Source organism: Oncorhynchus mykiss, chromosome 19, assembly GCF_013265735.2.
Source record: "Oncorhynchus mykiss isolate Arlee chromosome 19, USDA_OmykA_1.1, whole genome shotgun sequence".
NCBI classification, from domain to species: Eukaryota; Metazoa; Chordata; class Actinopteri; order Salmoniformes; family Salmonidae; genus Oncorhynchus; species Oncorhynchus mykiss.
The window spans coordinates 34,851,811-34,995,989 of NC_048583.1; the positions used below are offsets into that span (position 1 = coordinate 34,851,811).

General features: G+C 41.0%; 1 protein-coding gene across 1 annotated transcript; it reads right to left on the reverse strand.

Annotated features, from left to right (window-relative positions):
• Positions 1 to 13,035: 13,035 nt before the first annotated feature.
• LOC110497721 (leucine-rich repeat and fibronectin type-III domain-containing protein 5) lies at positions 13,036 to 67,594 on the reverse strand. Its single transcript, XM_021574034.2, has 3 exons — positions 66,622 to 67,594; positions 18,804 to 20,211; positions 13,036 to 14,289 (listed from the first exon to the last, which is right to left on the reverse strand). Exons 2-3 carry the CDS (start codon positions 20,189 to 20,191, stop codon positions 13,290 to 13,292), a joined length of 2,388 nt encoding a protein of 795 aa, XP_021429709.1. The 5' UTR covers positions 20,192 to 20,211; positions 66,622 to 67,594; the 3' UTR covers positions 13,036 to 13,289.
• Positions 67,595 to 144,179: the final 76,585 nt, after the last annotated feature.

Here is a 144,179-nt window from a genome sequence, read left to right on the forward strand (position 1 = left end):
CCTGAGCCGTCAGTCAGCCAGGAGCTGCCAGAGCCGTCATTCAGCCAGGAGCTGCCAGAGCCGTCAGTCAGCCAGGAGCTGCCAGAGCCGTCAGTCAGCCAGGACCTGCCAGAGCTGTCAGTCAGCCAGGAGCTGCCAGAGCTGTCAGCCATCCAGGAGCTACCATAGCCGTCAGCCAACCAGGAGCTGTCAGAGCCGTCAGCCAGCCAGGAGCTACCAGAGCCGTCAGCCAGCCAGGAGCTGCCGGAGTCTCCCGTCCATTTGGGACCCGTGGCGTGGGTTCCCAGTCCAAGGTCGGCGGCGAGGGTCGTCGCTCTAACGAGGCCACGGATGCGCACTAGAACTATGGTGAAGTGGAGTCCACGTCCCGCGCCAGAGCTGCCACCGCGGACAGACACCCACCCAGGCCCTCCCCTATAGGTTCAGGTTTTGCGGCCGGAGTCCGCACCTTTGGGGGGGGGGGGGGTACTGTCACGTTCTGACCTTTATTTTCTTTGTTTTGTCTTTATTTAGTATGGTCAGGGCGTGAGTTGGGTGGGCAGTCCATGTTGGTTTTTGTGTTCAGCCTAGTATGGTTCTCAATCAGAGGCAGGAGTCGTTAGTTGTCTCTGATTGAGAATCATACTTAGGTAGCCTAGGTTTCACTGTCGGTTTGTGGGTGTTTGTTTCCGTGTGAGTGTTTGTCGCCACACAGTACTGTTTCGGTTTATGTTCTCATCACATCGTTTATTGTTTTGTATTTCAGTGTTCAGTTCGTTTTTAATAAATCGTCATGAACACTTACCACGCTGCATCTTGGTCCGATCCTTACTCCTCTTCAGACGAAGAGGAAATCTGCCGTTACAGTATAAGGCCATAAGCAAACAAGAAATTGCTCATCCAGAGGCGACCCGTCTAGTGGCCGGGGACTTTAATGCAGGTAAAGTTAAATCCGTTTTACTTAATTTCTTAATTTCCCTGTATATTGCCTCGCTACTGTTATTTTATTGTTGCTTTTTAATTATTTGTTATTTTTCAATTTTATTATTTTTTTACTTCAGTTTAGTAAATACTTTCTTAACACTTATTTTTCTTAAAACTGCATTGTTGGTTCAGGGCTTGTAAGTAGTTATTTCACTGTTGTATTCGGAGCTAATTTGATTTGATTTGATTTACATTTTTTATTTGCGCCAACAAAGAAAAAGCTAAATAATATTGTAAAAGTAACAACTTGCTTATTTGAAAAGTAACTAAGTAACTAAGTAACTAACTAATGATTACTTAAATTGAAAAACGAATGAAGTTACTCGTTACCACAAAAAAAGTAATCTAAGTACTCTAATGTGCTACTTTGTAACGTGTTACCCCCAACATTGCTAGTAAGATATACATTTTTGCAAAGGCAATTAGCTAGTAAAGTAGATTATTCTAGAGATTGTTAAATTGAGTTGTGACATTTACACAAATGTAACACTTTTGCATTCTGACACACAGATTTAACTCCCAGCACAATGTGTCTGTTCTATGTCAAAGTGCACAAACGTCACCGGATGTTAATGTTGTACTACATTTTCTCTGCTCATTCAAAAACTGAAAAAGAATGATACTCTCAAAGGTATGTAAATGCTCTTTTTTACATGCGATAGCAAGGCTCTGCACCTTCGGCCTGGCCACCAAAACAATGTAAAATTAACCTTCCATTGCAGATTCTTGTGCCACCTATTACGAGACGTATATATCTCTTAGGTTTACCTGAGAACATAGGGGACACAATCTTGAAGAACCATGCAAAGAAGGGTCGCCAGAGGAGAAAGCCTTTTTGTAAAAGTAGTTTCTGTGTAACATTAGGTTTATTACTCCTGTATTACTCCTGTTCCTTGGAATACAAAATGCATACATGGGGCGGCAGGGTAGCCTAGTGGTTAGAGTGTTGGACTAGTAACCGGAAGGTTGCAAGTTCAAACCCCCGAGCTGACAAATCTGTCGTTCTGCCCCTGAACAGGCAGTTCCTAGGCCATTGAAAATAAGAATTTGTTCTTAACTAACTTTCCTAGTTAAATAAAGATAAAATACATAACCCTATTAAATGTTTCAAGTTATATACCGTGGCGTTTATTCATGGATGCCAAGGGGAGCCAGGCTTCCCCAAATATTTGACCAATAAAACATTTAAAATTCTAAAATCATTTGTGTTTCATCTCTGTGTTTTCATAATTGTCAGTTAATTCGCAATTGGCTGAATCTCACCGAACAAACAATCTGAACGAGCGAAACAGCCCCACTCTGTCTCAGTATGTGGAGCCCATGTATCTGTTGTGGTCTGGACCAAAAGAGTATGACATGTTGCTGCCATAGCATTTGATTGATTGATGCCAGAACGAATTTGGCCTCCCTTAATAAAAAAATATACAATAATTAGCCAATCAACTGTGGGTTGCCCTGGTGCAGCAAACCTTGTTTCTAGTATGCTTGTGTTGATGTCCTGCATTAGCTAGCTTGCTAAATCGGCCCTTTCCTAAGCCATGGATGGAGAAGAAGATTTGGACTTCATTCTCTGTACAGGCCAATGATTATGACTGCGATTCTGATCTAACCATGAATTCATATACTGTGCCACTGGTCTGAGATGAAGTTCAATATGTAGCCTAGATGTATCCTAGTAGACACATTAACTAGCCTGCTAACTTAGCTGGTTCATTGTTGCCTATGCGAGGAAGTTAAGCAAGCGAGGTGTTTAGCTGAGTAGCCTATGTCAACAAAACTAAAAGCGTACAGTATGATAGAGCCATAGACCATTTTGCCTACATGAAAGAGAGGAGCGTGGCGTTCAACTAGTCTACAAGTAGGGGGATTCAACATATTTTGTTTTACCTGCACACACATGCAGACAGACAGAAATCAGTCCCTTGGACAGCCACATGATATTTAGCAACATTGATTGGACTAAGTTTTTTCTGGTATCTTTAAGTTTTTTTTCAATGTATTAAACTAAGCATATAGCCTTGTTGATTAGATGATATTTAAATGTTTAAGTTGAAATGGTGCTGGAACAGCGGAGGCAGTAATCTTGTTTTCTTTGTGCAGACTTGGGCAAACTCAGTGGTTCTAAATCAGTTTAGCAAACTGTTGAAAACATTAACTTACTTGACCATGCTGCAGGTCATGTAACTGTTTGTTACATGCAATATTTGCTTTGTAGACTTCACCGGAAAGATGTTGCTTTCCGGTTTTGTGACGAAACAAACATATGTGTTGTTGAATTTATTCTACCACTGTGGGACTGTTGTCTTTTTGTTGTCTCTGCCTTATTGTATATCACTGTGGCGTGTGAACGAATGTGTTATAGAACAAACAATGCAATTATCACAAGATACAGTGCATTCGGAAAGTACTCAGACCCCTTCTATTTTCCACATTTTGATACGTTACAGCCTGATTATCAAATTGATTAAATACATGTTTTCCCTAATCAATCTACACAATACCCCATAATGACAAAGCAAAAATGGGTTTTTAAACACTTATTTACATTACAATTCAGACCCTTTGCTATGTGACTCAAAATTGAGCTCAGTGCATCCTGTATCCATTGATCATTCTTGAGATGATTCTATAACTTAATTCGAGTCCATCTGTGGTAAATTACATTTATTGGACATTATTTGGCAAGGCACACACAGTTGACAGTGCACTTCAGAGCAAAAACCAAGCCATGACGCCAAAGGAATTTAATAATCGGGGGAGAAGGGCCTTGGTCAGGGAGGTGAACAAGAACCTGATGGTCACTCTGAAAGAGCTCCAGAGTTCCTCTGTGGAGATGGGAGAACCTTCCAAAAGGACAAACCATCTCTGCAGCACTCCACCAATCAGGCCTTTATAGTAGAGTGGTCAAATGGAAACCACTCCTCAGTAAAAGGCACATGACAGGCCACTTGGAGTTTACCAAAAGGCACCTAAAGGACTCTCAGACCATGAGAAACAAAATTCTCCGGTGTAATGAAACCAAGATTGAACTCTTTGGCCAGAATGTCAAACGTCACGTCTGGAGGAAACCTGGCACCATCCCTAAAGGGAAGCATGGTGGTAACATCATGCTTTGGGGATGTTTTTCAGCGGCAGGGACTGGGAGACTAGTCAGGATCGAGGGAAAGATGAATGGAGCAAAGTACAGCAAGATCCTTGATGAAAACCTGCTCCAGAGCATGCAGTACCTCAGACTGGGGCGAAGGTTTACCTTCCAACAGGACACAGACCCTAAGCAGACAGCCAAGACAAACCAGGAGTGGCTTTGGGAAAAGTCTCTGAATGTCCTTGACTGGCCTAGCCAGAGCCCGGACTTGAACCTGATAGAATATCTCTGGAGAGACCTGAAAATAGAGCTTGAGAGGATCTGCAGAGATGAATGGGGGAAACTCCCCAAATACAGGTGTGCCAAGCTTGAGCTTCATACCCAAGACGACTGTAGGCTGTAATCGCTGCCAAAGGTGTTTCAACAAAGTACTTAAAGGGTCTGAATACTTTAGTAAATGTAATATATTATTTTTTTATTTGTAATTCATTTATTTTAAATTTTAACAACCTGGTTTTGCTTTGTCATTATGGGGTATTGTGTGTAGATTGGGTGGAAAACAACTATTGAATCAATTTTATAATAATGCTGCAATGTAACAAAATGTGGAATGAGTCAAGGGGTCTGAATACTTTCCTGATGCACTGTAAGTTGTAATATGGCTTTTTTACTGGCTTGGCTTTCCCACTGATTTTCCCCACATACTGCTACTGGTTCTGTATTGGTCTAGGAGAGTAGAATGAAAACGGACTTTGAATTCCACACCCCTGGTCTAGAGGGGTTGCTATAGCCCCGGTAGTTCCATTATTCAACAATTGCTGTACTTTGTTGGAACACTAATTGCCTATGTATCAGAACTGCATTGACTGTTTTACTCAAAATAACAGTTATCATGAATTTGCTACACATTTGGCAGAAATTATGTTTCCTATTCTAGTCCATATGCCTGTAGCTTTACCATGGCAGTATCACATGCAAAACTTGTAGCATATATTTTTTGATTATATACTGAATAAAAATATAAACGCAACATGTAAAGTGTTGGTTCCATGTTTCATGAGCTGATAATAAAGTTCACAGAAATATAAAAAAAAAACATTTTCCAAAAAAGCGTATTTCTCTCAAATTGTGTAAAGAAATGTGTTTATGTAACAGATTTGAAATGGCTAGCTAGTTAGCGGTGGGGCGCACTAGTGGCGTTTCAATCGGTGACGTCACTTGCTCTGAGACCTTGAAGTAGTGGTTCCCCTTGCTCTGCAAAAGCCGCGGCCCGTGTAGAGCAAGGGGAACCACTACTTCAAGGTCTCAGAGCAAGTGACGTCACCGATTGAAACGCCACTAGCGTGCCCCACCGCTAACTATCTAGCCATTTCACATCCGTTACACTCACCCCCCTTTTGACCTCCTCCTTTTCCGCAGCAACCAGTGATCCGGGTCAACAGCATCGATGTAACAGTATAGACTTTTTAGTCCGTCCCCTCGCCCCAACCTGGGCGCGAACCAGGGATACTCTGCACACGTCAACAGTCAACCTCGAAGCATCGTTACCCTTCGCTCCACAAAAGCTGCGGTCCTTGTAAAGCAAGGGGAACCACTACTTCAAGGTCTCAGAGCAAGTGACGTCACCGATTGAAACGCCACTAGTGCGCACCACCGCTAACTAGCTAGCCATTTCACATCGGCTACATTTACATCCCTATTAGTCAGCATTTCTCCTTTGCAAAGATAGTCCATCCACCTGACAGGTGTGGCAAATCAAGAAGCTGATTAAACAGCATAATCATTACAGGGGTGCACCTTGTACTCAGGACAATAAAAGGCCTCCCTAAAATGCTCAGTTTTATCACACAACACATTGCCACAGATGTCTCAAGTTTTGAGGGAGTGTGCAATTGGCATGCTGACTGCAGGAATGTCCACAGAGCTGTTGCCAGAGAATTACATGTTCATTTCTCTACCATAAGCCGCCTCCAATGTCATTTTAGAGATGTTGGCAGTGCGTCTGAGACCAGCCACCTTGACAGCTGATGAAACTGAGGGGTATTTGTGTCTGTAATAAACCCCTTTTGTGGGGAAAAACGAATTCGGATGGTCTTGACCTGGCTCACTAGTGGGTAGGCCAAGCTAGATGACTGCTGTCAGTACTGTGCTTGATTCTTTTAACAGATTTGTTTATCTTAGAATTTTGAATAGACTCGTATATATTCGTCAATATGCGATATGCACCCCCATCCCCCTTTAACACTAGAACCACTAAAGCAGTCATTTTGACTGCTTATTAGTTATTTATTTATATTACTCCTTGTTCATCCTTCACTTTTCCGAAATAAGTCTATATATCACGCTGTCAATGTTAGAATCTTAATATCACACACAGAACTAGAGAGAAAAAATTGATAGAAAGAAATTCCCTGGCCCTGATGATCTGGACCCCATCCTACACCTAGCTGCATACATCATTGCTCCCCCTTAACATATATGTTTAACCTCACGCTTGATGTTAATTTAAAACTTCTTAGGACTAGGCGTCCCGTCAGCGGGACAACTGTCAACAATTTCCGGGTGAAATTGGAGGGCGCGCAATTCAAATAAATAATGGTAAAAATGGATATTAAACATCGAGGTACATAAAAGTGTCTTATATCGGTTAAAAGCTTCAATTCTCGTTAATCGAACTGCATTGTCCTATTTACAATAGGCTTTACAGCGAAAGCATGCCATGTGATTGTTTGAGGACGGCACCCCACATCAACATATTTTTCAACCAGCACAGGCTTCATAAAATCACAAATAGCGATTAAATAATCACTTACTTTTTGAAAATCTCCCTCAGATTTGCAATCCAAAGGGTCCCAGCTACAACATGCATGGTCGTTTTGATAGATAAATCCTTTTTTATATCCCAAAAGGTCAGTTTAGTTGGCACCATCGATTTGAGTTCAACATGCAGACAAAGGAATCCAAAAAGCTACCGCTAAACTTTGTTAAAACAAGTCAAACTACGTTGCTATTTAATCCTCGGGTACCCTAAAATGTAATTAAACTATGATATTTCATACGGAAAGAAGTATGTTCAATAGAAAAGTGAAATGAGCAAGTGCTAATCGCGCGCCCACAGACTGATTTCCAACTGTGACTCCCAGGACCAAAACTCTAATTTCTTCCTTGCGTTGGAGGAAACAAGCCTGAAACCTTGAACAAAGACTGTTGACATCTAGTGGAAGCCATAGGAATTGCAATCTGGGAGCTGGAATTGCATAGGACCTATAGCTTTCCATTGAAAGAGCATAGGGTCTCAAAAAAACAATTCTGGTTGCTTTTTCTTTGGATTATCTCCTACCATATCAATTGTGTTAGTCTCATACATTATTTTAACATTTCTACAAACTTCAAAGTGTTTTCTATCCAATGGCACCAATTATATGCAAATCCTGGGTACCAATTATATGTATATCCTGGCTTCTGGTCCTGAGTAACAGGAAGTTTACTTTGGGCACGTCTGTCAGGCGGAAATTCTGAAAAAAAGTACCCTAGCCATAAGAAGTTTTAAAAATCTGCTTTTGTACTGCCTCTCTTGAAAGGTTGAGATCCTTCACTACTTGACAACTATCGACCCATATCAAAATGGTCTATACTGTCCAAGGTACTGGAGTCCTTAGTTAGTAGGCAGTTGATGGCTTACCTCAAAGAAAACAATATCTTAAATGGAACGCAATCAGGTTTTAGGTCTAGCCACAGCACTGTTTCAGCAACATTTAATTTTTTAAATGACATCCACTGTGCTCTTGACAAGAAGTTACATTGCGTGTCTGTCTTAATTGATTTGTCGAAGGTATTTGACACCGTGGACCATGCTGTGTTGGTGCAAAGGTTAAAATGTTGTGGAATTACTAGTCATGCTCTAGGTTGGTTTATAAATTACCTATCAAATCGTACTCAATGTGTAATGGCGGATAGTTGTAAATGTCCATAGAGTTGTGCTCAGGTGTTCCACAATGTTCTATTTTGGACCCACTGTTGTTCATTTTGTGTATCAACAACATTGGGGATCATATTGAAACAGCAGATGTTCATTTTTTTCAGATGATACTGTTCTTTATTCAAGTGCTTGTAGTTTATCTTTAGCTTTTGAAAATGCCCAAAGATCATTTAACACCATACAACAGAATCTGTATGATTGGTTCTGAATTCGGGTTAAACAAAATGAATGGTATTTTCAAATGCCAGGCATGTAACTAATCATGTCATTGCTACATTGGATGGACATACTATAGAGCAAGACAAAGTGTACAAATATTTGGGTGGATGACAAGCAGAGGTTCACTGTTCATGTGGAGAACTTGATAAGGAAGCTCAAGCTAAAAATAGTTTTTCATTACCGGCATAAGGCTTGTTTTTCTCTGGAGGCCAGGAAGATGCTGGTACGATGTACATTACTGGCGGCTTTAGACTTTAGTGATGTTATATATATGCAGGTCTAAACCACTACCCTGAGAGCAATTGATTCAGTATATCATGTGTCCCTCAGGTTCATTCCCAATCAAAAATGTAAAATACATCATTGCGATCTGTAAAGCGACATTGGCTGGTCAAATCAAATTTAATTGGTCACATACACGTGTTTAGCAGATGTTATTGGGGCTGTAGCGAAATGCTTGTGCTTCTAGCTTTGACAGTGCAGTAATATCTAACAAGTAATATCTAACAATTACACAACATATACCCAATACACACAAATCTAGTAAAGGAATGGAATTAAGAATATAAAAAGGTCATCACTGGTTGTCATTGACCTTGCGTCGGCTTAAACACAATCAGTGTATACAATCAGTATACACTGATTTATAAGATCATATTGGGTAAAATGCCACTTTATCGCTGTTCCTTCTTAATCAGGTCAGTGTAATGGTATTCGTTGTCTGAAGAAGAGGAATCATCGGACCAAAGAGCAGCGTGGTAAGTGTTCATGCTTGTTTTATTAAAACTGAACACTATAACGAAAATCAACAAGCAAATGACGAAACAGTCCTGTAAGGTGAAAACACTAAACAGAAATTAACTACCCACAAAAACCCTGTGGGAAAAAGCTACCTAAGTATGGTTCCCCATCAGAGACGACGATAGACAGCTGTCCCTGATTGAGAACCATACCCGACCAAAACAAAGAAATACAAAAACATAGAAAAGGGAACATAGAATGCCCACCCAAATCACACCCTGACCAAACCAAAAAAGAGACATAAAAAGCTCTAAGGTCAGGGCGTGACAGTCAGTAAATAAATATAAATGACGGTCCTCATTTGCTTTTAACAGTACCTAGAATTAGAACAGGTCATGGTAGAAATAGTTTTAGTTACTCAGCTCCGTGGTCCTGGAATTCTCTTCTGAACATTTTAAAATTTGATGATCTATTCACATTGGTGGAGTTTAAACACTTGGTTGATGTAAATATCATAGAAGAGTGTAATTGTCTTTAGGACAGCTGTTTTGTAGTTATGACATTTGTGTTTCTTTACAATAATATGTCATTGTTGTACTGTATGTGTGTCTATAGTTTTGTTCAATGTTGTGTTAGTGTATGTAAGTTGTTTTGTCTGAAACTTTGTTCCCCCTGCTGTCATATCAACACTTATAGTTACTATAACGCCATTATTTATTTTGAGTTTCACTATTAATCAAGGCCACTTGGCGCTTATAATGATATTTAGGCTACTGATGTTTTCATCATTTGACCGCGATTCTTGGTGGTTGTGGTATGTTTTATGTATTATGTCCTTATAATATTTAGCTGTTATTGTGTTCCAAGACATACTGTATGCTTTCTGTTTCACAGTTGTAAAAAGTCACTCCACAAATAAAATGGATTGAACACTTGAAATGTTATGTTTTTAGTTTTTTATAGTTTTTACATATAGCCTGCAGTTACAAGAACTAATGGAAATGCTATTGTTTTATTTAAAATAAAATAAAAAATAGGCCTTCATGAACACAACCAAATTATACTTTGTTCTGTATCATATATGAGATTAATTAATTAAACTTTTAGGGGGGTCTGTTGGGGGGTCTGTCGAGGCCCAGTGGTTCTAGTGATAATAGCTGTGATAGGAGAAAAGTGAGGATGGATCAACAACATTGTAGTTACTCCACATTACAAACCTCATTGACAGAGGGAAAAGAAGGAAGCCTGTACATAATAAAAAAAGATTCCAAAACATGCATCCTGTTTGCAAACAAGGCATTAAAGAAATAATGCTAAACATGTGCCAAAGCAATTATATTTTTGTTCTGGATACAAAGTATTTTTGGGGGGCAAATCCAATACAACACATTACTGAGTACCACTCTCCATATTTTCAAGCACAGTGGTGGCTGCATCATGTTATGGGTATGCATGCAATTGTGAAGGACTGGGGAGTTTAAAAAAAATATGGAATGGAGCTACGCATAGGCGAAGTCCTAGTGGAAACCTTGTTCAGTCTGCTTTCCACCAGACACTGAGAAATAAATTCACCTTTCAGCATGACAATAGCCTAAAACACAAGGCCAAATATACACTGGAGTTGCTTATCAAGAAGTCTATAAATGTTCCTGAGTAGCTGAGTTACAGATGTGACTTGAAAATCTATTTTAAAATGTGTATTTTGTATTTATCATGGATCCCCATTGGCTGCTGCAAAGGCAGCAGCTACTCTTCCTTGGGTCCAGCAAAATTAAGTCAGTTTATACCATTTTAAAAGATTGCACAACACACTGTGTGCCCTCAGGCCCCTACTCCACCACTGCCACAAAATATACAGTAATAAATCCATGTGTATGTATAGTGCGTATGTTATTGTGTGTGTGTATGCATGTGTCTGTGCCTATGTTTGTGTTGATTCACAGTCCCCGCTGTTCCATAAGGTGTTTTTTTATGTTTTTTTAAAGCCAATTTTACTGCTTGCATCAGTTACTTGATTTGGAATAGAGTTCCATGTAGTCTTGGCTCTATGTAGTACTGTGCGCATCCCATAGTCAATTCTGGTCTTGGGGACCTGAAAATTGTTGTCTAGCAATGATCAACAACCAATTTGACAGAGCTTGAAGAATTTTGAAAAGAATAATGGGCAAATGTTGCACTATTCAGGTGTGGAAAGCTCTTAGAGACTTACCCAGTAAGACTCATAGGTGTAATCGCTGCCAAAGGTGCTTCTACAAAGTATCGACTAAGGGGTGTGAATACGTACAGTATGTATAAATTAGATATTTCTGTATTTAATTTTCAATAAATTTGTCAACATTTCTAAAAACATGTTTTCACTTTGTCAATATGGAATATTGTGTGTAGATCGATGTGAAAAAAAAACCATTTAATTAATTTTGAAATCAGGCTGTAACACAACTAAATGTGGAACAAGTCAAGGGATATGAATACTTTCTGAAGGCACTTTATCTGTTGTTTTTCCCATTTATTATCACCTCACTTCTGTGTACCTGCTGACATTTATAGGCATGGTTTGCAATTGCATTATATAGCTATAGCCCAGTAGAATTAAATATTTAAAGATTTTGCAAAAAATGTACCCAGAGTTCACTCACCTTTCAAGTCTTTGAGTCAACATACACTACTGCTTTGATGTAAGAAAGAGAAGACCAATGCAGAAAACGTAGTGAATTGATACACATGGGAGCATGTAAGAAACCTGACATTACACTCATCCCAGCAGGCAAATCTGGTTGAAATGAAATAATTAAAACAAATCGATTATTATATAGTTGTAATGACTTAATTTCATCAAGTATTCATTCAACAACACCAATAAGTATGACATAGGTAACATGCAATGTATGTATAATGTTGAGTGTGTAATGTGCTGTGCTTATTTTGTATACAACAGTACTGTGTCTAAGACAATTTCCCCTCGGGATATTAAAGTGATTTATATTCATCCTATCCTATGTCACTGAGCACATTATGAGTTCAGTAGCATTGTGCACCAGGCTCAGGTATCTGGGTTTCGTGTGGAATCATTTATTAACCCCTTCCTGAATTGTACTAAAACATGTAAATCCTTTTTCTACTGGTACAGTACATGGCAGGCTTCATGTTTCTGGCATCAGATTGATTAAAATCTCCTGAGGTGGAGTCCTTAGGTACCGTGAGTGAGAAACATCAACCTGCACGTCAGTTTCCATGCTACATGAATGTAAGCGGTATCTAATAAAATGGATTGGCTACTGAAACATTGACTTGAGTCCCCATACATCAGTAGTTATTTTCTATCAGCCTTCATAAATTCTGATACTGTAGTATCATGTTGCAATAAGTGCAATTGTCTTATCTTGGTATAGATAACTCTAGGTCTTTTAGGGCTGTGGCTAAAGACTACAGATTGAGTCTTAAAAAATTTGCTTGGTTTATCTGGTAGGTCAGAGGAACATTTTGACAAGCTTTGGGAACACAAAAAAGTTTGGGGTTGGTTAGGTTACATTGAACATTATCGAATTGTGTAGGTATGGTAGGGCTTGTCTGAAAATATACCTGTCTGGGATGAAGAGATTAGAAATGTATTTACCAACACAAAACCAACAAAACATACTTGTTTCATTTTTATTTTATTTTACACAACATAACAACACAGCAGATGTTGTTTCTCTGTACAGGGCTTTTTTGTGCCTTAAAACAAAGGCAATATCAATGTCACTGAAAAGAAAGCTTGAATTGTTCTTTAAAAAATATCAATTTATTAAGAGGTCCAGTAACAAGGCTTTGATAGTTGTTTTTTGTGTTGTCTCTATATGCAGGTAATTATTTCCCTGTAATAGAAAGGCTTTTTGTGAAATCTCTCATGTTCCTCTCGATCCCAAATCCCATGTCAGGGACAACTGAAATCCTATTGGTGCTCCTTGCAAGAGGAAAACTGTAATGCAGAGGAAGGCACCAATGCTTTTCTCTTGCCACAACGACAACACTGGTTGTATGTACTGTATAACTGGGTGGGTGTGTTGGATTTATTTTTCTCAATTTTTTGTATGGGTATGAAAACACTGCATGGACTGCCGAGCACTGGGCTCCGAGCTGCTGGAGATTCTCCACATCAGAGGAGAACATTGATGAAATTCTGATTACTACAAGGCAAGCATCCGTTTTACTATTGGTTTTAGAAAAATAAAAGTAAACTGAAACGCAAAAAAAATCTAAAGAATCAAAAACAGATGTCCCCACACACACATTCAATCACACACATACATACAAACAGAAAAGTCACACAGTACTTTCTAGAATCCACTCTGAACTGGAAAAGGTGGCCTTGCCACTGTCTATATTTTCCTGTTGAAGTAGCATCCCATTCATGGACTTACTCCGCTTAGACCACATATTCCCAAGTTTTGTTACCCCAATGTAGCAGTGGTGCTTGGACGAGTCCTCGTTTAGAGAGTACCTACGTTTGGCCCTCACCCCTTCCACCGGTAAGGTCAGGTACTTGGAGGATGGTCTGGGGTGTGCGCGTCTTAATATGGGCGTGTCCTTGATGCGTGAGTAGGGTAGGGGGGAGTGGAATACCGGGGCGGGGGGATGCTGCAGAGCCGTGGAGTTGTTGCGGTTGGTGTTCTGGGTCTCAGCGTTAGGGAGTGCCTCTATCTTGGGCTCAGGGGTGACAGAAGCAGTAGCGGAGGGCTTTGGCGCAGGCTTGCGCTTTGGCTTCAGAGACCCTGAGGAGCCAGGCGTGTTCCAGCTCTGGCTCACCAGAGAAGTAGCAGTGGAGCAGTCTGGGAGAGAGGTCTCAGATGAGTCCGTCAGAGTGTCTGGCGCGTGCCCAGCGGCCTTTATAGACCCTCCTCCCCCTCCCCCTCCCTCTGACCCCGACCCTCCCATGGCCTGTTTGGACACAGAGGGATTGACGGTGCACCCTTGAGACTGTGCCCCATTGGTCTGGGAGTGGACGTTGGTGACCAATGTGCCTTTGCCCGAGTCACTGGTGTTGCAGACCTTATAGCGGATCATGAGGATGATGATGAAGACGAGGACGGAGGCCACGATGATGCCGCCGATGATGATGATCATGGTGCCTCCCAGGAACTGGGACTGCATGAAGTGACAGCGCAGGTACTCAGACTCGGTGGTGAACTGGACGCAGCCCACCACGCGGGTGGCGGTGAGGGAAGTGATACCGTCGTCGTATATGGCCAGAACACACAGGTCATACGACGTTCCAGCAGCCAGGTTATTGACTAGGAAGTTTTTGCTTGTGGGGGGAATCATTCTGAGAGGAGAGAAGGACAAAGGAAAGATATCAATGTGGATTCAAATAAAAGTTGTTATAAGGACAGCTCATGTCATTCATGCATGATATTTTTTTTACCAATTGTTCCAAATGTGCTTCTGCTGTTGAGAAGCATTTTCCTATATTCTTAAAACAATCCTAGTTGCTGTATTTAAAAAAAACATTGTTTAACATATATCATTATCCCAAAATGACAATGCTGTGCTTCATTAAATGAATCTATTTTTGGAGAGTAATAAATCCTAAAATAAACAACGTTACTTGTTATACCATGTCTGTGTGCAATATTCCTTTATAACATTAGACAGCACACATTGACTGGGTGAATGCGAATGTCATTCATACTTCTGAACATCGTTTGGCTTCTAATGTACCAACCCCATGGTACTTGCCTGTAGAGCAGCAAGAGGAACTGCCCTTCCCTACCTTCAGGCTATTTTCAAACCCTACACCCCAACCTGAATACCACTAGATATTGGAACATTGCTGCAGGGACTTGCTTCCATTCAGCCACAAGAGCATTAGTGAGGTCGGGCACTGATGTTGGGTGATTAGGCCTGGTTCGCTGTCAGCGTTCCAATTCATCCCAAAGTTGTTCGATGGAGTTGAGGTCAGGGTTCTGTGCAGGCCAGTCAAGTTCTTCCACACCGATCTCAACAAACCATTTCTATATGGACCTCGCTTTGTGCACCGGGGTGTTGTCAAACTGTTGCCACGAAGTTGGAAGCACAGAATCGTCTACAATGTCATTGTATACTGTAGTGTTAAGATTTCCCTTCACTGGAACAAAGAGGCCTAGCCCGAACCATGAAAAACAGCCCCAGACCATTATTCCTCCTCCACCAAACTTTAAAGTTGGCACTATGCATTGGAGCAGGTAGCGTTCTCCTGGCATCGGCCAAACCCAGATTCACCCGTCAGACTGCCAGATGGTGAAGCGTGATTCATCACTCCAGACAACGCATTTCCACTGCTGTTGAGTCCAATGGCAGCAAGCTTTACACCACTCCAGCCGACACTTGGCATTGCGTATGGTGATGTTAGGTTTGTGTCTGGCTGCTCGGCCACGGAAACTCATTTCATGAACTCCTGACGAACAGTTGTTGTGCTGACGTTGCTTCCAGAGGCAGTTTGGAACTCAGTAGTGAGTGCTCTAACTGATGACTTTTCCACTTCACAATAACAACACTTACAGTTGCCCAGGGCAGCTCTAGCAATTTAATGAACTGACTGGTTGGAAAGGTGGCATTCTATGACGGTGCCACGTTGAAAGTCACTGAGCTCTTCAGTAAGGCCATTCGATTTCCAATGTCTGTCTATGGAGATTGCATGGCTGTGTGCACTATGTTATACACCTGACAGCAACATGTGTGGCTGAAACAGCCAAATCCACTCATTTGAAGGGGTAACTTCTGTAACTTCTGTATCCTTTTTCTTTGTTGATTATGATTTTGCTACACTCAAACCCATATGGAACTGATTGCATTGTCAAAGCAATGAAATTAATTGAATCATATCAGCAGATACTGATTATTCAAAACTTTAAGAACACCTGCTCTTTCCATGAGATAGACTGACCAGGTGAAAGCTACGATCCCTTATTGATGTCACTTATTAAATCCACGTAGATGTATTTTCAAGCTTTGAGACATTTATTTATTTAACTAGGAAAGTCAGTTAAGAACAAATTCTTATTTTCAATGATGGCCTAGGAACAGTGGGTTAACTGCCTGTTCAGGGGCAGAATGAGAGATTTGTACCTTGTCAGCTCAGGGGTTTGAACTTGTAACCTTCTGCTTACTAGTCCAGTGCTCTAACCACTAGGCTACCCTGCCGCCCCAGGGACATGGATTGTGTATGTGTGGAGGGTGAATGGGCAAGACAAAATATTTAAGTGCCTTTGAATGGGGTATGGTAGTAGGTGCCAGGCGCACAGGTTTGTGTCAAGAACTGCAATGCTGCTGGGTTTTTCACGCTCAACAGTTTCCTGTGTGTATCAAGATTGATCCACCACCCAAAGGACATCCAGACAACTTGACAAAACTGTGGGAAGCATTGGAGTCAACTTGGGCCAACATTCCTTTTGAATGCTTTCGATACCTTGTAGAGCCCATGCCCCGACGAATTTAGTTTGTTCTGAGGTCAAAATGGGAAGGGGGAGTTTATATTAGAAATGCGTTTTTAATGTTTGGTATACTCAGTGTACATTGTCAAGAAAATGACTGCGTTAAACTCTTAAAATGTAAAAGATAAAAACAACAGCACCCAAACAGCACCCAAAAAGTAAACAACACTTCCACTGATGTATTTACCATTAACATGTACTGAGCTCAAACCAAGATAACTTCATGTAGGGTGACTTCACGTGAAGGTTGACCTCCCTGACATTTACCAACAGGCAATGGTAAAGTGCCCTACTAATAGTTTTGAAAGCCATGGCACTGTGGAAAATAGCACAGCACAGCACAGTCATCGAAAATCTATCCCGCCATGTCATCGAAAAACTAATGGAATATCTGTATTCTTTTAGTTTGAACCCATTTACAATCACGTGAGAGACAGACAACGTAAAATGTCAACAATATTGTTATGTTATCCGGAGTGTGTTTATTAGATATGCAATGGAAATTGGAACCATATCATTTGAATAAAGTGGTTTATTTTATACCTTAAGCAGATCTGAGCCAGTTATTACCTGTTCCACAGGGCCTTTTGCTGGCTAAAATTGCACGAGTTGGAGTGCTTTAAAAGAGCCTCATTCTCCTGATTTGTTTGCACATAAAACTTGTCACACAATTTCTTTGATGCCCAGATTGTTTTTATCACATCCTCTTTGAGTAATGCATAATGTTGAAAGGGAAATTAATGTGTGCAGGTGAAACAACAATGGAGAACACTACAATAAAACCGAAAAGGCCTGTGCTTGTAGGATATATTGACAGGAGATATGCTATTCAAAAGGTCAAGGTACTCCAGAGACCTATGGTGATCCTCAATATCAACACAGTGTGAAGCTTTTTAAAAACATTTATTTATTGGACACCAGCAGCATATCCACCTGCATCCCACTGCTGGCTTACCTCTGAAGCTAAGCAGGGTTGGAACTGGTTGGACCCTGGATGGGAAACCAGATTCTGCTGTAAGTTGCGTTGGAGGGCCACTTTTTCCTCTGTTCTAAAAAAATATCCCAATGCCCCAGGGCTGTGATTGGGAACATTGCTTTGTTTAGGGTGCTGTCTTTCCTGACTCTCTGTGGTCACTAAAGATACCAAGAAACGTATTGTAAGAGTAGGGGTGTTAACGCCGGTATCCTGGCTAAATTCCTCATCTGGCCCTCATACCATCATGGCCACCTAATCATTCTCAGCTTCCAATTGGCTCATTCATCCACCCTCCTCTCCAGTGAAACTATTCCCCAGGGCATTGCTGTAAATGATAGTGTTCTCAGTCAATTTACCTGTTAAAATAAGGGTAAACAATGTATTGTAATAGTGTTCAGATTAAGCAATGCACAACCTGAAGATGATGTTAGAAACTCCTTTAAAAGAAGCCTGGTGTTCACCACTCTTTACTTTCTGAGGATAGATGCTGCTCAGTGACATAGGTTGATCCTTCTCTATTAGATCAACACAAAAAAGTGACAGATGTACAGTAGTTGTTAATGAACCAAAGACCGTTTGCTCCTGCCCATTGGAGTTACAGCTAATTGTTTGTTATTGAGACCGAATCAATTTGTGTGTCCATTACAGTGCCAGTTAATTGTAGTTCAGACTGAATTAGTTTGTGTTGAACTGACTAAAATGGGCCATTTCACTGACGACCTCGTTGAAATCTAATAACCTCCTATTCACATCACAGAGAATACATGGCAGTTATGTTAATCTCTGCTGCTTCACAATGCAGAGTTCATCTCATCTTAATCAATATGAGATCATGATCCCTCTGTCACACGGCCCGCCCGAGTCCATTTGGGGGTTTTGCTTTGCGGGTGTTTTACTAATATATTTTCAAGGATTACAGATTATCTAAAAAAAACAAATGGAATACCATTGGGATTTTATAAAAATAATCTTTTTGTTTTTGTAATTCCACTCCCATTTATAAATGTATTTAGTTGTTTTTGTAAAACGCTCCACAATTAAGAATCAGCTACTAGCTAAACATCTTTTAAATCTCATATCGTGGCTACTGTAATTGCTTAGCAATTGAAACTTGTTTTGGTTGTTTAGTTTGTTGCCTTGCTTAGTTCAGGATGGTTAGGATGATTTTACAAACAAGTGGTTGAAAGCCTATAAAACATACTTTTGTGTTTGCATAGTGTGTGAACGTGATTGAGATGAATCTCCATCGAAAAAATACAAAACATCTCTGAACCTATACTATAAGTGTACTTGATGATTGAAATTAAATCCATTAGGGCCATTACGCATTTCACCACACATTTCATACACAAATCATGCACAAATAATTTGAAGGGATTGAATGGAACCTACCTGTACACAAGAGAGTCATCATAACTGCCATTGTACTGAATCTGGAACATGCGGATCCCAGGTATATTCCTCTGGAAGTTGAACTTGATGAGTGCTGTGGAGGATGTGGCCTCAGCGATGACCACTCTCTTATCCGGACTAGTTTTGGTGTCTCCAGTGTGGTTGCTGCCATTTGCCCCAGCCCTGGTGGACGTGGAGATGTCTGAAGAGCCAGGGTCAGGCTCCTGGATGTTGTTGGTGCTGTTGGAGATGTGTGGGAGTTTGATAATCAGCAGCTCAACAGTCTGATGTGCCTCACCCGCCGGGTTGGACGAGATGCAGGTGAAGGATCCTGTGTCCTTCACAGTGCTGATCAAAATGTCCAGGGTTCCATTCGTGTAGACCAACGTCCGGGAGGAGTTCGACACCAGCTTCCCCTCTGGAGAGATCCAGTGTATGGCAGGCTCAGGGTCCCCCCTGGCCTTGCACCTCAGGGCCACCCTTTGGCCCTCCAGCACCCTCATCTCATGGGAGTACCGGGTGATGAGAGGAGGTTCACACAGGAACTCCTCCTCTGGGATGGACCAGAAATAGCGTCCAGAGAGGTGCTGCGGCGATGCGCATGTTTCCAGATCATCCTCTCGACTCAGGCGCCTCAACCACAGCAGCTCACAGTTGCAGTGCAGTGGGTTCCCGCCGAAGCTCAGTGCGAACGAGGAAGGGTTCATGATCCCAGACGTGGCCAAAACCTGGGCCCGCTGGAACAGAGGATCTGGAGGAAGCTTCTGTAACTTATTTGAGGTTACGTCCAAGCGGTTGAGCTTTTGCAGAAGAGAAAAGGTCTCCTCAGGAATGTAGTCGATCATGTTGTGGTCCAGGCTGAGGGTGTGGAGGCTTGTCATCCTCTGGATAGCCTCCCAGGGGATAGACTCCAAGTTGTTGTAGGACAGGTCGAGCTCCTCCAGGGCCAGCAGATCATTGAAAGCCCCCAGGTGGATCAACATCAGCTGGTTGTTGTTGAGGATCAGGTGGTGCAGCTTGGACATGCCGCTAAAGGTGTCGTTGGATATCCGGGTCAGACGGTTGCTGTTCACGTGCAAGGCGCGGAGGTTCTCCAGGTCAGAAAACGCGTGTGGCGTGATGAAGCTAATGGTATTCCTTGACAGGGTGAGGTCCTGCAACCTGGTCATGTTGGCAAAGTCTTTCCTCTTGATGCTGGTGACGAAGTTGTCTGCCAGCCGTAGCTCCACGGTGTGCCTGTCAATGTTCGGGGGGACAAAGAGGAGACCTTTTTTGGCACAGAGGGTTGCAAGATTGGGAGATAGTATTTGACAGACACAGCGCTTCGGACAGATCTGGGCCTTCACTGCCATTCCAATAACCAACAGACAGACCAGCAGTTTTTCCATTGTAAGTCAGGTTCAAACACCTGCAACATAAGACAGAGAGGAGAGAAAAATAGATAATTAATCATTTGAACTGGATTATGACATTCACCACCAGAAACTACACCAGCAGCAACACTAATATCTTGAGTAAAGACGCTCTGAGTTAAATTCCACCCCAGTCTTGAACACTTATCAGTTCCCAGTATAATGGGGCCATTTAGTAAGAAATACCCAGGGGTCAAAACTGGTTGAAATGATGTCAGTACAACTAGAAACTGCTTACAATAAAGTCAATATGACGTAATTTCATGTCCCTCTGTGTATCCTCTGTGACTTCTAGGAAGATTTTAACCCACTTAATTCAGACATCCAAGTATCCAAGTTTTCACCATCATTGCATAGCCCTAGTTATTTTGTTGCTATGACAAAGTAATTTCAGAAGATTATTGTTTATTTCATGTTATTAGTAATTCATTTTAAGGAGAAAAAGAACTCTTCCTCATTTTTGAGGTCAACCCTTTTATGTGATCTGAACTCTCATTTTAATATGGTGGGGAATTTTTATTTTACAAAAGAAACATTGAATATCTAATAGTCAAATCATAGTGTAAAAGCAGGTGAGCTAGTTTTACTCTTTTTGGCCATGTTCTAGTGTTTTGTGGTGGAAAACTGAGTGGGTCAAGCATAACACCCAAAGAAATGTTTAAACAATCTCACATTTTTTGTGAAGCTTGCATTCAATTGCCCTTCCCTGTTGTACACAACAAGCTTCCATTCCCCCTGTCACAAGGGGATTTATGGATGATTTAAGGTGAGGTGTCAATCCTACTTCATTTGGCACTTAATAGTTCACTACTATAGACATTTTTTTATTTAACCTCTTGAAATGAGAAAACGTTTTTTTCTTAAGTTGAACATGTGTATGACAGAATGTTAAAATTAGATACAACTTTTTTTTACCGCGTTACACTACTCAAAAGGCACCTAATAGGTGGAACGACAGAGCTTTTTACTTTTAAACACATCCCTTGCTGTTCTCCTCTCCTCCATACCCAGAATGAGTCATGCCATCCCTGTGTTGGGTCACTTACTCCGCATTACAAGTGTGTGGGAGTGCAGAACAGAGGAGCTGTTTCATAATGCTTCAGCCTGAACTGCGGACTGCAGCAGACATATCTGACACGTGGGAAGATATCACCGCTGTAATTACACTGAGGAAAGTATGTAATGAGAAGATAAGTGTCTCGCTACTCACTCAGCCTGCCTGCCTGCCTGGCTTCACAGGAAGGATGATGGGCAAATTAAATAAAATCAATGTAATGAGGTTGAAAAAACCTGACAGGGAAATTTTATTTTGTGCTGTAAAGGGAATGTGATCATGTCGACATAACGGTCTATCATCATAGCCAGCCAGAGCATACATGACACGGAAACATGTTAAAACCACAGGCTTGCCTAACATATACACGTGCTATATGATTACCTCCGTTTGACGAAAAAGGCCTCATTTAGCCTATAGGATGATCTGGCATAACATGTAATTTCGATGAAGGAGAATAGGTACTCGTCACATGACAGGCTACTAATAACATGACAGGGGCCCTTGAAAGGTAGGTACAGAGTCAATATATGTTACCCAAATGGCACCCTATTCCATGTATAGTGCACTACTTTAAACCAGGGTCCATAGGGCTCTGGACAAAAGTAGTGCACTGCATAGGGAATATGGTGCCATTTGGGACACGATGAATCACATGACATGCAGCGCCAGAGAAAGTCTTGCATGGCATGGCAGCCTGTGTGATTTTCTAATCACGGGGGGTCGTGTCTCCAGAGCACATAGGAAGGTCATAGCACCACAGGGTAATGAAAGCAACACTGCTGCCCACTGACAAAGCAGACAGCAGGATCATGTTCATTACCACACTGTAATTTTTTAACATTGATTTCTCTTTCAGGCTGTACATACTGCTGTTTGTGTTTGTGTGGGGGGACCAGAAATAAAAAGGATGGAGGGAGGAACGAGGAGGAAATAAATATGATATTGTAATGGATTTATGTGCATTGGATTACAAACAAAGAATGTCACACCCATGCAAATATGCCCATGAATGTAAATTAGTAGCTATTTTTACTGAATCTAAAATCTCAGCGCAATCTCTAAGTGACAGCTACGTGTGATGGTTTATACACATAGAGACAGAGAACCTTCAAAAATCACTTTTTGATGATTCTCCAATTACCTATTGAGTGCATTGCTTTTGAACAGGACCCATTGATTTCCATATACACTACCAATCAAAGGTTTTGGGTCACTTAGAAATGTCCTTGTTTTTGAAAGAAGAGCACATTTTTTGTCCATTAAAATAACATCAAATTGATCAGATATACAGTGTAGACATTGTTAATGTTGTAAATGACTATCGTAGCTGGAAACGGCTGATTTTTTATGAAATATCCGGATAGGCATACAAAGGTCTATTATCAGCAACCATCACTCCTGTGTTCCAATGGCACGTTGTGTTAGCTAATCCAAGTTTACCATTTTAAAAGGCTTATTGATCATTAGAAAACCCTTTTGCAATTATGTTAGCACAGCCGAAAACTGTTGTACTGATTAAAGAAGTAATGAAACGGGCCTTCTTTAGACTAGTTGAGTATCTGGAGCACCAGCATTTGTGGGTTCGATTACAGGCTCAAAATGGACAGAAACAAAGCACTTTCTTCTGAAACTCGTCAGTCTATTTTTGTTCTGAGAAATTAAGGCTATTCCATGAGAGAAATTGCCAAGAAACTGAATATCTTGTACAACGCTGTGTACTACTCCCTTCACAGAACAGCGCAAACTGGCTCTAACCAGAATAAAAAGAGGAGGCAGAGGCCCCGGTGCACAAATGAGCAAGAGGACAAGTACATTAGAGTGTCTAGTTTGAGAAACAGACGCCTCACAAGTCATCAACTGGCAGCTTCATTAAATAGTACCCGCAAAACACCAGTCTCAAAATCAACAGTGGAAAGGCGACTCCAGGATGCTGGCTTTTTAGGCAGAGTTCCTCTGTCCAGTGTCTGTGATATTTTGCCCATCCTAATCTTTTCTTTTTATTGGCCAGTCTGAGGTATGGCTTTTTCTTTGCAACTCTGCCTAGAAGGCCAGTTTTATTGCTTCTTTAATCGGTACAACAGTTTTCAGCCGTGCTACCATAATTGCAAAAGGGTTTTCTAATGATCATTTAGCCTTTTAAAATTATAAACTTGGATTAGCTGACACAACGTGCCATTGGAACACAGGAGTGACGGTTGCTGATAATGGGCCTCTGTACACCTATGTAGATATTCCATTAAAAATCAACCGTTTCCTGTCATTTACAATATTAACAATGTATTCCTAATCAATTTGATGTCATTTTAATGGGGACAAAATGTGCTTTTCTTTCAAAAATAAGGACATTTCTAAGTGACCCCAGACTTTGAACGATAGTGTATGTAATATAGTTCCATACCTCTAGTATTACTTCCATTACTTGTTGTTTTTGACTTGACTCTATTATTCCTATTATTGACAATGATTACATTAATGTACTGCATTTGTGAGGGAGCTAGCACATAAGCATTTCACTGCACCTTTTATACCTGCTGTCAACTGTGTATGTGACGAATAACATTTAATTCGGTTTGATTCGATTTAGTAAACATTATTTTATCAGTGCCACAAATCTCAGGAAGTGACTACTTTTCTGAAACTATTGGATTGACTGCCTTCAACTGATGGCAGGGCTGTATCTGTAACGGCATGTTGAAGATAGAAATAGAATGAATAGAGCACAAAATCTCCAATACTATTCCAGTCTATCTGACAGTCACATTTGACCTACACATTCTCTTAAATGTCCATTGCCCCAGGTGTACATAATCAAGTCAAACCAATTGACCAATTATATTTTGTATACATACTCTAAGTATAAATAAGTTGTGACGCTCAACTACTGTATGACTCTTTCAGCATACACTGAAAATATCAAAAGCTGCAATTAATTGAATTATACCTGAAAATACTGCATCTGAGGGTAAGCGCTCTTGTTTCAAACACACACCCTGAAGAAGGCACAGTGATAACAAAATGTTGGTGATTTACCCAATAAATTACTGGGGAGATAATGTATAGAGTGTGCGACTCTATTTATTTGTATATCTTATAGTTTATTAGCCATTAGTCAGCACCTACATATAATAATTTTCTCTGGGTGTCCGCCAGCTCAAGTTTTTATTCAAACAAACGCTATACCATCTTTAAAGGGATAGTTTACTCAGAATACAAACAAACATGATTTTCCACCTACCTTGGCTTTAGTTGATTCAAGCAGGCATTTTTGGGATATTTAGTTTCCTTTCGACACATAATAGCCATGTTTTGTTACTCTTAGCATTCTCAGTAACACGTAACATTAAACTGCTATTATGCCTGTGTAATAAAACAGTAATTACATTTGGAGAGACATTTTATTAGCATGTTGTTACCATAATAATTGGTCATTTGTATAACACTGTACACAAGAGGAATTGTGACTGTTCCTTTTTCCACTTATGCAATAATTCCATTATTATGTCATTAAATAAAGCAATTTCCAAATCTAACAACAATGTTGCTATTGTAATAATCACAAAGTTACTATACATGTATAAGAACTTGATGTCAAGTGTTATTATATTATCTTATGTCTCATTATTTATGAAAATATATTTGATAGTCATTTTGAAGCTGCAAAAGTGACCTACTCTAATGTTCAGGTGATTACATGTCCTTCATGTTTTTCATTATAGGCTATATTAAGATTAATATCTAAGAGCACTCCAAACCTTCAAATACTTAAAGTAATTCAAAAGTAATTCACCTAAGTGCCAGTTATGCAGACAGGAATGATTGTTAGTAAAGCAGTGAGGTAGTTGAGGTAGTTAAGCTGTTCACACTCGATGATGCCCTGAACAACGTTGAGGTGTAGAGAAGTAAGCTAAGATCATTCTTGGACGCACAGAGACCGCATTTTCATGATATCTACTTGAAATTGATATTACAGTGAGAGTGTGACAGATATATAGGGAGAGAGAGAGAGAGAGAGAGAGAGAGAGAGAGAGAGAGAGAGAGAACGAGAGTACAAAGTAAGACGTTGTCGGTAGGATATGTCCTTGAGGCAAGTGGAGGCATGAGGTGTATGTATGTAGATGGATGTTCCTTCGCGTACTCCAAAGCAGTGCTCTGCTCATAGGATGGTTGTTGCTTGTTTACGTGTAAGCAAATTATAGGGTGCTACAGAATACAAAATGGGAAGTGCCACAGCATTGAAAACAACATTTTTGCCTTCCTTTCATGATGGAACATGATTTGTCTGTCCTGAATGTGTAATTGTCCACAAGAGTGGCAATACAACTACTGTCTTATTCCATTCAACCAAAGTTCAGGAAGTCCATGCTAATTTGAAAAGTCTGAAAGGGTCATTTATTTACCACTCAACGAGTTTGAGGCAGGATTGAAAGGCTTCTTTTACCAGACTTTTCCTCTCTTAATAAAAAAGGAAAACATCTGAACAAAAGTACTACTCATATTGGCCAAGTCTCACTTTATTACACAGCCAGAACAATAAACCTTAAAATCTCAGTAATATAAAAATGTTCTTCTGTCTCACAGCATACTTGCCTTCAGCCTTCTAACTATACTACAGTGTTCACATTGAGATAATTCTACATCGCTTGAGCTCAACAACAATGTGTTATGAAATTAACTATCACAGCACAGCGCTTGGACACATGGAACAGCGGTAAATTACTAATAATCCCACTCGTCAACACAGTCACACTCAATGTTTAGGACAAGGCAGAGTTGTGCAAGTGGTACTGTTCCGTTTCTGTATCCTGTTCATCAATAAAATATGGCTGAGTGACAGTGCAGTGGCATGCAAACAGGAGGAGTATTAGGGGAGCGATGTGCAGAAGACGCTCAAACCAATGAATAATGCACCCGGCCAAAACATGAACACTCATCTATAATTAACACTGATCACATTTTACACACAACGCACATGTGAATTTTTAAATTGATGTAAAAGGAGACGTTACCATCGCACTCAAAATATTATCTTTTTTGTTTTATATGTCAATACACACACACCCGGCCGGCGGGTGTACACAGAAGACGGGGATGAGGAGAAGGATGAAAGAGCCATGTGGCTTGGCAGCAGGCCCTGAGAACAGTGAGAGCGTTGACATGAACGTCAACTGGAGTTAGGCTGGAATTGTGTCACGGTGTCTAAAATACCCATAGTAGAATCACATCAACGTGGGGATGTGTAAACTGTAATAACCTAGTCACATTTTGTTTTCATCACATCACCACCTTAGTATTTTTCAAAGTGTTATGGTTCATATTTACTTCTAAGCCTAAGCATAACCTTAGAACCCCTTAACCCCTAAACACTACCCACTGGGTGCAGATGTCAATTCAATGTCTATTCCACATTGGATCAACGTAATTTCATTGAAATGACATGAAAACAACACTGATTCAACCAGTGTGCCCAGTGGGTAACCACTTAACTCTAATCATTATTCTTATCTAGGGAAACTGCCGGGGTGGCAGGTACCCTAGTGGTTAGAGTGTTGGACTTGTAACCAGAAGGTTGCAAGATCAAATCCCCAAGCTGACAAGGTAAAAATCTGTCATTCTTCCCCTGAACAAGGCAACCCACTGTTACTAGGTCCTCCTTGAAAATTTGTTCTTGAATTTGTTCTTAACTGACTTGCCTAGTTAAATAAAGATAAAATCCTTAACCACTTATCACTTTTGCAGTTCTACTACGTGATATCTTTCAAAAAAATCCATGTTAGAAAGGATTATATACTGACCAGCTCATGTTATAGACAGAAGCATGCTACATGGCAGACCAATCTGAACTCATGTCTCGGCATGTCCAGCCCTAATAACTAGTTTCAGGAAACTAAGGGTATGTCGCATGTCACTGCTTCACAGGAGAGGCATTTGAAAGTAAAACTTTTTTTTTTCTCGCAGAAATGCCTTCTGGAACATGTGAATGTTCATGTGCCTTAATAACAAACTTGTACGCCATTTGTAAATACAAATAATACTTTTAAATTAAGAGCCTAGTTGGTTCAGCCTGGTAAAAAGACAGGAACCTTCCAATTAGACATGATTGGTTGAGATAATGGATGGGCTGGACATGCCGAGACATGAGTTCAGATTGGTCTGCCATGTAGCATGCTTCTGTCTATAACATGAGCTGGTCAGTATATGTACTGTAGGTAATCCTTTCAAACATGGATTTTTTTAAAGATATCACGCAGTAGAACTGCAAAAGTGTTGCTCTCCACTTTCTGGTGGACAGAATTTTGAAATCAGTGGAATGTCCGGAGAAAATTCTGGCATTTGTTTGCAAATATGCAGAGGGAGTCGAAAAGAGAACACACAGAAGGCTGTTGTATAAAACACCTGTCTCCGGATTACATCTTCAAACTAGGGGAAACCATGGCATCCTCGATAGAAAGAGAGAAGCGTCCTTTCATGAATACGAGTAAGAGAGTCTAGCTAGCTATATTTTCAGATATTAGACGTTTCTAATTTTGTCAAAAGCCGTCTTAATTTCAAGATAAAGCATAGTGTTAGCTAGCTAAGTACAGTGCCTTGCGAAAGTATTCGGCCCCCTTGAACTTTGCGACCTTTTGCCACATTTCAGGCTTCAAACATAAAGATATAAAACTGTATTTTTTTGTGAAGAATCAACAACAAGTGGGACACAATCATGAAGTGGAACGACATTTATTGGATATTTCAAACTTTTTTAACAAATCAAAAACTGAAAAATTGGGCGTGCAAAATTATTCAGCCCCCTTAAGTTAATACTTTGTAGCGCCACCTTTTGCTGCGGTTACAGCTGTAAGTCGCTTGGGGTATGTCTCTATCAGTTTTGCACATCGAGAGACTGAAATTTAGCAAAACAGCTCGAGCTCAGTGAGGTTGGATGGAGAGCATTTGTGAACAGCAGTTTTCAGTTCTTTCCACAGATTCTCGATTGGATTTAGGTCTGGACTTTGACTTGACCATTCTAACACCTGGATATGTTTATTTTTGAACCATTCCATTGTAGATGTTGCTTTATGTTTTGGATCATTGTCTTGTTGGAAGACAAATCTCCGTCCCAGTCTCAGGTCTTTTGCAGACTCCATCAGGTTTTCTTCCAGAATGGTCCTGTATTTGGCTCCATCCATCTTCCCATCAATTTTAACCATCTTCCCTGTCCCTGCTGAAGAAAAGCGGGCCCAAACCATGATGCTGCCACCACCATGTTTGACAGTGGGGATGGTGTGTTCAGGGTGATGAGCTGTGTTGCTTTTACGCCAAACATAACGTTTTGCATTGTTGCCAAACAGTTCAATTTTGGTTTCATCTGACCAGAGCACCTTCTTCCACATGTTTGGTGTGTCTCCCAGGTGGCTTGTGGCAAACTTTAAACTACACTTTTTATGGATATCTTTAAGAAATGGCTTTCTTCTTGCCACTCTTCCATAAAGGCCAGATTTGTGCAATATACGACTGATTGTTGTCCTATGGACAGAGTCTCCCACCTCAGCTGTAGATCTCTGCAGTTCATCCAGAGTGATCATGGGCCTCTTGGCTGCATCTCTGATCAGTCTTCTCCTTGTATGAGCTGAAAGTTTAGAGGGACGGCCAGGTCTTGGTAGATTTGCAGTGGTCTGATACTCCTTCCATTTCAATATTATCGCTTGCACAGTGCTCCTTGGGATGTTTAAAGCTTGGGAAATATTTTTGTATCCAAATCCGTCTTTAAACTTCTTCACAACAGTATCTCGGACCTGCCTGGTGTGTTCCTTGTTCTTCATGATGCTCTCTGCGCTTTTAACGGACCTCTGAGACTATCAAAGTGCAGGTGCATTTATACGGAGACTTGATTACACACAGGTGGATTGTATTTATCATCATTAGTCATTTAGGTCAACATTGGATCATTCAGAGATCCTCACTGAACTTCTGGAGAGAGTTTGCTGCACTGAAAGTCAAGGGGCTGAATAATTTTGCATGCCCAATTTTTCAGTTTTTGATTTGTTAAAAAAGTTTGAAATATCCAATAAATGTCGTTCCACTTCATGATTGTGTCCCACTTGTTGTTGATTCTTCACAAAAAAATACAGTTTTATATCTTTATGTTTGAAGCCTGAAATGTGGCAAAAGGTCGCAAAGTTCAAGGGGGCCGAATACTTTCGCAAGGCACTGTAACGTTACCTGGCTGGCTCACTAGCTAAAGTTACCTGTATGATATGTGTAGTAATATCATTAGTATCTCAAAGCCATTTGTATTGCTAGTTATAGCCTAATGTTAGCTAGCTAGCCAACATTGAACCTGGTTGGTTAGCTAACTGCAGATTCATGCAGGGTAATGTTATGAGTTGGGATTGTCGTTAATTGTTTAGCTAGCTAGCTACATGTCTAAACAAAAAAGACTCCACTATGCAAGGTACCATTTCACTGTACTGTATCCTGTGCAACTGGCAAATAAACATTGATTTTATTTGATACCGTATGTGTTTACCAGAGACAGTAATGTTAAGACATGACGTGCACCAAAGTCAAATTAGTATATACTGTAACATTATGCCAATGAGACAGTGTCCAAGATATAAAATTCTGCGGTAGAATGGCCTGCTTTTATTTCATCACACTCACATCCATAAGCAATTTTCTGTAATTGGCTCGCCATTAACTTGTAAATAATGATCTTGTTGTGAGTTTCTTTTCCTGTAATAATGAAGACAAATGAGCTAAAGTGAAGACGTTGTCAGCTATATGATATGGTCGTTATTTGAACTGGCTAGCCAGCTAACTTAACATTAGATAGCTAGCAAACAACCTAGAAACAAACCAAAACATTGTTTCGAAATGAGCTTTTAGTTGCCTGGTTTGCTATATTGACATATACTAAATTTGTTTTTAAATAGGTGGGTTTATGGTATTAAAATACACAAGTTATACTATTTTGGACCACCAGGCTGCTGATGTCATGCAGCCTGTAGTTTGTGTTTATACTTTTTCATAACGACAACGACAAGTTTGATGTAGGACGATAATAGAATGTTCATGATGTCACTGCGACAACTGTAGACAGACGTAGTATAAACCAGCCTTCAGTCTTGAAATCTTTGGTTGTTTAGTAGATGTGAATCATTAAAGGAATGGATGGAACTAAGGCTTGAGAGGGTGTGATCGATGCTGAATGGGTGTAAACAAAGGAGAGCTCTCCAATAGGTTTACCAAAAGATTTAAGGGCCGTTTTCTCAAAAGTGAGGTTACAAGTTTACCAACTATCAAAGCATAATTACTTTCCCGTTGTTCCTCAACTGTAGTGTATGATATACAATTTTCTAGCTCTGAGTCTCTACTTTTATCCAATGTAAAAAGCATAATTTCTACATAAGACTGAATCGAGCCAGTCGATCACATACAGTGGGGCAAAAAAGTATTTAGTCAGCCACCAATTGTGCAAGTTCTCCCACTTAAAAAGATGAGAGGCCTGTAATTGTCATCATAGGTACACTTCAACTATGACAGACAAAATGAGAACAGTCACACTCCAAACTCCACTATGGCCAAGACCAAAGAGCTGTCAAAGGACACCAGAAACAAAATTGTAGACCTGCACCAGGCTGGGAAGACTGAATCTGCAATATGTAAGCAGCTTGGTTTGAAGAAATCAACTGTGGGAGCAAATATTAGGAAATGGAAGACATACAAGACCACTGATAATCTCTCTCGATCTGGGGCTCCACGCAAGATCTCACCCCAAAATGATCACAAGAACGGTGAGCAAAAATCCCAGAACCACACGGGGGGACCTAGTGAATGACCTGCAGAAAGCTGGGACCAAAGTAACAAAGCCTACCATCAGCAAGGGCATTGAAGATGAAATGTGGCTGGGTCTTTCAGCATGACAATGATCCCAAACACATCGCCCGGGCAACGAAGGAGTGGCTTCGCAAGAAGCATTTCAAGGTCCTGGAGTGGCCTAGCCAGTCTCCAGATCTCAACCCCATAGAAAATCTTTGGAGGGAGTTGAAAGTCTGTGTTGCCCAGCAACAGCCCCAAAACATCACTGCTCTAGAGGAGATCTGCATGTAGGAATGGGCCAAAATACCAGCAACATTGTGTGAAAACCTTGTGAAGACTTACAGAAAACGTTTGACCTCTGCCATTGCCAACAAAGGGTATATAACAAAGTATTGAGATAAACTTTTGTTATTGACCAAATACTTATTTTCCACCATAATTTGCAAATAAATTCATAAAAAAATCCTACAATGTGATTTTCTGGATTTTTTTTCTCATTTTGTCTGTCATAGTTGAAGTGTACCTATGATGAAAATTACAGGCCTCGCTCATCTTTTTAAATGGGAGAACTTGCACAATTGGTGGCTGACTAAATACTTATTTGCCCCACTGTATAATCCCGAGCAAAGAAATATAAAAGATTTGACAACATTGTCAATACTATATGAAATGTACTGAAATAAAGATTTGACACAATTGAAAAAAAAAGTGACCATATGTTGCTAAATATAGAACACCAGTGCAAATATAGTCACCATTCTGATTAATGTTTTTGGCAACTTTGGAGCAGCTTACATTTACAGTAGAAGGGAATCATCTGGTGAAGGAGTGCTAAAGGGTTCTTATCTCAACTTGGCAGCCTTGCTGTTTAGCCTAGAGTCTCTCTCTTTCTCGCTCTCTCTCACTCGCTCTCTTTCTCTCTCTCTCTGTGTGCAGTGCAGGGAAAATGGGTGGACAGTGTATGGATGCTTTCTTTATCGTAATAAGAGTGGTCAGCGTTAAAGCTGACCCCACACACACACACACAAACTCATGCAGATGCAGATACAGACACACACACACACTCTAAGATAGCAGCTAGTGGCCATGTCTTCAATAAGAATATTTCTGTCAAAACAATGTCTTCTAAGTTATTTGTATGCATGACCTGTGGTAGCATGTTTTTTCACTATTCCTTTTGCTTTTGTTGTAGACAAAACAAGACATAATGAAGCTGTGGATTCATTCTTTCCATGAATAAGTGACATGGTATTTCTTTCAGTTTCCTTTGGAGGAACATTTGCGATTTTCTTTTGTCTCTGCAAGGCTTTGACACCCTTTTGCATTGTAAATTAGAATAGTTTGAGTTGCTAAAAACACATTTGACTATTTTATTCCAATCTCCCCTGAGTGAACGTAACTTCAAGCTGATTCAACAGAGCTAAGGCCTTCTAAAGACCTATAGTATATGTACTTACAGTGCCTTGCGAAAGTATTCGGACCCCTTGAACTTTGCGACCTTTTGCCACATTTCAGGCTTCAAACATAAATATATAAAACTGTATTTTTTTGTGAAGAATCAACAACAAGTGGGACACAATCATGAAGTGGAACGACATTTATTGGATATTTCAAACTTTTTTAACAAATCAAACACTGAAAAATTGGGCGTGCAAAATTATTCAGCCCCTTTACTTTCAGTGCAGCAAACTCTCTCCAGAAGTTCAGTGAGGATCTCTGAATGATCCAATGTTGACCTAAATGACTAATGATGATAAATACAATCCACCTGTGTGTAATCAAGTCTCCGTATGAATGCACCTGCACTGTGATAGTCTCAGAGGTCCGTTAAAAGCGCAGAGAGCATCATGAAGAACAAGGAACACACCAGGCAGGTCCGAGATACTGTTGTGAAGAAGTTTAAAGCCGTATTTGGATACAAAAAGCTTTCCCAATCTTTAAACATCCCAAGGAGCACTGTGCAAGCGATAATATTGAAATGGAAGGAGTATCAGACCACTGCAAATCTACCAAGACCTGGCCGTCCCTCTAAACTTTCAGCTCATACAAGGAGAAGACTGATCAGAGATGCAGCCAAGAGGCCCATGATCACTCTGGATGAACTGTAGAGATCTACAGCTGAGGTGGGAGACTCTGCCCATAGGACAACAATCAGTCGTATATTGCACAAATCTGGCCTTTATGGAAGAGTGGCAAGAAGAAAGCCATTTCTTAAAGATATCCATAAAAAGTGTTGTTTAAAGTTTGCCACAAGCCACCTGGGAGACACACCAAACATGTGGAAGAAGGTGCTCTGGTCAGATGAAACCAAAATTGAACTTTTTGGCAACAATGCAAAACGTGATGTTTGGCGTAAAAGCAGCACAGCTGAACACCCTATCCCCACTGTCAAACATGGTGGTGGCAGCATCATGGTTTGGGCCTGCTTTTCTTCAGCAGGGACAGGGAAGATGGTTAAAATTGATGGGAAGATGGATGGAGCCAAATACAGGACCATTCTGGAAGAAAATCTGATGGAGTCTGCAAAAGACCTGAGACTGGGACGGAGATTTGTCTTCCAACAAGACAATGATCCAAAACATAAAGCAAAATCTACAATGGAATGGTTCACAAATAAACATATCCAGGTGTTAGAATGGCCAAGTCAAAGTCCAGACCTGAATCCAATCGAGAATCTGTGGAAAGCTGTTCACAAATGCTCTCCATCCAACCTCACTGAGCTCGAGCTGTTTTGCAAGGAGGAATGGGAAAAAATGTCAGTCTCTCGATGTGCAAGACTGATAGAGAAATACCCCAAACGACTTACAGCTGTAATCGCAGCAAAAGATGGCGCTACAAAGTATTAACTTAAGGGGGCTGAATAATTTTGCACGCCCAATTTTTCAGTTTTTGATTTGTTAAAAAAGTTCGAAATATCCAATAAATGTCGTTCCACTTCATGATTGTGTCCCACTTGTTGTTGATTCTTCACAAAAAAATACAGTTTTATATCTTTATGTTTGAAGCCTGAAATGTGGCAAAAGGTCGCAAAGTTCAAGGGGGCCGAATACTTTCGCAAGGCACTGTATCTATTTTCAAACAGCTGAAGACGTAGCTTTACAAAGGTGATGATTAACGGGATGAAAATGTCACATCTGCTCCTGCAACGCCCTTTACTGCTCCTCCTGTGTCTCCTTGACCTGCTGACACTCCCCCAGTACTCTCTCCCTCCCTCCCTCTCCTCTCTGTGTGTGTGATTGTGTGGCTGGAGTCAGAGCAGATCTCCACCAGCTGCAACCTGTTCCATAATTAAGACCTCTACAAACACTCAGCCCTGCCACTTCCACGCTGCCAGATCGTAATCTCTGTTCAGTCAGTCTACGTTTCTAGCCGTTTTTTACTATTCCGATGCTGTTATCCTGTTTTGCCTGTTTTCCTTGCCTGACACTGTTTTCCTCTCCGCTACAGTTCTGCCCGCTCTGACTCTGGTCCCTGTCTCCAGTCCCACGTCTCGTCATCGTGCTACTCTGTCCTGGATTCCCCACTCTACTACTCCCTTGGATTCCCCTCCGGACCTGCTTACCCTGTCTCAACCCCTCTCGCACCAGCCTCAGCCTCCGCACCTGGTTTCCAGCAACCCACCCGAGCTTCCCCTGACCTGCACTCCATCTCCCCCTGTGTTTCAATCAATTCTTGGTTACTTCATCCCAGTCTTCTTGTCTGAGCCTGCTCTTGGGTTCCCCTGTTCCACTCAGCATAAAATAATTCATTTTTCCTCAGCGATAAATGGTGGTGGCAGCAGTTTCTGCATAATATTTCACATAAATCAGCAACTTAGAGGAAACATGAGATTAAATCCAGAGCTGGAGGCTACAAAAGGCTGCTTCCCCCTAAGAGAGGCAGCAGCCGCCATTGTGCTGTATAAAGCAGGAAAGGCCTCTGCCTACTCTGATCACAAGGAGACAATGGAGCATTCTGGAAGGAAGGTGCTCTGAGTCACAGACTCCCTTTTCCCTCTCCTAATTTGTCTTCCTTTACCATTCTCTCCATCTCACTCTCTCTCTCTCTCTCATGCTCTCAACATCTCGCATTCCATATTTGAAAGTCGAATATGCTACGGCTGTATTGTCAGCAATTTGTGATGCTAAGTTGGGAGGCCAAAATAAATCAAACACTTTAGTGAATGAGGGATACAAAATATATTGAAAGCATGTGCTTCCACATAAGTGTGGTTCCTGAGTTAATTAAGCAATTAACATCCCATAATGCTTGGTCATGTATAAAAATGCACAGTTGCCCATTATTTTGGCTAGCAGAGCTTGAAGAAAATTTTACAATGAAAAAGGTGTCTCAAAGGAGCATAGGGATGTTAAAGGGTGTGTGCGTGTGTCTCTCTCAGTCACCAGAGCGGCGCCTGAGACAGTATTTCCCACCACCATCAACAAAACAACCATTGATGGAATTTCCTGTGGAATAATGGTGTCGCATCCCTCCAATAGTTTCAGACACTTGTAGAATCTATGCCAAAGTGTAGTGGAAAAATGAAGAGAGTGAACAAATGTGAACGATGAAGACCAGTGATAAAGATAGCAACTTGCTGGCGCCGGGGCCCAGCGTGATGACACAATCACGATGTATGGCATTGGTAGAATGACAGACCATATGTGGGCTATCATAGGGGTCAAACACCTTATCTGTTTAAATTTCAAAGAAGAGACATCCCACAGTAGTCCTAGGGTCACTGAAGCCAGGAGAGGTGTGAAGACTGATGAAACTTGAATGGACGAAATTAATGTTACTGTGTGAAATAAATTGTCATGTTTTGATTGTTTCAAGAGTTCATGATGATCTATCAATTTTGATATGTGTCAATGTAGTGTAAGTGGTATGGATTCAATGTTACATAGAAACTGTGTGATTCTGTTCGTCAGACTGCACGTAGTTCAAAGAGGAGCGACACAGGTGCGCCCGTATAATTTAGATAAGAGTTGTGATGATTAGACCAAGAATCTGTGTGTTTTCATGCCTTTGGTTTAATGTTTTCGACCATGCAAAGTGATGTTAATTAGACGATAGGAGATACTGGGAGTTATCGCTCTTGGTAGAATAAAAGCTGGGTTTAAACGTTGATCATTGAGACACTGGTAAACTGATATCCTGAAATACGCTTGTATGTCATAGTGGTGAATTTTATATGATGCTAAAAACGTATGATATTTTATATTTTTTTACTGTGAAGATTTCTGGTACGTACCATTTGTTAATTGTATTCTTATTGCGTAACTGTAATACATCTGATTAAATTGAAATGGATACGAACCGTAGTCCTCACATTTCTGAGTAATATCCTTTGAATTATTATTTGGTGAACTGTCTAATGGTAAATGTTATTCACAATATACATAGCATATATGCTCGGTCTCTAACTGTGCATCTCTGAGCTAAGGTAAACTCAATCATTAAATGCTAGGACATTGATTGCAAGATATTAGCTTTATTTTCCATAGCCATTTAATAATTGCATAACGATAAACCCAGACACTTGCATCTTATAGTATTCCGAGTGGTGAAGCGAGGCGCACAAGCTTGGCTATACCCACTGGATACAATTATGTGCCTTCCAATAATAACGGAGTCAGATAATAGACTACCAATCATGTTTTAGAACACCTACTCATTCAAGGGTTTTTCTTTATTTGGACTATTTTCTACATTGTAAAATCATAGTGAAGACATAAAAACTATAAAATAACACACGTGGAATCACATAGTAACCAAAAAAGTGTTAAACAAATCAAAATATATGTTACATTTGAGATTCTTCAAACAGCTTTGCACACTCTTGGCATTCCCCCAACCAGCTTCATGAGGTAGTAACCTGGAATGCATTTCAATTAACAGGTGTGCCTTGTTAAAAGTTCATTTGAGGAATTTATTTCCTTCTGAATGCGTTTCAGCCAATCAGTTGTGTTGTGACAGGGTAAGGGGGTATACAGAAAATAGCCTTATTTGGTAAAAGACCAAGTCCATATTATGGCAAAAACAGCTCAAATAAGCAAAGAGAAACGACAGACTATCATTACTTTAAGACATGAAAGACAGTCAATAAGGAAAAATACAAGAACTTTGAAGATTTCATAAAGTGCAGTCGGAAAAACCATCAAGCGCTATGATGAAACTGTCTCTCATGAGGATAGCCACAGGAAAGGAAGACCAAGAGTTACCTCTTCTGCAGAGGATAAGTTTATTAGAGTTATCAGCCTCAGCTCATGTAGCCCAAATAAATGCTTCACAGATTTCAAGTAACAGACATCTCAACGTCAACTGTTCAGCGGAGACTGTGTGAATCAGGCCTTCATGGTAGAATTGCTGCAAAGAAAACACCACCAAAGTACACCAATAATAAGAAGAGAATTGCTTGGGCCAAGAAACACGAGCAATGGACATTAGACCGGTGGAAATCTGCCCTTCGGTCTGGAGTCCAAATTTGAGATTTAAGGTTCCAACCGCCATGTCTTTGTGCGATGCGTGTGGGTGAACGGATGATCTTCGCATGTGTATTTCCCACCATAAAGCTTGGAGGAGGAGGTGTTATGGTGTGTGGGTGCTTTGCTGGTGACACTGTCTGTGATTTATTTAGAATTCAAGGCACACTTGACCAACATGGTACCACAGCATTCTGCAGCGATTTGCCAACCCATCTGGTTTGGGTTTAGTGGAACTATCATTTGTTTTTCAACAGGACAATGATCCAACACACCTCCAGGCTGTGTATGGGTGAATTTACCAAGAATAGTGATGGAGTGCTGCATCAGATGACCTGGCCTCCACAATTCCCCGACCTCAACCAAATTGAGATGGTTTGGGATAAGTCGAACCGCAGATTGAAGGAAAAGCAGTCAACAAGTGCTCAGCATATGTGGGAACTCCTTTAAGACTGTTGGAAAAGCATTCCAGGTGAAGCTGGTTGAGAGAAGGCCAAGAGTGTGCAAAGCTGTCATCAAAGCAAAGGGTGTCTACTTTGAAGAATCTCAAATATAAAATATATTTTGATTTGTTTAACACTTTTTTGGTTACTACATTATTTCATGGTTTTGCTGTCTTCACAATTATTCTACCATGTAGAAAAAAGTACAAATTAAGAAAAATCAAATTTACAAGTGTTCTAAAACTTTTGACCGGTAGTGTACATCATATTAGGGTCATAGACCCTCTAGACTAATTCTCTGTATTCCTCAGATAAAGTGAATTTTCACTATTCTACAAAAGCATATTGAAGCTGTTCTGGCAGCTTGTTGTGTCCCAATGCCCTATTAAGACACTATGTTGGTGTTTCCTTTATTTTGGCTACCTATAGCTACCGTTACCTATAGCTGAATGTAGACCCATATTGTATTTCATGTGCACCACTTCCCCCTGTTCTGCAGCCATACCTGGGGAAAAGTGTGGTGGGAAAAGAGTAGCAGTAACAAGAGAGGAACGACACTGAGTAACACAAGACTACACAGTTTTAGTGTGTTTGTGTTAGCATATTACGTGTGTGTGCCTGTACGACTGTGTGTGTGTCTGCGTGTGAGTGTGTTCAGGAGTGCGTACGTGCATGTTTGCCTCTCCACTCAGGCCTTTTAATTGGAGAGGAACATGAATCCATCGCTGCATATAATGAGATGCATATTAATAAACTGGGTGAAGCAGCTCATGACACTATGAAATCAATGAGCTACCAATCTGATTTCCCCTGGTTCTTTAGACATGTTGTTTACTGGTCACTGAATCGCAGGTTGTCATCCAGAACAATTGAACCTGTACCCTTCCCCCTGCCTGTGTTTCACAGAGAAGAAAATGCTCCCATCTGTTGTGCACTGTGCTACTGTAGCAGCTGCTGTAGACAGGCCACTGGCTAGACAACCTGGGTTTGCTTGTTTAATGCAGCTGAACTTTAGATAATTTCCTCTAGCAGCACTATACTGTTTATGGGCTTGCTGGGAGCTGATGAAGAGTGGTGTGATGTGTGTGTCAACTTAAATCATCAAATCATATGTTATTTTATTTGCTTCCTAAAAAACAAGATTAGACTAACAGTTGATGATTGATTTGATGATTACTTACGTCCTTTTCCAACAATACAGAGTTGTGTATAAAAATATAAATGTATTAAATATAAATAGTGACACGAGGAATAAATATACACGTGTGTGTGTGTGTGTGTGTGTGTGTGTGTGTGTGTGTGTGTGTGCGTGTGTGTGTGTGTGTGTGTGTGTGTGTGTGTGCGTGTGTGTGTGTGTGTGTGTGTGTGTGTGTGTGTGTGTGTGTGTGTGTGTGTCTCTGTGTGTGCATGCCTGTATGTGTGTGTGAGTGTGCATGGCGGCAGGTAGCCTAGTGGTTAGAGCGTTGAACTAGTAACCGAAAGGTTGCAAAATCGAATCCCCGAGCTGACAAGGTAAAAGTATGTTGTTCTGCCCCTGAACAAGACAGTTAACCCACTGTTCCTAGGCCGTCATTGAAAATAGTAATTTGTTCTTAACTGACTTGCCTAGTTAAATAAAAGTAAAAAATAAAAGTGTGTGAGTGCTTGGGTATGTTTAGCTGTTGTGTGGTCCAGGGCATCCTGCAGTAGACGAGAGTCAGTGGAGGCACAAGCAACTAGCGGGCCAACATACTAAGCAGCCGAGAGCCATGGAGAGAGCAGGTGGAGCAGGCTGCCTAGTGATCCATATATACACTGAACAAAAATATAAACACATTCAACAATTTCAAAGGTTTTAATGGCCTACAGTATTCAGAAACCTTCCCTTTTTACACATTTTGTTACGTTACAGCTTTATTCTAAAATTGATCAAATAAAAAAAATCCTCATCAATCTACACGCAATAACCCATAATGACAGAGCAAAAACAGGTTTTTAGAAATGTTTGCCAATTCATTTTGAAGTATTCAGACCCTTTGCTATGAGACTTGAAATTGAGCTCAGGTGCATCCTGTTTCCATTGATCATCCACCTGTCATAAATTAAATTAATTGGACACTATTTGGAAATGCACACAGCTATAATATTAAAAACAAAATAATAATAATTTAATTCAACTTTATTTAACCAGGCAGGCCAGTTGAGAACAAGTTCTCATTTACAACTGAGACCTGGCCAAGATAAAGCAAAGCAGAGCGACACAAACAACACAGAGTTACACATGGAATAAACAAACATACGGACAATAACACAATGAAAACCTGTATACAGTGTGTGCAAATGAGGTAAGATAAGGGAGGTAAGGCATTAAATAGGCCACAGTGGCAAAATAATTACAATTTAGCAATTAAACACTGGAGTGACAGATGTGCAGAAGATGAATGTGCAAGTAGAGATACTGGAGTGCAAAGGAGCAAAATATATATATATATATATATATATATATATATATATATATATATATATGTGTGTGTGTGTGTGTGTGTGTGTGTGTGTGTGTGTGTGTGTGTGTGTGTGTGTGTGTGTGTGTCTCTGTGTGTGCATGCCTGTATGTGTGTGTGAGTGTGCATATATATATATATGGAGCGTGAGGTAGTTGGATGGGCTATTTACAGATGCATCTGATTCTGTCTGAGAAGTAGTTGGTGAACAAGGCGAGGCAGTCATTTGAGAAACCAAGCCTGTTGAGTCTGCCGATAAGAATGTGGTGATTGACAGAGTCGAAAGCCTTGGCCAGGTCGATGAATAAAGATGCACAGTATTGTCTCTTATCGATGTTATGATATCTTTTAGGACCTTGAACATGGCAGAGGTGCACCCATGACCAGCTCGGAAACCAGATTGCATAGCGTTGAAGGTACGGTGGGATTCGAAATGATCAGTGATCTGTTTGTTAACTTGGCTTTCAAATACCTTAAAAAGGCAAGGCAGGATACATATAGGTCTGTAACAGTTTAGGAGGAGAAATGGGGGTGGGTGGCTTGTGCGAGTTGCTGTGGGGGGTGCAGGGCTGTTGACCAGGGTAGGGGTAGCCAGGTGGAAAGCATGGCCAGCCGTAGAAAAATGCTTCTTGAAATTCTCTTTATCGGTGGTGACAGTGTTTCCTAGCCTCAGTGCAGTGGGCAGCTGGGAGGAGGTGCTCTTATTCTCCATGGACTTTACAGTGTCCCAGAACTGTTTGGAGTTTGTGCTACAGGATGCAAAGATATGTTTGAAAAAGCTAGCCTTTGCTTTCCTAACTGCCTGTGTATATTGGTTCCTAACTTCCCTGAAAGGTTGCATTTTGCGGGGCTATTCGATGCTAATGCAGTATGCCACAGGATTTTTTTGTGTTGGTCAAGGGCAGTCAGGTCTGGAGTGAACAAAGGGTTATATATTTTCCTGGTTCTACATTTTTTGAATGGGGCATGCTTATTTAAGATGGTGAGGAAAGCACTTTGAAAGAATAACCAGGCATCCTCTACTGACGGAATGATGTCACTATCCTACCAGGATACCCCGGCGAGGTCGATTAGAAAGGCCTGCTCGCTGAAGTGTTTTAGGGAGCGTTTGACAGTGATGAGGGGTGGTCGTTTGACCGCAGACCCATTACGGATGCAGGCAATGAGGACGTGAATACAGTGGAGGTAAATCTAGGCATTGAGTGACAATGAGAGAGGTATTGTCTCTAGAGACACCATTTAAACCAGGTGAGGTCACCGCATGTGTGGGAGGTGGAACAAAAGCGGGCTGGAGACACAGCGATTCAGACAGCTAGCGGGCCGGGGATAGCAGGCTAGCAGAAGGGCCTTAGGGGGACGTTAAGCATTCAGGGGATGTCGCGAAGGAGAAGCCTGTTGAAAACCCCCTCGGCGGATTACGTCGGTAGACCAGTCATGAAGGATCGGCGATGCTTCGTATCAGCAGTAAAAGGGGTCCAGGACAATTTGCAAAATAGGTATTGTAGCCCAAGGAGTGGCTGATGGACCTCTTCAGCTAGCCACGAGATGGGCCTAGCATAGGCTAACTCCAGGCTAATTGGTGCTTGCTTTGGGACAGAGACGTTAGCCAGGAGTAGCCACTTGGATAGCAGCTAGCTAGCTGCGATGATCCAGGTGAAAAGGTTCAGAGATTGCGGTAGGAATCCGGAGATGTGGGGTAAAAGAGTCCAGTACGCTCTGGGATGAATCGTGCTGTTCATACTGGCAGGAGTTGTCCGGGCTAAAGGTTAGCTGATGACCGCTAGCAGTGGCTAGCTTCTGTTGTGGGTTCCAGTTCTAAAGTAAAGAAAATAGCAGATCCATTCCACATTGGGTGAGGCGGGTTGCAGGAGAGTATGTTTTAGTTGAGGTTAAAAATGATTTAAAAATATATACGAAATACAGTGCCTTGCGAAAGTATTCGGCCCCCTTGAACTTTGCGACCTTTTGCCACATTTCAGGCTTCAAACATAAAGATATATAAAACTGTATTTTTTTTGTGAAGAATCAACAACAAGTGGGACACAATCATGAAGTGGAACGACATTTATTGGATATTTCAAACTTTTTTAACAAATCAAAAACTGAAAAATTGTGTGTGCAAAATTATTCAGCCCCTTTACTTTCAGTGCAGCAAACTCTCTCCAGAAGTTCAGTGAGGATCTCTGAATGATCCAATGTTGACCTAAATGACTAATGATGATAAATACAATCCACCTGTGTATAATCAAGTCTCCGTATAAATGCACCTGCACTGTGATAGTCTCAGAGGTCCTTTAACAGCGCAGAGAGCATCATGAAGAACAAGGAACACACCAGGCAGGTCCGAGATACTGTTGTGAAGAAGTTTAAAGCCGGATTTGGATACAAAAATATTTCCCAAGCTTTAAACATCCCAAGGAGCACTGTGCAAGCGATAATATTGAAATGGAAGGAGTATCAGACCACTGCAAATCTACCAAGACCTGGCCGTCCCTCTAAACTTTCAGCTCATACAAGGAGAAGACTGATCAGAGATGCAGCCAAGAGGCCCATGATCACTCTGGATGAACTGCAGAGATCTACAGCTGAGGTGGGAGACTTGTCCATAGGACAACAATCAGTCGTATATTGCACAAATCTGGCCTTTATGGAAGAGTGGCAAGAAGACGGTAGACATTTCTTAAAGATATCCATAGAAAGTGTAGTTTAAAGTTTGCCACAAGCCACCTGGGAGACACACCAAACATGTGGAAGAAGGTGCTCTGGTCAGATGAAACCAAAATTGAACTTTTTGGCAACAATGCAAAACGTTATGTTTGGCGTAAAAGCAACACAGCTCATCACCCTGAACATACACCATCCCCACTGTCAAACATGGTGGTGGCAGCATCATGGTTTGGGCCTGCTTTTCTTCAGCAGGGACAGGGAAGATGGTTAAAATTGATGGGAAGATGGATGGAGCCAAATACAGGACCATTCTGGAAGAAAACCTGATGGAGTCTGCAAAAGACCTGAGACTGGGACGGAGATTTGTCTTCCAACAAGACAATGATCCAAAACATAAAGCAAAATCTACAATGGAATGGTTAAAAAATAAACATATCCAGGTGTTAGAATGGCCAAGTCAAAGTCCAGACCTGAATCCAATCGAGAATCTGTGGAAAGAACTGAAAACTGCTGTTCACAAATGCTCTCCATCCAACCTCACTGAGCTCGAGCTGTTTTGCAAGGAGGAATGGGAAAAAATGTCAGTCTCTCGATGTGCAAAACTGATAGAGACATACCCCAAGCGACTTACAGCTGTAATCGCAGCAAAAGGTGGCGCTACAAAGTATTAACTTAAGGGGGCTGAATAATTTTGCACGCCCAATTTTTCAGTTTTTGATTTGTTAAAAAAGTTTGAAATATCCAATAAATGTCGTTCCACTTCATGATTGTGTCCCACTTGTTGTTGATTCTTCATGTTTGAATCCTGAAATGTGGCAAAAGGTCGCAAAGTTCAAGGGGGCCGAATACTTTCGCAAGGCACTGTATATGCGAGGAAAATGCGAAGAAAAAAGATATATACTAATACGACAACACGAATAGAAAGATCCATGACTGCCACTCAATGTTGTATTTGCAATATAAGGTCCCACAGTTGACAGTGCATGTCAGAGCAAAAAGGAGGTCGAAGGAGGAAACCTGGCATCATCCCTACGGTGAAGCATGGGGGTTGAAGTATCATGCTGTGGGGATGTTTTTCAGTGGCAGGGACTGGGAGACTAGTCAGGATTGAGCCAAAGACGAACAGAGCAAAGTACAGAGAGATCCTTGATCAAAACCTGCTACAGAGCACTCAGGACCTCAGACTGGGGCGAAGGTTTTACCATCCAACAGGACAACGACCTGAAGCACACAGCCAAGACAACGCAAAAGTGGCTTCGGGACAAGACTCTGAATGTCCTTGAGTGGCCCAGCCAGAGCCCGGACTTGAACCCAATTTAAAATAGCTGTGCAGCGACACTCCCCATCCACCTTGACAGAGATTGAGAGGATCTGCTGAGAAGAATGGGAGAAACTCCCCAAATGCCAAGCTTGTAGAGTAATTCCCAAGATGAATCGAGGCTGTAATCGCTGCCAAAGGTGTTTCAACAAATTACTGAGCAAAGGGTCTGAATACTTACTATATGTAAATGTGATATTTCCGGTGTTATGTATTTGTAAATTTGCTAAAATTACTAAAAAACCTATTTTGCTTTGTCATTATTGGGTATTGTGTGTAGATTGATGAGGGAAAAACAGAATTTAATCGATTTTAGAATAAGGCTGTAATGTAACAAAATGTGGAAAAAGTGAAGGGGTCTGAATACTTTCCGAATGTACTGTATAAGGAAATCAATTGAAATAAACAAATATGGCCCTAATCACTAGATTTCACTTGACTGGGAATACAGATATGCATCTGTCGGGCGAGGATCAGAAAACCAGTCAGTATCTGGTGTGACCACCATTTGTCGCATTCAGCACAACACATCTCCTTTGCATAGAGTTGATTAGGCTGTTGATTGTCAGCATGACAATTGCACACTTCCTCAAAACTTGAGACATCTGTGGATTTGTGTTTTGTGTGTGGCCTTTTATTGTCCCCAGCACAAGGTACACCTGTGTAATGAGCATGCTGTTTAATCAGCTTCTTGATATGCCACACCTCTCAGGTGGGTGGACTATCTGTGCGAAGGAAAAATGCTCACTAACAGGGATGTAAACAAATTTGTGCTTAAAAGTCTGGGGATATTTTATTTCAGCTCATGAAACATGGGACCAACTCTTTACATGTTGCATTTATATTTTTGTTCAGTATATACAGTTGAAGTGCGAAGTTTACATGCACCTTAGCCAAATACATCTAAACTCAGTTTTTCACAATTCCTGACATTTAATCATTGTAAAAAGACCATGTCTTAGGTCAGTTAGGATCACCACTTTATTTTAAGAAGGTGAAATGTCAGAATAATAGAACAGATAATGATTTATTTCAGTTTTTATTTCTTTCATCACATTCCCAGTGGGTCAGAAGTTTACGTACACTCAATTATTATTTGGTAGCATTGCCTTTAAATGGTTTAACTTTGGTCAAACGTTTTGGGTAGCCTTCCACAAGCTTCCCACGATAAGTTGGGTGAATTTTGGCCCATTCCTCCTGACAGAGCTGATGTAACGGAGTCAAGTTTGTAGACCTCCTTGCTCCCACACACTTTTTCAGTTCTGCCCACAAATTTTCTATAGGATTGAGGTCAGGGCATTGTGATGGCCACTCCAAAACCTTGACTTTTTGCCACAACCAACCAAGCTTTAACTTCCTGACTGATATCTTGAGATGTTGCTTCAATATATCCACATAATTTTCCTGCCTCATGATGCCATCTATTTTGTGAAGTGCACCAGTCCCTACTGCAGCAAAGCACCCCCACAACATAATGCTGCCACCCCAGTGTTTCACGGTTGGGATGGTTTTCTTCGGCTTGCAAGCCTCCCCTTTTTCCTCCAAACATAACAATGGTCATTATGGCCAAACAGTTATATTTTTGTTTCATCAGACCAGAGGACATTTCTCCAAAAAGTACGATCTTTGTCCCCATGTCCAGTTGCAAACTGTAGTCTGGCTTTTTTATGGCGGTTTTGGAGCAGTGGCTTCTTCCTTGCTGAGTGGCCTTTTAGGTTATGTCGATATAGGACTCATTTTACTGTGGATATAGATACTTTTGTAACTGTTTCCTCCAGCATCCTCACAACGTCCTTTGCTGTTGTTCTGGGATTGATTTGCATTTTTAGCACCAAAGTACGTTCATCTCTAGGAGACAGAACGCGTCTCCTTCCTGAGCGGTAGGACGACTGCGTGGTCCCAGGGTGTTTATACTTGCATACTATTGTTTGTACAGATGAATGTGGCAACTTCAGGCGTTTGGAAATTGCTCCCAAGGATGAACCAGACTTCTGGAGGTCTAAAATTGTTTTTCTGAGGTCTTGATTGATTTCTTTTGATTTTCCCATGATGTCAAGCAAAGAGGCACTGAGTTTGAAGGTAGGCCTTGAAATACATCCACAGGTACACCTCCAATTGACTCAAATGATGCCAATTAGCCCATCAGAAGCTTCTAAAGCCATGACATCATTTTCTGGAATTTTCCAAACTGTTTAAAGGCACAGTCAATTTAGTGTATGTAATCTTCTGACCCACTGGAATTACGAAAATTATGAAAATAATCTTTCTGTAAACAATTGTTGGAAAAAAATACTTGTGTCATGCACAAAGTAGATGTACTAACCGACTTGCCAAAACTATAGTTTGTTAACAAGACATTTCTGGAGTGGTTGAAAAACGAATTTTAATGACTCCAACATAATTGTATGTTAACTTCCGACTTCAACTGTTTACACTGAGTGTATAAATATTAGGAACACCTTCTCTTTCCATGACATAGGCTGACTAGGTGAATCCAGGTGAAAGCTATGATCCCTTATTAATGTAAATTGTTAAATCCACTTCAATCAGTGTAGATTTTTAAGCCTTGAGAAAATGGAGAAAACGATTGAGACATGGGACCAACAGTTTACATGGCGCGTTTATATTTTTGTTCAGTGTAGCTGCCCTCCTTCAGGCTCAACGAGCGGCCAGGCCTCCCTAAGCCCATCTTTCATCTCCCTAGGAGAGCACAGCCACACTGCTGCCAACCTCAGTCTGGTGGGTCTGATCAGAACAGTCTGACACCACACTGCCAGTGTTCTGTGCCCGGGAGGAAGGAGATCTCAGTGGGTGATGAAGATGAGGTGAGGGGTTTCCAAAATCTGCTAACCCAATCACTACTAACCGTCATGACCCCGGTACATTGAACAGCGCAGTGGGTAATGGGGCTCAACAGCTGCATTGAACTGAATCGCAGGCAGAGGACAGAACACCCCAGCTGAGAGGCAGGTGGTGCAAAGATGGTTAACCGCAAGGGTGATGGGTTAAAATACCCTGCCTTCACACTCTCTCTCTCTTTACATTGGCCTGTAAGACACTCTCCATGAACTGCTTGTGTGAAGTTGCAATAATGGCACCAAGTTGAGCTGATCAGCCTGCAGACAACATCCATGAATTGGATGATCTGATTTGTGAATCTGGATGAGGACCCAGATGAGAGGACGAGAGGATGGAGATGGATGGCAGCCTCCAGCTACGTTGTTATCATGGCAGCCAGGATGATTCCTCAGGCAGGCAGACCTCTTAGATGGACCGATAATGGGCTGAGTAGCTTCCCACTGGCCACAGGCCTGCTTATCACCAATTACACAACCCCATCCCCTGAGATAGAACAATTAAACAAGACAGCATCCATGTCAATAGCCTGGGTCTGAGCTGGGACTGACTGGCTGAAGAGGATTTGAGAAGTAGCCTGCAGTACGGTAGGCCCACATTATGCTCTTTTGGCAAATTCTGCTTTGGTTGCACATATTAATGCTATTCACTGTGAGATTAGGGGCTCTATGCAATCTGTATCGCTGAATAGTTACATATTGGACTCTAGAAATGTAAAGGTAATTTCCCGGTTGAGCCGACATATGCAGAGTTTACCGTGAATGCAGTCTCTGGTAATGCAGGAACATTGCCTTTACATTTAATTCATGCTGAATAGAGCCCTAGGTTTAAGGCTGTCTCTTCCCCACTGACAGACACCATGAGTCTGACGGCAAAGGAATCCATTTGATTGTGTGACAGCGTTTAGCAGCTTTTTCATATATCCCTCTTTCAGAGAGCTTAAATTTCCCAGGATATGTAATGACTAGCATGGAAAACAGCTTAGCTCACCATTACCATAACAAATCCATAAGCAGTTTGTATGATGGCATTACACTTATTAAAGTAAAATGGAGACAATTACCCATTTGTAAAGTAGATATGCCTTGTTACTGAAGGGTAAATCAATAAGAAAGTATCGTTATATACATTTACATTTTGCACATCATTATACTTTTCCCTGCTGTTATTTTCTACTCATGCAGTTAATGCGACGCCATACTTTCTACTTTTCTAAACATCGTCCAAAGTCAACATTTGTGTTCACTATCTGTTGGTTTTCAATATCTTAAAAGAAAATCGGCATTTTGTGCTACACCAACTTCGTTTTCAATAAATGTTTTAAAACATTTTCACTTTGTTATTATTGGGTATTGTGTGTAGATGGGTGAGGAAAATATATATTTTATCAATTTTTAATTCAGGCTGTAACACATCAAAATGTTGAATATGTCAAGGGGGTATGAATACTTTCTGAAGGCACTGTATATAATATACTGTATTCTAGTCATGGCTCATCCTATAAAACTTCTGCTGTACACACCTTTTCTATTCATATACTGTCCATACTGTCTATACACACCATTATACAGTCTACTTATATTCTGGACTCGGACGTTGCTTGTTCTGATGTCTCTTACATTTTTGCGGATTTGTGTGTATTGTTTTGCATTGTTTGGTATTACTGCACTGCTGGAGCTAGAAAGAGAAGCATTTCGCTGCACCTGCATGTGAGCATTTTTTAATTGGAATTTGTAACACTCATACAAATTGCAGGATGTAACATATCATACGAAATGGATGACATTGTACACAATTGTGCAACATTTTTGGGGACCTGTTTTGACTCGAGTGCTACTTTCAAACCTACTGGCTAAAAAGTATACAAAAACTCTGTAACACATCTTTAAACATGCATCTATCGTTATAAGAAACTATGACATTCCGATTTATATACAGTACTGTAAGTAGCTGCCTCTGTATACAAATGACACCGTATTATTATGTCTAGCCCCATCAGCAGCAGCTCAGACAGAAAACAACGGAGTTGACCTGAAATCATTGAGATTGATATTGAACCAAAACAATATCAGCTGGAAAGAACAGCTATAAAGACAATACAGAATGATTGTACGTGATTGCCTTGAATCGGTAGTCCCAGGAACAGCCATAGACTGATTATAGGTGTGATCGCCTTGTATTAGCAGGTCCGGGGACATCTATAGACTAATAATAGGTGTGACGTGTGAATGCTTTACATGCCTGCTGCCGCTAGGCAACGGGCACACATATGGAGGAGAAATATTAGAAATGGTTGCCCATTAGGCCCTGCATTAATCCTTAAATGTGAAATCAATACAGGAAGTGAAATGAGAGTGGAATGAGAAATCAGGTAAAGGCCATACAGTATGCTTGTCATTGGATCAAATAGAAATCAATGTAGAATAGACCCGTAATCGTTGCAGCGGCACATCATTATTGTATTATAAATCATGCTTGTTGATGTTAGTTTAGTATGCATAGTTTAGTAACAACATACCCATGCATGTGTTTTGATTTAATCTCATTCCCAAAGAATGTGAAGTCAAAAAGCAGTAGTATACGTTTTGTCAGTCAGTGCCATGTAATTGTTTGTAGCTGCCTGATACTGTAGATGCATTCCGCATATTAGGTATACTGTAGTGTAGATCATTCTATCATCCAAATCCATGTCGCTAAGGGACATGTGCAAGCTGCAGTGTACCTGATATAGGCCTATTGTTGTAGGCCGATGCAAAAGTATAATCCTGGCATCCTATAGTGCAGTACAAATGATTAAGCCAGGGCTGTTCGGAAAGAGCTGCACTTGTTGCTTGCTACAGTACCAAAGAGAGATCCAACACATCTTGGAATAATAAGTATTGGAAAAACAAACACAAAACACATTCAATAGACATCATGGTCTACCACCTAACTATAATAATATTCTATAATCAAAAATCAGTCTGCTTTGTCTCGTCTCGTAATGAGGCCACAGGAATTGGGTCATTTGTCTCTTTCTGGATCCCATACAAGTTTCACGAGAGCAGCAGAATACCAGAGCAGCAGCCACTATATATGTATGTGCTGCTGCCAGTCCAACTGTAGAAATAGCTCTGAACTCTGGACCTGTCCATCTGTTGCACGTTTTATGTTCATATCCCTGGCATCATGGCAGACACAGGCCAGGCAGGGAGGCAGCCAGTGTTTTAGAGGGAGAGCCACAAGCACTACAAACAGACAGATGGCCTCTGTAGATGGTCTGCTCCATTTGGACATTTGGGGTTAACTCCAAAGTTATCCTCCATGCACGGCATAGTGAACACACATTGTTACATAAGCAGAACGTTCTGTCTGCTGCGTCTGTTGAGGGTCGTAAGCCAGCCCACCTCATCGATAACAAAAACAAAATGATTGGACAGATTAAATTACCTCACGATTCCCAAGACCCTCCCATTAAAAAGTGCTTATTTGTTTTTTGCATTATTCAGGTCTGTTTAATTGCACGGGCCTCCTGATCTAATATAGCTACTGTCCCGTTTATTCCACTGTTTGAATTATTCACTGGTTGCAACTGTCTGGCCTTTTTTCTCTTTGAGTTCTAACCAGGCGATACACAGAGAGAGAGGTCATACAGGTGTACTGCAGCTGTGTGTTATTTTACATACCGTACTCTGGGGCAAATTGAAGATGTATATGCTGGTTGAAGGCACAGCTCTTCACAGTTTCACGCGTGAAGGCTTTATGTTTGAATTCACAGTTCAATCGCTACACTTACAGTACACTACAGACAAAGGCAGAGACACGCACACAGAAATACTCATTATGAAGTGCCCCAAGGGGACTCCTGCCTGTCGCATGCACTAGGAAGTTTCCCCCAATGTAGCAAGATATGACAAGGAGGAAAATAATAGCCACAAACAGACGGCACTTCCGTTGTGGAGAAATTATTATTGTGCTAGCATTGGCAGGTGTTGAGATCAAGCTTATTGATCACAACAGAGAGCGCTTAATCTCAGCTGGGAATCCACACAGGGAAAATGTAACAGACCACAATGTCAGTGAACATTTACCTGGCAGGGTTTACTCATGTATCATTTATCCTCAGATGGGCTTTACTCAGTAAAAGACAGCGGCACTGGACCGGTGCAGCAGTCATTGTTGTTTCTTCAAAGTTGCTGAGGCAAGGAATTAAAGCCCTTCTTGACAAAGCTCATTTCAGGTCATAATGAAAGTGTATGTTTTTACAACATCAGGAAAAAGTCCCGCCATATCTTGGAGCTTTGGGGAGATTCCATTTCATTGTGGCACATTAGTTTGAACTGATTATTAGATCTTGAGGTAAACAAAAAGATTCAGGCAAAGTCATTTTTCTCATGCGATAACATAACACAACCCTATACTTGTCCTGATATGTAATGTTGTTTAAGCTCAATTTAAGAGTTCAAATGTTCAAATATTATCTTGTATTTTTCTCTAGTGATTGTTTTATAATCCCATAATTCTTTGCAAGGCTCTCGGTAGAGTTGTCTGGATGAGGTTATCAGCTCTAGTTGATGGGTGGTGTGCTGCCACCTTCTCCCCAGTCTTATAAATATCAAAGCCATTCTGCAACGTTGAAGCGATTGATCATACACTCCTCACACTCTCATCTCTATGTCAGCTCTAAAGTGTACTTTGCTCTGCTCTCTACTGTATATATTCAACAGGCGAGTTTCCTTTACAGGGCACTAAAGATACTGTAAATTACTGTAGCATACATCAAATATTTGGTTGTTGATAATAAGGTTGTATAAAACTGCACAGAGGCTCTGTTGTGCCTTATTCACCACACTGTATGTGTGGGTGGTCCATTTCAGTTTGTCAGTGATGTGTATGCCAAGAAACTTGAAGCTTTCTACCTTCTTCACTGCGGTCCCATCGATATAGATAGGGGGGTGCACCCATGGATTTTGTATTGTAAATATGTGATAGGAGTGGGGCCTGAGGGAACACATTAAATGTATTGGGTAAAGTGTTATAAAATGTAATGCAATATTTTAAACAGTATATAACTGCCTTAATGTTTCTGGACCCCATGAAGAGTAGCTGCTGCCTTGGCTAATGGGGATCCTTAGTAAATACAAACACAAATAACGTTATACATGCCTCAAGCAAACAGAGCTGCTGATTCTACAGCCTGGGTCTGTGCTATCTCTAGCAACCATCTTAAAAACTCCATTCGTGAGCTGAATTCAAAGTGTCCCCCGTACAACAGCCTCTGCTACGTAGGCCTTCAACGGACTGAGGTAGCAAGATACCATGCTCTCACAGAAAGATAAGATAGTGATAGATAACGACAGCCATGCACAGACTCTGGCACAGCTACAGTATCATATCATTAGAATCATAACGATGCGATGCTATAGTGAGGTTCTGTATCATATGTGAGAGAGAGATTCAAAAAGACACTCGCACATTTTAGCTATTTTGTTGCAGGTGCATGGTAACAGTGAGATAGCTTGAAAGTAAAAAATAAAGTGTGCACGTTTCTCTTTTCTTTCAAAACGATAAGATGAGAAAACATTCTTGATCTTATCAACCACAGAGCAAAACGCACGCAGCGAAAAACAATAGTCCTGGGGTTGATTGGATCTGTGTGTAATCCAATTCCACCATATCACCCTATTTGACTTTGTACTGCGGCTGAGGTTCATGGCCGAGCAAGGCAAGCATTGTGATCTAAGATCGAATAATAAACGCAAACTACGCAGAATTCACAACCTCTTCATATACGAGCACATTAATTCAAGCTCAGAGTTAAGTTCCCACCAAATATTTGACCTTTCTGAGACATTTTTAGCTGCCATGTTGGGTTGTCTGTGCGTGAAGGAGAGAGGTGTGATGATTAATAAGGATCCTGTCAGGTTACATAACCTGAACATGTATAAAAAGCCATAACATTTGATGACAGGTTACATATTCCAACCGGCAGTGTGTTGTGCCTCCGCGTCGATCACTGAGAATACGATGGGCCGTTTTGTAACTACGGCACATATCAAACTGTGTATGCTGAGAAAGAAAGAGAAAAGGTGTAGGATTTGTCCATCCTGCGTGAAAATGCCGCTAGGTCTGTCCATTTATCTGTGAAAACAATATGGAAGCATATTTTTTTTACAAAAACTACAAAACTATTCCCATGTTTGTGCCCTTAAGTGTGGTTTTCCTAGCACTATGGTTTGATAGTTTGCTACTATTCATGCAATGTCTACAGGCACTACAATATTATTTTTGTTCATTCCGATGCTAAAGGCTTAGCAATGTCATGAGCTGCTGAGACATTTTTGTAATTAACTGTGTTTGGTAGAGTTTGTGACTGACTGCTCAGATCTAAGAAGTGTCATCCTTGCGTTTCACACTCTTGGGCCTGAGCAGTGCTAAATGTGCTAAAAGATTTCTCTGTTGTCCTGGTGAGTACAGGCAGTGACTACTCTCTCCCTCCGTGCCTGGCGCACAGACACAGCACACCATGCAATGCTGATGTCTCATCCCAGCATGCAATGTGTCATTAAGATTCCCCTCTCGAGTCATCACACACGCCCCAAACCAGCACCAACACACTAACCAACCAACCCAGCTCAATCATCTGCCAGTCTCACCACCCATCTCACCAAGCCTCGATCAAGCTCAAAAATCATACTCCCCGTCTGTACTGCAAAACTATTTCTCAGAAAAGCCCACTCTCTCTCTTAATCAATAAAACTGGTGCATGCTAATGATTTCCTTCCTCTGAAGGTCAAGCAGACAACCTGCAAATGGTAGGCGACAGAAAGCAATAGAAACCAGTGAAGGAGGAGAACAGAGATGGATGCACTGTGGGCTTATCCAATACATGCAGGTCCTCATTAAAGGGTCATTATATGCATAATCGCTCTCTCTCTCTCTATATATATATATATATACAGTATATATATATATATATGTGTGTTTGTCATTCATTGACATATTTCATCACTATCTCCCCGGGAGGTAATTAGAGAGTGGATGAATATTGTTACTGTGAGAAAACAGAGGAGGAAGGAAGGAGTGGCAGTCTGGAGCTTCTGAAACAATGCATATGATATGTGGCACTGCACTGAGCCTGTGGGATCACTCACATCAAAGCAGTGTTAATTCACAATAAGTAAGAATCGACTCAAAGCTTTCTATTTCATTCCTGTCAGCACAGTGTGTCATGCAGCCTATCAACATTTAAACTCAGCTGCTGCAATGGGACAATGCAAAGGGTTTTGCAAAAAACATTTGCCTTTTTGATATGACATAATGGTCTCTAACATTAAACACAAGCTGGTTACATACATTTAAGGAAGTAGTCGTAAGTGGAGCATTCACAGTAAGCATAGTGTGCTATGTACTGAGCAGACAAAAAGCATTACCGTGGATAACTACTAAAGCCATGGCAGCAGAAGCTAAAATGGAGTGGGTTTAGCATTATTAGCCCACTATGCATAGATACAATAATATAAAGGTATGGCAGCATGGCAGATTAAGCCAATCTCACATAGTTCTAGTCCAAGGACCCAGCCAGGCAATTCAGCAATGGAATAATCCAAAGAAGTGTAAAGAATAATTATAATTGTAATATCTCTCCCTTTCCCTCTCTCACATCGATTCTCTTCCTACCTCTCCCGCTTCCCATTGGGGTACTTACCCAATTTAGTAGCTCCACAATAACACATTGACATTAGGTTTGATAAAAGCCCAATCTAACTTCATGTGATTTATAGAGTTTCAGTCATGCACTGCTTTTAACTTTGTTCACACTCAGACAGAGCAAATACTATGGAGTGGAGACTGTCCTATCATCCTTTCACCTGTACTCATGGGTTTATTCAACTCAATGCCCTAACTTGCTCGGCTCCTCCAGACACTTTCCTCTAATGCAAGAAATACTTCAAATATCCCCACCACAACCACCACCACGGCATTAACACTCTCTCTCTCTCTCTCTCTCTCTCTCTCTGTCCCGAGATATTTGGCTTCCTCAATTATTCATCTCTTAATCTTCTGGCTACTCTTTTTTTTGTATATTTTTGTATGTGTTTATCTTTAAGTGCATCGGGGAGAAATAATACATTACATACAGTACTTAGTATTCAAACTGTTACTCGGGTCACAGAAAGATAATATTAACCTGTTTCCATAAGAGTGCATGCTCAAAGGACCTAAAACTAGTTGGTGTTTGATCAATCGTTTTCACATTGTTTTTTATTTTTCATTTTATTTTCTCAACAACAACCATACATAAACAAAATACAATCAACAGAGGAACACACATTTCAACAAACATCAATGACATCATACCTGCTCATGTTCCCACAGCAACCATACACATCATGTCTCACAACCACACTCCCCCTCATCCTTCATCCCCCGGAACATTCCATCAACCATTTTCAAATGAGAGAGATATTGCAGGTGCCTACATTTGTACTCAGCACTACTGTCTGCAGGCTTATGGTACAATACATTAACAAAAATATGTGGACACCTGCTCGTCGAACATCTCATTCCAAAATCATGGGCATTAATATGTAGTTGGTTCCCACTTTGCGGCTATAACAGCCTCCAGCACTCGGCGATCCCGTTCTGTGAGCTTGTGTGTGCTTCCACTTCGCGGCTGAGCCGTTGTTGCTCTTAGACGTTTCCACTTCAAAATAACAGCATTTACAGTTGACCAGGGCATCTCTAGCATGCCAGAAATGTAACAAACTTTCTTGTTGGAAAGGTGGCATCCTTAGGCTGTGCCATGTTAAAAGTCATTGAGCTCTTCAGTAAGGCCATTCTACTGCCAATATTTGTCTATGGAGATTGCATGGTAGTGTGTTCGATTTTATAAACCTGTCAGCAATGGGTGTGGCTAAAATTGCCAAATCAACTAATTTGCACGGGTGTCCACATACTTTTGTATATATAGTGTATGATCCTCATTGAAGCAATATACACCATTATAGTATTACACTGTGGATTCTATATTGAATACAGATGTGCACAAAGCAATTCCAATTCATTACTGTGTGTGCAGCAATACGGGGGCTGGCTCCCAGAGAGCACTCAGATGCCTAAAACCTAAAACCCAACCTTCGTTATCACAACGCATCAGGAATAGTTGTTAACTGATCTCATCTCTGATAAATACACTGCATGTCTGCATTGTGACAATTCCCAACAATAATCCAACAATGAGTATGGTACAGGCCACATCGCCACAGAATGAGATAGCCATTCTGTCAATCGACAACAGGCATGAATAATAGAAGATGAGCCAACCAGGGCAGATGGCTGCCACCTCATAGGAGTTGGGGATTAGGGTTGCATGCTCCATCACACTAAACATGATATATGACAGACATACAAACTGTACACTGTACCAGGCTGGCTACCTGCTCAACGTGCATCATTAACAGTGTCCTAAGTACAGTTCCAAGGAACACCACTATTCATGCATGTATTCATATCCACCAGGCAAACTCAATCAAGCCCAGCTGAAGTGTTTGAAATAAACTCATTTGAAGGTCCAGTACAGTGCAGGTCTGAACTGTACCTGGTTAATCACTAGCAGTGTCTTGAGTATGGTTCCAAATGATCATCACTAATCACACTGATATACACACACAGCTACAGTGTCTTGCGAAAGTATTCGGCCCCCTTGAACTTTGCGACCTTTTGCCACATTTCAGGCTTCAAACATACATATATAAAACTGTATTTTTTTGTGAAGAATCAACAACAAGTGGGACACAATCATGAAGTGGAACGACATTTATTGGATATTTCAAACTTTTTTAACAAATCAAAAACTGAAAAATTGGGCGTGCAAAATTATTCAGCCCCTTTACTTTCAGTGCAGCAAACTCTCTCCAGAAGTTCAGTGAGGATCTCTGAATGATCCAATGTTGACCTAAATGACTAATGATGATAAATACAATCCACCTGTGTGTAATCAAGTCTCCGTATAAATGCACCTGCACTGTGATAGTCTCAGAGGTCCTTTAAAAGCGCAGAGAGCATCATGAAGAACAAGGAACACACCAGGCAGGTCCGAGATACTGTTGTGAAGAAGTTTAAAGCCGGATTTGGATACAAAAAGATTTCCCAAGCTTTAAACATCCCAAGGAGCACTGTGCAAGCGATAATATTGAAATGGAAGGAGTATCAGATCACTGCAAATCTACCAAGACCTGGCCGTCCCTCTAAACTTTCAGCTCATACAAGGAGAAGACTGATCAGAGATGCAGCCAAGAGGCCCATGATCACTCTGGATGAACTGCAGAGATCTACAGCTGAGGTGGGAGACTCTGTCCATAGGACAACAATCAGTCGTATATTGCACAAATCTGGCCTTTATGGAAGAGTGGCAAGAAGAAAGCCATTTCTTAAAGATATCCATAAAAAGTGTCATTTAAAGTTTGCCACAAGCCACCTGGGAGACACACCAAACATGTGGAAGAAGGTGCTCTGGTCAGATGAAACCAAAATTGAACTTTTTGGCAACAATGCAAAACGTTATGTTTGGCGTAAAAGCAACACAGCTGAACACACCACCCCCACTGTCAAACATGGTGGTGGCAGCATCATGGTTTGGGCCTGCTTTTCTTCAGCAGGGACAGGGAAGATGGTTAAAATTGATGGGAAGATGGATGGAGCCAAATGCAGGACCATTCTGGAAGAAAACCTGATGGAGTCTGCAAAAGACCTGAGACTGGGACGGAGATTTGTCTTCCAACAAGACAATGATCCAAAACATAAAGCAAAATCTACAATGGAATGGTTCAAAAATAAACATATCCAGGTGTTAGAATGGCCAAGTCAAAGTCCAGACCTGAATCCAATCGAGAATCTGTGGAAAGAACTGAAAACTGCTGTTCACAAATGCTCTCCATCCAACCTCATTGAGCTCGAGCTGTTTTGCAAGGAGGAATGGGAAAAAATGTCAGTCTCTCGATGTGCAAAACTGATAGAGACATACCCCAAGCGACTTACAGCTGTAATCGCAGCAAAAGGTGGCGCTACAAAGTATTAACTTAAGGGGGCTGAATAATTTTGCACGCCCAATTTTTCAGTTTTTGATTTGTTAAAAAAGTTTGAAATATCCAATAAATGTCGTTCCACTTCATGATTGTGTCCCACTTGTTGTTGATTCTTCACAAAAAATACAGTTTTATATCTTTATGTTTGAAGCCTGAAATGTGACAAAAGGTCGCAAAGTTCAAGGGGGCCGAATACTTTCGCAAGGCACTGTATATAAAGCAATATATCAGCTGTGCTAATCAAACCAAACTGTTCTGGGAACAGACACCAGGTGGTCCAAAATGCTCAAAGCACCATCAATTATCCATATGGTTTCAACCACGGATCTCTTTGCTGGTTGTTTGGAAAATGCAATACATACAGTACATTTGTGGTTTTGCTAAGTCAAAAGTTTGGACATACCTACTCATTCCAGGGTTTTTCTTTTTTTAAATTATTTTCTACATTGTAGAATAATCGTGAAGACATCAAAATTATGAAATAACACATTTGGAATCATGTAGTAACCTAAAAAGTATTCAACAAATTAAAATATACTTTATATTTGAGATTCTTCAAAGTAACCACCCTTTGCCTTGATGACAGCTTTGCACACTCTTGGCATTCTCTGAACCAGCTTCATGGGGTAGTCACCTGGAATGCATTTCAATTAACAGGTGTGCCCTGTTAAAAGTTAATTTGTGGAATGTCTTTCCTTCTTAATCCATTTGAGCCAATCAGTTGTGTTGTGACAAGGTAGGGGTGGTGTACAGAAGATAGCACTATTTGGTAAAAGACCAAGTCCATATTACGGCAAGAACAGATCAAATAAGCAAAGGAAAATGACAGTCCATCATTACTTTAAGACATGAAGGTTAGTCAATATGGAAAATGTCAAGAACTTTGAAAGTTTATTCAAGCGCATGATGAGACTGGCTGTCATTAGGACCACCACAGGGAAGGAAGACCCAGAGTTAACTCTGCTGCAGAGGATAAGTTCATTAGAGTTACCAGCCTCAAAAATGTAGCCCAAATAATTACTTCAGAGTTCAAGTAACAGAAACATTTCAACATCAACTGTTCAGAGGAGATTGCGTGAATCAGGCCTTCGTGGTGGAATTTGAGATTTCTGGTTCCAACCGTCGTGTCTTGTGAGACGCAGAGCGGGTGAACGGATGGTCTCCTCATGTGTAGTTCCCACAGTGAAGCATGGAGGAGGTTTGATGTGGGGATGCTTTGCTGGTGACACTGTCTGTGATTTATTTAGAATTCAAGGCACACTTAATCAGCATGGCTACCACAGCATTCTGCAGCGATACGTCATCCCATCTGGTATGTGCTTAGTGGGACTATCATTATTTTTTCAACGGGACAATGACCCAAAACACACCTCCAGGATGTGTAAGTAAGGGCTATTTGACCATGAAGGTGAGTGATGGAGCTGCACCAGATGACCCGATTTCAACCCACCAGGTCGCAGTTGTAAATGAGAACTTGTTCTCAACTAGCCTACCGGGTTTAAAAAAAAGTTAAATTATTATTATTTTTTTAAATGAGATGGTTTGAGATGAGTTAGAATGCAGAGTGAAGGAAAAGCAACAAAAAGTCTTCCGAATATGTGGGATTTCCAAGACTTTTGGAAAAGCATTCCAGGCAAAGTTGTCATCAAGGCAAAGGGTGGTTACTTTGAAGAATCTCAAATATAAAGTATATTTTACTTTGTTGAATACATTTTTGGTTACTACATGATTCCTTATGTGTTATTTCATAGTTTTGATGTCTTCACTATTATTCTACAATGTAGAAAATAGTAAAACTAAAGAAAAACCCTGGAATGAGTAGGTATGTCCAAGCTTTTGACTAGTACTGTATAATCAGCCCTTTAGAGTAATATAGTTTAGAAGATGAGGTGGCGTCAGCTGGGAACACTGTGTGACGGTGCTGTAGTGAGCCAGAACGGCTCTGTACAGCAGTTTCATATAGCTCTGCCTCTATCACAGCCAAAGCCTTGTAGCTGTACAGAACAGCTCTGCCTATTCAGTTTTTGTAGCTCTGCCTCTATCTGTCACAGCCAAAGCCTTGTAAAGGGCTTATCCCATAAGTGGTGTGTATAGTCTTCTCAAATGTGTCACGGCAGGGTCCATGTGTGTCCCTGGGCAGATTAAGGCCAGGCAGAAGAGACCATATCCCCACCTATTCACTCTAATCTCGTCATACTCAGGGCCTGACAAACTACAATTTACACAGAGACACAAGAAGCTGTTAACTACCTACAGTACAATGAGATTATATATATATTATTATGATATGTTTGTATTTACAAACACCAAATAGTCAGAGAATATTGTGAATATTGATATATTTGAACTAAAAGTGACTAGACCACAAATCATGAAAGATTCTACATTACCTTGAAATATTGTAATTTTTGGTTGTTAAACCTTCCAGATCTTCTTTAGGAATATTCACTTTTTAAAACAGGAACTAACATGTTATTGTCATTTCATTTAACACAGTGCATATCAATCTATCAATATTTTAGAAACTAGGGATCAGTGCCTCGTCAGTCAAATACGTAATAGCATTACAGACTCACTGGCCTTCACCACAGAAACTAAACTATTACCATTCCTGACTACCACTTTTCTCCTGTTTAAACCAGCAGGTTGTAGCGGGATCAAAACAATTTGCCGCTGTCCCCTTGACAGCTCATTATCACAGACAAACATCCCTCAAAGTACCTCCCACTCACAGACAGCGAGAGGAACTCATTCTAGTCACCCCATCACACTGACAAAGATCTCACCCTGCATCAACAACTTGAGGGACACCAAATGAAAGAAAATAAAACATTGAAATACCTGGTGGTTTTAATTAGTTGTTACCAGATGAGGTTTTCTCCTGCACTAGTAAACAGTAAATCCTCATTTGGTTTGGGATCCTCCACAAGCCTTAGGACTCCAAAGCTTCCTACAGTTCTATCTACAGTATGCCTGTCTGATTCGATGCTGTAGATCAATTGGGTATCAGTGTTTTTTCTATACTATATTGGCAAAAACTCTCCCAAATACTTGCTTCCATTATATATCACAAACCAATATTGAAAGGACAACATGTATTCCTTTTTTCAAATCCCAAACAACAAATGATAATATAAATCCATGTGGTGCTTCTTATCAGTCAAATAAAGGTATTGTATCACCTTTCTAGGTGATCCTGGAACATGGGTTTAGACTAAAAGGATCAGTAGAGCAGTCTTCAGTCTAGCCAGTGTGTCATGGGTTAAACAGGACCACCAGGTCTATCTACATCTCATCTGAGTAATTCTCATAGAGAGATCATTATTAACTGACCTCAACATGTCATCAGACCCCCAGTGGAGACCAAACAAAATAAACTAAAATGAACAAATCATCAGACCACCAATAAACTAGCCATCCTGCAGCTTCTACAGGACCTAGTAGACCTGATTGTTGTTTAACCTTTTTGGGATAGGGGGCAGCACTTCACATTTGGATGAATAGCGTGCCCAGAGTGAACTGCCTCCTACTCTGTCCCAGATGCTAAAATAGGCATATTATTATTAGTATTGGATAGAAAACACTCTGAAGTTTCTAAAACTGTCTGAATTATGTCTGTGAGTATAACAGAACTCATATGGCACGTGAAAACATGAGAAAAATCCAACCAAGAAGTGGGACATCTGAGGTTTGTAGTTTTTCAAGCTTGGCCTACCGAATACACATTGAGATATGGATGAGGTTGCACTTCCTAGGGCTTCCACTAGATTTCAATCATCTTTAGAAACTGGTTTGAGGATTCTACTATAAAGGAGGGGCTCATGAGACCTCTTTGAGTCAGTGGTCTGGCAGAGAGCCTTGGTCTCATGATGCGCGAATCCCGACAGAGTTACTTCTCGTTCCAGTGCTTTTCTGAAGACAAAGGAATTCTCCGGTTGGAACATTATTGATGTTTTATGTTAAAAACATCCTAAAGATTGATTCCATACATTGTTTGACATGTTTCTAACGGACTGTAACAGAACTTTTAGAGTTTTTGTCTGGACGAAATGCTCGCGCCTCATGAAATGGATTACTGGGTTGAACATGCTGACAAAAAGTGGCTATTGGGACATAAATTATGGAACTTTATGGAAAAAATCTGTCATTTATTGTCGACCTGGGATTCCTGGGAGTGCCTTCTGATGAAGATCATCAAAGGTAAGTGAATATTTATGGTGTTGTTTCTAACTTTGTTGATTCCAAAATGGTGGATATTCCTCTGGCTGTTTTGGGTTCTGAGCGCCGTTCTCAGATTATGCTTTTTCCGTAAAGTTTTTTTTAAATCTGACACAGCGGTTGCATTAAGGAGAAGTCTATCTTTAATTCTGTGAATAACACGTGTATCTTTTATCAATGTTTATTATGCGTATTTCTGCAAAATCACTGGATGTTTTGGAATCAAAACATTAGTGCACGTAATGCGCCAATGTAAACTGAGATTTTTGGATATAAATATGCACATTATCGAACAAAACATACATGTATTGTGTAACATGATGTCCTATGAGTGTCATCTGATGAAGATCATCAAAGGTTAGTGATTAATTTTAGAGATATTTCTGCTTTTTGTGACTCCTATCTTTGGCTGGAAAAAGGCTGTGTGTTTTTTCGACTTGGCTCTGAACTAACATAATCATATGTTGTGCTTTAGCTGTAAAGCATGTTTTAAATCTGACACAATGGGTAGATTAACCAGATGTTTATCTTTCATTTGCTGTATTGGACTTGTTAATGTGTGAAAGTTACATATTTCTAAAAAATATTTTTTTATTTCGTGCGCTGCCTTTTCAGTGGAATGTTGTCTAGCGGAAGCCCTGCGCTAGAAAGGTTAAAGGCTCTCCAAACAGTTTTTTGCATTATTATTCATAAATACTTTTCTAACCCTAAACAATATACACGATCAGAGTATTTTTTTATCTACCAATTGGTGCTGAAAAGGAGATGAATATGCATCTAATGACATGGCTTCTTTCATTGATCCCTAATATTCTGAACTGTTCTCCATATATTCTAGTGATTCTGTCACGAAAATTCAAATGAAAGGTACACCAAATATAAAGGGATGGCTTTCGATAAATGTACTGAAAACCCTATTTAATGAAAACTCCCAGAGAAAATATGTTGGCCAGCAAGTGGGAGGGTTTTTAGCAGTTGAATTAAATCTATTCAGTGTACAAGGTAACCACTCCTGCAAAGCCTGTTACCACCTGCATAAGGTAAGTCTGAATACCAACTACTGAGATACGTAGGAAAGGTGTTCATATGAAAGGTGTACATTTCCTAAGTCTGGATTGACTTTTAGAATTGACTCAACAATCAACTCCTTGCTGAGCAATTAACAGATCATACAAACTAAGACATCCTTAAATTCAGTAAACACAGTATGCTAACAGATAAATTATTACCAAAAAACCAATGAGAACATCACATAAAGGTCACATACATTACAAATTCACCTCTTGCTCAAGATTAGCAAAGCTGTTTTGGGAGCAGCAAAACCTTCAGTAGATTCAAGCAAACAGAGAAAATGGTTGCTGTCCATGGTGCTGATTGGATGAATGAGTTTGTAAACACTGTTGTGTGCACTCTACCATGCGGAACACAGATCAAGAGTGAGGGGCTGTCCATGGTTCTGACTCCACAACAACACTTCTAGCTTCGCAAGCTTCTGACACAATCTCACTTGTAACTGTTCATGGAGCTGGACTCTTGGCCAAACTACAACAGTCACCACATTACCAGTTTCTTTGACATCATATGATGACTGCATAACACAGCGTAGAGCATATACCACATGGTAAAACATACTATGCTAACGCCTCTAGAAAGTATACACAGGCATATTGGGTTACATTAACTCACCATTCATGGGTCACATGATTTTTAGCTGAGTCCTATGTCTAGTCTAAATTTAAAACCTATCCAGGTTTAATCCCACCAGAGCTGTCAAGTATCTGCTGACACTTATCAGTCTCCGACATACATGTCTTGTCTCAGGTATCAATAAATGTGTTCAAACCTGCCATGGTACTTCCTCACAGACTCACAGGGAAAAACACACAAGTATCAAAGACGTAAAGACAGTGTAGTAGAGGACTGTAAGTACTTGCTGATCGTATGCTCTCTGTATGAAGTAATATTGGGCACCAGTGCTCTGCCTGTAAATGTAATCAAATATGTCATGGTAACTCCTCACACATGCACCCAGAGGGCATATCAAAGGCAAGATGTTATAGTAGACTATGTACTTGTTGAGCACCCAGGTATGTGATGCTAATCCTACCTGGAGGAGGATGTTGTTTTGCAGCGTTTGATTCCCTCAGTCCCCATATCACACTAACAGCAGGATCCTCATACCGGGCTCTTTGATTCCTTGGCTCGGGCTCACATCATCACGGGGTCTTAATCTCTACTAGCGTAATTAAAACAAGTCTCCGAGCTACAGGGATCGCTGCCACGCCATCTCCAACGTGCCAAATCCCACCCTGATTTTCAAAAGATAGAACTTTCAAATTATATCACAACAAATGAAGAGGTCCCTGGGTCTAAAAATGAATATCTAATGCACTAGATATAATATTTGAATACATGCTACTTTGATAACCAAAGGTGTATTCCACTGTCCTCCCCACCCTAATAGGTGTATGGTAAAGCTGCGGTTGGGCAGTCTCTCCTCCCCCGTCCTCAGTGTTACCCAGCCCTTCAGAGCTGCAGCAGGCAGCAGTATGGAGGGAGAATAAATTGAATTATAGCACCACCAGCCACTGGAAGTGGAGCTGCAGCTCAGTTTGCCTATATGGTTTCTTGCTCATAAGGTAAGCAATACAGTATACCCTTACATACAGTACTAGTGAAAAGTTTGGACACACCTACTCATTCCAGGGGTTTTCTTTATTTTTTACTATTGCCTACATTGTAGAATAATAGTGAAGACATCACAACTATGAAATAACACATGGAATCATGTAGTAACCAAAAGTGTTAAACAAATCAAAATATATTTTAGATTATTCAAAGTAGTCACCCTTTGCCTTGATGACAGCTTTGCACAGTCTTGGCAGCTACCCTGCCCTATTAAGGATGAAGTATCATAGGGTCTGAAGAATTGAAATATGACTTGTTTATCAGATTACATTTATAGAAGTGCCCGTGACAACCAACATTGCTGAAATCAAAGAAACGCCTTGTTAGAATAATATGGAATTCAAATGGTCATTGATGTAGTCTATTGTACTCACTGGATCCAATCGTTATTATGTGAAAATTGTACCATAAATACAGAAAGATTGTACAAACGTGAATTTCCTTTGGGACACGACACTTTGCCATTCTAAATCACATCCATACATTGATTTTTGACTAATTTACATATGATCTCTATACATATCATTCCAGTGCATCAAGAATATGTGGGTATGGTTATAATTATATCATAAGCGCGTCTATAGCAGCCATTGGTGCCATGGTAGTGAGCATGATATATCGCTTAGGACGGGGCAAGATGAGGACGACGCCTGAATCCTCTATCATCATCTGAGCAAATGCCAAGGTTGAGGACTCTTGTTACCTGTCTGGGTAGCCTACATTTATAAGGCTATACACACTTCATGGAGGGCATTTAGCGAAAATATCTATCAGGCTGAACTGGCATGGGGACTCAGCTTCCATATAAATAGAGGTGATTTCAATCTAGCCCCTTATGCCTGGGTGAGTCAGTGAAAGAGGGTGTCTACGTTAACAACCACCCCTCCCCCTTTCCACACACACACACACACACACACACACACACACACACACACACACACACACACACACACACACACACATCATTATCACCACCCAAGTATACCACCACATTCACCCAAATCAATTAGAGCAAGATCAGGTCTATGGATAGCAGTGACCTGGTCAAATAAATGATCCCACTGCGTAATTTTTCATCTACGCCCAGACACTCAAATTGAAATGCAGTCAGACAGCTAGCATTCGTTTAAACTAAGCATTATTTAAGTCTAGTTTTTTTACCCTCCGTTGTTCCTGAATAACCGGTAATACTGAACACACCTGGTTTTCAACAACGTCCTGCAGGTTATCTGGCTATAGAGCCCAATGGGTTCAGCCTTGAAATTCGGTCAACGAACGATGAACGAAAACAAAAAGGACTGATGAAAATGTACAGACATGTACAAACATTTAAACAGTAAAAGTTTACCTTAAAAAGGAACGCCAGCCCTGCTCTGAGCACCGACGATCAGGGGTATCGAATTTTCTCACATTTCATATTTTCCCATGTTCCAATTTTGTTTTGCCCCATTGGATTTAGGCTAAATTAGGCTATATCAATACAAGGTGCGCTGGATTTCAAAGCCCACAACTCTGCCCAGCACATCTCTTCATTGTGCCCGAGTAATTTGACATCGGTCTGCGCTCCTCCGAACCCAATCCACGTGTGTTCCTTTTCTTTTCAGTTTAAAATAAAGATCCAAGAACACCAACACGAAGAGACAGTCAAATTCCAACGCGCTTCGACAGAATCCTTTGGTGAAAAACGGGCGTTTGCTTTCCCCTCAGACTCGCCGAAGACCTTGCCATTCTCCTGCCGCTCGTCGACGCGCCTCACAACAGTAGAGGCTTTCCTCCGCAGTAATACCGGCTTGCTCTATTTAGCTGAATGTACGTCTCTAGAGCCGAGTGCTATAAAGTGGCTGCTATGGGGAACTCAGATCAAATCTCAGCAGGGAGACCGTTGCACCGCTGCACTTTACGCGCACTTCCCCCGTTCTGCCTCCACCACGTAATCCACAGAGTGACAGTGCCTGAGGCACACTTGCCCTCCATCCAAGTTATTAAAAGGCTAGGTCTTTCCGTCCCTCTTCTCCAGTTTATTCTCAGCTATTCAGCCCCGAAAAAGCGCGTAATTATCTAAATATATGCTGCTCAGTAGTTATTACATTTAAAACCTCGACCAAAAAGAAACGTCTATTATGAGGCACAATCAACGGTTCCCCCCATTGCCATCACTGTGCTTTTCCCCAATACTCAGTTCTACCATTCCAGATGATTTAACAAACTAAAAGCTGCAGTTACTGGGACATGTGATGGTAGCTATTTTCCCTCTCCTTTCGATTGGAAAAAATTGAGGAAGTCACCACGGATTGGCTCAGAATCATGTTCGTACTCCTTGATTCAGCCTGTCTCTCAGTGGGACCTGCTAAGAAATGCTGGCGGTAGAGCCTTTGCAGGGCAGACAGAATTTCATTGCAATGAACAAAAGATGGAAAGAACGACGGGCAATAGGACAGTCGCTGATGGAAAAGAACAGGATCCAGCGCGTAGGGCCTAATTTTGTAGAAAACCAACTACATGCACCCGACTTTTTTGTTGCATAACTTTTACAATTGAGTGTGAATAATAAAGTGTTGTGTTTTTGCACTAAAAATGCAGATGTATACATAGTAGGCTTATGTATAGCCTGCCATATCATTCATATATGCACAGCAACGCTGATAAAATGGAAGTGTGAGGTCATTGTTGAGTGGGTTACCAGACTTCAGGTGCTGTTTTGTAGTGTTGAGGTTGAACAAGAGGTTGAAACATTTTGACAATACATATTTTCCGTTTTAAGGGGTAATAAAGTACTGCTATTGTAATAGCTCAATAGCTCAAGTTGATTCTCAGTGAGCTCTTACAAACATTCCATTGGATGTGACTCGGTGCCCTCAAACCAAGGCCTCTCCACTCAGAAGGAACATGCAGCTGATACTACATTTAAAGTAGAGTTATTATGATCATAGTCTAGACTTGCTGTACTAAGCTATTTTAAACAGTCCACAAGCTACAGTGCATTCTGAAAGTACTCAGACACCTTGACGTTTTCCACTTTGTTGCGTTTTAGCCTTACACTAAAATTGATAAAATAGTTTATTTTCCTCATCAATCTACACACAATACCACATAATGACAAAGCACAAACAGGTTTTTAGACATTTTTGAAAATGTATAAAACATTTAAAACTGAAATATTACATTTACATAAGTATTCAGATCCTTTACTCAGTACTTTGTTGAAGCACCTTTGGCAACGATTACAGCCTCAATTCTTCTTGGGTATGACACTACAAGCTTGACACAACTGTATTTGGGGAGTTTCTCCCATTCTTCTCTGCAGATCCTCTCAAGCTTTGTCAGGTTGGATGGGGAGCGTCGCTGCACATCTATTTTCAGGTCTCTCCTGAGATGTTTGATCAGGTTCAAGTCTTGGCTCTGGCTGGGTCACTCAAGGACATTCATAGACTTGTCCCGAAGCCACTCCTGTGTTGTCTGGGCTGTGTGCTTAGGGTCATTGTCCTGTTGGAAGGTTAACCTTCGCCCCAGTCTGAAGTCCTAAGTGCTCTGGAGCAGGTTTTCATCAAGGATTTCTCTGTACTTTGTCCTTTCTTCTTTCCTTCAATCCTGAATGGTCTCCCAGTCCCTGCTGCTGAAAAACATCACCACAACATGATGCTGCCACCACCATGCTTCACCGTAGGGGTGGTGCCAGGTTTCCTCCAGACATGATGCTTGTTATTCAGGCCAAAGAGTTAAATCTTGGTTTCATCAGACCAGATAATTTATTTCTCATGGTCTGAGAGCCTTTAGGTGCCTTTTGGCAAACTCCAAGCGGGCTGTCAGGTGCCTTTTACTGAGAAGTGGCTTCCGAATGGCAACTCTACCATAAATACCTAATTGGTGGAGTGCTGCAGAGATGGGTTATCCTTCTGGAAGGTTCTCCCAACTTCACAGAGGAATGCTAGAGCTGTGTCAAAGTGACCATCAGGTTCTTGGTCACCAAGGCCCTTCTCCCCAGATCGCTCAGTTTGGCCGGGCGGCCAGCTCTAGGAAGAGTCTTGGTGGTTCCAAACTTCATCCATTTAAGATTGATGGAGGCCACAGTGTTCTTGGGGACCTTCAGAAATGTTTAGGTTCCCTTCCCCAGATCTGTGCCCCAGAGCTCTACGGACAATTCCTTCAACCTCATGGCTTGGTTTTTGTTTTGACCTGCGCTGTCAACACAGTCATGTTTGCCTATTGCTCCCAGCAGCCATGCCTCATGAACACGCCAATGTAAACAAATATTTGATGACATTGACTTCTAAGACTGTAATCACTGAACTTTGTCAAGCGTGATACCAATATTCCCTCATCTCTCATTGGCGCTTACAAATTACATTCTACATCAGAGACTTGTACATTCATCGTCAGTGAGCTTCAAGAGCCTCTATTTGTGTTGATTACAATGTCTCTCTACTGAGGATTCTCAAGTCCGTCAAAAGACTATCCATTGAGTAAGGTTACATGCACCCAATAAAACAATTATTGTGGAGAGTCAGATTACTATAATAGTTATTTTAAAGTATGTACATGCTTTGTAAGAAGAATGATTTCCCTCTAATCCTGTTTACATGGGCACATCGGAAATCAGGCTACCGGATATAACTTTTGTTAATACAGAAAATTACCAATCAAAATAGACTTTCTACCACAGTGACCATGTTATTTTTGCAAAGCCTATTTGATTCTGAGTTTGGACACATAACATTTGCATGTGAAAACTATTTGTAGCCTAAGATGGAATCTTTCAGTTTTTCGAATGCAATTCACTTGAGGGAGGCTTGTGCTCCAGCTGCAGGCACATGCACAGATCAAATACACTGCTGGAAAGCCAATTAAGCTGCTTACATTTCCTAATTATTAGAAAGATTGCTCAGAAAACCAGGTGTTTCAATCGGGTTACTCTTACTTAGATTTTGACCTTACTCCGATTAAAATAAGCAGAGTAAGGTGTTTGCATTACTATTTCCTTACTCCTCCTACTGCCATAATCGCTTTAATATGAAATTAGTAGTGTGCATGTAAACGTACTTAATCATAATTGATGGTTATTGTTTTTTTATTGAATATAAAAACATACAATCTACCTGAGGTGAAGCCGCTCAAAATTTACATTATATTCAGTCATCTAACCTTCCCCCACGGGATCAACCAGGGTCAAGCGCCCCGCCAAAGGGCACGTCGACAGATCTCCCAACAAGTCAAAACGGGGACCAGAACCATTGACCTGTCGGGCCACCAGCCCAAGCTCGCAACCGCCAGGCCACCAACCATCCAAGATCCCCCCACAGTTCTCCAAGAGCTGCCCCTCAACCATCCGATGCTACCTGAGGGCAATACTAGAACAAATGGTTTATTGATTCTGTATCCTCACAACAAAATCTACAGAGCTGCGATGATGGGATGTCCCAAATATTCAACATTTTGTTGGTGGCAAGAATTCTGTACAATAATTTTAGCTGAAAGGCACAAAGTCTTGAATCTTGAGTCGTTTTATGTATCAACTCATACACCCTGTGCCATGGAATCGGTACATCAAAAATCTCTTCCCAACTATTTTGCAATCTGTATGGCACAGCTGTCAACATCCTGGTCCTCAAATGAAACTGGTATACTTTTCTATTCATGCTATTTTTGTTCCTCTGCCAGTTTTGATCCTTTATATTGGGCAGACAGCCAGATCCCTACATCCTCCCACAGCCACCTGCCTCCTCCATTTGTGGGGTAATGCTGTAATCAATTGGTTTTAATCTTGGGTTGACCAGACCTTCCCAAACAATTCCGATAATTTAATGAAAGACATAACTCTACCATTCAAATTTAAAATATAATTTAAAAACAAAATACCCTTGTCAAACATATTTTCCATAAATACAGGTATGTTATCAACCAGCACATTTGAGTTCAACCATAATATTTGTGGTAATATGTGTATCTTTTCTGGGGGATGAAATTTAAATTGAGTGTTTGAACAAGGTTTAATTTTCACCTAATCGAAAATGAGACATGGCAATGTGCACAAAGGCAAAAAGGCCATTATTAAACAATGGATGTGCTTTTCTTTATAATCTCCAAGAGAACAATTTTGGGTTTCAGTATAACTTTGAATAAGTGAAGACTTTAGAGAAAGTTTTAGTGTTTTATATTTAATAATCTCAACCCACCCAGTTCATATTCATGATATAAATAGGCACACTTTATCTTGTCTGGTTTAGCATCCCAGATAAAGATACATATTTTCTGTTCATATGATTTGAAAAATAAATCATCAGGAGTAGGCAGCTCCATAAGTAAGTGAGTAAACTGAGATATGAGTGATGGTTATTCTAATGAGATACCCTGGCAACTGTCTCAGTGTCGGTCAGCACTGCCTACAGCTGACAGATGTGGTGAGATGGGGGAGCTGTTGTAATTCATACAACGGGTGGGTCTAATCCTGATTGGTTAAAAGCGCATTCCAGTTGGTGTCTATTTCACAAGTTACCACCGGCTAAATCTATGACGTTAAAATGCCTATTTACTCTGTTCCATCTGACTGTGCAATCCACTGTCTCATCAACCCAGGCAGGGAAGTTATAAACTTGATCTCCACTATAAAAAGCATCTAGACATTATCTCACATTTCTTTGAGACTAACATTTACTTTTCAACAGTGGAGATTTGTATAAACCTTGCTGTCTGTCTCTGACATTTGCAACATTGTTTCAATATTTAAATTCGATCTCCAACTGTCCCATAGTAATGAACGTGTAGGGGTCGGGAGTCGGGACGAGAGAGAGAGTCATGAATCAGCTGGCATAATTTTTATGGATATAGACAATAAAAGGACAATTGAAAAAAGGTCAAACGAAACGAAGTGCAGCTAGTTTGCAGCTTCAGTTTGAAGTGATTGTGTTAACTGTGTTGTTGGCTAGCTCCTCTGAACAACAGTGTCTTAACGAGAGAGCACATTTTCTATGCCAGGTGAAATTGTGCCTCATTAGCTCATTGTTATGGATGTATCCAAGTAAATGTCACTAGAAAACAGCTTAACCCTCCTGCTGTGTTTCAGTTGAATTGGACCGATTTACAAGTTCTCTCTCTGAAAAATTGAGTTAATTTAATCTGATTGTCATAAGGTTCCATGACTTTGTCCACACAGGGCATCTGAAAACACAAAATACATTTGAATGATTTTCATAAAATGTGGGGTGTTTTATTAAACTTTTGTACACCTGTGGTGTTCCCGGTCAAAAATGACTGGTCATTAGAAATGAATAGGTGAGACTACAATTAGTGTATAAAATTGAGTTCAGGCACATGCCCATTCATCAGATGGACACACTTCCTCTCTCAGACCCCAACATGCATGTGTGTTTGAGCACACACACCTCACTCCCCTTCTTGGCTTCCATGGCAACCCCCACAGGAACCTTTCCCCAGGAGAATCTTTCCCCCACGGGGTAAACACCTGTTGGCATTCTCACAAACAATCGCAATATTGTTTCAATAATATATAGGACTTTTCTCGTAGCTCTGGTATGTAAAGCTTTTTTGAGGCCTTGATTATATGGATTTATAATCAACTATAATGGGGCACAGAATTAATTAACATGAAACGAACACAACAGGAGGGCTAAACACATGCAGCTACTGTTGTTATTCAGTCTGCACTGTTTGGCGTGACTGTAAGTTTTCTGCAGTTGGCTAGCCAGCAAGCAAGGTATAAGAACGTTGCCAGCCAGTAGGGCAATGGAACATAGAATGAACGATACAGAACAAAAAGACTGAACGACTAGATCGCGTCTCTGGAAACCAAACCAATAGAACGAACAACCAGCCGGCTTGGGTAGCAACTCTAAATTTGTTTCAGGACTATATCTTGTGGAAGGATGAAATAGTATGAATAAATTAATCAAAAAAACTATTTTAATGAAAATATGTCAATCATTATTTGAATACGTTGGAAACTCGTTGTATAAAAGTGATAATTCTCTCGCAGCCAAACTGATGTATGCCAACCTTTGGTGTCTTTTCTTTAAAAACAGTACACCAGAATGCAGACCTCTGACACAAATCACTGAATAATGTCCAGAAAATGATAGTGGCAATTTACAAGACCTAAACAGCTGATACAGACTTACTGATATAGAACATTTCATTATTTTATATTACAATTCCTAGACAATGATTAAAAAGAAAGGGGCCTTTTCCAGATGGGTAGAAACATACATTACAGGCCACCTCTTCTCAGAGTTCCAACATGATCTCAAGACCTCTCCACACAGATGGAACAATAGCAGCAAAAAACAACAACACCTGAAGTGGAGTTATTATGGCCCTGTAGTCTAGACATGTTACATTACCTATACTCTAAAAAATGCTGTGTTAAAAACAACCCCATTTGGGTTATTTGGTAACCCCGGGTTGCGTAAATGTTTTTTTTTGTTTTGTTTTGTCTTCCACTTAAAACCAAAAAACGTCAATAAAATATTTGAAACAGGACAGAACTCATGCTGGGTTATTTTAACCCAGCCAGTAGAGTTGCGTAAATGACCCAACATGTTGGGTTAATGGGATTAACTAAACATGGATTAATTCAACCATCAGTTGGGTATTTTTTACTTCCATGCTGGGCTGACCTAGCAGCTTGGTCTTTTTATAACGTAATCCTTAGGTTCTTTTCAGGAAGTGTGGCTTATTAAGGGCGTAGCTTTCAGATAGATCTTATTGGCCACCTATGAAAGTAAAAGTAAGTCCTGTTCATCATGTTAACTTTGGACAGGACAGCACAGATGTGCTTCGGGCTTTCCTCACAGCAGGTATAGGCATTTAATGATGGCATATTCTACATGCAATGTCGAATACCGCCACCACCATAAAACTGATAGAGTTCTTTAGTTCTATGCCTCCAACATGATCTTATGACTCTGACAGCATACAGGCGTTCCATACAGCATAGCAGTTATGTATACGGTGAAACAGATACTGTGAACTGATTATAATTGTACATATGAGCTGCACTGAAATCCCAAATGAATCATTCTCTAACACCAGTAGGTTTACAATAAAGGTATGAGGGCCACAATTTATCATCTTCAGAGGGAAAACCCATTCAATCACATATCCAGCACTGTGATGATACAGTGTATCAGTATAAACTACATTTATATTCATATACATATCCTGAAAGAGATCACGAGTTGACTTACAGTCATTGACTGTAAATCATTGTGGGTTTTCTCCCCCATTCTATAAATTGGAGATACAACATAAATGACAACCCACACGCTTTTTCTCAAGACAATTGCCACGAGGTTATGGTGAATTATATTTTAGAGACAAGTGAAAAAAAACGGTATAATTGTACATACAATACTGCAGAGACAAAGTGCATGGCTGTTTTAAAGTAAACTGTTTTATTTCGATAAATAAACCACACTGACACCTCTACATGAAGTGGTTAGATCAGTTATACTGCTGCAATACTATCACCTGACGAAATGCAATCATATTAGAATGAATTACACTCACGTGTGTGTGTGCAGCTCTTGGAAAGACATATCACAACGAGGGATGTAGAATGGGAATAATAATCCACTCGCCCTGTCAATCACGCACCTGTCTTATTAATCAGACACACCTGGTGCCTTCATTCACACACCTGTGGTATTCAGATATGTTTCATTTGGATACCTTAAACATATTATGATCTTGACAGGCGATCAGAGAATGTATACAATATTTCCTTTGGGATTTATTTCATGGTGCATATTTGGATAAACTCCATGTTACGTTGGTTAGAGGAGAACATGTAAAAGAGGGCTAATTGCCCTGACAGAGATTAACCACTAGCTTTCATTTTATGCAACAACCGAACAGGAATACATTAGTAACAGCCAGGTAGGATAAATGAGATGTTTTTTCTCCCTCCCGAATGTTCTCTAGACAATGAAGCTAATGATTTATAATGGTTGCCTCCATAAAGCCTTCATAAGCAATACATGAGTGTCATAAATCATCTATAACCTTACGTCATGCTTTATGAAGGGTTAATAAATGTGGCCTAACTGTGTTATATAATCAAGACAAGTTTAAACCATACTTTCCCTTTATTTTTACATTTGAAACCCCTTAACATTAATACAAGAGAGTTCTTTGTTTCTTGCCATTTTAAGCCTGTAATCGAACCCACAAATGCTGAAGCTGTAGTCTATAAAGAAGGCCAGTTTTATTGCTTCTTTAATCAGGACAACAGTTTTCAGCTGTGCTAATATAATTGCAAAAAGGTTTTCTAATGATAAATTAGCCTTTTAAAATGATAAACTTGGATTAGCTAACACAACGTGCCATTGGAACACAGGAGTCACTGTTGCTGATAATGGGCCTCTGTACGCCTATGTGGATATTACATAAAAAAATCAGCTGTTTCCAGCTGCAATAGTCATTTACAACATTAACCATGTCTACACTGTATTTCTGATCAATTTTATGTTATTTTAATGGATGGAAAATGTATTTTTCCTTGCTTTGTGAAGCCTGAATTTAATATGATTTATAAAGACTTCATTCAGCAGTGCTTATAGCACAGGTTTATGTTACATTTGACATTAGTGGTTATGTCACACAGTTATGCCACATTTATGAACCCTGTATAGAGCATCACATACTGTTATAGATGATTTATTACATATTTATGTAGTGCTCATGGAGGCTTTCTGAAGACATTAAGAAGCCTTAATAAGCTGCACTTAATTTACTTTGCCATTGGGCTGGTGCCTTTCCCACCCTACTTATGTACTGTATTGTAGGTTATTAACTACTATGTATGTGCCAGGGATGCAGCTGGAGCTGGAGCTTGGTATATCCATCTAGGACCCTCAAGGCATAGCCATAAAGTCCAAAAGTCTCCATATCAAAACACTCTGTCTGGGTTTGATGTCCAACGCTATTTGAATAGGACGATGAGATTACTTTTACACTGTACTCATTTGCATTTTGTCCTGCTGTGCAGTCTCCGTGCTCTTTCATGATGTGCCTTCATTGTAGCTGCACATCAGACTGTACAGCACCAATCCTGCGTCATTAAAGTATGTGTGTGTACTACAGTGTGGTTAAATTGGCTGAGCGACTGAATATGAAGTGTTTACGATAGCAGGTCATGTGTGGTCTGATCTCTGATTCAGGGTGTTTTCAGCTTAATGTGACACAGAGGCCATTTTGTTCCGTTTTTCCATCTGCACTTTATTTGTCTCCCTTAATGTGCAGCACACACATAGACACGCACACATGCAAACACACACACACACACACACACACACACACACACACACACACACACACACACACACACACGTCTTCTTATCTGGCAGAGAAGAGAGAGAGAGAGAAGCCAGAGTGACCCTGTATAAACCTCCTTCAAGTGATATAATCACACACTTCTCCGTGACATAGACAGCTGGCAAAAACACAGCACCACTCCCAGAAACAATGGAAACACATATCCACAAGTGGATTCTAAAGACAGAAATCCACTGCATAACGCTATTCACCATCCATCCCTCCCTCTTTCCTCTCATTACTGGCCAATCAGTGACTGAGCCAAACAGTTAGTAAACATTTGTGGACATCTTTTGTCTACATGACGTTTTGGGAAACACTCATTGAACATCGTGCACATCAGGAGCAGTGCATCATTTATAAAAACATTGATAAATAAAGTCGAAAGTCACTCTATATACGCTCCCAATAAATTAAGGTTTATAAAACACCAACATTTTGGCACACAGTGCATTCTTCAGGGTTGGAGTGGTGCGTCATTAAAATCATCATAGTGTCCAAAGCTCCATTGAATGCAACAAATGAGATGCTGATCATACAGTGGAACATAAAAAAATATATATATATATATATCTATATACCTTCTCTCTTTCTCAGTCATACAACACAATGTTATTTACCCCGCACATACAACACGACACAGAAGACTGAACTCCACTATAGACATAACAAGATGGATGGTTATACTGTTTGTTGAAGCATGTGGCCCGTCTGTAATCAGCTCAGTGTTGTGTTTGCCAATGGGATATGTCATTGGAGATGTCCGTCTTCATTACAGGGCAGATGAGGAGAACGGGGCATGGACTAACGCACGCACGCACGCACGCACACACACACACACACACACACACACACACACACACACACACACACACACACACACACACACACACACGAGAGGCTGGAGAGAGGATAACATCACATCCGACCATTACAGCGCACAGAGGAGAGAAGAGGGGCTGACAGCTAGGCTATACTTATATCACAGGTACTGTACTGCTTCTATCAAACTAACTGCACAACACATACCAGAAACATTGTTACTGTAGCTAACTATGAAAAACACAACTGATCATCACCCCCACACTACAGTACCTTGTTCTCCTTTTCACAGATATAAAAACCACTTAGACCACTTTTTTTTATTTTATTCAGAGCATTGTGCCATAATAACTATCCCATTTTGTACTTGTTTATACAATCTTAAGCCATTTTATTTTAGCTAGTGTTTCTTGGTGATGGATAGCCAAGATTTGGTTGTTTTAGTGATGCAGTCGAAATCTGCAGCAATCTGAGTATATGTATTATGAAACACAATAGGACATGACTTTGCTACATTTAGATTAACTAGACAAAAATGGCTTTACGAGACAAATAACGTTCAATTTAATGCCAATTCTGCATTTTGAAATCTGATAAATAGTGTGAAATAAAGGGAAGAAAGACTTGTCACACTTTAACCTGACTGAAATGGAAGCGAAAGCAAGTAGAGAAAAGACTACACATCTGTGTGACTTCTGAGGGTTTTGTTGTTTCACAAAGTATGTGACCAGTTTACCTGATAGACGAGAGATGAACGTGACACAGCACAGCATTGAATAAAGCAACACGTCTACAACACCAGCTATTTCCTAATGTCCATATGCACATTCAAAGTTGTATTGGTGTGGTTCAGACATTTTCCATGTTCCATGTTCCATGCATTCCGGGAAGGAGAAGCAGCTGAGACTGTCATGCTTCTTTGAGTCTCAGAGGAGAAGGCAAGCTGTTCCACCTCCATCAAAAACAGGGGCGGCATCTGAAATGGCACCCTATTCCCTTTGTAGTGCACTACTTTTGACCAAGGGCTATAACTAATAGGTAATAGGGTGCCATTTTGGACACAGCATGGCCTTGGGACTTGCTTTTGTTCTAGCTCATCCTGCCTCTCCTCCTGCCTCTATCCATCCCTCTTGCTTTTCATGTAAGGTCTTGTTCATTACCCGTTTGTAATTGAAGCTTCTTGTTCCTCTTGCTTTGTTTAGGCAGAGTATAGCGCTGTACCAAAGTTCCAACATAGCATACTACTTGGAATGAGGTAAGGTATTCGGGCATGCATTAGGAATAGTATGCTAACAAGGACATTGTAACATGATAATCAGAGAAGTGACATAATAGGAAGGCTAACATATGCACAGGGAAAAGTTGATCTCTTGGTTTATCTCTCCACTATTTTGTTTTATGTAGTCATAAAGAGCAGAACATGTGTGCCTTAGTACACAAGACTGACCCCTTTGACTCTGTATATGACTCCCCAAGCTTCAGAGGATATGCTAATAGATAATACCATTAAGCTGTTGCTGGGTGTCGAACTGCTTTGACAGACAGGTGGGAATTGTTTCTTTAGTGGTTTTTGGATGGGTTTGTTTTTTATTTGAGGAGGCAGCATAATGTGTTCCTGGCTCTGGAGATAAAACAACAGGAGAGTGCGTCCGTGCTGAAACCCACAGGATCACTGTTAACATTTTATTCCTACCAGAGAACTGTGAATACGCGCCATACAGTGTGTCAGATTGACCGTTGTTGTGCATTGGCTGTGTAGACCGTTTTAATGTCAATGCCAATTCACTTTAGTCTTTAATCTTATACTGTACCAAATCCTACATTGAATTTTGAACAAGAAAATACATGCAGTGGAATATGGAGATAAATAACCTAAGCCACAGCTTTATCACCATGCAACCACATGACAAAAGCAGGACGCATGCGAATGAACGGATCTCAATGGGAATGATAAGGAGAGGCTTCGCATTACAGATATGTTTAGACTTTGTTTATTTTGGCTACTCGGTATCAAGGTAGTGTAAAATGAGCAGTATCACAGGTCATGCTAGAAGGTGTTAAGAGATATTGTCACCTGTCACTCATTTCAGATCCCTTATTTGCCTATGAAGCTGTAACGGCTGTCATGGGTTGAAGAAGGTAAGGACCAAGGTGCAGCGTGGTACGTGTTCATCTTTTTATTTTGAACTGAACACTGAATAATAAAACAACTAAGAGAATGACCGAAACAGTTATGTCTGGTGCAGACACAAAAACAGAAAACAACTACCCACAAAACCCATGTGGGCAAGAGCTACCTAAGTATGGTTCTCAATAAGAGACAATGACAGACAGCTGTCCCTGATTGAGAACCATACCCGGCCAAAAACAAAGAAATACAAAAACATAGAAAAAAGGACATAGAATGCCCACCCTAGTCACACCCTGGCCTAACCAAAATAGAGAATAAAAAACCTCTCTATGGCCAGGGCATGACAGAAGCTGTCCCATTCTTTGTTATGACTAAACAAGTATGGCTGGTAGTCCATTCTTTTACCTTTCAGATAATCCATAATACAGCAACAACAAAAAATTACAGGTATCCCGGTCAACAAGTTTTTTTTACAACATCTCTGGAAATAAGAGTGGGTGGAAAAAAATCAAGTTTTCCCACTGAAGATGAGTGGCTTATTATGGTAATATTGTTGCAGCCTGGTCGATCACAGAAGCTCAGTGTCACACTGGTAACCATCCCTGCCCACTCTATGTATGAAGACTAACACTGTGCATTAAACAGTGATGCAACGAAGACAATTCCTAATTCAATAGGAATCTAGGGTGATGAAAATGATTTAATATGGTGATATTGTCTCAATACATCCATGGGTAAAGGGGTTGATAAGAGGGGCCACTGCACACAGTGTGTGCTCTACAGTGCACTTAACACATCTGGTTGAAGCAGCATTTGGATGCTCAACAAACCACCCATCCAAAAAAATAAGTGGCCAGTGAATGGACCTGTCCATTCAGACGCCTGGGGCAGCTGTCCTGAGCCATGTTTAAATGGAGAGCTGAGAGAGAGAGAGAGAGAGAGAGAGAGAGACAAAGAGAGACAAAGAGAGACAAAGAGAGAGAGAGAGAATGTAAAAACAGAGAGAAGGAATGAGGGCAGAAAAAGACACACACAAGCTAGTGTTTCATGGGCTCTGATGGATAGCTCCACACTCTCGTCCCAATCTGGCTCCACACGCTCATCCCAATCTGTCAGGCTGCTAGTGTCTGAACAACACAACATGGGTCAGATCAGGCTTTGGCTTTGAAGGCTGCCCGCCTTGCGTGTTGACATAACACATCCCTCTAAACCCCCCTTCCTCTCCCTGCCCACTTCTAAACTCTAAAATAAATCCCTATGAAATCCAGTGATCTGTGCAATCAGCTCAACCCTACTGGGACCACACAGCAGGATAATCAAATGACCAGCACCCTCACACGATAGTCAGACAGCATAACAGGCAAATGACCATCACTGTCACAAGAGAGTCAGCAAGACATGTGACCTCGAAGAAATAGAGAATGAAACTCATTTTATCCTCCATAGCCCTTTCTACCACGAAATACGCTTTCTCTTATTCCAGAAAGTACACCAGATATACCTTGGCATTATGTGGCTGAGTGATGAGGAGAAATTTAAATGTTTTTTTGTCCATTGTGTATTTCCATTTGTGGAATATTTACATAAAGGATGGAAGAAAAGAAAAAGGTCTACCTATAATTAAATAGTACAAATATTTAACTTCTATGTGGTTAATGGTGTGTGTATATAGATTGCGTATAGGCTTGTCTACCATATGAATCTTCTCTTTGTGTATGTATAATACTTATATGTACTTTTCTAGGGATGTAATTATTGTCTGGATAACCTCATTGACTATTATGTATTGATGTATTTGATTTTTTTCACTTCATGTGATGCACAATGCAGAGAACGTTGGAGGAAGAATGATCATTTAATTACCACAGTGAATTATTGTAACGTTGTTAATGTGTCAATTAATCCCATAAGGGATGTGTTGCCAATTGGCGATTTGACACAAACATAACATTTAATTCATTCAGTCATTCATTCAATCAAATGACTTCACACTTAGACAAGAATCCACATGACATCGAGTCAAATAATCAAATCAAATCAAATTCAAATAGCCCTTCTTACATCAGCTGATATGTGAAGGTGCTGTACAGAAATCCAGCCTAAAACCGCAAACAGCAAGCAATGTAGGTGTAGAAGCACGGTGGCTAGGAAAAACTCCCTAGAAAGGCCAAAACCTAGAGAGGAACCAGCCTATGAGGGGTGGCCAGTCCTCTTCTGGCTGTGCCGGGTGGAGATTATAACAGAACATGGCCAAGATGTTCAAATGTTCATAAATGACCAGCATGGTCAAATAATTATAATCACAGTCATCAGCCAACTTGTTTCAATTTAATGTAGTTCTTCATTGGGCCATAGGAAATAATTGATAGTTTGACTAATTGATAGTTTGCACTGCATGTACTTTCCCACCCTTCCTTGAAATATTGTAAGCAGAACATAATAATGTGTTGGAATTCCAAGGTGGCCTAATATAACCCTAACCTCAACCCTAACCTTAACCCAAAAGCCTAACCTTAACCCTAAACCTAACACAAGCTCCTAACCCTAAAACTAACCCTAGCGCCTAACCCTAAACTTAATTCTAACTCTAACCTTAACCCTAAACCCCATAGAAATAGCATTTTACATTGTGGGGACCAACAAAATGTCCCCAGTTGGTCAAATTTTTGTTTGTTTACTATTCTTGTGGGGACTTCTGGTGCCCACAAGTGTAGTTAAACACATCCACTCACTCACTCACTCACTCACTCACACGCACACACACAGAGAACTAACAGCAGGGGTTCAGCGGCATTGGACTCACCCCTGGAGGATTGAAATACACGTTCTGCTAATGAGCAGTTCAGGTGGCAGACTAGAGAGAGATGGATGGATGGAGAGAGAGAGACAGAAGGAGAGAGGAAGATGGAGAAAGAGAGAGCCAGAGCCAGAGAGAAAGAGAGCAAGAGGGTAAGATGGAAAGAGATGGACAAAGAGAGAGTGAGAGAGAGGGTGAGAAAGAGAGATATGGATGGAGAGAGAGAGAAGAGAGCACCCACAGCATGCCCTGTCACCTGTCAGTCTTCCCCGGACCCGGTGTGATTTTTAATGAACAGCACCCAGTCTGTGGGTGGGTCGGTCGGTCGGTCGTGAGACAGGCAGGAAGGCTGCTGTCGGTGACAAACAGGCAGACTGAGCCATCCTGACAGCCACAGTCCTCCCGTGAACCCCTATCAACGACAACTTGTGTCACAGCAGTCTTGCTCTAAGCCTTCACACAGACACAGACACAAACACACACACGCATGCATGCATGCATGCACGCACACTCCTGAAATAGATCAGCTAAGCGTGTAAGGATGAGAAGTGGTATGGGGAGAGGGGGTTAGGGGGAGAGACCTCCTGTCCTATTCTAATCTCGGAGCGCCTGTTTCTCAAGCCACATTGCTCCCCACCTTCAGCCCATCAGCCAGTTATAAATATAGAGACATCTTAAATAATGTCAACTAGTCTGCAGCAGATCTGCTTTAATGAGCCCATACGGAGTTCAGTGCTGCCCTATGCTCCTCTCTCCTAATAAGTGGGTGAGGCCTTTCTCCTGTTTTACCACTGTGTTCTGCTACTGAGATGTGATGGCCGTACCAGCAGCGAGCCAGGTTGACTCAACAATGAAGACAGGGGGCTCTGTTCTGAATGCCTGCATGCCAAAATTGTACCCTATTCCTTAATAAATGGTACAATACTTTTGACCAGGTTTCATATACACTACATGACCAAAAGTATGTGGACACCTACTCGTCGAACATCTTCATTCAAAAATCATGGGCATTAAAATGGAATTGGTCCCCCTATAAAGGCCTACACTCTTCTGGGATGGCTTTCCACTAGATGTTGGAACATTGCTGCGGTGACTTGCTTCCATTCAGCCACAAGACAATTAGTGAGGTGATGTTGGGCGATTTCGCCTGGTTCGCAGTCGGTGTTCCAATCCGTCCCAAAGGTGTTCGATGGGGTTGAGGTCAGGGCTCAATGCATTCCAGTCAAGTTCTTCCGCACTGATCTCTACAAACCATTTCTATATAGACCTCGCTTTGTGCCGGGGGGCATTATCATGCTGAAACAGGAAATGGCCTTTCTCAAACTGTTGCCAAAAAGTTGGAAGCACAGAATTGTCTGGAATGTCATTGTATGCTGAAGCATTAAGATAGTTCCAGTGAAGGGCAAAGGGGCCTTGCCCGAACCATGAAAAACAGCCACAGACCAGTATTCCTCCTCCACCAGGGAGGTAGCGTTCTCCTGGCATCTGCTAATCCCAGATTTGTCCGTCGGACTGCCAGATGGTGAAGCGTGATTCATCACTCCAGAGAACGCATTTCCACTGCTCCAGAGTCCAGGCGGCCAGATTTACAGCACACCAATCGACGCTTGGTATTGCGCATGGTGATCTTAGGCTTGTGTGCGACTGCTCGGCCATGTAAACCCATTTCACGAAGCTCCTGACGAACAGTTCTGGTGCTGATGTTGCTTCCAAGGGCAGTTTGGAAGTCGGTAATGAGTGTTGCAACCGGCGGCCCCTTTCTGTGAGCTTGTGTGACCTACCATTTTGTGGCTGAGCCGTTGTTGCTCCAAGATGTCTCCACTTCACAATAACAGCACTTGCAGTTGATTGGGGCAGCTCTAGCAGGGCAGAAATGTATATGAACTGACTTGTTGAAAATGGGGCATCCTATGACAGTGCCACGTTGAAAGTCACTGAGCTCAGGTAAAGGGTAAACATCCTACTTTGCAAAAACTGGTTGAATCAACATTGTTTCCATGACAGTTTCCACCAATGTCCCAGTTCCCCTCAAGTATCCAGCAACTTCACACAGTCATTTAAGAGGAGTGGGAAACATGCCACAGGCCACAATTTACAGTCTGATCAACTCTATGCAAAGGAGATGCGTCACGCTGCATGAGGCAAATGGTGGTCACACCAGATACTGACTGGGTTTCTGATCTACCTTTTTTTAAGGTATCTGTGACCTACAGATACATGCTATATCTGTATTCCCAGTCATGTGTAATACATTTATTTAAATTGAATAATTTCCTTATATGAACTGCTGCTCAGTAAAATCTTTGAAATTGCTGCATGTTGCGTTTATATTTTGATTCAGTATAGTGAGCTTCCCACCTCTCTATTTTGTAGTCTTTGGACTCAGCTCATCTCCAGCTCTGACTAGAGCATGGAAGTTGGCTAACAGAGGTGTGAAGCAGCTGTAGCTTCACCTGCACTGGAAAACCTAGCTCTTGCCTATGTGTGCATGTAAGAGGTAGCCAGGAGAGAGGCAAGCAGAGAGAGACACTTGGCATGGAAAACAAATGTGTTGGGTTGGTCCAGATGTTTAACAGCATTGGAGCGGAGGCAATCACCATTTATTTATTTACAAGATATTTTGGAGTTCCAAAATCCAGGGAGGAATATTGCAGGACAAAAACAGAAAAAAAATGACAATCTTGAAAATCATAATACTAGATATAACTGTTTTTTAGGCTATGGTCATTTGTCTAGGGGCCAAAACACTACATGCTTCTGCATCAAATTTCCATCATGGTCTGCCGGGAGGAACTCTACTCTGCTCAAAGATAGGCGCAAGGACGTGTGACCAAATGAATGCATGCTGGTAGGCCTTTCCAGACTGCAAACAAAAGTTACAAATGACCATGGAACAAAGTATGTTGATGCGTGGGTTATGTGATCAGCGCTACACTCCACGGGTAAATATAACAAATATCTGATGTGTGCAAGCATGATGTTACTGAGATATATCTGAATTAAATTACTCAGATGTGTAGGTAACCACTACTCTTACTCTAAAGGGTACGGTTTAGCCCCGTGACAGAGCGTGCCGATCCAGCGTGGCACTAGAAACATGAAGGATAGGAAAATGTAATCAGGAGCAGATAAGTGGGAACTCATTTTTAAACTGTAAGTAATGGCCAATGTTTCAGCCAGGCACTCAAGAAGAATGGCTATTTATGTGCCTCATATTACACATGCAACACTCATTAAATAATTTAGAGGAGGGACCAGTACAGCCTTGGAAAACTTCCATCAAATTAGAACACTAAATGGAGCTAATTATAGTGGTAGATCTGCGATTTAAAATGGATGGCTGAGCTACTGTACAGTCCATTTAAAATGTAACAACCTTCTCAGACTATAAAGTTGATTAATGTAATTGTGATTGGCAAACATTGGCATGGATCTTAGTAGTCTTAAACAGAAATCGACAAAAAAAGTGACTGTTTATTTTTGAAACATCTCGGGTTCATTTGAGACTCCTTACAATCAACAAAATATAATAAATATTTCTTAAACGTGAAATATCGGTGTAGTTTGTAGTGGACAGAGTTTGCAGTTAATCATCTCATCTTAGTAACAGACAGTGGATAAGGAAATATGGATATTATTGCAGCCAGACTAAGTTCCTTTCTAAAAAACTAGAGACAGCCCACTATATGAAGAAGCACTGCAAGCAGAACAGGCAGTGTGATTACGAGCATATAGTAAGTAATATGATGTTATTTTGGGAATGGGAGAAGATAAGCAGTGTGACTGTGACAGAGAGGAGATCCAAGGCCAGTGGAAGAAGAGGTTTTGATGCAGTATGAAACCAAAACCTATTTCTCTGAGATGTAAGGCCCATCCCCTGACCCGAGGGATCGTAAATTGCAGCGAGAGAAGGGTACATTGTTCCCCCCTTAGTCCACCACACATTTCACTCGCTCCCAAAAGGGAGCCCGCATACATTTTCTTACCCCCTTGCTTCAGGAAAACAGTGCGTAATAACCCTAATATGTGGAGGATTGGACATTGAAGAAAAGTGAGAGAGTGCCACCCACCACCAACTAAGCTAGCTCTGCCAAGGAACTTTTGGCAAAGACTGGGTATCACAACTAATCTCTTTAGCTTCCAGTCTGTATGTGCCAGTCAGCAGCTGAGCTGTCTGTCCATGAATGCCAGTGAACTGGTCATCTGACCTCACATTTCAGACTGGTCTGATAGACTAGACGTAGCATAGAAAATGTAAATCCGGGACACTGAAATTAGTATGATATGTTACATTTGGTATGGTTACGTAAGATAAGGTTACTTAAGGCAAAAACTAAAGGAGGGTGATTAGTCTGGGTGGATGGTTTGGTGTATAGCACAAATTTCTAGCAACCCAAAGGAGGCGGAGTTTATTAAATCTCATCACGGACAACTTCAGCAGTTTAGCTAATTAGCAACTTTGCCACTACTTACTACTTTTTAGCTACTTTGCCAACACTTCCCCTAACCCTAACCCTTTTGGCTAACCCTTCCCCTTCCCCTAATCCTAACCCTTTAACCTAACTCCTAAGCTTAACCCTAATGCAGAGTTAACGTTAGCTACAACAATTTAGAATCCATAACATATGACATGTTTAGCAAATTCGTAACATATTGTACAAATTGTAATTCGTAACATATCATACGAATTGTAATTCATAACATATCATACGAAATGAATGATGGACATCCACAAATTTATATACGAAACGTAGCATATCATACTAAAAATGGAGTGTCTCAGATTTACATTGAGAATAATATGAAATGCTCAGAGACGACGTTGCACATTTACCCTGTCTCTCCTATCTTTACTTTAAATCAACACGTTGGGTTTTTGCTGTATTTTTTTGTTGTTGATGAAAACAAGCAATGGGATTCAGTTAGTTCCTTCTGATGCTGAACTGGGAACTAGATAACATTATGATTTACGTGTGCAATGGAGGGTTATGAATGAATGGAAATAAATAAATACTGCTCTGTGATCCTCAGGTTGCACAGCAGATGTTGTGGAAATATGTGTGCCTTCAGGCTAGGCCGTTTGACTACATGAACAAGACGAAACATACTTGGGAACTTGAGGGTCATGTGCACATGCACTCATGTAGCACCGTCTGTTTTCAAGGCAAAACCAATAGTAGCATTGTACATGTTGAGAATATGTGTCAAAATGTGTCTTGCCATTGGGATCTATTGAGTCTGCAAAGTAATTATCGATTCGAATCCAGCTGGTGTTTTTATTAGGAAAGAAGCGATAAGAATTCATACAAATAATTAATTAATTCAAATTGAAATATACTTAACCCATCAGTACTGACAGAAATGCTGATAAAACATAGCGAGGTTATTCAGCTGATTAGTAGATGCGTCGTTTTAAAGCTGTAACACTAAAGTTGATACAGTAAAACCTTAGATGGTGTAAAGATTTGATGCATCTGAGAAACCATAAAACCACCAAATGTACAACAACGTTTTCTGATCAGTGGAGTCAGAAATGTTTAGTTGAAAACACTATTAGAGCTGAGGTGACATGAATATAAAGGACTGGTGGTAGTAACGAGCTTGTTGTGTTTTACAGGCAATCCCAGTGCCATTAAAGGATTTGCCCGAGCCTCTCTGTAGAAATACACCTCAGGTAATGGACTTAGATTTAGCCTGAATGGGAACACTGCTCAAATTGCACATTAGTCTTAACCCTTTCCAGTTTCAATATCGGCTGTGAAGGACCGTGGCATGTCCATTGGCTTCCTAAAGAGATTCCAAGAAAGATTAGCTGCACACGGCTTTGTGATTGCTGTCAGAGATTCTTTAGAATCAGAATGCGGCGGTGAAGTAGTTATTAAATCGTCGTAGGTGCAGGAACGTGTGATTAGAATCTACGCCGTCATTTTCCTCTTACAATTCAAAGAAGCAGGGAGGCACGTCGAGAACACTGAGAATAATGTTGAGCGTGCGTGAAGAGTTGAAAGTTCAGATGAGAAATGTTGAAGGCACAGAGGATAATGTTGAGGAGCTGAGAGATAGTTGAGAGGTCAGAGAAAATTGTTGCGTGCCCAGAAATTGGAAGTGAGAGCAAGAAATTAAGTGTCGGGCACGCATCTCTCTGCTCATGGAATTCTATTTTAAAAACTTGCTACTGACTACTGAACGCTTTTTAAAAACTAGTTAACTATCTCCCCTGACTGTTTATTGATAAATTGGTAACTGAAAAAGTAGCAAAGAGGCTGTTTTGGTACAATTTGGCTGATCAAGAATAGGCTTGTACATGCACACATTAGTGTTTCATTAGTTAGCTAAGTTACTGACTAAGTAGGCACGTTGCTATTCATGTTTTTGTTATTGCATTTCAGGTGGAGTGGTAAAATCACTAGAAAGGAGCATGCTGACCGACCAGTAAGAAAGCTGTTGTTGTACAGCAAAGGTATTACAGTCAATGCAATATGGTGTGAATTTCCCATTTATATCGTTGGCTCTGACAAAAGGGTTGGATTGTCTAGTAACATGAGCAAGAAATGCTAACAGGGCTTTGGTTATGAAAGGTACAGTATGTCACGGAGGTGACTGTGAATCTATTAGAAGCTGCCCCCATACTGTACATTGTATTACAGTATATGCCAAGAACCTAATTCTCCTGGTATGGGTTTTTAACCCAGACAAATATAAAGTGTGCAACTCTTTCACCCTTCCCAAAGCTAAGTACCTCTCCAAGGAGTCATTTCCAACATTTGATAACATCTGATAACACTTCCTGCTGAAATTCTCTACTGCTTTGTGCTGCACTCGTTAATGTATGTTCACCCTTCCCTAAGTTAAGTTGCCTACCCCTCTTTCCATCCACACCAGTATAGACTCACAACCAGGTCAAATTCCTTTAGATCACACTCGACAAGTCATTGTGGATTATAGAGACTTTTCTGCCAGAACACTCCCAGCTCACATCTGAACTATTTGGGTCACTATAGTTACTACAAAGACCATTGAAAACCTGAACATTCCTGAATAGACATGGGTCTTTATTGATACCAGATAACATGACTTGAGCTGTATTACTGTATCAAAACTTTCCCTTTAAGTTTGTTTAAAACTATTTACAATTTCTCCATTATAGTTTGTTTTTGCTTAGATATTATTATATACCTTTCATTAGTTCTATTGTGGCTTCATTGTGATATAGTTTAATAATTTTTTGAGAGGTATTGAGGTTTATTGTACTTGGCCCTATGGAACCTCAGCACAATCTGACAATCTTTGTCTATCACTCAGTACAATACTATCTAGAAGAGGCCTGCTGCGAACACTGGATTGGATCCCTGAGAGCGTGTCTGCTGTGGGGGTACAACAGAACGTTCCTCAAGAACTTTTGAATATTATTTTTGGACTTTTTGCCATTGTTAAACAAAGACTGTAGAACAACCTTCTGTCTGTGTTTGGAAGGTCTACATATCTTGTAACCACTTATTCATACAAACTGATACAAATGCAAGAACTGTCATTCACTTGTCCGTGTCAGATAGTGTGGTCCAAAAGGGAACCTTCACTAGAATTCTTTAACATTTTCTGAATAGTCACTACCTTGGAACTGCAGCTCAATTTCTCTCTCTCTCTCTCTCTCTCTCTCTCTCTCTCTCTCTCTCTCTCTCTCACTGTACATACATACTGGAGAGACTTGGGTCACTCTGTTTTCATTAATACATAATCTGGGTCTATAAGTGTTGAACATCCAAAAAAAATTCAGAAAATAAAGCTCAAGCACCAAGGAGAGAAGATAGCATTTGTGTGTAACATACATTGCATAGTTTATTTACAAAAAAAAGTTCATTTACAAAAAAAACACACTGCAATTTGACATACCAGGTATCAAGACGAAATGGACTTGAAAATTATAAATCATCTTGGTGTCCATCAATATTACAAACTTGCAGTATCATATTTATGCTCATATAAATTGTTAACTAATAGCAAAGAAAGGTTTTGGAATTGGCCTGATCAAGACCAAATTAAATCTGTCTGACATGATACCCTTTGGATTTATAATTTTAGAATGTTAGTGTACTAGCTAGTACACAGTGCAGCTTTTAATCATGACCAGAGGGACCGCCTAATTACCAAATTATCCTAGGTAGATTTAAAACAGCATAACTCTGCGGTTCTGGTGAGAACTGGCAAAATATTTCACAAACTCATCCATGTTGAGGGAGCGTGCCCTCCTTGACTCAACACTGTGAATTCCGAGGTGACTTAACCAGTCATCAACCATTGTTGTCCTAAGGTGGGTTTTAGTCCGTTTTAAAGCTGAGAAGCTTCTCTCGCAAGAAGCACTGCTGACTGATCATACATTTTGGAGAAATGTCCTCTGGTCTGATGAAACAAAAATAGAACTGTTTGGCCATAATGACCATCGTTATGTTTGGAGGAAAATGGGGCAGGCGTGCAAGCCGAAGAACACCATCCCCAACTGTGTAGCACGGGGGTGGCAGCATCATGTTGTGTGGGTGCTTTGCTGCAGGAGGGACTGGTGCACTTCACAAAATAGATGGCATCACCAGGAAGGAAAATTTGGTGGATATATTGAAGCAACATCTCGACACATCAGTGAGGAAGTTGAAGCTTGGTCGCAAATGGGTCTTCCAAATGGACAATGACCCCAAGCATACTTCCAAAGTTGTGGCAAAATGGCTGAAGGACAACAAAGTCAAGGTATTGGAGTGGCCATCACAAAGCCCTGACCTCAAACCTATAGAAAATTTGTGGGTAGAACTGAAAAATCGTGATTGAGCAAGGAGGCCTACAATCTTGACTCAGTTACACCAGCTCGTGAAACTTGTGAAAAACTGAGTTTAAATGTATTTGGATAAGGTGTATGTAATATTTTGACTACAACTGTACGAGCCAGGTACAAAATTATAAAGCAGGAGAGGAAAAAAAGTAAACTACCTCAGGCACTGATTTTACAGCATCGACAAGAACCAAATTCAATCAATGTGCATTATAGTGCACATAAAATGCTAATCTTGCACTGATTTTAATCCTTGCAGACACACCACAATTGCCTCACAATATTAGTTCTAGTCCAGACCATGTTTTCAAGGCAATCAATTATCATTTTTGTGAGACCTGCTGCATCTAAGCTTTCAACTGACTGAAAGTGTAAAAAGCTTTTGTGGGTGGCCTGTTGTAATAGTACCTTTCAACTGTAGACATTTGTTCTTTTTTCTTTGGTTTCATCTGCAATTACACTAAAAACTTCACTTTCTTTTACTTCTCTTTTTATTTCACTTTGTAACATCTGTAACAGCTTAGCCATCAAGAACTTCGTTCTGTATTTGGTGGCTTGTGTACTTAGCATTGGCACATGCATTTATCCTTTTCTCTATGAGAGGGTCATGCTTTGTTATTTCTTCTAAGATTGCCTAAAGATAACCCTTATTGTGAGAGTCATCAGATTCTCGATGACCTCTCTGCTCCATATTTTGAGTGGCAGTTAATAGGAGCACATCTGCAACTGTTTTAATGCAAGTACAGTTTTCCTACACTTTATTTTTCCAGTCCTCATTTATGACATCTAACATTGACGAGTTGCTGTCAATAGCCCTTTTATGCTGATTCCATGCATACATAGCATTGATATGATGTTCTGCCTTTGAATGGAGCTTAAAACCCAGAATCTTTAAACAGCGCCTTTTCCAGTTACAAGAACCTGACTGTGATGTGAAGGCAGATTCAGGTGTATTGTATTGGGCAGAGAGAAATGCCCACAGGTGAAAAAAATAAGTCAAATCTTGATTTACAGAATATTCAAGCCATGAATTGTCCTTATACCAGGAGCTGTTGAAAGCCCTTTTCCTAGTACCATGCTGAGTTCTGGGAATTTTTTTTAAACACGGCTGTACAGGACCCTCTTTTCTGGATCTTGAAATACACATTTCTGAAATACACATTTAATAATGAGTCATATCTCTATGGAAATGTATAATTAAGGGATCCACAAGATTAGATACTAACAGCTGCTAACTAAAATCTGTAGTTTAAAGTATATGCCTGCCCTACCATTGGGTCATTTTGGAACAGAAGTCTGATATCTCTCCCTTTCTTTTCATGTTTAATTGACCCTATGCAAACATAATAGTCCATGGTTACATCTAAGCATCCAATTACCCACATTTTAGTCCAATCTCAATCTTAATTACAAATCCCCATTGTCATAACTGTACCTTAAAATCAACTACCAGCCTAAGTTACTAGTTAGATCATGGCTAGCCCTACTCTGCAGTAAGTAACTTAACTAGCTATAATTTCTTACACCTTTACGAATTCAAACAGGCTATCTGCAAATTGTGATAACCTTTTGAGTAACGTTAAAACTTCTTATGGCTGAGATCCCGCTAACGGGATTGATATGACAACAGCCAGTGAAAGTGCATTGCGACAAATTCAAAACAACAGAATTCCCATAATTAAAATTCCTCAAACATAGAAGTATTTCACACCATTTTAAAGATACACTTCTTGTTAATCCCACCACAGTGTCCGATTTCAAATAGGCTTTACGGTGAAAGCACCACAAACGATTATGGTAGGTCAGAGCAAAGTCACAGAAAAACACAGCCATTTTTCCAGCCACAGAGAGGAGTCACAAAAATCAGAAATAGAGATAATGTCACGTTCGTTATAGTGATGAGACCAAGGCGCAGCGTGATGAGAATACATCTTATTTAATGAAGGAAGAACACTGAACGAACTATACAAGAAGAACACTGAACGAACTATACAAAAACAACAGAACGACTGTGAAGCTATAATAATAGTGCTGACACAGGCAACTAAACATAGACAATCACCCACGAATTACCCAAGGAATGTGGCTGCCTAAATATGGTTCCCAATCAGAGACAACGATAAACAGCTGCCTCTAATTGAGAACCAATCTAGGCAACCATAGACATACAAAACACCTAGACTAGTAAACAACCCCATAAACATACAAAAACCCTAGACAGGACAAAACACAACAAACCACCCCTTGTCACACCCTGACCTAACCAAAACAATAAAGAAAACAAAGATAACTAAGGTCAGGGCGTGACAGATAAAATGAATCACTAACCATTGATGATCTTCATCAGATGACACTCATAGGACTTCATGTTACACAATACACATATGTTTTATTTGATAAAGTGCATATTTATATAAAATAAATCTCAGTATACATTCATTATTCACATTCACTCATTATAAATGTTGATGAAAATACAAGTTTTACGCATGGAACTTTAGATTCACTTCTCCTTAATGCAACCGCTGTGTCAGATTTCAAAAAAGCTTTACGGAAAAAGCAAGCCATGCTATAATCTGAGTACGGCGCTCAGAGACCAAACAAGCCAAAAAGATATCCGCCATATTGTGCAGTCAACATTAGTCAGAAATAGCATTCATAAATATACACTTACCTTTGATGATCTTCATCATAATACACTCCCAGGAATCCCAGTTACACAATAAATGTTTGTTTTGTTCAATTATGTCCATCATTTATGTCCAAATAGCTACTTTTCTTTGAGCGTTTTGTAAACAAATCCAAAGTCACGAAGCACATTGACTAGGAGCAGACGAAATTTCAAAAAGTTCCGTTACACTCCGTAGAAACATGTCAAACCATGTATAGAATCAATCTTTAGGATGTTTTTAACATAAATCTTCAATAATGTTCCAACTGGAGAATTCCTTTGTCTGTAGAATTGTGTTGGAACATAGCTCGCTCTCACGTGAACGAGCGTCACGAGCTCAAAGCATTCTGCCTGACTTCTTGACTCATTCCCCTCTCCTTCGCCCCCACTTTACAGTAGAAGCATCAATCTAAGTTCTATAGACTGTTGACGTCTAGTGGAAGCCATAGGAAGTGCAACATGACCAATATCCCACTGTATCTTCAATAGGGAATGAGTTGAAAAACGACCAACCTCAGATTGCCTACTTCCTGGTTGCATTTTTATCAGGTTTTTGCATGCCATATGAGTTCTGTTATACTCACATACATCATTCAAACAGTTTCAGAAACTTCAGAGTGTTTTCTATCCAAATATACTATTAATATGCATATATTACCAACTGGGACTGAGTAGCAGGCAGTTTACTCTGGGCATCTCTGGGCACCTTATTCAGCCAAGCTACTAAATACTGCCCCCAGCCATAAGAAGTTTTAACAAATTGATAATAACAATTGTTGGTTTTGAGTTCAAGTACAAAAATCTAACTGAGTTAATGGATTTCAAATAGCTGAATGTTGACAACTGTAGCCTACTAGTTACCCCAGATTGACTAAACATTTGAATACTGTAACTTATGACACACTGTATATGTGTGTATTACTAGCACAGATGTAAACATAATGTTAGGCTAAATTGTGAACCAATCTCTCTTATCTGATTAACTGTCTGTTATTGGAGCCAAAGGTAGACCTTTAACTTACACAGCAACTCAAGATTCGTAAAAGTTGTTCAGGAAACCTAAACCCAATGCTAAACTTTAAAACACACTTCAAATATGATGCTTTCGACAATCGCGAAAAGAGCTTGTGAAGCTATGGAAATATTCTCTCTTCTTCTTCTGTATATTCTTCTTATTCTTATTCTTCTGTATCTCGCAACCAACGTTAATATTCTCTCTTCCTGGTCCTCGATTTGAAAAATGCGCTGCAGAACGACAAAATATATGCTTCTTTCAACAAGAGGTGAAATGAGATGTCAGTCAGCATCAAATTGCCAGTAGCAACACCCCTCTGGCTCCGCCCCTGTATACAGAGTGTACAAAACATTAGAAACACCTTTTTGCACCCCCTTTTGCCCTCAGAACATCCTTAATTCGTTGAGGCATGGACTCTACAAGGTGTCGAAAGCATTCCACAGCGATGCTGACCCATGTTGATTCCAACTGTTCCCACAGTTGTGTCAAGTTGGCTCGATGTCTTTGGGAGGAAATTAGACAGATGTTAATGTGACTAGCTAGCCAAGTCAAAAATAGCTAGCAATGCTAACATTAGCTAGCTAAAATCTGTTGGTCTTCCCTCCATCTTAGCTAGCTAGCTAACATTATACTGAATCAAAAGTCAGTCTGGCAACATCAAAATGATGACAAAAGCTTTTCCTGCTAATTATTTGCCTTCTTAATAAATGTAATCATGTTTTCAAGTCACAGTAATGCACTTTAGACCAAATCAGTCTGAAAACAAACATTCAAAACAATATTTTGAAAAAACGTGCAACTGAGTCTACCATTAATCTTTAATGAAATTAGATAATCAAAAACACGTTGAAATATCATTAGGCTGAATTAGCTAACTAGCTTTCTTACCTGAGAATAAGTTTGCTGGGGTCCGTCATGTAGCAAATTGGCTAGCTAACTTGGGATGTAAAAGTTATGTTGTTCAGTGGTTGCTCAACTAAAAGTTTTGCGATTATGCTGCGGGACTTAGAGGTAATTTGTGGTTTAGCACGGTACCCTGCGTCACTACTTCATTTCTCCACACCAGCGCAAGGGGGAGTTAGAGCACTGATTCTGCTTTTGGGTCCCAAGGCACTACTGTGTCTCTAACTGACAATGAGTGGGCGACATCAATCCATTAGTAATGGATAATTGTGCACGACTTCAACATTGAATTTCAATTAACTGAATTATGAGCATGAAGAAGGCGATTGAATTTAGAACAATAGTGTAAGAATTGCTATTCCTCTGTCCTGCACCCAGAGGGTTTTGTTTTTGTTTTTTCTTGTCATAGAAACACCATAATATTAATCAAATTAATGAAGCTACATTTCTTAAAATCAATCCCATACACTATTATCTTACAGAATAAGTTTTTAAATTCTCAAGTACAGCCAGTATTGAAGGCTATCAAATGCTTCTCACAGATGCCCTCTGCTGGTCAAACTAGCACTGACTAGCATTAATGGTAACAGTGGCTGACAATTAAATAATGTGCCATAGAATTCTGTGGTGTGCTGCAGTATGACATAACTTTTAAAGGAAGTAGCACTGTATGGGTCCAACCTTCCATTTAGCTAGCCAATCAATTGCATTTTAACAAAAAGCTGTGCTATGATTTGTCAAGGCTGGCAGTCATATTTGAATACCATGTCATGGTAGATTTGGTAGAGCTCACAGACGTCATTTCGAGCAAGTGGAGGTGAATTGAGAGAGTGCAGGCAAGTATATCGAGAGAGTGCAGGAGAGTATACCGTGAGCAGAGAGATGCGTGCTCAACACTTAATTTCTTGCTCTCAATTCCACTTTCTGAGCATGAAACATTTTTTCTCTGAGCTTTCAGCTATCTCTCAGCTCCTCAGTATAATCCTCTGCGCCTTTGACATTTTTTATCTAAATTCTCAACGCGCGCTCAACATAATGCTCTGTGTTCGATATGCCTCCCTGCTTCTTTGAATTGTGAGACGAAAATGACGCCATAGGAATCGTATATAGGCACTCTGACAAGCTTAATTAATCTGTTTTTCCCAATGAGTGTATGCATATCTACAAGGGTATAGAAGCAAGCTCCAGGGGGTAGTTTCTAGAGGCAATCTATGACAAATTGCGTGCCTAACTGTTTCCATATTTTGTTTATATTAAGCCATTTTTTCCTCAGAATGTACTGAGCTGTATGGACATTAGTTTAAGTAAAAGTATACATCCTGTTGGTATCAGTTGAGATTAACTTACTCCTAAGCGCCCTTAAAATTGGTTTTAGCTAGCAAACGGGTCAGCCAATCTATTTTGGTCAAGTTTGTAGTATGCAGGGAGCTGGTATAGGTCAAGTGTGCATAACAACAACCATTTTGGGAAAGGTTTCTGCACAACAGCTTAACTACTGCAAGGAGATGTCAGAGTGTAGCAATACCTCCAGCCTGCCTTGATAGCCTGCCCTGATCCTGGCCTCATGGTGATGGATGCAGTATTTGACCTTGCAGTGTCTGCCACTGATGCAGCCACACAGCCACCGGGGAGGTCTCACAGCAGCATCTGCTCCTGTCACACAACATCATAATCCTCTTCTCTCGCCCCCCTGCCCCTCCTACCCTGGGGCCAGTCTAGGCAGGACAGGACCCACTGGCAAGGGACATAGAGGACACTCAATAAAAACTAAAGAGACTGGATCAAACTTTAGCTATGTGGAGTGAAGCAGAATAGAGCTCTGTTCTGCTGTTACAGATGTTTGAATAGTATGCTTTCATACTAAATTAATTACTTTCAATTTGACTCGCAGCTTCCTCTAAATAGAATGCTTATCATGCTCATTGCTGAAAACATATACATCCACTTGCATATCCCGTTAAAGTCTGAAGTTTCCCATAGCCTTTACATTACCCAAATATATTTAAACTCAGTCTTTCACAATTCCTGACATTCAATCCTAGTAAAAATTCCCTGTCTTAGGTCAGGTAGGATCACTACTTTTTTTTAAGAATGTGAAATGTCAGAATAATAGTAGAGAGAATGATTTATTTCAGCTTTGATTTCTTTCATCACATTCCCAATGGGTCAGAAGTTTACATACACTCAATTAGTATTTGGTAGCATTGCCTTTAAATTGTTTAACTTGGGTCAAACGTTTCGGGTAGCCTTCCACAAGCTTCCCACAATAAGTTGGGTGAATTTTGGCCCATTCCTCCTGACAGAGCTGGTGTAACTGAGTCAGGTTTGTAGGCCTCCTTGCTGACTCAAGTCTTTTCATTTCTGCCCACAAATGTTCTATAGGATTGAGGTCAGGGCTTTGTGATGGCCACTCCAATACCTTGACTTTGATGTCCTTAAGCCATTTTGCCACAACTTTGGAAGTATGCTTGGGGTCAATGTCCATTTGGAAGAACCATTTGCAACCAAGCTTTAACTTCCTGACTGATGTCTTGAGATGTTGCTTCAATATATGAACATAATTTCCATTCCTCATGATGCCATATTTTTTGTGAAGTGCACCAGTCCCTCCTGCAGCATAGCACACCCACGATATGATGCTGCCACCCCCGTGCTTCACGGTTGGGATGGTGTACTTCGGCTTGCAAGCATCCCTCTTTTTCTTCCAAACATAACGATGGTCATTATGGCCAAACAGTTATATTTTTGTTTCATCAGCCCAGAGGACATTTCTCCAAAAAGTACGATCTTTGTCCCCATGTGCAGTTGCAAATTTTATTCTGGCTTTTTTATGGCGGTTTTGGAACAGTGGCTTCTTCCTTGATGAGTGGTCTTTCAGGTTATACTTTTGTACCTGTTTGTACCTGTTTCCTCCAGCATCTTCACAAGGTCCTTTGTTGTTGTTCTGGGATTGATTTTCACTTTTCTCACCAAAGTACGTTCATCTCTAGGAGACAGAATGTGTCTCCTTCCTGAGCGGTATGACGTCTGCGTGGTCCCATGGTGTTTATACTTGCATACTATTGTTTGTACAGATGAATATGGTACCTTCAGGCATTTGGAAATTGGTCTCAAGGATGAACCAGACTTGTGGAGGTCTACAATTTTTTTTCTGAGGTCTTGGCTGATTTCTTTTGATTTTCCCATGATGTCAAGCAAAGGGGAACTGAGTTTGAAGGTAGGCCTTGAAATACATCCACAGGTACACCTCCAATTGACTCAAATGAATTCAATTAGCCTATCAGAAGCTTCTAAAGCCATAACATAATTTTCTGGAATTTTCCAAGCTGTTTAAAGGCACAGTCAACTTAGTGTATGTAAACTTTTGACACACTAGAATTGTGATACAGTGAACTATAAGTGAAATAATCTGTCTCTAAACAATTGTTGGAAACATTTCTTGTGTCATGCACAAAGTAGATGTCCTAACCGACTTGCCAAAACTACTGTATAGTTTGTTACCAAGAAATTTGTGGAATGGTTGAAAAATAAGTTTTAATGTCTCCAACCTAAGTGTATGTTAACTTCCGACTTCAACTGTGTATACAGTGCCATCGAAAAGTATTCAAACCCCTTGATTTTTTTGCACATTTTGTTACATTACAGCCTCATTCTAAATTTGATTAAATCCCCCCCCCCCCCCCCCCATCAATCTACAGACAATACTGCATAATTACAAAACATAAACAGGTTATACATTTTTGCAAATGTATTACAAATAAAAAACTGATATCACATTTAATTATTCAGACCCTTTACTCAGTACTTTGTTGAAGCACCTTTGGCAGCGATTACAGCATCGAGTATTCTTGGGTATTACGCTACTAGCTTGGCAAACCTGTATTTGGGGAGTTTCTCCCATTCTTCTCTGCAGATCCTCTCAAGCTCTGTCAGATTGGATGGGGAGTGTTGCTTCATAGCTATTTTCAGGTCTCTCCAGAGATGTTCGATCGGGTTCAAGTCCGAGCTCTTGCTGAGCCCCTCAAGGACATTCATAGACTTGTCCCAAAGCCACTCCTGCTTCGGCCCAGTCTGAGGTCCTGAGCACTCTGGAGCAGGTTTTCATCAAGGATCTCTCTGCTCCATTCACCTTTCCCTCAATCTTGACTAGTCTCCCAGTCCCTGCCGCTGAAAAACTTCCCCACAGTATGATGCTACCACCACCATGTTTCACTGTAGGGATGGTGCCAGGTTTCCTCCAGACGTGACTCTTGGCATTCAGGCCAAAGAGTTCAATCTTGGTTTCATCAGACCAAAGAATCTTCTTTCTCATGGTCTGGGAGTCTTAAGTTGCTTTTTTGGCAAACTCCAAGTGGGCTGTCAGGTGCCTTTTACTCAGGAGTGGCTTCCATCTGGCCAATCTAGCTTAAAGACCTGATTGGTGAAGTGCTGCAGAGATAGTTGTCCTTTAGGAAGTTTCTCCCATCTCCACAGAGGAACTCTTGAGCTCTGTCAGAGTGACCATCAGGTTGTTGATCACCTCCCAGCTCTAGGACGAGTCTTGGTGGTTCCAAACTTCTTCCATTTAAGAATGATGGAGGTCACTGTGTTCTTGGGGACCTTCAATGCAGCAGACTTTTTTTGGTACCCTTCAGCAGATCTGTGCCTCGACGCAATCCTGTCTCGGAGCTCGTCAGACAATTCTTTCAATCTCATGGCTTAGTTGTTGCTCTTACATGTTCTGTCAGCTGTGGGACCTTATATAGACAATTGTGTGCCTTTCCAAATCATGTACAATCAATTGACTTTACCACAGGTGGACTCCAATCAAGTTGTAGAAACATCTCAAGGATGATCAATGGAAACAGGATGCACCTGAGTTATAGCAAAGGGTCTGAATCATTTTGTAAGTAAGGTATTTCTGTTTTTTATTTAGCAAAAATTTCTAAACTGTTTTCACTTTTGTCATTATGGGGTACTCAGTGTCGATTGATGAGGAAAAAATGTGATTGAATCAATTTTAGTATAAGGCCATAATGCAACAAAATGTTGAAAAAGTCAAGGGGTCTGAATACTTTCCAAATGTACTGTATATAGCACATCTGTCAATTTTTGGGTCCTTAAATTGAACTGGTATACATGTTTTATTTATCATAAGTTTCTTTAACCCATTTTGGTCTTTAATGAAGGGCTGACAGACAAGTTCCTTACCTTCTCCCCCTTCCATTTGCCTCTTCCATTTTTGCAGTAATGCAAAAATATGTCATTTGTGGAGGCATTTCTGTCAACACTATTCATGCTGGGATGTGTTCTCTCTTAGGACATAAACTCCTAGTATGTTGCTGTGTTTATGACTTCTATCCCTTCTCTCCTTACTATTACTGTATGATGTTTCTCAGGGCACAGGTATGCATGGGTCTCTTCAGAGGTGAGGCAAAACTGGAAACCCTTAAAAATATATCCTGAGCTGGAAGAAGGCTTCAATCGGAGATCAATGGTTTGAGTATGTGATAATGTTTCATCTGTTTGATGACAGTGCTGTTGCACTCTGAAATTAGAGCCAACAGCGGATAGAAAATACGTTGGCACAAAGTTAGGAGACATGGGCTGTTGCTATGAGGCAATTCATTGAAACTTCAGATTTGATGAGCTTATAATTGGGATGTTGATCACATCTGTGGCAAATCAGTCCCATTTCTAATGAATAAATGAAACCAAGCATGATGGATTTATGTATTATCCTTCCCAACTAATTTACAAATGCAGTATTGGTATATTTTTTTTACTAGACATAATCAACAACAAAAAATGATTTTGCAATTCATTGCAAATGGTTCTCTATGTGTATATGTCAAGACAACAATCGTGAGGAACTTTTAGTGTGCTCTGACATTCTTCTCTTTGTCAGCAAACTATTAAAGTGAAACATGAATAATTGAGTCTCTGAACATTGTTTCATCTGAGGCAGAGATAAAAACAGCCAATATGAATTGGTTTGTTTTTCTGGCTTATTTTCTCCTTAAATTCATCCTAGTCTCTTCAAGTACTTTTCAAACTGGGTGAAATAATGTGTGGTGTTGACATATTCTGGTGTTAAAGTTCAATCTTGTTTAGCCTAATTTATGTTTTTATTTCAAAGAGACACTCAGACTATAGCCAGGCATCCATTTACGGAGTTGAAAGCGACTTTGGTGGTGCATTTAATAACTTGGACCATAGCACTAACCACTGGCTAATCCCCTTGAAGCATGATTACACAACCTTGGCCCGCCTAGATCCCGGTTCCTGTATGTGGAGCTAGCTAGCTCCTGGGCCTGTGAAATTACCTCCAAATCCTCCGGTGCTGGTCGACGTTTAAACCTGACCAGGCGGAGATAGGGTTGTGTTAGGGAAGCTAGAGGAGGAGCAGGGCGACCATGGCTGTAGATAGGTGCTACACATATGTTTGTTTTCAGGATGAATGTCTTGTCTCCAGAGAGCTTGTGTGTTTGCTCTGCAAGAGTGGGGGAGGAGGGGATGGAGGGACATCAAGCCTGCACGTTCATGGGTGTGGGTGCCTCTATTTTCCAATGATATGCTGAGAATGAAAGATCATTCTAAATGCTTGAAGCAAGAAATGTGAGAGTCGGTGGCCCAGGAATAAAAAATAATGGTATGTTTACTGTACATACAGTGGGGCAAAAAAGTATTTAGTCAGCCACCAATTGTGAGAGTTCTCCCACTTAAAAAGATGAGAGAGGCCTGTAAGAAGCATTTCAAGGTCCTGGAGTGGCCTAGCCAGTCTCCAGATCTCAACCCCATAGAAAATCTTTGGAGGGAGTTGAAAGTCCGTGTTGCCCAGCAACAGTCCCAAAACATAACTGCTCTAGAGGAGATCTGCATGGAGGAATGGGCCAAAATACCAGTAACAGTGGGTGAAAACCTTGTGAAGACTTACAGAAAGCGTTTGACCTCTGTCATTGCCAACAAAGGGAATATAACAAAGTATTGAGATAAACTTTTGTTATTGACCAAATACTTATTTTCCACCATAATTTGCAAATAAATTCATTCAAAATCCTACAATGTGATTTTCTGGATTTTCTTTCTTATTTTGTCTGTCATAGTTGAAGTGTACCTATGATGAAAATTACAGGCCTCTCATATTTTTAAGTGGGAGAACTTGCACAATTGGTGGCTGACTAAATACTTTTTTTTGCCCCACTGTAGCTAAGCATTTAACAATTTTGCTTATTCTTGCAAATATTTCAAGACAACCTTATGTAGTCATTGTGATGTAGCGTACCAATGAAGTGCTACTATGTACCGTTCACAGATTCTAGTAGCTAGCAGGCTATCAAAGTTTCCTCCAACACACTCAGGCATTTCCTAACAATGAGAAATGGTTGGAGCATGCTATAAAATGTGCTGTGAACTACATGACAGGCAAAAACCGCAGAAAAGATCCCCTCTTTACGTAAATGTTGAATTCAATTTCAAAAACATATTGTCGGGTTCTAAAAAACATTTCTGAACGACACAGTCCCCTCACCATTAACTTCATTATCTCTCACAGGAATGTGCAAAAGATAGAACCCAGTGAATTACAAAACCATGAAATGTGACAATAAAGATGTGAAACATTTCCTAAACCTCATTACACACACATCCCACAGATCATTAAGGAAGTGAGAGAAAGGATGGAGATAGGGGGTGGAGTAAAGTTAAGATGTATTTTCCAAACTGGAAACCTTCAATGCATTTTACCTCCTGACGTCTCTTTGATCTTTAACAACCACAGTACATTATGTGTGACACTGTTTCCCAACAGTGGTGGAGGTCTCTTCATCAACCTGCATTGCACATAAAGCCACAGAGTCCCTCACATCTGTGGGCTTCCAATCCAATTTCTATTTTCAAAGAAAATACATTTTCCTCAGAGGGGAATCGAAACAATGACGGCTTACCCCGGCAAAACCCGGACGACACTGGGCCAATTGTGCGCCACCCTATGGGACTTCCAATCACGGCCGGATGTGATACAGCCTGGAATCGAACCAGGGACTGTAGTGATGCCTCTTGCACTGAGATGCAGTACCTTAGACTGCTGCGCCACTCGGGAGCCCAAAAGATTGGCATACACTCTAAAATTATGTTGTGTTTGTCACATTACACCTAATCTCGTTCCCAGACACTTCCTCCCAAATGCTTGGAAGGTCTGGTCGCCCAACACATCAAACTGGGCATTCATTAGTTAGGGTTAGGTTTAAAACCTTTTTTTTGTGTGTGTGGAAATGTGGAAATGAGCAAGGTTTAGCAATAATTATTACTTTTTTACTGTGTTAAGTAGTGACGAGGACTACTGTGAATGATTGATATCACAGGCTTATGTGTGCAATAACCTGGATACGACATTACACCAAGAAACACTTGGTGAAAGCCCCCAACCTAGAGAATTGAATGTTTTTTTCTTCTAGAACCAAGTTACGTGTTCCTCAGTATACAAACACCCACACAACAAAAACAAGCCATACCGCGTAGTGCTGGGCCCAGTCAGGTCTTTGACACATTCACCCACTCCCCCGCTGAAAGAACAGCCACAAAATGTTGGCACCATTGTAACGCGTTGTAATCAAGCCTTGGTCTCCAGCATGGGAACAGAAGAAGAATACCTGGTGCGGTAGTCTCAGGTTGGACTACTCCAAATCATCTTGGTTCTGACACACACATACAAACTTTTCAGGTCCATCAACCTATTTAAATACCTCTCACACCCTACAGTAACCTGTGGATAATGAGAGAACCTTCATGAATCTGCAAAACATTAATAATAACCTATTTATTGACACATTATGTAGTGTCCTGTAATACTTAGTTTGAAGTGAGACACCGGTCATTCTTAACACATCCATATAGCATGACACTGTACTTAATTTAAAGTCAGACTCTTTGGTCATTTATGACACATACGTAAATGCTATATCATATGAAGATCTACTTACAATAAAGTCAGACAGACACCTTTGGTCATTAATAACACATACATAAAAGGCTTAATGATGTAAACACAAATGTATTAACACTTAGGGAATTATCACCAACAGCTAAAACAAATAAACATTAAAGACATGTTTAAACCATACATACATTTCCTTTTATTTGTACCTTTTTAGAACAATACAAATAAATGACGTTTCAAAAAGTCCAGCAATGCAATTACATTGAACATTACACGGGGCAGTGAATAGTGTAGCTTGTCCCTGAGCTGGCGGACGAATGGTGCTTGCCTCTCTTCCTGCTGGAGGTACTGCATGTTTGCTCCAACCTTAAAAGTAACAAGAAAGAAAGTTAGCAGGTCTGTTAGGAAATGCATTTATCACACCTTATTTAGACGGGCATTTCTGTGCTATGCTAGAAATTCCATTCAATTCGTATTATTATATCACTCTTTCATTTACAAATCTCATGACGTGACTATGAGACATGCTAGCCATTGTTTTGATGTCACAGAAATTATTTTAAATAACAATTGAGGTAGCTACAGTATTTTATCTAACTCAACACTTAACAAATATAAATTACAATAAATAAAGGTTAACTTACCTGTTTTTCGCTGCCCAGTGGCAGCACAAGTGGGCATTTGATTTGCGAACTCATCACAAATTCAGCGTCTCGTGAGCAAATATATGATAAATAATTTTCGAAACATTAAATTATTAAATTATTAATAGTTTGTTCATATTTAAGTGACAGTTAGGTTTTAAAACATGTTCTAACTTTGAATAAATGCCCCCAATGCAAATCACACATTCTGTGTGCTGCAGTAAAAGTGTTATAAGGAATACTCAGTAGGGTCTGAGTGTTGCTGGCCTTTTACCCCATCCACTCCATTGGCGGTCGAATCCCATCACAGCGCGCTTACTGCACTACCGCCAACCAAACAACAGTGGGCAGGGCATGCTCACTAAATTAAAGGCTTGAATTAAAGGGCAACGACACTCAAAAATCACATCCCCTGATGTGGTTTAACACAGAAAATCAAATGTTGTTGTTTTTCTATTAAAGTGTGAAAGAAATTGGGGAAATCCGAAACCTGGAAAAACGAAACAAAGAAAACGGAATTTTGGGAAAAAAAACTGAAGAAGACAAGAAATAAAAACTGATTTTAAATGTCCCGATTTTTTGCTGTGCATGAATACACTTTGGGGTGTATGTCATCCTGCAACACAACATTTTGGAGAAGTTGAGGTCAAGAGGGAAAGAGGTTGGGCCATCCTATAATTGTTTTGTGTGAAATACAGTATAATATCTACAGTGGGGCAAAAAAAGTATTTAGTCAGCCACCAATTGTGCAAGTTCTCCCACTTAAACATCTAGTGACTCCCCATCCCGCATGAGGGAGTGTAATCATCGACGGACAATAATTAGCATAACGCAACGGACATAAATGTTCCTAGACAATATTCCTATTCATGAAAATCACAAGTGAAATATATTGAGACACAGCTTAGCCTTTTGTTATTCACCCTGTCATCTCAGATTTTCAAAATATGCTTTACAGCCAAATCTAGACAAGCATTTGTGTAAGTTTATCGATAGCCTAGCATAGCATTTTGTCCAGCTGGCAGCAGGTAACTTGGTCACGGAAATCAGAAAAGCAATCAAAGCACGTGTCCCCATGCTTAAGCCAGTACATGTCCAGGCCCGTCTGAAGTTTGCTAGAGAGCATTTGGATGATCCAGAAGAAGATTGGGAGAATGTCATATGGTCAGATGAAACCAAAATATAACTTTTTGGTAAAAACTCAACTCGTAGTGTTTGGAGGACAAAGAATGCTGAGTTGCATCCAAAGAACACCATACCTACTGTGAAGCATGGGGGTGGAAACATCATGCTTTGGGGCTGTTTTTCTGCAAAGGAACCAGGATGACTGATCTGTGTAAAGGAAAGAATGAATGGGGCCATGTATCGTGAGATTTTGAGTGAAAACCTCCTTCCATCAGCAAGGGCATTGAAGATGAAACGTGGCTGGGTCTTTCAGCATGACAATGATCCCAAACACCCCGCCCGGGCAACGAAGGAGTGGCTTTGTAAGAAGCATTTCAAGGTCCTGGAGTGGCCTAGCCAGTCTCCAGATCTCAACCCTATAGAAAATCTTTGGAGTGAGTTGAAAGTCTGTGTTACCCAGCAACAGCCCCAAAACATCACTGCTCTAGAGGAGATCTGCATGGAGAAATGGGCCAAAATACCAGCAACAGTGGGTGAAAACCTTATGAAGACTTTCAGAAAATGTTTGATCTCTGTCATTGCCAACAAAGGGTATAATTTGCAAATAAATTCATAAAAAACAATGTGATTTTCTAGAATTTCTTTCTCATTTTGTCTATCATAGTTGAAGTGTACATATGATGAAAATTACAGGCCTCTCTCATATTGTTAAGTGGGAGAACTTGCACAATTGGTGGCTGAGTAAATACTTTTCCCCCACTGCAAATGTAGCAGACATTATTATCCAAAGCGACTTACAGTCATGCGTGAATACATTTTTACATATGGGTGGTCCTGGGAATAGATCCCAATATCCTGGCATTGCAATGCTCTTCTAAGATGCATGACAGGGTTATACATTCCTTGTGAATCCTCAATTTAGTATGATTTATAAGGCCTTTATTAAGCAGCACTTATGCCACCCTTTATAATGCACAGGTTTATGTCACATTTGACAAAATGTGTTTTGCACCATTTATGAACCCTTTATACAGCATGACATAGGATAATAGATTATTTGTAAAACATTTATGGAGTGTTTATGAAGGCTTTTAAGGTTTTATGTAGCCTTTATATGCTGCAAGTCATTTAAAGCGAGACTAATAACACATTATAGCTGGAGAGGGAGATGGGGATTACACATGTTCATTGCATGAAAAAGATTAGAATGTTTATTACTCCACAGACCTGACCTCAGGTGGGTAAATTTTCCATCTCTTTCTCTTCCTACTTTTCCTCAAATGTACAACTGCTTCCTCAAATGAATACCACAAGTTTAAAGTGCTTATAAGTCAACAGTTCCTTCCTAACGCAGTAAAAATATTTGACATTGCAATGTTGGAGATTTGGCCAAGATAAGATATGAGGCTGAGGCCAAGCTGATACATACTTCTTCCTGGTTGGATTAAACAATGCCTCTCTAGCAGACAAACTCAATGGATTTTTATGCTCACTTCTGCAAAAACAACACCGCTAATCCGGAGGACTGGGTGATCTCTTGCTCTGAGGCGGACATGAGTAAGGTTTTTAAATGGGTTTTTAAACACTTGTAAGGCCGCAGAGCCAGACGGTATTCCAGGGCATGTCCTCAGGGCAAGCACAGACCAAATGGTAGGTGTCTTCACAGACATTTTCAACTTCTCTTTGTCCCAGTCTGTAATCCCCACATTTCCAGCTGACTACCATCCTCCCTGTCCCCCAAAACTGTAAATCATCCTGCCACAAAGACAGCTCTGTAGCACTAACTTCTGTAATAATTAAGTAATTGCAAGGCTGTTCAACTCCATCATTCCAGACACCCTGGACCCACTCCATCATCCCAGACACCCTGGACCCACTCCGCCCCAACAGATCCACAGATGGTGCAATTTCAATTGCACTCCACTCCCACCTAGAAAATAGGAATACCTATATGAGGATGATGTTCATTGACTACAGTTAAACGTTCAACACCATAGTGCCTTCCAAGCTCGTCACAAAGCTCGGGACCCTGGGACTGAACACCCCCATCTGCAACTGGATCCTGGACTTCACACAGGGCTGTGTGCTTAGCCCCCTCCAATACTCCCTGTTCATCCACAACTGTGTGGCCACGCATGACTCAAACTCATTCATCAAGTTTGCTGACTACACGAAGGAGGTCGACCTGATCACCAACGACGATGAGACAGACTACAGGGAGAGGTCAGAGTAGGGCTGATGCTGGTGCCCATATTACAGCCACACCTGTGGACACGAGTCATGAAGGCAGTCAAATTCCACGTGACCATTTAGTCATGGTATGCTGCTGATGGTCATTAGTAGCCTCCCAAACTTGCTAACTGCCTGTCCCTCTAATCACTCTGAGATCAATGCAAATGTATTTGAAAATCTAATCAAACACTTCATGAGAGCCCATGAACTCATGTTGCGCAAAATGTCTATAGGCTATGCAATTGCATGAGAAAACAGAGTGATGGCCTCTACTAAAAAGAGAAGGATCCCATCAGCTTTCTATAGGCTAGGCCTACTATATTTATTTTTTAACTTTCCTAATATTAATCACATTGTTTATCTTTACAACTGGAGTATAGCCTACCAGGCTGGCATGAAAATAATCGGCCAGTGGCCGTTGTGCCCTTCTCCCATCTCATGATCAGGTTTATCTCACAGTCTACAAGTTTTTATTTTATTTATTTATTTCACCTTTATTTAACCAGGTAGGCTAGTTGAGAACAAGAACAAGTTCTCATTTGCAACTGCGACCTGGCCAAGAAAAATCAAATCAGTTCGTGTCACGTCCTGACCTTAGTTCCTTTTTTATGTCTCTATTTTAGTTTGGTCAGGGCATGAGTTGGGGTGGGCATTCTATGTGTTGTTCTAGGTTTTTGTATTTCTGTGTTTGGCCTGGTATGGTTCCCAATCAGAGGCAGCTGTTTATCGTTGTCTCTGATTGAGAACCAAACTTAGGCAGCCTGTTTTCCCACTATGATTTGTGGGTAGTTATTTTCTGTTTAGTGTTTTTGTTGCACCTTACAGAACTGTTCGTTTGTCGGTTTGTTGTTTTTGTTCAGTATTCATCTTTATTAAAATTATTATGAATACGTACCACGCTGCACTTTGGTCCTCTTATCCTTCTCCCGACAACAGTCGTTACAGTTCGACAGTCATGACTTCCACCGAAGTCGTTTCCTCTCGTTGTTCGGGCGTTGTTCGGCGGTCGGTGTCACCAGTCTTCTAGCCATCGTTGATACACTTTTCATTTTCCATTTGTTTTGTCTTGTTTTCTTACACACCTGGTTTCCATTTCCCTCATTAATTGTTGTCTATTTAACCCTCTGTTCCCCCCATGTCCTTGCATGGAATTGTTTGTTTGTAAGTGCTTGTACTCTATATTACTGGTGTTACTGGGTTTTGTACCCATGTAGGTTATTTTTGTATTGCGGTGGGTTTTGTAATTAACAGTGTCCAAAGAAGGGCCAGAGGTATACAGAATGGTGTCGTCTGCGTAGAGGTGGATCAAATAATCACCGGCAGCAAGAGCGACATCATTGATGTATACAGAGAAGACAGTCGGCCCGAGAATTGAACTCTGTAGCACCCCCATAGAGACTGCCAGAGGCTTGAACAACAGGCCCTCCGATTTGACACACTGAACTCTATTAGATAAGTAGTTGGTGAACCAGGCAAGGCAATAATTTGAGAAACCAAGGCTGTTGAGTCTACCAATAAGAATGTTGTGATTGACAGAGTCGAAAGCCTTAACCATGTTGATGAAAACGGCTGCACAGTAATGTCTCTTATCGATGGTGGTTATGATATAATTTAGGACCTTGAGCGTGGCTGAGGTGCACCCATGACCAGCTCTGAAACCAGATTGCATAGCGGAGAAGGTACGATGGGATTCGAAATGGTCAGTTCGCTTGTTCTCTTGCATTTCTCAGTCTGTAACACTAGGGGCAGTGGTGCTCTTAACACATACCCTGCTGTAGACCAGGGATTCTTCTGTCTTTCTGACTGCTGTTAAATGTTTGTTAACTTGGCTTTCGAAGACCTTAGAAATGCAGGGTAGGATAGATATAGGTCTGTAGCAGTTTGGGTCTAGAGTGTCTCCCCCTTTGAAGAGGGGGATGACCGCGGCAGCTTTCCAATCTATGGGAATCTCAGACAATACGAAAGAGATGTTGAACAGGCTAGTAAAGGGGTTTCAACAATTTCGGCAGATCATTTTAAAAATAGAGTGTCCAGATTGTCTAGCCCGGCTGATTTGTAGGGGTCCAGATTTTGCAGCTCTTTCAGAACATCAGCTATCTGGATTTGGGTGAAGGATAAATGGTGAGGCTTGTGCGAGTTGCTGTGGGGGGTGGAGGGCTGTTGATCAGGAAAGGAGTAGCCAGGTGGAAAGCATTGCCAGCCGTAGAAAAATGCTTCTTGAAATTCTCAATTATAGTGGTTTTAATCGGCGGTGACAGTGTTTCCTAGCCTCAGTGCAGTGGGCAGCTGGGAGGAGGAGCTCTTATTCTCCATGGATTTTAGAAAGTCCCAGAACATCTTTGAGTTTGTGCTACAGGATGCACATTTCTGCTTGAAAAAGCTGGCCTTAGCTTTCCTAACTGCCTGTGTATATTTGTTCCTAACCTCCCTGAAAAGTTGCATATCACGGGGGCTATGCTAATGCAGAATGCCACAGGATGTTTTTGTGCTGGTCAAGGGCAGTCAGATCTGGAGAGAACCAAGGGCTATATCTGTTCCTGGTACTACATTTTTTGAATGGGGCATGGTTATTTAAGATGGTGAGAAAGGCACTTTTAAAGAATAACCAGGCATCCTCTACTGACAGGATGAGGTCAATATTCTTCCAGGATACCCGGGCCAGATCATTTTAAAAGGCCTGCTCGCTGAAGTGTTTTAGGGAGCTTTTGACCATGATGAGGGGTGTTCGTTTGACCGCAGACCCATTACGGATGCAGGCAATGACGCATTGATCGCTGAGATCTTGATTGAAAACTGCAGAGGTGTATTTGGAGGGCAAGTTGGTCCGGATGATATCTATGAGGGTGCCCGTGTTTACGGATTTGGGGTTGTGGGTTCATTGATAATTTGTGTGAGATGGAGGGCATCAAGCTTAGGGTGTTAAGCATGTCACAGTTTAGGTCACCTAGCAGTACCAGCTCTGAAGATAGATGTGAGGCAATCAATTCACATATGGTGTCCAGGGCACAGCTGGGGGCAGAGGGTGGTCTATAGCAAGTGGCAACGGTGACAGACTTGTTTCTGGAAAGGTGGATTTTTAAAAGTAGAAGCTTGAATTGTTTGGGTACAGACCTGGATAGTAAGACCAAACTCTGCAGACTATCTCTGCAGAAGATTGCAACCCCGCCCCCTTTGGCAGTTCTATCTTGTCAGACAATGTTATAGTTAGGGATGGACATTTCAGGGTTTTTGGTGGTCTTCCTAAGCCAGGATTCAGACACGGCTAGGACATCCGGGTTGGCAGAGTGTGCTAAAGCAGTGAATAAAACAAACTTAGGGAGGAGGCTTCTAATGTTAACATGCATGAAACCAAGGCTTTTACGGTTACAGAAGTCAACAAACGAGAGCACCTGGGGAGTAGGAGTGAAGCTAGGCACTGCAGGGCCTGGATTAACCTCTACAACACCAGAGGAACAGAGCAGGAGTAGGGTAAGCCTACGCCTAAAGGCTATCAGAACTGGTCGTCTATTACGTTCAGAACAGAGAGTAAAAGGAACAGGTTTCTGGGCGCGATAGAATAGATTCAAGGCATAATGTCTAGACAAAGGTATGGTAGGATGTGAGTACATTGGAGGTAAACCTAGGCATTGAGTAATGATAAGAGAGATATTGTCTCTAGAGACGTTTAAACCAGGTGATGTCACCGCGTATGTGGAAGGTGGAACTAAATGGTGGGTTAAGGCATATTGATCAGGGCTAGAGGCTCTACAGTGAAGAAAGACAGTAATCACTAACCAGGACAGTAATGGACAAGGCATATTGATATTAGGGAGAGGCATGCATAGCCGGGTGATCAATAGGGGTCCAGTGAGTGGTTGGGCTGGCTGGAGACATGGCGATTCAGACAGCTAGCAGGCCGGGGCTAGCAAGCTAGCAGAGGGCCTTAGAGGGACGTCTCAATGGAGGAAAGTCTGTATTAGCCTCCGCGTGCGGTGACGTTGATAGACCAGTCGTGATGGATTAGTAGGGTTCTGAGTAGCAGAGGGGTCCATGACCAATTGGCAAAATAGGTATAGAGGACCAATAAATTGGCCGAAGGATCTATACAGCTCACAGTCCAATATGCTCTAGGGGGACGTCGTGATGCAGAGGCCAGTTGAGTACCCCCTCGAGCAGATTACGTCGTAGTCCAATTGGGAAGGATCGGCGAGGTTCCGTGCCCCGCACCGGCAGTAGAAGGTGTCTGGGTATTGTAGCCCAGGAGTGGCTGATGGGCCTCTTTAGCTAGCCAAGAGAAAGGGCCTAGCATGGGCTAGCTCCAGGCTAATTTGTGCTTGCTTCGGGACCGACGTTATCCGGAGTAGTCACTCGGATAGCAGTTTGCTAGCCTTGATGATCAAAGTGAAAATATCCAGAGCTTGTAGTAGGAATCCGGGGATATGGAGAGAAAATAGGTTCGGTATGCTCTGGTTTGAGTCTCGTTGTACAAACTGGAGAGAGCTTTCCGAGCTAAAGGTTAGCAGGTGACCACTAGCAGTGGTTAGATGACTACTAGCTAGTAGCTAGTGAGCTGGCTAGCTCTGTTGGGGGATTCTGGATTTGAGGTAAATAAAAATACTTTTGAAAAAACAGAACCACACCACATTGGGTGATGCGGGTTGCAGAAGAGTATTTTGAAGTTTAGGTTTAGAAATAAATATATGCGAAGACAAATATATATACAGTGGGCTCCAAAATTATTGCATTTCAAGTTGATTTATGGAATAAGAGTTTATTTGCAGTTTGACGCCCGGTTTGAGGTGGATGTCTGCTTTACCTTTTTTTAATTTTTAATTTTCTGGCAATGCACAAACAATACTTAAAAAAATAAAAACTATATAATTATAGAGATAAACTCAAAATACCAACATGTGAGAAATACTGTACTTTATTAATGTTTCAATGGAACCAACCAAAATCATTCAATTATTTAATACAAAATATATTTAACCAAAATCAAGGTTTCATAATTAATCCTCATTTAGTACTTAGTGCAACCACCTCTGGTAAGCTTAACAGCATGGTGTCTTTTCCTGTAATGTTTGACAAGGTTAAGGAACACATTTGGAGGGATTTTGGACCATTCCTCTATGCAGATCCTTTATAGATCCTTTACATTCTTGGGTTTGCGCTTATCAACTGCCCTCTTCCACTTAGCCCACAGGTTTTCGATTGGATTGAGGTCCGGCGTCAGGTGGCCATAGCAGAACATTGATTTTGTTGTCACATTTCAACCATTTCTGTGTGGATCTTGAGGTATGTTTCGGGTCATTGTCTTGTTGGAAAGTCCACCTACGGCCAAGTACCAGCCTTTTGGCGGAGGTAACCAGAACCCTTCCAAAGAGCCTGTGGATGTGGAGGTGGCGTCTGATGGTGCTTTTTGAAACCTGGTGACCCCAAGACGCCACAAAGGCATGCAATAATTTCAGTGATTATTGTTTTTTTTATTGCTTCTCTCACCATCCTCCTCCCTATCCTGGGGGGCAAAATGCATTTGTGTCCTCTACCCGTGAGGTTTTCAACTGTTCCATATCTTTTGAATTTTCTAATAATTGCCCTCACAGTGCTCAGTGATATATTCAATTGTTTGTGGATCTCCTTGTAGCCATTACCAGGTTTATGAAGGTCTACGACCATCTGTCTCTTTTGAACTGTTAGTTATTTTGTTTTCTTCATGGTGTTGGATGACAGCAGGATATTGCATGTGTGTTACCTCATTTCTATACCCTAGTGAAACAGGAAGTGATGTAATGGCTCAATATAGTTCCTTAAGACTTAGATAAACTTAAATAAGTGGAATTTAATTTGTGGTTTAATTTTGGTAGATGTTATTTACAATAATATTTAAGGGTGCCATTAATTGTGAAACCTTGATTTGGAGGACAATGATTTTTAATTAAATCAATAAATTATTTTGGTTGGTTCCATTGAAACATTAATAAAGTACAGTATTTCTCACATGCTGGTATTTTGAGTTTATCGCTATAATTATATTGTTTATATTTGTTTAAGCATTGTTTGTGCATTGCCAGTAATTTTGGAGCCCACTGTACATGGGACATGACAATGCGAAGGACAAAGACGTCTGACTGCAACACCATCTTGGAAACGTGTGAAGACAGACACATCGTAGACGCAACTTGTCAAATTCCGAGGTGCTTATTGAAGATATTGGAAGAACTGTCCACATTTACTTTTCGTCAGCCAACAAGATGAGTTGGCCTAATGAACAGCAGAAGAACTAGCCTATGTCAATCTACTATCCCCCATAGAACAAAAGTCGACTTATTCTATTCTGTGCAAGAAATACATATCCAAACATTGTCTTGGACAGATGTGGGATGCAATAGATCCCAAATTAATGTAACCACTAGCATCCAAATATTTTTTTTACGCAATGTGGCTGACACAACCGATTAGGCTATTATTAATAAAGCCTAAACTATTAGGCTTCACATTAGAAGCGCAGGAATGCGCACATGGCAGTAGGCTATAAACACAAATTTTCCAAAACAAAAGTGACTGCAAATGCGATTATGCATGTATTGCTTTTATCATAAAGGCGCATTTTTATGGTGAAAATTATCTTCCCCAAACATGAAACTCACGCACTGCTTAGGTATGCCAGTTAAGCTCTAAACCCTTTATAAAGCGAAATAATGTGCTTAATTTTAAGAAGTTATTTGGCCATTTTAGTTGTGATACAAACCTTTTCAAAACATATAGGTGTCACGTTCTGACCTTTATTTCCTTTGTTTTGTCGTTATTTAGTATGGTCACGGCGTGAGTTGGGGTGGGCAGTCTGTTTGTTTTTCTATGATTTTGGGATTTCTATGTTTCGGCCTAGTATGGTTCTCAATCAGAGGCAGGTGTCGTTAGTTGTCTCTGATTGAGAATCATACTTAGGTAGCCTGGGTTTCACTGTTTATTTGTGGGTGTTTGTTTCCGTGTCTGTGTTTGTCGCCACATGGTACTGTTTCGGTTTACATGGTACTGTTCACGTTTATTGTTTTTGTATTCATAGTGTTCAGTTTATGTTTTTTTTTAAATAAACAACCATGGACACTTACCACGCCGCATCTTGGTCCGATCCTTGCTACACCTCTTCAGAGGAAGAGGAAGAAATCAGCCATTACGGAAACACCCACCAACCAAGGACCAAGCGGCGTGGTAACAGACAGAGGCAGCAGCATTAGCAGCAGCAGCGGCCAGCATCACAAGACTCCTGGACATGGGAGGAGATTTTGAACGGAGAACGACCCTGGGCACAGGCTGGGGAATATCGGCGCCCCAAAGCAGAACTGGAGGCAGCGAAAGCTGAGCGGCGGCGATATGAGGAGGCAGCACGGCAGCGCGACAGGTACGAGAGGCAGACCCCACATTTTTTTGGGGGAGGGGGGGGCAAACGAGGAGTGTGGCAAAGTCAGGTAGCAGACCTGAGCTCACTCCTCATGCTTATTATAAGTAGCGCGTCACTGGTCAGGCACAGTGTTATGCGATTAAGCGCACGGTGTCGCCAGTACGTGCCCATAGCTCGGTGCGCTATAGGGCAGCCCCCCGAAAGTGTCATGCAACTGTGGGCATCCAGCCAGGGCGTATGGTGCTTGCTCAGCGTGTCTGGTCGCCGGTAAGCCGTTTCGGTCCAGGGTATCCAGCGCCGGCTCTGCGTGCTGTGTCTCCGGGGCGCTGGGAGGGTGCAGTGCGTCCTATGCCTGCGCTCCGCTCGTGCTGGGCAAATGTGGTAGTGGAGCCTAATAGAGAGGTGCGAGTAGTAGGCAACCTGTGCCTGCACTCTGGAGGGTCCGGACTAGAATAGTTATCCAGCCTGGGGGAGTGGTGTCAAGGCTGCGCACCAGAGCTCCAGTGCTCCCCCACAGCCCGGTCCTTCAGGTGCCTCCTCCTAACACCAACACCCCCCCAGTCTGGTGGGTCCTGTGGCAGCCCCACGCACCAGGCTGTCTCTCTGTCTCCTCCCTACAGGTTCTCCCGTCTGCCCAGAGCTGCTAGAGTCTCCCGTCTGTCCAGAGCTGCTAGAGCGTTCCTCCTCTCCAGCGACCCTTGACCCATGACCCTTCTGTCATGAGCCGCCAGAGCCGCCAGTGTGTCATGAGCCGCCAGAGCCGCCAGTCAATCATGAGCCGCCAGAGCCGCCAGTCTATCATGAGCCGCCAGAGCCGCCAGTCAGCATGGAGCTGCCAGAGCCGCCAGTCAGCATGGAGCCGCCAGAGCCGCCAGTCAGCCTGGAGCCGCCAGAGCCGGCAGTCAGCCTGGAGCCGCCAGTCAGCCAGGAGACGCCAATGCCGCCAGTCAGACAGGATCTGCCAGGCAGCCAGGAGCCGCCAGGCAGCCAGGAGCCGCCAGAGCCGCCAGTCAGCCAGGAGCCGCCAGTCATCCAGGAGCTGCCAGAGCTGCCCGTCACGCTGGCGATGCCGGAATTGCCCTTCACTCCGGAGCTGCCGGGGTCATCCTTCACCCCGGCGCTGCCGGAGTCTTTGTTTTTCTATGATTTGGGGATTTCTGTTTCAGCCTAGTATGGTTCTCAATCAGAAGCAGGTGTCATTAGTTGTCTCTGATTGAGAATCATACTAGCCTGGGTTTCACTGTTTATATGTGGGTGTTTGTTTCCGTTTCGTGTGCCACACGGTACCGTTTCGTTTTGTTCACGTTTATTGTTTTTGTATTCATAACCATGGACACTTACCACGTCGCATCTTGGTCCAATCCTTGCTACACCTCTTCAGAGGAAGAAATCAGCCGTTACAATAGGCCTATGGGCTAAGCTACTTTTGAGGATCCGAGGACATTGCTTGAACACCATTTGCTTGACAATCACCGGCTGAACAAATGGTGTTCAAGCAAATTTGGCAGCGATTACAGCTGTGAGCATTTATGGGTACGTCTCTAAGAGCTTTGCACACCTGGATTGTACAATATTTACACATTCTTTTAAAATTGTTCTATTCTATCAGTTGGTTGTTGATCATTCCTAGACAGCCATTTTCAAGTAATGCCATACATTTTCCAGCCAATTTCATTCACAACTATAACTACGTCACTCAGGAACATTTAATGGCATCTTGGTAAGCAACTCCAGCGTATTTTTGGTTTAGGTTATTTTTCTGCTGAAGGGTGAATTTGTCTGTTGGAAAGCAGACTGAACCAGGTTTTTCTCCAGGATTTTGCTTAGCTCTTTTCTGTTTATTTTTAACTAAAACAAAAAACTCCCTCGTCCTTGCCTATGACAAGCATACCCATAACACAATGCAGCCACTACCATTCTTGAAAACGAAAAGTGGTACTGTCTGTTGTGTTGGATTTGCCCCTAACAATGCTTTAATTTCTTTGTCACATTTTTAAGTTTTACTTTAGTGCCTTATTGCAGACAGGATGCATGTTTTGGAATAGTTTTATTCTGTACCGGCTTTGTTTTTTTCACTCTGGTATTTAGGTTAGTATTGTGGAGTAACTACAACATTGTTGATCCATCCTCTGTTTTCTCCTATCACAGCAAATAAACTCTAACTGTTTTAAAGTCACCATTGGCCGCATTGTGAAATCCTTGAGCAGTTTCCTTCCTCTCCCGTAACTGAGTTAGGAAAGACGCCTGTATCTTTGTAGTTACTGGGTGTATTGATACAATATCTAAAAGTGTAATTAATATCTTTATCATGCTCAAAGGAATATTTAATGTCTGCTTTTTTTACCCATCTATTATGTGACTTGTTAAAACCTGTTGAGGATATGGCAGACTTATGCCCCCTTTGGAGGAATTGGGTACCCCTAGTAAACTGAAAAAAAAATCTGTCAAAAATTGCTAATATATGCATACAATAATTATTATTGGATAGAAAACACTCTAAAGCTTCTAAAACCTTTGGAATTATGTCTGTAAGTATAGCAGAACTCACAGGGCAGGCATTCTTCCAAACTAGTTTTTGTGGTCATGAAAGTTGGAGCAACTTTGACGTCATCGCCCCTACCCTTCCCAACCAGTTATGATTCTGGGGAGACTTTCTATGTCTTCCACTAGATGTCCTCATTCAGTAGAGCTTTTAATCGTTCAAATCCCGCGAGAATTGGCCCTATGGGAGTGATTTGAGTAAGTGCCGCGAGAAAAAAACCTGTGCGTTAGGGCGCGAATTGGTCACAGCCATTCCTTTGTTCCAGCACTCAGAAAAAGGACCAGATGATGACCGGTTGAATTGAAATTTGTTTTGTGTGTTTAAAACATCATAAAGCTTGCTTCTGCACTTAGTTTGACCTGTTTAGTCGACATATAATATGTAATTTTGAAGTTTTGATGCGCAACTTTTCCGGACCAGAGGACATTTTGGGTGCATTTCAGCTGATGTTATTAGCAGTAGCTAATACAAAGACGCAAGACTTGAAACCAAACTATGTTTTGGGTAAGTATGAAGCCTTCCAGAACATTCTGAACGAAGACCATCGAAGGTAAGGGAATATTTATGCTGAAATCTGTGTTTCTGTTGACTCCAACATTACGGAGAAATGTAGCTTGTATCTGAGCGCCGTCTCAGAATATTGAATAGTGTGCGATTTCTGTAACGTTAAAAAGAATTGTAACAAAGCGATTGCATAAAGAAGCAGTGTATCTTTCTAACTATATGTAGAACATGTATATTTAGTCAAAGTTTATGATGTCTATTTACGTTATCTTGCCGCGCTACCTAGATTTCCTGCGGACATTTTTGAGTAATTTCTGAACATGAACTCAATGTAAATGGACATTTATGGATATAAATGGCATATTATTGAAAAAAAAAAATGTACTGTGTAACATGTCCTATTACTGTCATCTGATGAAGATTTTCAAAAGGTTAGTGAATGATTTATTTTTTAATCCTGCGTTTGTTGATTGCATGTTTTGGCTATTCAAATGAGCTGTGTCTGGTGGTGGTTTGACATATATATGTGCTATGTTTTCGCCGTAAAACATTTTAGAAATCTGACTTGCTGGCTAGATGAACAAGGTGTTTATCTTTCATTTGAGCTATTGGACTTGTTAATGTGTGGAGGTTAAATATTTCTAAGAATATTTTTTGCGTTCCATGCGCCACCGTTCCAGCTGAAGGTGGGAGGGTAGATTCCCAAATGGGAACCAGTATCTCTAAAGAGTTTTAAACACATTTTTACTCCTGAACTTATTTAAGCTTGCCATAATAAAGGGTTTGAATACTGATTGACTCAATACATTTCAGCTTTTAATGAATTAATAAACATGTCTAAAAACATAATTCCACTGACATTAATCCAATTTAATCCATTTAAAATTCAGGTTGTATCAACAAAATGTTGAAAAAGTCAAGTCACGGCACTGTAGTCATCGTTAACACCAAATGTTTGTGAGAAGATCTCTATGAAAGATATTTCCCCCTGCATGTGCATTAATGGACCCTTGTTTTTAGAGCACTGGAATGATTTTGTTATCCCATTTGATATCTCCCTATGTGCTTCAATTTTCACGCTCTACAGGGATTGTATTACAGAACATATATACATATATGTGTGTGTTATTTTTTATTCATTTTATTTTATTCCATCACCAACTGACATGCTAAATCTAATGTTTTTGAAGGATTTAGGATTCAGTAGAAGTGACTTAAAGGATATGAGACATGACCTTTGAGTGAACGAAAGGAGGTGGGTTTTTCTGAAACACTTTATTTTAAGGGTCCATAATAAACTATTTATAAAGCATTTAGAAACAGTTTGCTCACCATGTATTAATCATTACTCCCACATTTGTACAGGTTAGTAAGCTACAGTAGTTATTCACACATACATATATATTTCCCGGAACATCCTGTGTTCTGTGCTTATTCTTTGACCAGGTACTGCTGGAACATCTACCAATGACATGACCCTCTTTTTGTGAAAAATTACACTGGTCACTCAAAACATTTATAAAGTATAAATAGCGCTCACATTTATTGTGGACTGCAAAAATACTTTACTCGTGATTAGAAAATGTTTTATTAAGGACCCTAAGGACCCTTTTTTCTGTGTGCTGTCTGCTTCTTTGGAAACTACAGAGTGGCTGAGGTTATTGTATTTATGGCTGTGTGAGGAGATAGAGAGAGAATTTTCTGTGGATGTGTGATATTATTGCAGTCTTCACTACCCTCTGACCCATTCCACCTCACCCCTCCAGAGCCTGTTCCTCAGCACTTTCAATATGAAAACATAAAACTGACTCAGATGCAGGTAGTGAAATGTCGGTGCTCCCTCCCGATGGTATTCACAACCGGATTACATTTTTTGCAAATACCATGGGTACATTTTTTTTTAAAACAATCCTTGTCCTTGTTTGGAGATTGTGGTTCCGGAGATGGGGGATGGCAGGGGTGGTCCTGTGACTGAATCCCTGACTACTTATCAGTGGGCGTATTTCTTTGAATGGATGCAGTCCGCCACAGAATCAGTTGCTGTGATGATGGTTGAGAAGCTATGTAGCCGTTTCCTGCTGTAAAATTACCTAGTGGCCCCATGAGTGGAATATTATTAATATTTTTCATAATTAATAAACATTACAACAACAAAAAATGCAGAAAATCCATTGTTTCTATGTCAAACTGTTTTATTATATTTCTGAAGACATTATAAGCTTTTTTTGTATTACATAAAAGCAAGGTTTGCTTTCATACATACAAGACCATCAAGCTTTATTGAGTGAGCTGTTTTGTCTTGTAGAAACGTGGTGCATGCCTGTATTTCCTTAAACCTTTATTTTAGCAATAATATTAGCATCCTTTTTTTAGGTCAGCAGGTACCCAACATAACAGGTACATTGTGTGTTGGACACAGTTAGTCATAGGCTATCTCATATCTATATCTGCCTTTCTGATTTCTTCAACTGTTAGCTGACGTGTGTAATATTGACATGAGCTCAGAACCACTTGTTTTGCAGGGTCCTGCTTTGTCAATTGCTGTGCTGATCAATGGGCAGGTCATTACCTCTGCTAACTAATGGCTGAAGTTATTTGTGCAAAAAACTTACATAAACAAATATTGCTACCTTCCTGTCTTTGCCCTTACATTAGCTAGCCATTTCCAGCTGGCTGGTGTTAGCTAGCTACCTAACAAATCAAAATATTTGTTTGCATTTATTGAACTTCAGCTTGAATACCACCGTATAGCTAGCAATCTACATTGTTTGTTATGTATGTTTGTTATCTGCCACGTTATCTGTTTGTTATCTGCCACTTTTCATGACTGGCAGCTTGTTGCAGGCATGAGCAGCTGTGTTGTTGCCAAGCAACCGAGTTGATCGGCTCGATTTAGGTAGAACTGAGATTTAGCTGAAAAGATGTTAGCATCATCAGAAATGCTACAAAAAGGTAGCACATCATTGGTTCTTAATGGACGGAAATGCGCAAGTGATAAATTATACATTTAATAAAAACTGTTGCATCTACATACTTAGTCAATCCCCAAAAATTAAGTCCAATGGTCAATTTATTGACGCTATAGTCTCGGTTTAATCCGATGTCTAGAATTTGAGCTAGGTAGGCGTAGAAAATACTTTGAAAACTCCATTGCTAATGACCCTGTTAAAAATCCGGTAGTCAGTAACGGCCTGGACAGCTCACAATGACAGGCAGTGAGTGTGTTGTGTACCTACAATCAAGTTGACTTGCAAATTTTCATCGGAATTTGTGTCATATTGGCTTAGATAGTGTATGATGCGACTATAGTGACCAACATCACTAGGGATTATTAGCAGCAGGGACGGGGAAATATATAATGGAAAAAATATATATACTGTATTTTACCTTTATTTAACTAGGCAAGTCAGTTAAGAACAAATTCTTATTTTCAATGACGGCCTAGGAACAGTGGGTTGACTGCCTTGTTCAGGGGCAGAACGACAGATTTTTTTCCTTGTCAGCTTGGGGATTCAATCTTCCAACCTTTCAGTTACTAGTCCACCACTCTAACCACTAGGCTACCTGCCACCCCAAATGTTACATATTATGTCATGTTTGTATGGGAAAGTATTACATAACACACAGCCAGTGTTTTTACCGGGTTCTGGAGATCAAAGGAGTCAAATGTTATATCAAACATATATATTTTTTTTAAACAAACAAATATTCACTAATTCAATTATTTCAGATAAGAAACAACGTTGAGTGGCTGGATGTGTGGATGGAGGATGGATGGATGTAGCAATATGACAATAAGTATATTCATATTTCTACAGATGCTGAACAATACTATTTCCCCAAATTGTCTGTCCTATTTCCCCCCCCCCCCCCCCCCCCCCCCTCGATTCCACTCGGTCAGGCAGAAAGTACACAACACTGTAGATCTTACACCATTTTCCCATTGTGTTCCTTCACCATTGTGTGTTAATTTAGCAAAACAGACGCATTATAAAATAAATGTTTTCTTGTTGTGCCCCATGCCCCTGAACATGAATAAAAAAACATGTACCTCATTCAGTATGTATGAATTATTCAATCCTAAAGAGGATATATAACCCTTTTCAAGGAAAAACAATGCAAAATTGCCCTTTTTATACATTATTTTTCTTATTTTTGCATTCCATCTCAATGCGGTTGTTTTTATTACGGCTTGTTTCTCCACCAGTGCATCTGCATGACTGATGTTTTTCTGCAGACTCTACACAGACTTTGGACACCACTCACCACATGTATCCACAAAGCAGGTCAGAGTAGGAGCTCTGATCTAGGATCAGTTTTTCCTTTTAGATCAAAATGAATAAGATGAAGTGGACACTCTTACTCTGAAATTCTTTGTCTATTCAGGCCCAGGTTTTGCATAAGAAACGTTTGAACTCCTAAGACAACACTGGAAGTGTTACTGGAAGTGTTCGACATTTGAACTACCACTAGAAGTGGGGTTCTTGGGTATTCCAAAGACCTCAGCATAAAAATTATGCACTTCAATATAGTATGGATTTTGTTTTTGTATCTGAGGTTCAAAAAATATATGCATAATGGAATAGAAAATTATTTGAACCTTGGCACTCCTCATATCTGCACATTTAGTCTGTTCAGAGTGTAGATCTGACCTTATTCTTAAGGGACAAATACGACAAAGAGAGTGGGGACCATCGTTGGAGGATCCGGACTGGGAACCGTCACTGCAGGCTCCGTGCCATGGATCATCACTGGAGGCTTCGTGCCATGGATCATCACTGGAGGCTTCGTACGTGGAGCCGGAACAGGTCTCACCGGACTGAGGAGACGTACTGGAAGCCTGGTACGTGGAGCTGCCACAACGCGTCCTGGCTGGATACCCACTTTAGCCTGGCACAGGCCTCACTGGGTCGCTCTGGCGAACTGGGGATACCTTGAGTAGAGCTGGCACAGGATATCCTGGGCCGAAGAGACGCACTGGAGACCAGGAGCGCTGAGCCGGCACAATCCGTCCTGGCTGAATGCCCACTCTAGCACGGCAACTGTGGGGAGCTTGCACAGAGCGCACCGGAAAACGTGGCACTTGAACCGTGACCAACTCCTCATTGTATTTACAGGGAGTTGGTTATCGTTCACCCCTTAGTTCCGCTCGCCCACCCGTGTGTCCCCCCAAAAAAATGTTTTGAGGCTGCCTCTCTTGCTTCCGTCCTTGCCGTGACTCCTGGTATCGCCGCCGTTCCTCCCTCGCTGCTTCCGCCTGTTTCCATGGCAGGCTCTCATGCCCTGCCATTACCTCCTCCCATGTCCATGATGTCCTCCACTCCGGGGCATGCTGCTTGGTCCGTTGGTGGTGGGATCTTCTGTTACCCCCCTCGTTTGTAGAATGATCGGACCAAGGTGCAGGGTGGTAGGCGTATATTTTCTTTATTAATGTTCCACCAAAAAAAACAACACAACGAACGTAAAGCTTTGTAGTGCAAAACATGCAACAAACAAAGACAAGATCCCACAACTGAAGGTGGGAAAAAGGGCTGCCTAAGTATGATCCCCAATCAGAGACAACAGTAGACAGCTGCCTCTGATTGGGAACCATACCCGGCCAACAAAGAAATATACAAACTAGAATGCCCACCCAAATCACAACCTGACCTAACCAAATAAAGAGAAAAAAGGCTCTCTAAGGTCAGGGCGTGACATTTTCAAAGGTGTTTTGTGCGCACGCACACCTAGGATGGCACAGCTCACGCAACCTCTCTCACACTTCCCTGCTCACTGATTGCCATAGCAACATCTTTTTTTCAATTGAGTATATATTTTTCTTGGCTACATTAATGGCACAAAATCATAGACAACCTTTACAAAATTGTGAGGAAAAACTAAAATAGTCACCGTACAGATCAACGAATAGTCATGAATTAACTTTTAATAAGCCCTAAAAGAAATTCAAAGGTCTCAAGGGAAACTTTTTCATAGGGACATATAGCTAGCTATATTATAATTATATAAAACTATACTATATTATAAATCATATTACAACTATAGACTTTTTATAGTTACTCCTAATTGACAGCTGTGATGAAACACCCATGGTTTCTTTCTACTTTTAATAACTCAAGATGTTCAACTGTACAATATGAGTCACTTTCAGATTAAACCTCTTTTCAAAATCTATTTAATTTAGCCTGCTTGGTAGTCAGGAGGTGATACTAGGATCTGCAAGGTGTTCTATAGTGCCTGGCACCACATCTAATTAATATTTTAATTTGAAAACCAAGTTCCCGTTACGCACCACTAGATACTTTGTCCGAGAACCTAATCTCTTTGCAGAAACCAGTGATGATATCAATATCTACATTTCCCAATTCATGAAGCCTAGTTTTGAAAGAGGATCTAAATGGTTTTGAAACCTCACTTAATCTAAAACAACGAGTCTAGACTATATTCATGCAGCCTGTGCAGATTGACTTACTAATCATCACTGTACACATGGGGATACATTTTAGAATAATATTTTACACTATAGTTCCAGTGTTTCGGGGTAAATACAAAGTCATAGTAATGTAATAAAAATATTATACCACCTTATACTATATAAATAAAGATACGCAATTCCATACTACATATCACTGCACATTCTGTTTTCTATGTTGCAGCAGAAGTAAAGTGAGGGCTTTGAAATCAAGAATCTGCGTAGGAAAGAAAAAGTAATTGCGTAACCCTTGCATTTTGTAAAGTGCAAATACACCAATGCCATACTTCAAAGTAATACTAACATTAGGAAACCTTTCATCTGGTTTACAGTTCATTTTTACCTCAGCTAATTTACTGTGCTTTCTCCTTTTTTAAAGTAATGGTAAGTGTTTCACAATGTGTTTCTGAAGTGTCTTCAAAATAGGACAAAGACAAGAAACGAATGCATTTTTTTTGTTCTTGCAGACCATAGATATACATAAAAGGTCTGAGTGGTTTGGTTAAAAGGCATGTTTTGATTTATCCAAGCATGTGTTCTTTGAAAGCTTTAGTTTAGGCAATCATAGAATATGAGACTCTGAGGCCTGCAGAGTGCTGCATGGTAATTGTTCACCACATGTACTGTATTGTTCACAGTTTTTTCACGCTTTATATAGATACAGTGGGGCAAAAAAGTATTTAGTCAGCCACCAGTTGTGCAAGTTCTCCCACTTAAAAAGATGAGAGAGGCCTGTAATTTTCATCATAGGTACACTTCAACTATGACAGACAAAATTTGAGAAAAAATCCAGAAAATCACATTGTAGGATATTTAATGAATTTATTTGCAAATTATGGTGGAAAATAAGTATTTAAAAAGCTTGTGCGAGCAAGGAAGCCTACAAATCTGACTCAGTTACACCAGCTATGTCAGGAGAAATGGGCCAAAATACACCCCATTTATTGTGGGAATCTTGTGGAAGGCTTCCCGAAACGTTTGACCCAATTTAAACAATTTAAAGGCAATGCTACCAAATACTAATTGAGTGTATGTAAACGTCTGACCCACTGACTTCATGTGATGAAATAAATAAAAGCTGAAATAAATATTATTCTCTCTACTATTATTCTGCCATTTCAAATTCTTAAAATAAAGTGGTAATCATAACTGTCACATTCGTCATAAGGATGAGATCAAGGTGCAGCGTGGTAGGCGTACATTATTACTTTTAATGAATGAACACCGAACAAAAACATAAAAACGGAACATGACGCTATACAACTAGTTCTGACAGGCAACTAAACAGACAAGATCCCACAACACAAATAAGGAAAATGGCAGCCTAAATATGACCCCCAATCTGAGACAACGATAAACAGCTGTCTCTGATTGGGAACCATATCAGGCCAACATCGACATACAAAAACTCATAGATATACAAAAACTAGAGTACCCATCCTAGTCACAACCCGACCTAACCAAAATATATAGAAAACAGAGATATCTAAGGTCAGGGAGTGACAAACTGACCTAAGACAGGGACTTTTTACTAGGATTAAATGTCAGAAATTGTGAAAAACTTTAAATGTTTAAATGTATTTGGCTAAGGTGCATGTAAACTTCCGACTTGAACTGTAAATATTTAAATATGACATTGAAGTATTATTTGTAATTGTCACAATGGCAATGAACAAATACAGAAGCACTGATGGTCTGTGTTACCACCGTGTTAATAGGCCTACAGCGTGCAGAATGATGCTTTGATCAGTTGATTGACAGGTGTAGGCTGTAGAACGATACATTTCTCTATTGTGGATGCTCGCCAACATTTTATAGATATAATGTATCGTTATTGTTGTCATCCTTTGTGTGGTTCGGCCCTTAATTCTTAAATTGGTAAATGCCACCTTCTAGCGGGTAACATGAATATGGTATGCATACAGCAGTGGTTCTCAACCACGGGTTGATTTGATAAAATTCACGACTTTAGCAATGACAGCTTACTAAAAGGGATTTAACTACTTTACCTGCTATTTTGTTTTAATTATCATTTTGTAGGGGAAGGTTACATGTTTGGTTTTTCAAATGCCGGGGAGGGTAAAAATATATTTTCTTCAGGGCGACGGCCATCCATTTTAATTTCAAAGACGTCCGATTACCTCAAGGTATCACTCGATACATGTAGGTAATAATGATCACTCCCTAAGTACCACTAAACCAAACTAATCTATACTAAACTAATGTAGCTCTCGCAATCTACAGTACAATGGGATTCTTGTATTTCTGTCCAATGTCTCCCTGAGTTAACAAGTCTCTTACTTGTTCTAATAGATACGAACAGAGGTCCAACTCTACGCAAACCTCTCATCAACCTCTAGCACTTTTACACTCTTGTTTCCTCCCCGTGACACATTATCTAACAGAGCTAAAATGTTAGCCTTCAGGTCAGCTCACTCTGAAAGGGTGAGACTGGAGTAGAAGATGCTGTCTGCTATGTGTTGAAATGTCTTTGTGGTAATTAGTGCTATAACCCTGAGATTCAGATCCACACCAGAACAGCCTCCTCCACTGATTGCTAATGTAGGATTTTTCTGGCTTGATTTGAAAACCTTTGCCATGGCCAACTTGACATGATTGTTGAGGTGCTTTAGACAGGGCCAAATAACTTTATGCAAACCATGGAGATTTTACCCTCGAAGTTGAACATTCTGTTGCATAATGTCAAAGTCAAATAAAAAAAAACATGGTTGTGTCAGCTCATTGCTCTGTATTGGTGAAAAGGAACCACGGTTCAAATTGAGTTTACCAGTGAGGTCAAGTGTGGATTTTAGGTTTTTCCAATTTTAACTCTGGCAGTAGGGTAATACGGAAACTACAAGTAAATATCAAGGTCTGGATCATTGGTAGGGTAGTTTGTGTATGTACAGAAAGATGTGATGTACTCAGACCAAAGGTTGCGTTGGATGTACTACAACTTTTACAATATCATGGCACTGTGGTATGTTTAGGGGGTGTTTAGGGGGTGTTAGATAATCTCCTTTAACTCCTCTTTGTCTCCAGTGATCTCAAGTGATCAGCTGACACTCTTGCAAAAAGGAGGTTGGGAAAATATAACAGCAATGAATTAGTTGATACAAATCCTATTTGAAGATGGCTTCAAGCTGTAGTAGAAGAACTTGGGAAAAAAAGAGAACGGGCACAAAAGAGATAAGGTAGAGTGAGGAGCTGAGGCTGCAAAGCCTACAGGAAATCCAGCAATGAACAGACAAAGACAACTCCCAAACTTTGCATAATTCAAGGGACAACTGTGAGGCATGAGGCTAAGGAAGGAATTGCATAAGACAACAACAAAGGAGAGATTTCTGTAGGAAGGGATCATTAGAGCTTGTGTATATTTAAGAGAGAAATCTGAAAGTTTAAAGACCTGCTCTGTAGCGACAGTGGCAGACTCTTCGCATTGCTTGAATTAAATCTAAGGCTATTCTCTCTGCAGGGGATCCAACAGATGCATTGCTGTAAAATTATAGGAAGCCTATTTTAGGCCTAGCCAATAGAACAACGTTTCTGTGCTCCAACTGAAACCATACAGTAAAGTGGGATATGCTCTGAGTTATAGGAAATAATTCCTCTGCTGATTGAGCTAGTTTATTTAAGGTTAGTACATAGTGGTATGTAGGGAACTAAATAGAAAGGCTTTGTTTATTTAAACTATGTATTTAATATTAAGGGAACATGCTTTCTAATACACATCCCATTGGGCACAGATGTCAGTTCAACGTATAGTTTTGATTTACATTTGGATGAGTTTTCAACTAATGTGAATTCAATGTAAAATCAACAAAACATGTCATAATGTCATTGGATTTAGGTTAAAGGCTGTTCCACATTGATTCAACGTCATCACATAGATTTTGGGGGATTGAAATGACCTGGAAGCAACATTGATTCAACGAGTTTTGCCCAGTGGGATGTAGTCTGAATCCTAAGGGGTTGTTTCTTTCACAAAATGCTTATGCGTCTACCTTCCTGTTGATTTCCTTGTTTTGAAAATAAAACAAATTTTATAGCACAATAAATCACTTCAGTTATGCAAATAAAGGTTAGAGATGTGAGGTGAGCTTAAACAGTGAAACCAGACTGCATTTTATTACTCTCTGATTTTTCATTCTTTATTCCTGTTTATATTGTCCCTAGTGAAAGGGGTAAGTCATAGGGGAAGAAACTCATGTCATTTGTACATCTCATATTGGGAGAGTGTGAAAATGAATGACTTGTAAAATGACAAACACTCGCCTGTTGATGGGGAACGATTCTCATTAAGGAGTGTTCAGAAAAATAATGCCTTACAGTGTTCAAATGGTAAATTCCAATCAAAGTCCTCAGTTCTCTGTTTTTTTATTTTCATCTGTAATCAATGCCTGTCATGTTAAAATTTCTCATCACATCACTTTTTCATAATGTATTCATTAAATCCTGTAAATGGAAAAAAATATTTATTTCATTCAAGATTTAGTGGGGGTAAACGTTTCATCAAAAGTTACATTTTATGAATAAATGGATTGAAACCAGAAATAACTTGTGCAAATGACCAGTACTACTACAGTGACCATTTTTGTGACTATTTCACTTGTGCATGCCTATACGAGTGAGAAAGAGATGGGGGAGAGAGACGTAATTAAGAAACTGTGGTCTGTGAAAAGAGCTATAGCTGTATTTACTGTTCCTGGTGGTGTGAATGTGGTGGATTAACATTGGTAAAATGTGTAAGTGAAATCTACAGTTGAAGTCGGAAGTTTACATGCACCTTAGCCAAGTACATTTAATATCAGTTTCACAATTCCTGACATTTAATCCAAGCAAAAGGGTCAAACATTTCGGGTAGCCTTCCACAAGCTTCCCTCAATAAGTTGGGTGAATTTTGTCCCATTCCTCCTGACAGAGCTGGTGTAACTGAGTCAGGATTGTAGGCTTCCTTGCTCGCACAAGCTTTTTAAGTTCTACCCACAAATGTTTATAGGATTGAGGTCGGAGCGTTGTAATGGCCACTCCAATACCTTAACTTTGATGTCCATAAGCCATTTTGCCACAACTTTGGAAGTATGCTTGGTGTCATTGTCCATTTGGAAGACCCATTTGTGACCAAGCTTTAACTTCCTGACTGATGTCTAGAGATGTTGCTTTAATATATCCACATAATTTTCCTGCCTCATGATGCCATCTATTTTGTGAAGTGCACCAGTCCCTCCTGCAGCAAAGCACCCCCACACTATGATGTTGCAAACCCCGTGCTTCACGGTTGAGATGGTGTTCTTTGGCTTGCAAGCTTCCACATTTTCCCTCCAAACATAACGATGGTCATCATGGCTAAACAGTTCTATTTTTGTTTCATCAGACCAGAGGACATTTCTCCAAAAAGTACAATCTTTGTTCCCATGTGAGTTGCAAGCCGTAGTCTGGCTTTTTTATGGCGGTTTTGGAGCAGTGGCTTCTTCCTTGCCGAGCGGCCTTTCATAGCAACGATTAAAACATTCCCAAACCAGAAACCGTGGATTGATGGCAGCATTCGCATGAAACTGAAAGCGCAAACCATTGCTTTTAATCAGGGCAAGGTGACCGGAAACATGACCGAATACAAACAGTGTAGCTATTCCCTCTGCAAGGCAATCAAACAAGCTAAGCGTCAACATAGAGACAAAGTAGAATCGCAATTCAAAGGCTCAGACACAGAGGTATGTGGCAGGGTCTACAGTCAATCACGGATTACAAAAAGAAAACCAGCCCAGTCACATACTCATCTCATATGTATATACTGTACTCGATACCATCTACTGCATTTGCCTATGCCGCTCGGTACCATCACTCATTCATATATCTTTATGTACATATTCTTTATCCCTTTACACTTGTGTGTATAAGGTAGTAGTTTTGGAATTGTTAGTTAGATTACTCGTTGGTTATTACTGCATTGTCAGAACTAGAAGCACAAGCATTTTGCTACACTCGCATTAACATCTGCTAACCATGTGTATGTGACAAATAAAATTTGATTTGATTTGAGTTATTAAAGTGACTATGCATAGATCATAACAGAGGGTAGCAGTAGCGCAGAATGTGTGTATGGGGGGCGGGGGGGGGGGGGGGGGGGGGGGGGGGGGATTGGGTCAATGCAAATAGTCCAGATGGTGTTCTTTGGCTTGCAAGCTTCCACATTTTCCCTCCAAACATAACGATGGTCATCATGGCTAAACAGTTCTATTTTTGTTTCATCAGACCAGAGGACATTTCTCCAAAAAGTACAATCTTTGTTCCCATGTGAGTTGCAAGCCGTAGTCTGGCTTTTTTATGGCGGTTTTGGAGCAGTGGCTTCTTCCTTGCCGAGCGGCCTTTCATAGCAACGATTAAAACATTCCCAAACCAGAAACCGTGGATTGATGGCAGCATTCGCATGGAACTGGAAGCGCAAACCATTGCTTTTAATCAGGGCAAGGTAACCGGAAACATGACCGAATACAAACAGTGTAGCTATTCCCTCTGCAAGGCAATCAAACAAGCTAAGCGTCAACATAGAGACAAAGTAGAATCGCAATTCAAAGGCTCAGACACAGAGGTATGTGGCAGGGTCTACAGTCAATCACGGATTACAAAAAGAAAACCAGCCCAGTCACATACTCATCTCATATGTATATACTGTACTCGATACCATCTACTGCATTTGCCTATGCCGCTCGGTACCATCACTCATTCATATATCTTTATGTACATATTTTTTATCCCTTTACACTTGTGTGTATAAGGTAGTCGTTTTGGAATTGTTAGCTAGATTACTCGTTGGTTATTACTGCATTGTCGGAACTAGAAGCACAAGCATTTCGCTACACTCGCATTAACATCTGCTAACCATGTGTTTGTGACAAATAAAATGTGTTTTGATTTGAGGTTATGTTGATATAGGACTCATTTTACTGTGTTTATATATATATATATATATATATATATATATATATAGATACTTTTGTACCCGTTTCCTCCAGCATCTCCACAAGGTCCTTTGCTGTTATTCTGTGATTGATTTGAACTTTTCTCACCAACGTGTCTCCGTCCTGAGCGGTATGACGGCTGCATGGTCCCATGGTGTTTATACTGGCGCACTATTGTTTGTACAGATGTTTGTACAGATGAACGTCGTACCTTCAGGCATTTGGAAATTGCTCCCAAGGAGCGTGGAAGTCTACAATTATTTTTCTGAAGTCTTGGCTGATTTCTGTTGATTTTCCCATGATGTCGAGTAAAGAGGCGCTGAGTTTCAAGGTTGGCCTTGAAATACATCCACAGGTGCACCTCCAATTGACTCAAATGATGTCAATTAGCCTATCAGAAGTATCAGAAGCCATGACATAATTTTCTGGAAGGCACAGTCAATGTAGTGTATGTAAACTTCGGACCCACTGGAATTGTGATACAGTGAATTATAAGTGAAATAATCTGTCTGTAAACAATTGTTTGAAATATTTATTGTGTTATGCACAAAGTAGATGTCCTAACCGACTTGCCCAAACTATAGTTTGTTACCAAGACATTTGTGGAGTGGTTGGAAAACTATTTTTTATGACTCCAACCTAAGTGTATGTAAACTTCCGACTTCAACTGTATTTCATCTATTCCCGTTAGCAGGTCAAGCCTGCATTAGCAAACATTAAACTGGGGCCTGCTGGAATGCTGGAAGACCTAACATATAAGATAAGAGCACATTATAGAGTGTACTGTTCCCTAGATGGCAAGCACAATACCATTAGTCCAGCACACAATTCAAAGGATGTGATGCATAGATAGTCATACACGTACAGTTTTTCACAAATATGCACCAGTCTATCATGCTGGGTTCACCAAGACAAAAATGTAGGCACACTGTTAATAAGTCACTTTGGATAAAAGTGTGTCTGTTACAATAAATGGCATATCTATTTATAAATGTTATATCTATTCACACACATGCACTCTTGCTGAAACGTGCAAAGATTCTTGTTCCTGTGCTCAATGTGCACCCCTTTCAACTGATTTCATATTACAGAAAACATTTGGTATCGAAGCTGCCGCCACAAGAGGACAATGCTTGCTTTGAAGTGGGTATTCAATTCAAAAGCACTAGGCAAGATGTGCAGAACATTGAAAGATTCCAATGTTTTTTTCTTTAGTGGTATAAAGTCAGCTTTATAACCTTTAGCTTGCCCTCAATAGCTCTCCTGCCCTATGGAATGAAGCCAACAAAAAAAGGTTTCCTCTGCTTTTCTCTTTTCTTTTTTTGTTGATCAGATATTAGTGTCTTTTCAATAGGATTGTGTCTTTTATTATTGTATTGGCTCAGTTTAATACAAATATGTTCCACACTTTAGTGTCCATTTACTTTCTTTATGTAGTTTTCACAATGACCCTGGAAGCCATTCTATTTTAAACACAGTTGAAGGAGCATGAATAGGATTGTGACCAGTGAACAGATCGGCTGAGTTAAGTCTCCGGGCCCTTGATTCAGTAAGGATAAACACATCTCAAATATGGGGCCATTCAAGGTGCAGCATCACTGAAAACTGACAGATAGCGAGACCGTTTTTATTTATATAATAAATAAGATGTGAGTCTCCATGCGTGTCAAAACAGCATAACCAAATCAAAGTCACATTGCACCTCTCTGTCTGTTCAACCAGTACAACAAATACTGTATATCAAGGCCAAACCAGGTTTTTCAAAATAGATTCCCTGCGTGCACATATGCATATATGTCAACAACAGCTGGTGCACTATATCTAAGGAAGTCTTGAGGTTTTGCTTGCCTGAGGTATAGTATCTCATGATAAGCTGTAGACCACACTATCTACCTAGAGAGTTTATCAGTTTTTTTCGTACCTGTTTACATACCACCACAGACCGATGCTGGCACTAAAACTGCACTCAATGAGCTGTATACCGCAATAAGCAAAGAAGAAAACGCTCATCCAGAGGCGGTGCTCCTAGGGTCCAGGGACGTTAATGCAGGGAATCTTAAATCAGTTTTACCTAAATTCTATCAGCATGTTAAATGTGCAACCAGAGGGAAAAAAATTCTTGACCACCTTACTCCACACACAGAGATTTGTACAAAGCTCTCCCGTGCCCTCCATTTGGAAAATCTGACCATAATTCCATCCTCCTGAAATCCTGCTTACAAGCAAAAATTAAAGCAGGAAGCACCAGTGGCTCGGTCTATGAAAAGTGATCAGATGAAGCAGATGCTAAACTACAGGACTGTATTGCTAGCAATTCTTCCGATGGCATTGAGGAGTACACCACATCAGTCAATGGCTTTATCAATAATTGCATCGAGGACGTCGTCCTGACAGTGACTGTACGTACATACCCCAACCAGAAGCCATGGATTACAGGCAACATTCGCACTGAGCTAAAGGGTAGAGCTGCCGCTTTCAAGGAGTGAGACTCTAAACCGGAAGAAATCCCGCTATGGCCTCTTATAAGAAATCCCGCTATGGCCTCTGACGAACCATCAAACAGAAAAAGCATCAATAAAGGACTAAGATCGAAGTAAATGTAAAGGTGGTCTAGAATTATTTCTTCCAACACCATCATTAAGTTTGCTGATGACACAACAGTGGTAGGCCTGATCACCAACAACAATGAGAGGTCAGAGACCTGGCAGTGTGGTGCAAGGACAACAACCTTTCCCTCAATGTGATCAAGACAAGGGAGATGATTGTGGACTACAGGAAAAGGAGGACCAAGCACGCCCTCATTCTCATCGACAGGGCTGTAGTGGAGCAGGTTGAGAGCTTGAACTTCCTTGGTGTCCACATCACCAACAAACTAACATGGTCCAAGCACCCCCAACAAAACCTATTCCCCATCAGGAGACTGGAAAGATTTGGGATGTGTCCTCAGATCCTCAAAAGGTTTTACAGCTGCACCATTGAGAGCATCCTGACGGGTTGCATCACTGCCTGGTATGGCAACTGCTTGGCCTCCGACCACAAGGCTCTACAGAGGGTAGTGCGTATGGCCCAGTACATGGGGCGTATGGCCCAGTATGGGGCCAAGCTTCCAGCCATCCAGGACCTCTATATCAGGCAGTGTCAGAGGAAGGCCCTAATAATTGTCAAAGACTAAAGCCATCCTTATCATAGACTGTTCTCTCTGCTACCGCACGGCAAGTGGTACCGGAGTGCAAAGTCTATGTCCAAGAGGCTTCTAAACAGCTTCTACCCCCAAGCCATAAGACTCCTGAACAGCTAATCAAATGGCTACACGGACTATTTGCATTGACCCAATCCCCCCCCCCGCCCCCCATACACACATTCTGCGCTACTGCTACCCTCTGTTATGATCTATGCATAGTCACTTTAATAACTCAAATCAAATAAAATTTTATTTGTCACATACACATGGTTAGCAGATGTTAATGCGAGTGTAGCAAAATGCTTGTGCTTCTAGTTCCGACAATGCAGTAATAACCAACGAGTAATCTAACTAACAATTCCAAAACTACTACCTTATACACACAAGTGTAAAGGGATAAAGAATATGTACATAAAGATATATGAATGAGTGATGGTACGGAGCGGCATAGGCAAGATGCAGTAGATGGTATCGAGTACAGTATATACATATGAGATGAGTATGTAAACAAAGTTGCATAGTTTAAAGTGGCTAGTGATACATGCATTACATAAAGATGCAGTAGATGATATAGAGTACAGTATATACGTAGACATATGAGATGAATAATGTAGGGTACGTAAACATTATATTAAGTAGCATTGTTTAAAGTGGCTAGTGATATATTTTACATCAATTCCCATTATTAAAGTGGCTGGAGTTGAGTCAGTGTGTTGGCAGCAGCCACTCAATGTTAGTGGTGGCTGTTTAACAGTCTGATGGCCTTGAGATAGAAGCTGTTTTTCAGTCTCTCGGTCCCAGCTTTGATGCACCTGTACTGACCTCGCCTTCTGGATGATAGCGGGGTGAACAGGCAGTGGCTCGGGTGGTTGTTGTCCTTGATGATCTTTATGGCCTGCCTGTGACATCGGATGGTGTAGGTGTCCTGGAGGGCAGGTAGTTTGCCCCCGGTGATGCGTTGTGCGGACCTCACTACCCTCTGGAGAGCCTTACGGTTGTGGGCGGAGCAGTTGCCGTACCAGGCGGTGATACAGCCCGACAGGATGCTCTCGATTGTGCATCTGTAGAAGTTTGTGAGTGCTTTTGGTGACAAGCCGAATTTCTTCAGCCTCCTGAGGTTGAAGAGGCGCTGCTGCGCCTTCTTCACGATGCTGTCTGTGTGGGTGGACCAATTCAGTTTGTCTGTGATGTGTACACCGAGGAACTTAAAACTTACTACCCTCTCCACTGCTGTTCCATCGATGTGGATAGGGGGGTGTTCCCTCTGCTGTTTCCTGAAGTCCACAATCATCTCCTTAGTTTTGTTGACGTTGAGTGTGACACCACACTCCGAGGGCCCTCACCTCCTCCCTGTAGGCCGTCTCGTCGTTGTTGGTAATCAAGCCTACCACTGTTGTGTCGTCCGCAAACTTGATGATTGAGTTGGAGGCGTGCGTGGCCGCGCAGTCGTGGGTGAACAGGGAGTACAGGAGAGGGCTCAGAACGCACCCTTGTGGGGCCCCAGTGTTGAGGATCAGCGGGGTGGAGATGTTGTTACCTACCCTCACCACCTGGGGGCGGCCCGTCAGGAAGTCCAGTACCCAGTTGCACAGGGCGGGGGCGAGACCCAGGGTGTCGAGCTTGATGATGAGTTTGGAGGGTACTATGGTGTTAAATGCTGAGCTGTAGTCGATGAACAGCATTCTCACATAGGTATTCCTCTTGTCCAGATGGATTAGGGCAGTGTGCAGTGTGGTTGAGATTGCATCGTCTGTGGACCTATTTGGGCGGTAAGCAAATTGGAGTGGGTCTAGGGTGTCAGGTAGGGTGGAGGTGATATGGTCCTTGACTAGTCTCTCAAAGCACTTCATGATGACGGAAGTGAGTGGTAGTCGTTTAGCTCAGTTACCTTAGCTTTCTTGGGAACAGGAACAATGGTGGCCCTCTTGAAGCATGTGGGAACAGCAGACTGGGATAGGGATTGATTGAATAAAAAGTTATTTAGTCTGCCTGGGAGCAAGGCATCCTGGTCCGTGACTGGGCTGGTTTTCTTTTTGTAATCCGTGATTGACTGTAGACCCTGCCACATACCTCTTGTGTCTGAGCCGTTGAATTGCGATTCTACTTTGTCTCTATATTGACGCTTAGCTTGTTTGATTGCCTTGCGGAGGGAATAGCTACACTGTTTGTATTCGGTCATGTTTCCGGTCACCTTGCCCTGATTAAAAGCAGTGGTTCGCGCTTTCAGTTTCACGCGAATGCTGCCATCAATCCACGGTTTCTGGTTTGGGAATGTTTTAATCGTTGCTATGGGAACGACATCTTCAACGCACGTTCTAATGAACTCGCTCACCGAATCAGCGTATTCGTCAATGTTGTTTGACGCAATACGAAACATATCCCAGTCCACGTGATGGAAGCAGTCTAAACTCTACTTACATGTACAGTGCATATTACCTCAATTACCTCCAACACTGGTGCCACCGCACATTGACTCTCTACCGGTACCCCCTGTATATAGCCCTGCTATTGTTATGTACTGCTGCTCTTTAGTTAGTTGTTATTCTTATCTCTTCACTTTTTTTGTTGTTGATATTTTCTTAAAAATGCATTGTTGGTTAAGGGCTTGTGAGTAAGAATTTCATTGTAAGGTCTACACCTATTGTATTCGGCATGTGACAAATGAAACATTTGATCTGAGTGTTTTGCAATAGATTCCCAAGGGCCACTGCAATGTATTTCCCAGACAACTAGCAGTGGCCTTCAGCTCTTCCCCTTTCAAAGTCATTTGACAGGCAGTCCCAAACAGTACTACGTAAAATAAAATATTGAGGACACTCCCTCTCCGCATTGGTTTAATGCTGATCGTGTCCAGGTAATGTCCGTCTAACGTCCACTTCTTTCCCCTTCCATATTCTCTTTCGATAAACACCTCCCATCATACCGCCATCTATCCCTCCTTCCTTCTCTCTCTTGTTCCCTTGCTTTGCTTAGAGGGAGATTGCACCTTGACAACACTGACAATCTGCAATGCATAGAGGGGGATGGATGACTCGAAGATTATCCTTTGTGATGAGAAACACATTATTTTATTCTGGTGGGATAAGTGCAAGCAAAGTCGTCTCTGATTCTGAGCAACAATCAATCCACAGGCACTTATTGCACTGCCGTTAGTAACAGGCTTCTGCATTCATTATCCAACCCTGGCCAACAGCGAGCGTTGGTAACGTGATCTGCATGGTAAATGCAAGCTCACATATCACATCTCTCCAAACTCCCACTAAAAAAAGCAGCACAGCCACTCACCACGCTCACTCACTCACACTCACGGTAGCCTCAATAGCCTGTAGCCAGCCAGCACAGCAGCCTACAGCACTAAACTGCATTGAACTATACCCAACACCCACCTCTTCACATGCAACCTACAATCAGCACAAACATGAATCCCTCTAGATCACTGAGGTACAAAAGAACTGGAGACTGCATCCAAGATGTCTGACCGTCGTTTTCAACTTTATCTACTTACTTTTTGCATACGTCGATAAATGGACCACCTATATTTGGGTTGCATCCAGTTTACATGGCCCAACTTCACATGCGCAGTGCACACAAGGAGCAGCTCGAGCAGCAACGACGTCATCACATCATCCAAAAACATAGCAGACTTTGGATGAATATAACATGTTAATATTTTTATTTATTTATTTTACCTTTATTTAACCAGGTAGGCAAGTTGAGAACAAGTTCTCATTTACAATTGCGACCTGGCCAAGATAAAGCAAAGCAGTTCGACAGATACAACAACACAGAGTTACACATGGAGTAAAACAAACATACAGTCAATAATAAAGTATAAACAAGTCTATATACAATGTGAGCAAATGAGGTGAGAAGGGAGGTAAAGGCAAAAAAGGCCTTGGTGGCAAGGTAAATACAATATAGCAAGTAAAACACTGGAATGGTAGTTTTGCAATGGAAGAATGTGCAAAGTAGAAATAAAAATAATGGGGTGCAAAGGAGCAAAATAAATAAATAAATTAAATACAGTTGGGAAAGAGGTAGTTGATAGGGCTAAATTATATGTGGGCTATGTACAGGTGCAGTAATCTGTGAGCTGCTCTGACAGTTGGTGCTTAAAGCTAGTGAGGGAGATAAGAGTTTCCAGTTTCAGAGATTTTTGTAGTTCGTTCCAGTCATTGGCAGCAGAGAACTGGAAAGAGAGGCGGCCAAAGAAAGAATTGGTTTTGGGGGTGACTAGAGAGATATACCTGCTGGAGCGTGTGCTACAGGTGGGAGATGCTATGGTGACCAGCGAGCTGAGATAAGGGGGGACTTTACCTAGCAGGGTCTTGTAGATGACATGGAGCCAGTGGGTTTGGCGACGAGTATGAAGCGAGGGCCAGCCAACGAGAGCGTACAGGTCGCAATGGTGGGTAGTGTATGGGGCTTTGGTGACAAAACGGATTGCACTGTGATAGACTGCATCCAGTTTGTTGAGTAGGGTATTGGAGGCTATTTTGTAAATTACATCGCCAAAGTCGAGGATTGGTAGGATGGTCAGTTTTACAAGGGTATGTTTGGCAGCATGAGTGAAGGATGCTTTGTTGCGAAATAGGAAGCCAATTCTAGATTTAACTTTGGATTGGAGATGTTTGATATGGGTCTGGAAGGAGAGTTTACAGTCTAACCAGACACCTAAGTATTTGTAGTTGTCCACGTATTCTAAGTCAGAGCCGTCCAGAGTAGTGATGTTGGACAGGCGGGTAGGTGCAGGTAGTGATCGGTTGAAGAGCATGCATTTAGTTTTACTTGTATTTAAGAGCAGTTGGAGGCCACGGAAGGAGAGTTGTATGGCATTGAAGCTTGCCTGGAGGGTTGTTAACACAGTGTCCAAAGAAGGGCCGGAAGTATACAGAATGGTGTCGTCTGCGTAGAGGTGGATCAGAGACTCACCAGCAGCAAGAGCGACCTCATTGATGTATACAGAGAAGAGAGTCGGTCCAAGAATTGAACCCTGTGGCACCCCCATAGAGACTGCCAGAGGTCCGGACAACAGACCCTCAGATTTGACACACTGAACTCTATCAGAGAAGTAGTTGGTGAACCAGGCGAGGCAATCATTTGAGAAACCAAGGCTGTTGAGTCTGCCGATGAGGATGTGGTGATTGACAGAGTCGAAAGCCTTGGCCAGATCAATGAATACGGCTGCACAGTAATGTTTCTTATCGATGGCGGTTAAGATATCGTTTAGGACCTTGAGTGTGGCTGAGGTGCACCCATGACCAGCTCTGAAACCAGATTGCATAGCAGAGAAGGTATGGTGAGATTCAAAATGGTCGGTAATCTGTTTGTTGACTTGGCTTTCGAAGACCTTAGAAAGGCATGGTAGGATAGATATAGGTCTGTAGCAGTTTGGGTCAAGAGTGTCCCCCCCTTTGAAGAGGGGGATGACCGCAGCTGCTTTCCAATCTTTGGGAATCTCAGACGACACGAAAGAGAGGTTGAACAGGCTAGTAATAGGGGTGGCAACAATTTCGGCAGATAATTTTAGAAAGAAAGGGTCCAGATTGTCTAGCCCGGCTGATTTGTAGGGGTCCAGATTTTGCAGCTCTTTCAGAACAATATCTGGAAGTGATGGAAAAAAAATTGACCTCAGCTACAATTATTTGAATAATTCAATGGATGTTTTGTGCACAAAGATGTCTAATTAGGAATTTCAAATCTACCTTTTCTATGTGACCGTCTATGGAAATTATCTTTCTGGGCCGGACATCAGTTAAACTGCAGTACCGAAGCAAGACTGTATGAGCAGTTGAAACCGTGCTTCAAGACCGGAACCCTGTCCCCTTGATCTAGACTCAATATCATATAGACAAATAGAGGAACACTGTCTGTCTGGCTGGTCAACATCTCAATCCTTCCTGTAATTGAGACTCTACATTCAGCATTTCCTGTTATAACATTTTTTATGAGGTAATGCCCTTATAAGGGCACAAGGCGAGACCCAAATACAGACACAGGATGCAGATGGTTGAGCTCCGATATTTATTATAACACAAGGTGTATGCAAAAGTCAGGTCGGGTACAGACGAGAGTTCAAAACCAGGTCAGAGTCCAAACAGTACAAGGTGTCAGGCAGGCTCGAAGAATGGTCAGGCAGACATGTTCGGTGTCTGGTCAGGCAAGGGTCAAAACCAGGAGGACTAGGAAGAACAGAGACTGGGGAAAAATAGGAGCTTGGAGATAAACACTGGTTGACTTGGGAAACAAGAAGAACTGGTACAGAGAGACAGAAAGCATAGGTATAAATACACCGGGGATGATGAGCGACACCTAGAGAGGGTGGAGACAAGCACAAGAACAGGTGAAACGGATCAGGGCATGACAGGCTTATTGAAGCTGCAACACTAAAATGATACTGAGAAGTATTTGGTATTTTGCTATAGACATGAAGTTCATTTAGCAAATCTAAAAACCAAATTAGGTCAGCAAATCCAAGCTATTTTTTTGTTTGAAAATGAGCTGAATGAATGACTTGCTTGTTGAGGGTTGTGTAGTTATTGCAGTGAGAGTACAGGGGATATTTAAAAAAAAAATGGTGATAATTATTTGTATGCCATCAACATAACTGTAGCACACTGAATGCTGATGCAACGCCTGTAAAAGGCAAACATACACAATCAGGTTCATGCTTGACTTCCCCCCTGTCCCCCAATGATAAAAGGAAGTTAATTATCACCACTGTTGTTGCATATATAAATAAAAAAAATGTAAAAAAAAAATATATAATAATTATGTGCTGGTTGAGAATTTCATTAGAATAATGAAATATACACTCATCAGGAGTCTTCCTGTTTTGGTGGCATGCATTGAAACGTGTGCTTTTCACATGGGTTTCTTTTGCAAAATAACTATGAATCAACGTATTTATTTTCAAATTATTGTCAACATAATATCACATTAAGGTGTGGGACGTTCACTGTATTACAAGGAACAATAGCAGGTATATTTCGCTCCAGCAGCTGGCATATTCTGTCCGTTCACAGTTCACCTGTGGGAACATGGCGGCTCTCAACACCCGACAACAGAAAGAGTTGGCCACTACTATCCGGTAACTTTTTTGTGAGGAAATACCTGTCATCGACTTGAAATTAAAACTGATAATTTCTGGCACTGCTCACTTCTAAAGTAGATACCTACTCAACTAAAGTGGAAAGTTTGGAGAAAGCGGCCAATGTGACAGAGGGGCGACGCCATCACCTGGAAACAGCGGGAACTAAGCTAGAAGGGTAAATCAATCTCCTAAAAAAGAAAACTGAATCACTCGAAAATCATTCCCGTAAATGAAATGTGCGGGACACTGGTGTGGAAGCGGGACACCCAACTTCCTTTTCTATGAACTGTTTGGGCAGGAGAAGCTGGGTCCCATACCACTGATAAGCATTGCGCACTGCACGGGTCCTCTCCGGAACGGTTCTCGATGTATGATTGTACATATGTAAAACTACAAATTGTTCGCCTCGCAGGGGAATCAGGTGCTCTGACCTATGTGGAGAAGAGGATCAGTGTCTACCCAGATCTTAGTGCCGAACTACTGAAACGAGGAGAGATCCCAGCTACTCAAGCTAAACCGGATATGCAGCTTCATCCACCTGGCAAAACTCATCTTGACCTTACAGAATACAACACGTTTTCCAGGGAGGCTCACGACTTCGAGAATCACTTCAAGCCCAACACACAAGTGGACAAGCCAACAGATCTAGGCTAACCCCAATTTGACTGCCTTAATATTTAGGTATGCTCTCCACCAGTGACGACCAGTCATTCAGGGCAGAATAGTTTTTTGTTGTTGCCTGTTTTGAATGTTATTTTGACATTATTACAGGTCACATAAAAAAGTGCTTTCTTAAGTAAGGCAGCTCCAAAATGCAGGTGTTTGAGCCTAGCTCAGTGCTTTCTGTGGTGGTGGGCAGCCAGCAGAAACTACGAAGCGTAGAGATTGATAATGTTCTCTTGTTGCACCATGATTGGCTCAGTGTTCTGTCACTCATGGGGACACTACTTCACCGCAAAATCTATGGGACAGCTCGGGAATTCAAGCCCCTTGGGTGCTGCCATAGAGTTACATTGGAAATGCCCATCCAAGAAGGCTCAAGTTCATTGGCCACAGATAAAATTGCCAAATCACGTTATATGTACCGTAGCTTTGATTGGACTGATCGTGTCAACATCATACTTTCAAAATCTTAGCTAACAGTCATCATCATGATTCAAGTTGACAATATACTGACAAATCCTTTTCAATCCTTGTCATATGAAGATAAATTATGTTGTCCGTAAACTTTTTGCACACAAAAAAATCGTAAAGTGATGGAAAGAACTGTGTGTTGTCCTTGTTAATGCAGACAGAGAAGAGCTCCGACTTAATCATAGCCTTAATTTTGTCCAGCACATTGAATATAGTTGCGGAGAGTCCCTGTAATCCTAGATTCAGATC

What these genes read in the sequence shown, in the direction of transcription:
- LOC110497721 (XM_021574034.2), bottom strand. Translation starts at nt 20,191, where the DNA reads ATGGAAAAACTGCTGGTCTGTCTGTTGGTTATTGGAATGGCAGTGAAG. An exon ending in GATGACTCTCTTGTGTACAG is followed by an intron (nt 14,290 to 18,803) that starts GTAGGTTCCATT and finishes CTCTCCTCTCAG; the next exon opens with AATGATTCCCCCCACAAGCA.